Source organism: Mustela nivalis (genome assembly GCF_964662115.1).
Source record: "Mustela nivalis genome assembly, chromosome: 5".
Taxonomy (NCBI): Eukaryota; Metazoa; Chordata; class Mammalia; order Carnivora; family Mustelidae; genus Mustela; species Mustela nivalis.
Window position 1 is genome coordinate 150,395,774 of NC_139024.1, and position 121,896 is coordinate 150,517,669.

The 121,896-nt window shown below is 44.7% G+C and overlaps 1 protein-coding gene across 1 annotated transcript; it reads right to left on the bottom strand.

Moving 5' to 3' along the window:
* Positions 1-9,100: 9,100 nt before the first annotated feature.
* MBOAT1 (membrane bound glycerophospholipid O-acyltransferase 1) lies at positions 9,101-118,018 on the bottom strand. Its single transcript, XM_082730997.1, has 13 exons — positions 117,718-118,018; positions 61,360-61,505; positions 60,296-60,373; positions 54,612-54,707; positions 39,864-39,919; positions 37,828-37,882; positions 36,202-36,385; positions 33,275-33,467; positions 27,874-27,977; positions 25,483-25,547; positions 23,146-23,278; positions 21,041-21,192; positions 9,101-10,399 (listed from the first exon to the last, which is right to left on the bottom strand). Exons 1-13 carry the CDS (start codon positions 117,811-117,813, stop codon positions 10,273-10,275), a joined length of 1,485 nt encoding a protein of 494 aa, XP_082587123.1. The 5' UTR covers positions 117,814-118,018; the 3' UTR covers positions 9,101-10,272.
* Between the last annotated feature and the right edge of the window lie 3,878 nt (positions 118,019-121,896).

Below are 121,896 nucleotides of genomic sequence, written 5' to 3' on the forward strand. Positions count from 1 at the left end.
AACAAACATTTGCTAAATCGTTACATGCCAGGCACCATGCCAACTGCTGGAGATGAGAGAAGTAAAATGTGGTCCCCTGAGGAGGGGCTGCACATTGGTCAATTTTTTAAAACCTCCTATGTGCTTCTGGGCAGCCAGGGTGGAACAGGCCTGCCCAAGACCGCTGTCTTCCCAGAGCCTGCCCAGGGCGTACCCACACCATTCTGGAGACCACTGGCCAATCCTTCTTTTCTCCTCCCAATCTCCCAGTTTCTACCTTTTGCTCCCTTACATGGTGAAAATCTCAATGAATTACTTATTGCTTTGGCAACTATAGAGTAATGTTCCTTGTGGTTACCTTAAAGAGAAAAAGGAAACAAAACCAAAATAGTTTAGATTCTGCTTTTTCGAAAACAAACTATGAAATCTATCTTATGTTCAATTCCAGTGTAGTTAACATATACAGTGTTATATAAGCTTCAGGTGTACAATACAGTGATTCAATAATCCCTTATATTAGTGCTCATTAACATAAGTGTACTCTTCATTCCCTCCGCTTGTTTCGCCCATCCCCCTACCTCCCTCCCCTCTGGGAACCATCTCTTTGTTCTCGACAGTCAAGAGTCTCTTTTTTGGTTTGTCTCTTTCCTTTGTTCATTTGGTTTGTTTCTTAGTTCCACATAGTGAATGAAATCATATGGTATTTGTCTTTCTCTGATTTATTTCACTTAGCATTACACCCTCTAGCTCCATTCACGTTGTTTCAAGTATCATTGTATATATATACACCACATCTTTATCCACGCAATCGATGGACATTTGGGCTGCTTCTGTAATTTGGCTATTGTAAATAATGCTTCTGTAGACATTGGAGTGCATGTATCTCTTTGAATTAGTGTTCATATATTCTTTGGGTGAACACCCACTAGTGCGATTGCTGGATGGTAAGGTATTTCTATTTTTAATTTTTCGAGGAACCTCCATACAGTTTTCCACAGTGGCTGCACCAGTTTTCATTCCTACCACCAGTGCAGGAGGGTCCTTTTTCCTCCACATCCTTGTCAACTCTTGTTTCCTATTTTTTTTATTTCAGCCACTCTGACAGGTATGAAGTAATATCTCGGAGTTTTCGTTTGCATTTCCCTGATATTAAGTGATACTGAGCATCTTTTCATGTGTCTATTGGCCATGTGTATGTCTTCCTTGGACAAATGTTTGTTCTTGTCTTTTGCCCATTTTTTTAAGTTGGATTATTTTGGGGGTATTGAGTTATATCAGTTCTTTATATATTTTGGATTTTAACCCTTTATTGGCTATGTCATTTGCCAACATCTTCCATCAGTAGGTTGTCTTTTGGTTTTGTTGATTGTTGTCTTTACTGTGCAGAAGATTTTTATTTTGATGCTGTCCCAATGGATTATTTTTCCTTTTCTTTCTCTTGCCCAGGAGACATATCTAGAAAGATGTTGTTACAGCCAATGTCAGAGAAATTGCTGTCTGTTTTCTTCTAGGATTTTTGTGGGTTTTGGTCTTACAAAAACAAAGTGGGAAGTATCACAATTCCAGATTTCAAGTTATATCACAAGGCTATAATAATTGAAACAGTATGGTACTGGCACAAAAAGAGACACATAGATCGGTGGAACAGTATAGAAAGCTCAGAAATAACCCCATAATTATATGGCCAATTAATCTTTGACTAAGGAGGCAAGAGTATGCAATGGAAAAGACAGTCTCCTCCAGAAATGTCACTGGAAAAATAGAACAGCAACATGCAAAAGAATGAAACTGGACCATTTTCTTAAACCACACACAAAAATAAACTCAAAACAAAATGTATTTCTTTTAAACCATAAGTTCATTGACACAAAACTGCTTAATTAATGTACATTTAGGACAGTGTGGATCTCTACTAATTTTAGTATTTTTTTCTAGTTCTGTGAGAAATGCTATTGATATTTTGATAAGAGATTACATTGGATCTGTAGATTACTTCAGATAGTATAGACTTTTGAATATTCTCCCAATCCATGAACATGATATATCTTTTTATTTGCTTGCTCATCTTTAATTTCTTTCATCAATGTTTTATATTTTCAGAATATAGGTCATTCACCACCTTGGTTAAATTTCTTCCTAGGTATTTTATTCTTTTTGGTACAATTGTAAATGGAGTTGTTTTCTTAATTTCTCTTTCTGCTAGTTCATTATTGGTGTAACAAAATGCAACAGATTTCTTTATATTAATTTTGTATACTGCAACATTATTGAATTCATTTATTCTGATAATTTTCAGGTGGAGTCTTTAGGGTTTTCTCTGTATAGTATCATGTCATCTGCAAATAGTGGCAATTTAATTTTTTTTCTTACTAATTTGGATGTATTTTCTTTCTTTTTCACCTCTGATTTCTGTAGCTTGGACATCCAGTACTATGCTGAATGAAAGTAGTGAAAGTAGGTTTCTTTGCCTTATTCCTGATCTTTTTTTTTTTTTTTAAATTTTTATTTGACAGACAGAGAACACCAGTAGGCAGAGAGGCAGGCAGAAAGAGAGAGAGGGAAACGGGCTCCCTCTGAGCAGAGAGCCCAATGCGGGGCTCGATTCCAGGACCCTGGGATCACGTCCTGAGCTGAAGGCAGCAGCTTTAACCCACTGAGCCACCCAGGCGCCCCCCCTTATTCCTGATCTTAAATAAAAGACTTTTTCACCAGTATGTTAGCTGTGGGCTTTTCATATACAGCCTTTAATATATTGAGGTATGTTCCCTCTAAACCCAATTCATTAAGAGTTTTTATCATGAATGGATGTTTTATTTTGTTAAATGCTTTCTCTATTGAGATGATCATATTATTTTTAATCCATCATTTTATTAATGTTGTGCATCACTTTTTCTTTTTTTTTTTTTTTTTTGCAATTATTGAATCATCTTTGCATCCCAAGGCTTTATTCTTAGGATGCAAGGATGATTCAATAATTGCACTTGGTAAGTGGTGAATAATTCTTTTAATATATTGTTGAATGTGATTTACTAGTATTTTGTTGAGAATTTTTGCTCCTATTCTCATAAGGGACATTGGCCTATAGTTCTCTTTTTTTAAATTGTGTTTTTATCTGGTTTTGATTGTCAGGGTGATGCTGGCCTCAGAGTACATTCAGAAGCTCTCTTGCTGCTGCTTCTTCTTCTTCTTCTTCTTTTTTGAATATTTTGAGAATAGTAACAATTTAACTTCTTTAAATATTTGGTAGAATTCCTGTGACACCACCTGGTCCTGAACTTCTGTTTGTTAGGAGTTTTTCAGTTGCGGATTCAATTTTGTTACTATTAATTGGTCTGTTTTAATTTTCTATTTCTTTCTGATTCAGTTTTGGAAGATTGTTTGTTTCTAGAAATTTAACTATTTCTTCCAGGTTGTTCAGTTTGTTGGCTTATTATTTTTCCTAGTAGTTTCTTAAAATTCTTTGTATTTCTGTCATATCATAAGTTACTTCTCTTTTGTTTCAAGTTTTATTTGGGTTCTTTTCCCACTTTTGTTTTCTTGATGAATCTAGCTCAAGTTTTATCGATTTTACCCTTTTAAAGAACCAGATCTTGGTTTCACTGATCTTTTGTGGTTATTTAAAGATCTTTATTTCTGCCCTGATTTTTATTTTCTTCTTTCTACTAAACTTTGGGTTTGTTTTCTAGTCTCGTTAGGTGTAAGGTTAGATTATTTGACATTTTTCTTGTTTCTTGAGGTAGGCCTGTATTACTACGAATTTCTGTTCTTTTTTTAAAGACTTATTTATTTTAGAGATAGAAAGAGCCAGGGGAGGGGCAAAGAGAGGATCCTAAAGTAGACTCCCCAGGAGCATGGAGCCAACTTGGGGCTCAATCCCAGGACCCTAAGGTCATGACCTGAGCTAAAATCAAGAGCTGGATGTTCAACCAACTGAGCCACGCAGGTGCTCCTAAATTTCGCTTTTAAAACTGCTTTAGTTGTGTGCCAAAGATTTTGGCGATTGTGTTTTCATTTGTCTCCATGTATCTTTTTTTAAATTTCTCTTTGATTTCTTCACTGATCCATTGGTCATTTAATAGCATGTTGTTTAGATTCCACATGTTTGTATTTTTTCATTTTTTTCATGATTGATTTCTAGTTTCAAACCCATTATGGTCATAAAAAATGATTGATTTCAACCTTTTCAAATTTATTAAGCCTTGTTTTGTGGCCCAACATGTGATCTGTCCTAGAGAATATTGCATATGAACTTGAACATGTATTCTGTTGGTTTTGTATGGAATGTTCTGTACATGTTCTGTTAAGTCCATGTGGTCTAATGTTTCATTCAAAGATACCGTTTCCTTTTGATTTTCTGCTTGGGTGATCTATCCATTGATGTAAATGCAGTGTTAAAATATCTTACTGTCAGTTTCTCCCTTTATGCCTATTAATATTTGCTTTAAGTATTTAGGTGCTCCAATGTTGGGTGCATAGATATTCACAATTGTTATATCCTCTTTTTGGATTGATCCCTTTATCATTCTGTAATGTCCTTCATGGTCCCTCATTATAGTCTTTGTTTTATAATCCATTTTTTCTGATATAAAAATTGCTACATTGTTTTTTTTTCCCCATTTGCATGGAATTTTTTTTTCAGTCCTTTACTTTCAGTCCATATGTGTCTTTATCTGAAATGAGTCTCTTGTAGGCAGCATATGGATGGGTCTTTCTTTTTTAATCCATTCAACTACCCTATGTTTATTAAGTGGAACATTTACATTTTCTTTCCCTTTGGACCTTTATTTTTTATTAATTTTTTTAACACCCAGTGCTCATCACAGCACATGCCCTCCTTAATACCCATCACCCAGTTACCATTTCTCCCTACCCCTCTCCCTTCTGTAACCTTCAGTTTGTTTCCTGGAGACCAGAGTCTCTCATGGTTTATCTCCCTGATTTCTTCCCATTCAGTTTTCCCTTTCTTCCCCTGTGGTCCTCCATGCTATTCCTTGTGTTCCACATGAGTGATGCCCTATGATAACTGTCTTTCTCAGCTTGACTTACTTCACTCAGTGTAATCCCCTCCAGTTCCATCCATGTCGATGTAAAGTTCTCATGGTTGGTAATATTCCCTTGTATATATGAACCACATCTTCTTTATCCACTCTTCTGCTGAAGAACATCTCTCGTATTTCCACCATTTACATTTAAAGTAATCATTGATGGGTATGTACTTACTGCCATTTTATTCATTGTTTCCTGGTCACTTTTTCCCCCTCTTCGGTAGTCTTGCTATGTGTCTCTCCCGCTCTCTTTTCTTATGATTGATGACTTTCTGTAGTGTTACACTCTTACTTCTCTTTTTTTTTTTTTTTTTTTGCATGTATATTATAGGTTTTGGGTTTGTGGTTAGCATATATATATATATATATACACACACACAACTGTCTATATTAACTTGATAGTCACTTAAGTTTGAACACCATCGAAAAGAACTTTTTTATTCCCCTTTCTATATCCTATACATATGTTGTCCCACTTTACATCTTTTTATTTATAATTTTCTTCTAATTATGACCTTTTAATTTCCATTCAAAGAAGTACCTTTAACATTTTTTGTAGGCCAGTTTAGTGGTGATGAACGTTTTTAATTTTTGTGTCAGAAATTCTCTCTCTCCTTCAATTCTGAAGATAACCTTGCCAGGTTGAGTATTCTTGGTTGTAGGTTTTTTTTCTTTCAGATAGGCCTGGATTATTCTGGGGTGCTTTGTGCCTGCACCACCTTGGTGAGAAGGCTGGCTATCTATAGTGATTGCCAACCAGGGGTGTCATGGTATGTGCCATGCTGGGCCCATCTTAGTGGGATAGCTGAAGCTGGTGTGGGCTAGGTGCCTGGGGCTCACTGAGGCAATAGCCTCCAGAGGGTGCCCAGAACCCTAATCCTACTAATGTTATCATGGTGGCAAAGGAACATTAACCATGGTGCTCATCAGCCTCTGTGACCTACAGAATTCCATCAGCTCCCCTACCATTTGGCAGTATTCTAAGGTTAGCTCCTTTACATTCCAATGGATCCTTCAAGCCGTGGCTTTTTACCTGCACCCCAGAGAATCCGGGGCTGGTATGGACTCAGGGCCCAGGCCTTCCTGAAGTGGCAGGCCAACTATCATGCCAGAACTCTGTTCCCATCTGTGCTGTCAAGAAGGAAGGAGAATGCAGACCATGGTACTCACCAGCCAGTGCAACCCTGAGAAAGTTGCAGCAACTCCTCAGTCATTCGGCATGTTCTAGGGCCAGTTCCTTTATATTCTATGTGGTCTTTTAAACCATAGCTTTTCTCCTCACCCATGGCAAATGAATCTGCTTAAGGTCCCTCAATACCATTCTTCCCCTCTGACGTTTCATTAAGGAACATTAAGGAAGGAGGATTTCCTTCATTATCATGTCTCCACCTCTTTTGCCAACACCATCTATGTGGTCTTATCTTTTGCTGTACAGAAGTTGTTCAGTCACCCCTCAGTTCTTCAGGAGGAATTGCTCTATGAAGAGGTGTAAGTCTGGTGTATCCAGAGAGGAGGAAGACGTAGGGTCTCCCTATGTCACCATCTTGATCCAGAACTCCAGATGTTTTCGATTTACTTTGCCCAGATCCATCACAAGAAGCACTAACTACAAGAGCTACACATTATGAAATGTTATTACTTAAATCTAAATGACCCTCCCCCCTACCCCAGCCCCGAGCCATAGGCTGCAGAATGGATGCTTTGTCAGCAGGCCTGAAGACAACATTCACCTCATTGTCCAGCTCTTGAGTGACCAAGTACATTGTCAATGAGCAGTAATGTTTTGAAGAATCTTTTTTCCTGAGTATTGGTCTCAACAGTGGGCATCAAATATTCAGGACACCATGTTGTAAACATGTGCTATCATCCAGGCTTCATTGTTCCATTTATGCAGCACAGGCAAAGTAGATTTAACATCATTCTTAAGGGCCCACGGATTTCCAGGAAGGTGAATAGGCATTGGATTCAACTTAGTCAACAGTTGTATTAGCCCCTAACAAGAGTTTCAGCCTGTGCTTTGAAACTTTGAAGTCAGGAACTGACTTCTCTGTAGCTGTGAAAGTCCTAGATGGCATCTTCTTCCAACTGAAGGCTGTTCATCTACATTGAAAATCAGTTGTTGAGTGGAGCTTCCTTAACTCTCTCAGGTTCATTAACTCTCTCAGCTCGATCTTCTGGAGAACTTCCCGCAACTTCTCCATCGGCATCTGCTGCTTCACTTTTCTTTTATGGAGGAGGCTTCTTTCCTTAACCCTCATGAGCCCACCTCTGTTGGCTTCAAACTTTCCTTCTGCAGCTTCCTCACTTCTCTCAGCCTTCACAGGATTGCAGAGTTAGGACCTTACTCTGGATTAGGCTTTGGCTTAAGGGAAAGTTAGGGCTGGTTTCATTTTTCCAGACCACTAAAACGCTCCATATCAGCAATAAGACTTTTGCTTTTTTATCACCCATATGTTCACGAGAATAGAGCTTTTCATTTCCTTCAAGAACTTGTCCTTTGCATTCACCAGCTGGCTATTTGGTGCAAGAGGCCTACCTTCCAGCCTATCTCAGCTTTCAGCATGCTTTCCTCACTGAGCTTAATTATTTCTTGCTTTTACTTAGTGATAGATGTGTGATTATTCCTTTCACTTGAACCCTTAGAGGCCCTTGTTGGGTTATTAATGGGCCTAGTTTCAGTGTTGTTGTGTCTCAGGGAACAGCGACCCCAGCCTGAGGATGAGGAGAGAGATGGAGAACAGTTGGTTGGTGGAGCAGTCAGAACGCACACATTTCTCAGGTAAGCTCCTTGTCTTAGTTGGGTGTGCTTCATGGCACCCTAAAACAGTTGTAACAGTAACATCACAGATCACTAGAACAAATATAAAATAATTAAAAAGTCTGAAAAATTGTGAGAATTACCAAGAATGTGACAGACATAAGCAGTGGTGTTGGGAAAATGGTACCAATAGACTAGCTTGACATCTGGTTGCCATGAATCCTCAATTTCTAAAAAATGCAGTATCTGCAAAGCACAAGAAAGTGATGTGTGTAAAAGGAAACAGGCCTGCACTGAATAAAGCCCCTCAATAAGAAAAATGTGCCTAAGGGCCCAGCACTCTCTGACATATAACACCTATAAGCCCAGATTCCAAAGGCTTGACTTTGATTCCATTCAGTAATAAATAAGTAATCTTAGCAGACACTAGAGGAACCAATGGTCCATGTGTGCCCAGGACTGAAGGGTCAGCAGAGTCACTAGCATGACAGGATGGTTGGTTACCCTAGAGATCACCTCCTCTTGCTACCAAAATTCTTCTCTTAGAAATGAAAATGTTTAAATACAGTGAAACCTGAATATAAACCATATTGCAAATTCAAAGATTTCACTGTAACAATACACTTTGTGCCTGTGGTGCTATATACCATTTTTAATAGTGTGCATTTTTCTGGGTCTTGAGCCTCAAAATGTTCCTGTTGGAAAAGGATCAAGACAGATTTTAAGCATCTACATCCCCTCCCCCATAACATCCTTTGTGGACCAAGAGGTAGGATTGCCTCAAGGTTACCTGGGTAAATTGGGGTAAGCCTCAAATACAGGCCAAAATGTGCTGTCTTTATCCATTATCTTATATGAGGCCTAGAGTTCAGGTTCTAGTATTCTCTCCCAGCACCTTACAACCTCTCCAAGGGACAAGCCATCACTTCACGTGTCATTGTCCTAAGAGAAGCAGAAGGATACCTCTTGGAAATGCCAACTGCCAGCAGCTCTCTGGGGACTGCCTGGATTTTAATCTCTGCTTCATCACTAACTTTGTGACTGTGGGGACAGTAAGCAAATGTCCCTCTGATTCTCCATTTCCTCATCTGTAAAAGGGGGTTTAAGCCTACCTGCAAAGTTGGGAATGAAGATAGGACATCAAACCAAAAACCCAAACCGTCCAAGTGCCTGACATGGAGGACAAAATGAAGATGTTATAAGTGCTCAAATTTGAACAAGTAAAAACCTTAAGTTTGTGCATATTTGTTGAAACACACAAATATACACACATGCTTCAGAATGTGTGGTCTCTACTCCCAGAAACAAAAAAATAACCTTTCTGTTCAGAAACATTTCCTTTATATAGAAACACAGTATTCATTCAGTATGCATCCCATTTTTGACCATCTGATTTGAACAGGTTCTCTTCTCCCGAGGCATTTATTTGAGAGCACACCATTGCAACATGTAATTATTAGCATCACCATTATTGTTTTGCACACTTGATACCATGTTTCTTTCTCCCACATAGAATTACTACCCAAGAGAAGTCCCTGAAAGGAACCACAGCACATTCATAACAAAGTTAAAAATGATCTTCAGATTCAACTAAAACAGTCTGATTTCATCAGCTGCAAAATCAGAAAAGTGAAAACCAGCCCACGTGTCATCACAGCCATGATCATTCACACCTCTATGAAATGAGGGGAGCAAAGAGAAAAATGTCTGTTGCTTCTTACCAAGCTTCTATATAATTTTAAATTACCTTTTTTTTTTTAAAATTACTTATTTAAAAGACATTTTGCTGCCTTTGGTGGTGCAAACATTTGGGTGTTTCTCAAGGCCATCCCTGGGCAAGGCAGAGGGCGCATGTGAAATGGAAAACAGTAGCCCTTCCTAGACTCCTGGGGTACGCGCACAGGAGACTTTCTGATTTCCAATCTTGGCTCAGTTCAAAGAAAAAAGGGAAGCGTTCTATCCCTGTGAGGAAAAAAAAAATGCAGCCTACTTCAGGGCATGCCTTTCAGTCCATTAAAGTGTTCACAGCAAGTCCTCCTGGCTCCTCCCTGCAGGATCCTCTCTTCCACGGTCTTCTGCGTAGTCGCTGTGCTCAAAGGGTCTGCAGCTTCCCGAGGAACAACTGTGTCTGGCTGGGGTATGTTCTGGAAGACAAGCTCTGTTGGCAACCACCTTCTGCCTTCTGGAGCAGATGTCCGGGTTCCAGGGATGGGAAATCATGCCAGAAAAGCAAAGACCCAGCAGCCCAGAATGGCCAGTCTCTGTCTACAAAGCCGGCACAGTCTCCACACCACTCAAATGTCCTCGGAAATATTAAATCAACTGGACATGGCTGACTTAATCGTATAAAAGGCTTTATAAAATACTCCCTGCACTTAAAAAAAAAAAAATGCATGTAAACATCACTTCCAAGTCCCTGGCGAACCCTTAGTCTTTGATCTTCTCTTTGTGACATTTTGCAGTTTTACTTGCTCAGCTTCCTTGGAGGGATCAGTCTTTTTTTTTCTTATTAATGGAGTTCAGAGTCTGAGGCTGCCTCTGGATATGAGCGTGTGGTTTGATTGGCAGAAAGAGTATTATCAGGAGACTTATGATGTGTAAATAAAAATACATGGACCTAGAATAAAACATACACAAAAATTAAATTGCACACAAGGATACAAACGGGAAATGTCACATGCGTGTGATCACACCATCTGCAGTCCAGCAAGAGATCAGCTTCAGTCCACACCGCGGAAACCTCCAGCAGGTGAGCAGGCCACAGACGGGCCAAAGCCACAGGACTGGGTATAGCAAACTCATCAGCCTGTCTGCAGACAGACACAGTACTGTCCTGCTGCCAGAAGCAGACAAAGAACATTAATCCCAAGACAGTCAGAATCCCCTAATACTCAAAATATATGAGGATACAGGAAAATGCAAAGCCTATATTCTGTTCCCTAGACACAAACACAGCCTATACTTTAGCTGATGTACTCAAGCATAAGGGGTTCTTCTTGTGTGTGTTAGGAGCCAGAAGAATCCAGATTGTCAAAGCTTACTCCATAACTCTGAAAATCGCTTTCATCCAAACTAATAAGAAACAAGTGTTGCTTTTGAGTCTGTGGGACTTTTATTGCGTAAATGTGTTCAGCACACTGAGCACAGAGTAGACCATACTGGGCGTATCTGTAAATGTAATTGATTAGAAACAGCTTGCATTTGTACAATTGTTCTAGATCCTTTTGGAAAGGCTGACTTAGGCTTTCTCCAATGCTGTTTGAAGAGCAAGGAAAAAGTAATGTTAAAAGGAGGGGAAAAGACCCACAATGGATTCATGTATCCTTCCTCAGCTTCTGTGATCAGAAGGTCAGACACATTGGAATCCGATAATTTACTTATCCCCTAAACTTCGCCCAAAATGTCTGAAGAATAGTCAAGACTTCTAACAGAAGGGAACACATCTTCACTCATTCTCTCAATAAGCATTTACTGCTTTGGATGTACAAAGCATTAAACGAGGATCTACAAAAAGGCAAAGCCCCCATCTCCTCCTTCAGGAGGATGGGAAACAAGACAAGTATACGAGGTAAGGGTATACTTTCCCCCCACTGAGCTGGAGGACAGGTTTCAAAACCCCCAAGTGGAAGTCTCAAACTGTGGATAGTGCTGAACCCTCCATAAACTATGTTAGCCCTACATGTACCTACCTATGGTAGAGTTTACGAATTAGGCACAGTACAAGATTAACAATAACTAATAATGAAATAGAATAATTATAATCACATACTATGAAAATGTGGTCTCTTCTCTCTCAAAATCCAGTATAGTACTATACTCACCCTTCTTGTGATGACGGGAGATGATTTAAATTAGCAGCGTGGGGCTATGCCTGACCTTCTGACCAAATACATCAGAAGGAGGATCACTGGTCTCCGGAGAGCACATGACCATGACTGAAACCATGGAAAGTAAAAGTGGGCATGAGGGGCTCCCAGAATCGAACCAGCCCCAGGTAAGTGAGCAACTCTTTTATTGTCTAAACCAAAACACAGAGAATGAAAGAGTTCCACAGACAGACACACTGGCTCAACAGGTGTAAAGTAGGGTTCGCAACAGGCATAAATTTCAGCCTGCACATCTGTATACTTTGCTCTTACGTTTTGCCATAATCTCTCCTATGTGACCAGAGCTACACTGGAACAATTATGTTAAAGCCACATATTTTAGGAGTCAAGGGAAAAATATTTCAAACCCCTGGCAAAGTTTAGAAACCTATTCTGACCCACCATATTTTTCTAAAATTTTAAGACCTATTTTATCTTTTTATTATGGAAAAACAAGATGTATGGAGCACGCTAGGGCTGATCTAGGTACTCCAGATGCACAGATGAACAAGGCACAGTTCCCACGCTCGAGGACTTTGTTATCTGCAAAAATATCTGTACAAATTCTAACATCCTTGCACGTGAATTTAAGGGTCATATACTTAACGTATGTAGTTTTGCTTTTCAAAAGGAGTTCATAGCAACATTCTGCTATGGACTAAATATGGTATTTGGAGAAGTAGAGCTTGGAGAGGTAATTTGGTTGGGGTGAGGCCCCCATGATGGATTAGTGCCTTTATAAGAAAAGAGAAACCAGAGCAGAAGCTGTCCCTGTGTGTTTCTATCTCTCATCTCTCTCTGCCAAGTCAGGGCACAGTGAGAAGGCAGCCTTTCTTAAGCCCAGAAGAGAGCTTCCACCAGAAACTGAATCTGGGGCGCCTTGATCTTGGACTTCCCAGACTCCACAATGGTGAAGAAATTGTTGTTGAATTCACTCAGTCTGTACTTAGTCCTAGCATTCTGAGTGAAGACAGGTTCTTTCATAACACATTGAAGTGCTCACTTGGGACTCATTTACAGCTTAGAAGAAAGAAGATTAGGGAGGAATTTAAAGTTATGAAGTCCTGATAGATTGAAAACTGACGACGTTTAAAAATAAAGCATGTCTGAAATTGAAATGTTAAGCAGCGGAGGACAGACTGAGCAGCCGATTTGCATACACCTGTCATTCACTGCCGGTGACACAATTAGCCCCCAGTGGGGAACAGATCTGGAATATAACCAGACCTACCTCCACTAAAAGATGATTCCATTTTCATTTCTTCCATGAGATTCAGTGATTGTCTTAAGAGATGCTGAAAACGCTTTTTTTTTTAAATAAAGATTTTATTTATTTAAGAGAGAGTGAAAGAGCACAAGCAGGGAGAGCAGGAGAGGGAGAAGCAGGCTCCCTTTTGAGAAGCCATCTAGGATCGCCTCTGGCAACATGTGACTTAAAATTCAAATTAATTAAGAGAAGATAAAACTGAAAATTCAGTTCCTCAGTCACACTAGCCACATGTGCTCATGGCTAATATGTCAGATGGCATTTCTGTCATTGCAGACACTTCTAGGGGACAGAGCTGGTCTGGATAGGGAATGACTGCGTGTGAAGAGAAACGGAAATCTCCTTGGGTGATCTGGATTGGATCTGATTCTTCCCCTAGAGCCCCCAAGTGTAGGAACCAACACGCTGTCGTCCGTTACATGCATGTTCTCTCACACAAATCCCTATTTAGCCTGATTGTCCACCAGTAACATTCTTCCCAAGCAGCTTCTCCCGAAGAAACATTCTTTCTACTGTTCTTGCTGTAAAGGAACTTTGGGTCTGAAACTCTGGTCCAACTGTGTGAGTTTTCTTCAATTACCCACTCTGAGTTTCCACTTCCTGCAAGGATAAACAGGGACCCTGACCCCTGCTTCTCTCTCGCCCAGCTCACTGCTGGTTACCACAGAGTCTACCCTCTGCCAACACTCATGGCACTTGGGGCTTCAGTGCCAGGCCTCCTCTAGCACAAGGGGCCTGTCTATGCTTCCCTGATCTGGAGCGCAGTGCCGAGTGCTCCGGCTCGCCCCCCGCCCCCCAGCCTCCCATCCTCACACACACTATGTCCATCTTCACGCCTCCTCTGTAGCCCAGGTCTTAGCCCAAAGGCCACTTTCACCCCAAGGCTGCCCTGGATGGCCAGTCGGGAGTCTGATCTTTGTACCATTCACTCAGAAAATGATTGCAGTGAGTAGTTATAAATCGGTCCGTTAATGCCTGTCTCCTCCATCAAACTAGCCTCTCCGTGGGACCAGGACTGATGTCTCTTTTGTTCTCACCACATTCTCGCCAGCTTCTAGAACGGTGCCCAGCAAACATAAGGTATGAAATGGTGTTGAGTTGTATTTGGTCATTTCTGCTACCACATGAAAAAAAAAAAATCACCCACTCGGCAGTATCACGCCCTGAGAATACTGGGGCATAGCCAGGTACGACTTGCTAGCAAGAGCACTAACAAAACCAGCTCCGTGTGAAAATGTAGACCGGAAAGGGCAAATATTGGCCGGAGGTCACAGCTGCAGCAGATAAGAAGATGGAGCTGTGTGTGAGTGTGCCTGCCCTCAGGGTGAGCATGGAGGGGGCAAACCAGCTGAGAGCCAGGGCAGAGCAGGTGCGGGGTGGGGGGGCAGGGACCACCTCTCAAATGAGGGAGCTCAGTGGAACGGGGTACTGACAGGGGAGATCTCTCAGAAGAGGGAGCTCATGAAGGGAGGCTACTGACAAGGGGACTAACTCTCAGAGGTGGGGGCTCAGTGAAAGGGTAGGGGGAGGGGGAATAACTCTCAGAAGAGGGAGCTCAGTGAGGGGGGGTACGGACAGGGGTTTAGCTCTCAGAAGTAGGCGCATAATGAGTGTGTGTACTGACAGGGAGGATCTCTCTCACAAGAGGGAGGGAAGTGAAATGGGGGTGGTGCAGGCAGAGATCTCCCAGAAGAAGGAGGTCAGTGAACGGTTGTTATGGACAGGGGAACATCATTCAGGAAAGGGAGCTCAGTGAAGGGGGTTACTGACAAGGGAATATCTCAGAAGAAGAGCTCACTGAAGGAAGGTACTGACATGGGGGTATCACTCAGAAGAGGGACCTCAGTGAAGGGGGTGTAGTGACAGGGGAATATCTCTCAGAAGCGGGAGATAGTGAAGGGGAAGGTAGTGACAAAAGGGAAATCTCTCGCAAGAGGGAACTCAGTGAAGCAGGGCTACTGACAGGGTGAATACCCCTCAGAAGAGAGAGCTCGGGAAGGAGGGTACGGATAGTGGGATACCTCTCAGAAGAGGGAGCTCAGTGAAGGGCAGGGTAGTGACAAAGGAGAAATCTCTCAGAAGAGAGAGTTTAGGGAAGAGGGGGTAGTAGCCAGGGGGATACCTCTCAGATGAGGGAGCTCATTGAAGGGGGGGTACAGAGATGGATATTTCTCAGAAGAGGGAGTTCAGTGAAGGAGAGGTAGTGATAGGATGTCCCTCAAAAGAGGGGACTCAGTGAAGGTTGAGTAGTGACAGGGAGGGTCTGGAGAGGGGGGATATGTGATATATCTGTATAGTGAAGTCTATGATTTCTTATATATAACAATTATAACATATATAAGAAGTTCTTATATATATAAGTATCTGAAACAGTGAAGGGAGGGTATGGAGAGGAAGGATCTCTCTCAGAAGAGGGAGCTCAGTGAACAGGGTTACTGACAGGGGTGAAATCTCTCAGAAGAGGGAGGTCAGTGAATGGGGTTACTCAGAAGAGGAGTATCTCCAATAGGGAGCTTCCTGAGGCGGGTTAGCTCTCAGAAGAAGGAACATAGTGTACTGAAAGGGAAGATATCTCTCAAAAGTGGGAGCTCAGTGAAATGGGGGTAGTGCAGGAAGATATCTCCCAGAAGAGGGAGCTCAGTGAAAGGAAGGTACTAATAGGGGGGATGTCTTTCAGAAGCGGGAGCTCAGTGAGGGGCGTTATGAATACGGGGATATCTCTCAAAGAGGGAGCTCAATAAAGGGAGGGTACTGATGGGGGGGGATAGCTCTCAGGAGAGAGAGCTCAGTGAAGAGGGATAGTGATGAGGGGTTATGTCTCAGAAGAGGGAGCTCAGTCAAGAGGGTTAGTCAGAGGGGGAATATCTCTGAGAGGGAGCACAGTGACGAGGGTTACGTAGAGGGGAGTAGCTCTCAGAAGGAGGAGCACAGTGAATTTGGGTACTGACAGGGAAGATACTTCTCAGAAGAGGGAGCTCAGTGAAGGGAGAGTACTGAGAGGGGGATATTTCTCAGAAGGAGTTTAGTGAAGGGAGGGTAGGGAGAGGGGGGATATCTCTCAGAACAGGGAGCTCAGCGAAAGGGGTTACTCAGAGAGGGAATATCTCCAATAGGGCGCTTAGTGAGGGGGGTTATGGAGAGGAGGGAGCGCTCTCAGAAGAAGGAACATATCGAGCGTTAGTACTGACAGGGCGGATATCTCCCAAGAGGGACTCAGTGAAAGGGGGGTGCGGGGTAGTGCAGGAAGATATCTCCCAGAAGAAGGCGCTCAGTGAAGGGAAGGTAGAAACAGGGGGGATGTCTTTCAGAAGAAGGAGCTCAGTGAAGAGGGGTTATGAACAGGGAGGATAGCTCTCAAAGAGGGAACTCAGTAAAGGGAGGGTACTGACAGGGGGATCTCTCTCAGGAAAGGGAGCTCAGTGAAGGGGGTACTGATGGGGGGTATCACTCAGAAGAGGGAGTTTAGTGAAGGGGGTACAGTGACAGGAGAATATCTCTCAGAAGAGGGAACTCAGTGAAAGGGGTTACTCAGAGAGGGAATATCTCCAACAGGGAGCTCCGTGGGGGGGGGGGGGGGTTACGGAGAGGGGAGTGAGCTCTCAGAAGAAGGAACAGTGAGTGTGTATACTAACAGGGAAGATATCTCTCAAAAGAGGGAGCTCAGTGGAAGTAAGGTAGTTACGGGGCTATCTTTCAGAAGAAGGAGCTCAGTGAAGGTGAAGAGGAGCTATGAATAGGGGGATAACTCTCAAAGAAGCAGCTCAGTAAAGAGAGTGTATGGAGAGGGGGATATCTCTCAGGAGAGAGAGCTCAGAGAAAGGGGTTACTGACAGGGGAGTTTCTCAGAAGAGGGAACTCACTGAAGGGGGTACTGATGGGTGGAATCACTCAGAAGAGGGAGCTCAGTGAAGGGAGGTAGGGAGTGGGGGGTATCTTGCAGAAGAGGGAGATCAGGGAAGGAGAGGGTAGTGACAAAGGGATATCTCTCAGAGGAGGGAGCTCAGTAAAGGAGGGTACTGATAGGGCCACATCTTTCAGAAGAGGGAGCTAGTGAAGGGGGGTAGTGACAGGAGGGATAGTTCTCAGAAGAGAGCTCAGTGAAGGGCAGGGTAGTGACAAAGGAGAAATCTCTCAGAAGAGGGAGCTCAGGGAGTGTGGGGGAGGGCAGTAACCATGGGGTTACCTCTCAAATGAGGGAGCTCATTGAAGGGGGGTACAGAGAAGGATATTTCTCGATAGAGGGAGTTCAGTGAAGGAGAGGTAGTGATAGGATGTCCCTCAAAAAGGAGGCTCAGTGAAGGTTGAGTGGTGACAGGGAGGGTCTGGAGAGGGGGGATATGTGATATATCTGTATAGTGAAGTCTATGATTTCTTATATATAAAAATTATAACTTATAATAATGTGTGGATCGAGCCCCACATTGGGCTCTCTGCTCAGCGGGGAGCCTGCTTCCTCCTCTCTCTCTCTCTCTGCCTGCCTCCCTGCCTACTTGTGATTTCTTATCTGTCAAATAAATAAATAAAATCTTAAAAAAAAAAAAGTATCTGAAACAGTGAAGGGAAGGTATGGAGAGGAGGGATCTCTCTCAGAAGAGGAAGCTCAGTGAAGGGGGCTAGTAACGGGGGGATATCTCTCAGAAGATGGATCTCAGTGAAGGGGGGTTACTAACAAGAGGGAGATCTCTCAGAAGATAGGTGTATCTCAGAGGGGTAGTACCCTGAGGGACAGCTCTCAGAAGATACCTATCTCTCAGAAGAGGACTAACCCGGGGTTATCTTCAGAAGAAGGAGTTTAATGAAGGGGGAAGTCACAGGGGGTTATCTCTCAGAAGCAGCAGCTCAGTGAAAAGAGGGTAGGAAGAGCGGGGATATCTCTCAGAAGAGGGAGATCAGTGAAGGGAGGGTACTCACAGGGGGATACCTTTCAGGAAAGAGAGCTCAGTGAAGGGGGTTACTGACAGGGGGTGGTATCTCAGGAGAGGAAGCTCAGGGAAAGGGGGTTAGTAGATGGGGGGTATCTCTCAGAAGAGGGAGCTCAGTGAAGCAGGGATACTGACCAGGGCGATACCTCTCAGAGGAGGGAGCTCAGTGGCGGGGGGCGGGGGTTAGTGACAGGGGGGATATCTTTCAGAAGAGGGAGATCAGTGAAGGGAAGGTAGGGAGAGGGGGGATATCTCTCAGAAGACGGAGCTCGGTGCAGGGGAGGTAGTGACAGAGGAATATCTCTCAGAAGAGGGAGCTCAGTGAAGGGGTAATGACTGGGGGATATCAAAAGAAGGAGCTCTGTGAAGGGAGGGTACTGAGGGGTGATATCTCTCAGATAGTGATGGAGGGATATCTCTAGGAAGAGGGAGCTCAGTGAAGTGGGGGTACTGATGGAGGTATCTCAGAAGAGGGAGCTCTGGTAAGGGAGAGTACTGACAGGGAGGATCTGTCAGAAGATGGAGCTTAGTGAAGTGAGGGTACTGATGGGGGGGCATCTCTCAGAAGAGGGACCCCAGTGAAACAGGGGTACTGACAGGGGGCATATCACTCAGAAGAAGGGGCTCAGTGAAGGGAGGGTAGGGAGAGTGGGGCTATCTCTCAGAAGTGGGAGCTCAGTGAAGGGAGGGTAAGGATATGTGGCACATCTCTCAGTGACGGGGGATGTCTCTTCAGAAGAGGGAACTCAACGAAGGGATACTGAAGAGGACAATATCTTTCAGGAAAGGCAGGGAAGGGGGTTACTGACAGGGAAGTATCTCAGAAGAGGTAGTTTAATGAAGGGGAGGTACTGAGAGGAGGTATCTCAGAAGAGGGAGCTCAGTGAAGGGGGGGTAGTTATAGTGGAATATCCCTCAGAAGAGAGAGCTCAGTTAAGACTGAGTAGTGAAAAGGAGGGTATGATATATCTGTATAGAGAAGTCCGTAATTCTTATATATATAAGAAATTCTCATATATATAAATAATAAATATATAAGAAATATCTGATATAGTGAAGGGAGGGTATGGAGCGGGAATGGAGCGGGGTGGGGGGTGGGGAATATCACTCAGAAGAGGCAGCTCAGTGAAGGGGGCGTCGTGACCAAGGGGAAATCACTCAGAAGAGGGAGCTCCGTAGAGAGGGGGTACTGACAGGGAAGTGTATTTCAGAAGAGGGAGCTCCATGAAGGGAGGTTACTGTCAGGGAGGATATCTCTCTTAGAGGGAGCTCAGTGAAGGGGGAGCTCTCTCAGAAGAGGGAGCCCAGTGAAAGGGAGTGTAGTGACAAAGGGGAAATCACTCAGTAGAGGAGGCTCAGTGAAGGGAAATACTGAGGGGGTTATCTCTGAAGAGGGAGCTCAGTGAAACGGGAGGTATTGACAGGGGGCGATCTCTCAGAAGATGGTGCTTAGTGACAGGGGAGTAGTGACAGGGGACATATCTCTCAGAAGCAGCAGCTCAGTGAAGGAAGGGTAGGAAGAGTGGGGCTATCTCTTAGGGAGCTCAGTGAAGGGGAAGGTAGTGACAAAAGGAAAATCTCTCGAAGAGGGGTACTGACAGTGGGGATATCTCCAGAAGAGGGAGGTCAAAGAACAGAGGTTAGGAAGGAGGAGCTCAGTTAAGGTTGAGGAGTGACAAGAGAGGGTATGGGGGGTTATCGGATATATCTGTATAGTAAAGTCTATAGTTCTTATATATAAGAAATTCTTACATATAAATTATAAATTCTTATATATAAAAAATATCTGATATAGTGAAGGGAGGGTATGGAGAGGGGGGATATCTCTCAGAAGAGGAGCTCAGTGAAGGGAGGGACTGATGGGGGATACCAGCAGAAGAGGCAGCTCCATGAAAAGAGGGTATGGAGAGGCGAGATCTCTCTCAGATAGTGACAGGGGGAAATCTTTCAGAAGAGGGAGCTCAGTGAAATGGGGGGTACTTACAGGGGGATTTCTCTCTGAAGACGGAGCTCAATTTCAATGTTCTTACTCCAGAGCTGAAAGGGTTCGTGCTCCTCCCTCTGTAGCAGCTACACTCTGAGCTCCTGTTGCTGGAGACTAGAATTCTTCCGGCTATTCTGGCATCCCCCATCTAGAAACATCTGTGCATAAACCAGCTCAGCTTCCAGGTCATACTGACATAACTCCTACGAGCTACGTGGTGGTACAGAAACAGACTTCCCTAGAAATACATACTTCCCTCCACCTTCTTTTCCTATAACCTGGGTGGGAGAAACAATCTCTCCTGACCTTGCTATCTGTGTATTGAGTAGGAAAAGCAGCTCTGATCATTTCTGACCCGTGGGACAACTATGAGGAAACCCCCACTGAGGGGTAGGGCCTGTTTGCGTTGTTCGGTTTTAAAGCAGAGCAAGGACTTCAGAATAACCTCCAAAAGCCGGGACAAGCTCTCAGTCAGTGCAATACAAGTCCGAGCCAACCGAGTACAGACTATGCCAGGGGCTAGGCTGAGCCCTTTGCACGTTCTCCTCATTTCAATCCTAAAAGGGCACTTTGTGAATGAATCTACTCTTAACCTCACTTGTAGGTGAGAAAAGCCAGGTAAGAGCGTCATCACTTGCCTCAGGTCACACAACCACTTGGCTGAGTAGAAATGAGTAGAAACACACTCATTCAACCTGAGTGAAATAGCACAAGTAAGCAAGAGAATAGGTTTAGAGTTCCTCAGGCCCCCTGGGGGTTGACTATAAAGACCTGGCATCTCGGGTCTGGTCTATCTCTTCCCCTCCACCCCCAACAGCTCACACCATAAATTCTTCATGTGAACACCAGCTGCTACCCGCACCCGCCTCGGCCCTGCTCTCAGGATGCCCCCTGAGACTCCAACATAGCCTGACCCCGGGAAGAAGAAGCAAGGGCAGCACATTCACCCTCTTGAGTTTATAATCCAGACGTAGCCCTTCAAAATTCACGGTCCTAGCGTCCCTTCATTATGTCTGGAATATCCAAAGGGTTGCCCACCACCAGCTTCGCTCAGGGGTACTGCTATGTGTCTGCTGGGATCCCTCAGATAAGCAACTCCTCTCGAAGCTGTCTATGGACATTTTTACGTTGAAGCTGAATGATCCAGTTCACCAACCCCCAAGTCAAACACAGAACAGACCAGGGTAGGAATCAGCCCCTGAGAACAATGGAGACTCACTTGTATAAGCTGATGGTTGGCTCCACGGCCAACATGACGAAGGGTGCGACGGTGTAAGAGACAGCCAGCTGAGTGACCGCCCAGGTGACCACATCATATGCAACCTGGAGGGCTTTTGAGGAACGGAAGTAATGGCGGAAGTTGTTCCTCACCTGCAAGCCAAGGAAGGCAAAACCGGGGGTGAGAGGTGGGTATAAAAAATAAAAACTTATTCTGTGCATGTAGGCCATATACTTCAGGAATACAGGCGATCCAAAGTACCATTATGGTTTTTATTATTATTATAAAAATATTTATGCCCAAAGAACAAAGAATTAAGTGAAAAAATTTATTTTTTGGACCTCTCCTCAGAAAAAAAGCACTGTTTATAAACTTGGCACATAACCTCCCAAACCTTTCTCTACTCATACATTCCCATATTTGTATTTTCACTGATGGCATAGATTTTCTAGCCTTTTTTTTTTTTTCATTTAGTAATGCATCAAAAATCTTATTCCATGTCAGCAAACATTAATCTGATACACTTTTAATTATGGAAAATTTCATTTTCCGATAATTAATTTGTAGGTCTTTTGACATACAGAAAGAAACCTAATTCCCAGATCCAAGAATCAAAGGCACAGCTAAAACAATGGCACGCTCTGAGGTAGGTTAAAAACTTCTTCTCGGCCCCAAGTTCAAGAGAGAGCCAGAGCTCCCTCCAGTGGGAATGCATGAGTGTATCAGAAAGCCCATAAGACATTTCATTATTGAGTTCATTCTCCTGGGAAGCCTATCAGTCCTCTCCACCCTCTACCTAACTCATTTGAAAAAATATTTCCAGGCCATCCAAAAGAAAGGCTTGATATAAGTCAATGCTTTTATACCAGCTGAGATCACAGAGCTAAAGACATCTTCAGGAATAATAAATCTGGATATATTAATAAAATTCTCTTCCTTGTTTTAGTGTGTCCTGGCCATTTGTTCTTTACTTTTATAATCTAGGCAGATGAATGGCAGAAGAGAAAATGTGTTCTGTTTCCCAGGTACAATACATACTTTATTCAAAAAGTACACTGATCAGCATAAGTTGTAATCAATTATCATTGTTGTTCACACATATATTCCGGCAAACGTTCGCCTAACTAAAATGGGAATTCCGCGGGGAAGGGACTCTTGTTCACTGCGGTATCCCAGTGCCTAGAACCTAAACTGGCACATAGGAAGGCCCTGGAAATATTCATAGAATATATGAATTAAAGAATGAGTGAATAGCTCTGTTGGTGCTCCTAAATTCACACCCAAAATAGAGTTTGACAAATGTCATTAAAAATTCCTGGCATCTGAATAAGGAAAGCCACGATCATTTTCAAATTGCGACTAAATCAAATACAAAACCTTATTTGACAGTCAGAGCATGCGGAGTTGCAATTTCTCACATACATGCTCATCTCATTCTTTAAGGGTAGGTATATCTTTTATGTCTTTATCGTCCTGCTCTATACTCAGCAGATGATAGGAACACTCTAGGACAAACTGAAGGCTACCCCAAAAACCTAGAGAACCAAATTTATAAAATCCACAAAGAATTTTATACAAATTTACTGGATCAGGCCTGAGAGCATGAAAAGTTAGAGCAATCTCTGACAACACAGTTCCAGTGGTTACAAGTTTACCATCTGCACAGACTGTGAATTATTTCTAAACTTAGGCTAATGAACTAAGAAATTAAGAGGACTATAATCAAAATGAAGCCTATAGAACCCCAATTACTAAGTGGTTCAGTCAACTGAACATCCAACTCTTGGTTTCGGCTCAGGTAAGATCTCAGGGTTGTGGGATCAAGCCCCACTTTGGGCTCTACGCTTAGCACAGAGTCTGCTTGTCCTTCTCCCGCTACCTCCCACCCCCACTCACGCGCTCAGATGCTCTCTTTTTTAAAAAGTTTCCATCTTTTTAAGGTATTATACATTCATTACTCCTAAAATTCTTTTGCTTTGCAAACACCATCTATAAATAACATGTAGATAGTTCATTTTATGGCCCACAATGCCTATATATCAAAGTATTTCTCTAAGGGTGAATAGATGATTAAGGAAAAGCTCCTACAACCAAAAGAAGCTTACCGTTCTAGCTGCTACTGTGACGAGGATTCCAGTTAAGAAGGTAAAATAGTATCCAGGATAGACACCATGCCACAGGGCAGACAAGAAGAAGGTGAGCACCGTGGGGTACCAAGGAACCCGTTCATAGCACACTCTATGGAGAGGAAGGCACGAGTTACAGCTCAGACCAGAAGCGTCTACCTACGTTTGCGTCTTCAGGCCATCCAAAAACCATTTGATCAATTCTCTATCAGGGACTTTCAATACAATCCCTGCAGCCTGAACTCCATGTCCTGAATGCTACCAAACAGGCCATTCACAGTCCAATCATTTGGGGAAAAGAATATGAAGTTTCAACCTTTGATGTGTGTGGAACTAAATGATCTAGACACCATCATATTATATCTAATAATTTAATTATATAAATCTAATACATGTAATAATTATTTAAATCTAATTATATCTAATAAAAGTCCAAGTGGTCACTCTATGCCTTATAGAAGCTTATTCCACCAATACCCTAATCTATCATGAATACTTATGGTTAAGTGCCACTGGCACTAAAAATTTTTATCCGGATAGCATCTTTAGAAGCAGATATGCTCATCTAATCAAAATTAATTCATCTTTCCAACCTGGCCCCTTTGCCACCGAACTAGCCACCACAGCAAACCTTTTCCTCTCTCTTGGCAATGACTCTAGCACAAAATCAGTGTGTCAGCTGCATGACTTTTCAGATCTTACAGTGTCCATGGGATTTCAATCCATGAATGTGCTTTAAAAAGTGATATCGTGAGGGTTTGGAAGTTGTCTGCAGATAACCTGAAGATCTTTGACCCTTGGTGGTTTATTAAAACAAATTCAATCTACAAATCGCCAATGGCATTATGTGGTTTAGTAAACAAGAGGACCCAAATACAAAATACAATCGGAATTCAAATAGTAAACACCAATGCTGCTCCGTATGGGTTGTCAAAAGTAACCGATCTGAACCCAGATTAGAGATTATGGCTCCCTTTTCATACAAAGAATGCATCTCGGGGGAGAAACACGGGACTGGGATGCCCCTTGCAATGTTTCGTTAAAATGGGGTAGTTTGCCCAGGTATTGGTTTCTTACACTCTTTATTGTTAGTACAAAGAAGATACTTCCTTTTCTAAAATGATTTTTTAATATTTTTTTAATTTATTATGTACTCGTGTATGTTCAGTCATCTTAGAACATAAACTCCTAATGGAGATGGTAGGATTCTTGGTACACTGGGATTACCCAATATACAGAAATAGAGTTTTATGCTAAAATTATTGTTAAAATACAGGGCTCCTGTGTAGCTCGGTCAGTAAAACATCTGCCTCCAGCTCAGGTCATGATCCCAGGGTCCTGGGATCAAGTCCTGCACTGGGCTTCCTGCTCAGCAGGGAACCTGCTTCTCTCCCTCTCCTTCTCTGTTACTCCTCCTGCTTGTGCTCTTTTGCTGTCAAATAAAAGCTTTAAAAATAAACTACTGACAAAATTGATAGTAATAATAGGTGCAAATTTTCCAAAACCGCATGTTCAGACCAACTTTCAGATCACAGTGCATGAGCTTACTTTGGAGTTGTTACTATACCTTGTCTCTTATCCCCACATTGTGACCTGTGAAAAACACTATGGATCAAAAAGAGGATCTCCAGCCTGATAGTTTCATACTCTCCCTGCACGCATAAGATAGGAATACACAGGAGCTGGAGTTTGTTGCTTCGAGCATAGCATATTACTAGTTCTATACTAAGTGAGGTTTCCAATTTTGGAATGTGTAGAGAAACAAAAGGACAAAAACATGAACAAAAAACACAAAGTGAAAAAGCATAACCATCTGGGATACCACAAAGCCTTTAATGCTAGGTGTAAATGGAGATCATCAGTGATTTGATGCTGACATTGACCCTGTTTGATGTCTGAGCAATGCACCCTCCTCTAGGTAAGAGCCCAGCCCTGGAAACGGTCTGTTGGGGCTCTTCTCTAGTCCTCATCGGCTGTGTGACTCTGGGCAAGTGACCTAACCTCTCTGTGTTTCGTTTTCCTCATGTGTAAAGTGGGGCTAACTATTAACCTCCCGTGGGATTGCTATGAATAGGAAGTGAGCAGCTGATACCCAGGAACAGCACTAGGAAGCGATCCGATAAAATAAATACACTGCACTGTGACCTCCTCACATCACTGCTTTCCTACTTCTCCACTTCCAGGGCATAGACGTTCATACAAAACAAAAGTGTCGGGTGACCGCATCATGGCTGGCAGAGCAGCCGGTCATCTGGTGACTTCCATCTAAACCTATCCCAGTGCCATGAGGGATGAGGTCATTTGTATTTTCCTTACCGCTTTAGCCAAGTCGCTGTCTGAATATTCCAGTTTTCTAAGTACATTTTGAAACTTGTGGCAGTCTAGAAAGAAGAAAATAACACCTATCATTAGCTTTAAAAATACGCCAAGTAATGGAAAGTCATCCCCAGAATTTCCCTGGCAGCCAGAGATGTGCTATTTCAACGGAGACTCCTCCGTCAAGAGTAAATCAGCTGTTCCATCCTACGCAGTAAAATTTTCCGGTATTTGTAAGACTGACTTTGCACCAGAACTTGGCTTGCAAAGTCTTCATTTCCCTCAAAATTTATTTTCAAGTTATAGGAAGACTGCAGGAATGTCCTTTAGGTCGTTCTTCCACTCTGGTTAAAAAAAAAAATTTTTTTTTTTTTTTTAAAGTCATCTGAGTTTTAAAACTAAACAGTCTCAAAGAGGCTTTGCCGCAGGAAAAGTTTAATCATGTCGATTTAGGGCCTTTCCGGAGACAGCCTAAAATTGTCATCATTCGCTAGGTAGCCGTCTATAAACTAGGTCTGTCTTGTGAACTTATTCTACAAATAGCCACTCAGGTTCAAATGTTTCCAGTTGTATTTAGAATACAACAATTAGAATTCTAATATTTAGGATATTAGAATAGTGTGTGATTTCATACATGAAGGGGTCTCAGTACAAAAAAAAAAAAAAAAAAAAAAAAAAGCAAACATCACCCAACTGGCAATGATTCAGGTACCAAAGAAGAGAGATTCTAAAATAAGCCATCAAGTGGGTTTTCTCATTAAATAAATGTTAATTAAATTTTTTCTTTAAAAAAGGTCTTATCAAAGGCTGGTATTAGAAAGCATAAAGCAAACATTCAAGAACCGGAATTCCTAATAAAGGTGGAAGTGCCACTTTTTTTCTATTTCAACCATAAGAAAATCCTAGCCCACGCACTGACTGGCCTAACACAGTATGTTTGGGAGGAGGAGAGATGATGGATGGATGCATGGAGCTGATAGACAGAGGGTACATATTGTATTATGACTTTTTATTTCAAAACCCTGAGAGATGTTATTTATATCTTTGCTGGCTAATGTTATATGCACAGCTTCAATGTACCTTAGCTAAATCAGATTTCCTTGGTTTTCCTTAGCTCTTTGCTGTGAACTTTACCAAATATGCAAACTCCCCATCTAGTTTTCTTCAATAATAAAGATAGAACTTCATAGCTTAGCCCTTTGCCCAGACCACATCCCACGGTGAAAGGACTGTGTCTTGGTGTACTGGTGGGCCGCCAAAGGCAAAAGGGAGCCTCTGGAAAGTACAAGTATCCACAGCGCTCCGAGGCAGCCAGCAGTGATCCAAGACTTTAGAGGAAGAGAAAGTTTTAGTGGGAAGAGGGAGCAAAGTCATAACACAGTGGGACTGCCTCGGATCGTCATCTGTGTAGAAAGGAGAACCTTGCAGATTATCTACACTGCTTTTCCAAAACTGAGAAATGGTTCTGGAGGCTGCAACTTGGTTTAAGCCAGTTAAGATGAAGAGACAACTCAGGCATCAAGAAGGGGGAGAACATCCGCCATGTCTCCTTCTGGCCAAGCGTCCATCTAACGGGAAGCAGGTGGTCAGTCTCCACATTCCTGGTTTCTTACTCTAACTGCACATTCCCCTCCTGCTCACTCTCCAGTGGCGCCCCGCCTGCCCTGTGCTGGGGGGAACCCACGACCAACAGCACGTCTGAGTCACCTGGCTAGAGAATCAGTCCTTCTGTAAGTTGAGAACCTTGTCCTTACTCCCACCCCGCAGCGAGGAGGAAAGGGTCAAAGACGGAGCCTTCCACTCTGCTCACAATGCCAGGAAAACCAAGAATGATGTGCCCAAAAAGCCCACCTCTGAAGATGTCCTCATCTTCAGAGGTGTGGTCCAAGAACAAAGCCAACGAAAGACAAAAACCACACGGATTCTAGTGGCCTAAAAGCTATGTGCCATGGCCGTTCTTCTTAAAAGCAGTTGGATTAGAAATGTTTTAAAAGGGGCCACAGAGAATGTTTGCAATATTCAAAATCTAAATACATGCGCTTTCCGTCTGTACTCTTGACTCAAGAAAGTGGTCCGTGAAACGAGAGAAAATGACATGTGTACTTTCTAGTTGAGAGTACAGGAATGTAAACAACAGGAAGATTTTCCTGGCTCTTTTACAGATTTCTGCATGTCATGCTTTGAACCTTTACAACTGTCAAGAAAGTGGGTATCTGTACAAAGACAGGAAAAAATTCTAAGACGCAGAACGTCCAGGAACCTGCTGGACCTGGGATGCCCTGAGCGTTTTCCCTTGGACACTCTGAGGAAGAGCTCCCAGGGATACCACTGAAAGCAAACCATTTGCTTTATTCACCGTGGGAGCTTAATTCAAAAGTGTAATAGACTCACCTCGATTTTCCAGATGTTTAGGTTAGAGAGCAGATCCCAACAGAAAGTGCCATCTTTATCCACTCCGCTGAACCCAAAGCCAGCTGCGTTATTCACTGCATCAGCTATGGTTTTTAAAACAACACATTCAGATATGGAACAAAAGTCACATTGCTGCTTTAAGAGATATTAAATGTTTATCTAGCTTTCAGATTGAGAAATAGGCAGTAGTTTCTCCTTGGAAAAGAAACCAAAACAATTGAAAAGACTGGTACCATTATAAATCCCAGAAACCTTTTGCGCTCTTTGGTGGCCTTAATTTTTATTCATTCATTTGTATTCATTCACTAGCATTTAGTGTGCGCCTGCTTAGTAAGAAGGCAAGAGAGCCTCCTACAATGCAAAATGAAAATAAAAGAAAAATGAATCAGAACAAAGCAACAGGAGTTAGTGACCCACTTGATGTAAGGGGAGATGTCTAAGCTCAGAAGCAGAGGCCAGAAGAAACAGGGAACTGAGGGGACTTGGACAGGTCCAAGAGCTGTCATTAAAGATGGCATGAAATGAATGGCACAGCATTAAGTCAAGAGGAGAACCAGCTCTGAAAGTGAAACTGGAGCTTGCTCTGGACGTATTAAGCATGACATGCCAGTAGGTATTAGCCGGGGCTGCCAAGATAGTTAGAAAAGCTTAGAGCACAAGACAAAGAGCAGAGCTAGAGATGTGAATTCGGGGCCAGCCACCATGGAGACCACACATGGACCCAATTACCAAAGCATCCTACCCACACTCAGTTTGAGAAAGCTCCTGTTTCCATCTTTATTCCACTTCACAGCACTATAAGAAAATGTCCCCCTGCCATGAGTATAATGTTTCTAATTCCTTAATTATGCCATGTTGTAATCAAATAGAGATCTGATGAAATCAACATACTTTTATTATGAAGACCAAAAGGCTAATTGTCTCTTTTCACTTAGTTCGTTAATTGTTAGAATATTTTATTTAAAAAATCAACTTCAACACCCCCGAAAACCAAGTAATCTAATTTAAAAATGGGCAGAAGATGTGAGCAAACTTTTCTCCAAAAAGGACCTCCAGATGGCTAACAGACACATGAAAAGATGCCTGACATCACTCAGCGTCAGGAAACTGCAAGTCAAAACAACAATGAAATGTCACCTCACACCTGTCAGAATGGCTAAAAAAATACAAGCAGCAACAAGTGTTGGCAAGGGTGCGGAGAAAAAGGAAGCTTCTCGAACTGTGGGTGGGAATACAAACTGGTGCAGTCACCGTGGAAAACAGTATGGAGGTTCCTCAAAAAATAAAAATAGAGCTACCCTATGATCCAGTAATCACACTATTGGGTATTTGCCCCCAAAATACAAAAATACTAAGAGCTACATGCACCCCTATGTTTATAGCAGCATTATTTACAATAGCCTAACTATGGAATCAGCCCAAGTGTCCACTGATGGAAGAGGGGAAGAAGAAGGAATATTACTCAGCCATAAGAACAATGAAATCTTGCCACTTGCAATAACATGGATGGGTCTTGAGGATTATAATCCTAAGTGAAATAAATCAGAAAGACAAATACCATGGATCTTAATCCTATGTGGAATTCAAGAAACAAGACAAACATAGGAAAAGAGAGACAAACCAAGAGACAAACTCTGAACTACAGAGAACAAATGGATGGTTCCCAGAAGGCAGATGGGGTGGGGGATGGGAGAAACAGGGGATGGGCACTAAGGCATGCCCTGGTCATCATGAGTGCCAGGTGACACACGGAGGTGTTGGATTACTATATGGCATACCTACACGAATAACACTCTATGCTAACTACACTGGAATTAAAATAAAAAATAAGTAAGCTAAGTCACAGCACTGTACGGTCTTAGATCTGGGGAGATCTCGGAGAACTCTTTCTTGAGGCTCTATTCATTCTTTCCCAATGAAGTTCAAGTCCAGCTCCAGAGTGACTTCTGAAGGGTTATTCTAAAGAAAAACGACGTGTTCTATGTTTGTCTCCTTTATTTCGGCACAGTTGGTGACTGCACACTGCTTATCTTGTGCTTGGCTTGGAGATCATCTGGTTTCCTTCAGAAGGAAGGATGAGAAGTCCTGAGAGCCACTAAGTCGTTCTCCCAAGCCGCCTGGATGGAACCCAGTGGAAAAAGAAAAGAACAACGAAGCAGGGCTGTGCCCGTTGAGGAACGAAGTTTTAAATGTGTGGTTAGAAATGGTGAGTGACAAGATGAGCTGAACCAAGAGAAGAGGAGCCCCTTTGGGGTCTGTGCTGGAGCCGAAAACCAGGGCTGGCGGACGGTACGGGACCAGCAGCCCTTCAAGTCCTCCTCCTGCCTCTGGCCTCGCCCAACACCTGGAACCACCACTTCTCTTTTGGGGGCCTACGACCTTTCCGAGGACTTTACAAAAGCTCCCAGGGGTGAGAAGATGCTGGCTGAGAGGTGGGCTCTAGGGGCAGAGCCCCTGGCTTCTGTGTCTTTACAGAGCGAACATTTGGCCTCAAGAGAGCCATCTGTCCTCTAGAAGCCCATTCCCTTGGGAAGAAAATGGATGTTAGAGTGGTACCTGTCTTAAAGCCTCGTTGCAAGAGTTAAAGAAGTAATGAAGGGGACTCGGAGTGCAGAGCCCAAGTCAGCCCTCCAGAAACGTTCACTGCTGCTCCCCACCGACCCATCTTGCCAAGACTCAGTGAGGCCACCATTCAGATCACACAGGTGGTAAACAGTGCCAGGCTCCGAATGCTAGAAAGGATTCTGATCCCCCCCCCCGCCAGGGGCTAGGAAATGTGTTTGCTGGGAATCATGCACTCCACCACGGTTTATCCAAGACGTGGTTCTTGTCTCTGAGCGGTTAGAGGTTCTAAGTTCACCAGCCCCAAACTGGCTTTACTTGTATCGTCTACTGTATTATTACAGATAAATTAACTTGGACGCCTGTATTGTGGAGGTTGCGATCCTTCCTTGGAACACAGCCTGGGCTGAAGTGGAGTCTCACTAATTAGTACTAATTAGGGAAAAACAACCAGAATGGTACACTAAGCCCAAAGAAAATTGCCTTCATTATTTCAATATAAACAGTAACGAGAACGAGCCTAACACGGTGCAGCTCAGCCGAGATTCAAGAAGGGGCCAGCTTTAAGGATTAAATTCATAATCACGTATAATGAGTACATCAATTATATGCAAATGATGTTTTAAGGAGCTGGATAAAACAATTATTCGCTTAAGCGGTTTAAATAGTCCCTGTTAGGCTAGTCACTGCTTCCTTATTCATAAATAATACAAAGGTTAATTTCAGACCAGCCCATGCAAGCTAAACCATAACAAAGTTCGAACTGAGGCCACACAAATTCATGAAGTATTTCTCCTGAGGCTTACCGCCCCCCCAAAAAAAAGTTAAAGGGAAGGGGGTATGGGAAAGAGCCAAGCCCACGGAGAAAGCTCCCCACAGAAAAGGATTCTCCCAGAATCTGGGGCGCTCCCAAAAAGCCAGAACAATGCCAGATGCCCCCTGTTGCCTAGAACCCCCTCCCCCTCCCCCTCCCCATCCCCACCGGCACAACCCACCTCGCGTTAGACTTTCCCTAGGAAGCCACACAGGGCCTTGCCTTCCTCCTAAAGCAGGAGCTGATTTAGTCCAGAAGCCAGCCCTTAAGCCCTAGGATACAGAATATGGGCATGGGAAAGATAGGGAGGGGAGAGAAAAGGAAGAGTGAGTGAAGACGTAGGAGGCAGCAAGGAGAGTGAGCTGTTATCTCTTCCTCTCTCTCTCTCTCATTCACAACCACACACACTCAGGTTAGAGCAAAGTGGAAACATTAAGTATTTCACGCAGGAAACTAAGCCTCGTGCTCCAAGCAGGGTTCCAACCATAGTAAGGATCGTGCTTACCTACAGAAGAAATTACCATCCTTAAGTCATAAAGCAGGTGCACCAAGAGGAATAAGGCTTTTGAAGCCTTATTCCAACCAGTCTATATTCACCACCCCCCCACCCCCGATTGCTGGCCTGGGGACAGCTCCTCACGTTACCGCCTGGTCAGTACGCCGGTCTCTGGGCCCGCAGACTGTTTTAACAATCTGATGGCAGACAAGAGGGCTTACCTTCGCATTCCCCCACCACAGAACCTGGTACGTGACAAAAAACCCTCTGAACTGAACCAAAGGGGACAAACAAACAAAACTTCCCCCGCTGCAGATGTGTTAAATCCCTCAGTTCCATCTTTCTGGCCAAGTGCCCCCAAAACACTGCATTGGACTGAACTTCTCCCTGAACATTTCGACCTTTAAAAATTATTTAGACCAGGACTTGGTGAGAGAAAGGAATGAGGAGTTATCTTTTTTTTTTTTTAATAGGTATAGCTCCTATTGGGGGGAATGGAAAATTTCGTTCTGGAGATGGACAGTGCGGATGGTCACACAACACTGGGAATGAACTTCATGCCGCCAAGTCGTAGACTAGAGAGGATTAAAATAAATTCTGTGTTCTATCATATCGCAATAAAAAAATTAAAAATAATTTGGTAGCTACCAGCTTTAATTTGGGGATAAAAACTTGGAGCATGAAAATGAGAGAAAAGGAACTCAATTAAGTGCTACGCCTTCACTCAGGGAGCACGGGCTGAGCACTAGGCACGGAATTTAATCATCTATTTGACTTAATAAACCAAATCAGGGCTCCCTGACATCAAGCCCCAGGTCACCTTTGGCTAAGAACTTAAATTTCCATTCCTGAACTGCCGTGCCTTATCACAAACCCTCACCGTTCCCGGCAAGTAAACAAGAGGACTTACTGCTCACTCCAGCAAAGCTTTCAACTTTTCCAGTTTAAAATGGTTTGTAAGGAAAGAGAGAAAAGCAAATCAAAGTCGAACTTTCTATCTTAAAAAAAAAAAAAAAGAAGTCACCTGAAGTCAGTTTCTAAGGCATAAAGCTGAACCAACAATTTTTTTTTTAACCACCAATTTCTTAAAAAGAAAATGTGACCTAAGTCAGCACGTGTGTTACTACGTTGAAAGCATATCCCCTCTATTATGCACAACCCAGAAACATGACCAGATGGCCGGATCATTCTGGAATCTTCCCTTCTAACTTTCCACTGTACGACTGGGAAGCTTTGCCTGGTGGGGGGCGCTTCCAAGTTTGGACATCTGCTAATAACAGAGTCGAAGTGACCGCCAGGACGGCTCTGCTCTTATCTCAGGTCATTGAGTTTATGGATCGCGGGACACAGGAGTGCTTTGGTGGGAAGTATAAAACGATACTGGCTGAGCGGCCTCCACCATGCACTGAACTTTTTTTGATGAGATGATCCGACATGCTGTTCTGGGAAGGCCGTCCCAGGAGTCTCCCTTTTCCCTTATTCACTCAGGGCCGTTCCAGCAGACGTACCTAATGTCCAGGCAAAGTAATACTTGGGCTTCGAAGCTTGCATGACAATATATAAGTAGCACAGTCGAGTCAGGAAGTTTGCTTTATGAACAAACCAGTCATCGGTCAGGCAGGTGATGGGGAAGGACTTCGTGAGCGTCAAAAACAGAAGGAGAGACACCAAGGTCATGCACAACTTGCGTATCACAGCTCTCTGAAAATGTGGAAAAAAAATCCGTGTAACCAGGCAGGACTCCGGTATGAGGAAAACACTTGCAGCAAGGGCACGTTAGGGACAAGCTGCTCCAATAGCTGCCGTGGTAATATTCCTTACGAGGAGCGGCAACATTCTTAGGACACAGACTGGATCCTGAGCACAGGAGCTAAATGCAAATGCAGTTTATACCTCGGACACTTGAGATCTGAATGTATCTAAAATTGAAGGATACTATTACCAGCACATTCTACCAACAAGAGGAAGGTAGTTTGTTTTTGGTGTTTTTTTTTAAGATTTATTTATTTGAGAGACAGCATGAGCGGTAGGAGGGTGAGGGGCAGAGGGAGAGGGAGAAGCAGACTCCCCATTCAGCAGGGAGCCCAACGTGGGGCTCGATCCCAGGACCCTGGGATCATGAGCTAAGCTGGAGGCAGATGCTTAACGGATTGAGCCACCCGGGCGGCCCGAAAAGGAAGGTAGTTTAATTACCCAAAACATAAGAGAGAGAGCATTACAGGGTGGCAATCTTCCATCGGAAAGAAATAACCATTTGACTTCCACTTCTGTCACCAGCAGAGTCAAGGACATGGGTCTGAATCACCACAAGGAGACAGCGGCTTAGCTCGGAAGGATTCCGTGCAAGTTCTGAAATGCCTGAGCCGGGACTGAGCAGGAGATGGAAAGCTTCAAAAAGCCTTCCAGGGGGACGCCTGGGTGGCTCAGTTGGTTAAGCAGCTGCCTTCGGCTCAGGTCATGATCCCAGCGTCCTGGGATCGAGTCCCACATCGGGCTCCTTGCTCCGCAGGGAGCTGCTTCTCCCTCTGACTCTGCCTGCCACGCTGCCTGTGCTCGCTCTTGCTCTCTCTCTCTCTCTCTCTCTCTCTCTCTGACAAATAAATAAATAAAATCTTTAAAAAAAAAAAAAAAGGCCTTCCAGGATAGTTTACATGTAGTCTGCTCTAGCATTAAGATGTGCTGGCATTTTAAATGCCTCTGGACCGGGGCGCCTGGGTGGCTCAGTGGGTTAAAGCCTCTGCCTTTGGCTCAGGTCATGATCCCAGAGTCCTGGGATCGAGCCCCACATCGGGCTCTCTGCTCCGCAGGGAGCCTGCTTCCTCCTCTCTCTCTGCCTGCCTCTCTGCCTTCTTGTGATCTCTGTCTGTCAAATAAATAAATAATATCTTTAAAAAAAAAATGCCTCTGGACCAAGTGATTTTGCCCAGTTTCCCCAACATTTCAGGGAATGTCATTTAATAACAATAGAACTATAGTTCCCAACTTTATAAAAACAGGTCACTTTCTGGGACGCCTAGTGGCTCAGTCAGTTAAGCACCCAACCCTTGATGTTGGGTCAGGTCGTGATCTCATGGATCGTGAGATCAAGCCAAGGGTCAGGCTCTGCGCCTAGCACCAAGTTGGCTTAAGATTCTCTCCCTCCCCCTCTGCCCCTCCCCCCCAATCATGTTTGCAGTCTCTCCTTTACTCTCTCAGATAAATAAATCTTTTTTTTTTTTAAGCCACATTTTCTTGTAATACGGGGATAGCAATAGCACCTCCGGAGAGCAGCGTGAGGTTCAGGTGAATGAGTATCTGCAAGAACAGAACAAGAACCGCATCGGGCTCTCAGTCGAGTGCTCACCGTGCTTGGTTGGCCGTGATGGCTGACAACACGCTGGGGAGGTACCACCTGGGAGCGCCAGGCACCTCCCACTAATGTGTCTTTACCTAAAATAATACCTGACCACGTCCCTCTCTCTGTGCAAGAAAATGCCAAGCATCTCCCTGGGGAGTGATATGAAGACTCCGTGATCACACACTCAGCAACATGAGAGCACTACCATGGTAGATTCTGCCAAGAAACACCTGTGAGTACTTCGATGCCCCATGGCCACGGCAACCTCACTCCCACTCTGTTTCAGTAACACAGAAAGAGCGGAGACCGTGGACAACCTATACACTGCGGGAGACCCGACCGTGTCAAAACTACCTGAAAATTCACGCTTAGTAAGTCACTTAAATTTTCAAAGAGTAATTTTGCCTAGATGTTAACAGTTACAAAATATTTAACTTTAACTCAATTATCCTGACTCTCCTTTTTCCAATTTTCCCTCTTCCTTCAACTAATCACAAACTTCCCTTAAATATGGGATATTGGATCTGAATAAAGTTAGCGTATTTATGACGTTCAACACATTATCCTTATGATAACTAATTTGAAATCAATAAAATTCAGGTTAAAATTTTTAAAATTTCCAAAAACCATCTTAAACTCTCGAAGTCAGTAAAACTAGTCTTTAAGAGCATGCCAACATAAAACTGGTTTCCCACATAAGAAGCAAGCTCCGCAATTAAAAAAAAAAATCAATCACATTTATTCTGGTTGCCACTCCTTCCCCATCCCCCTTTGATGACATTCTCCTTTGGCTGGATATGAATTTCTATTGATAAAGGCCAAAAAAAACCCTCATAAATCCAAATGTGTTAACTAGCCCAGTGCTGAGCACACTGTAAGCATTAAATATTGGCTAGCTGACCTAGTGGATAGATTGCTTTAATATTTCCAGCCCATGAGCTCGGCTGTGAGGCAAAGGTGGGGTGGGGAGTTCCTGGCCAAGCTTTCTGGTAAACTGTTTGGCTTTTTAATTAGAACAATTACTAGTGAGAGTCAGCACTGGCAACAGAGCTCTGTTTTTCCGGAGCTCTGGGTAAATAATTAGCAGTAGCCACTTACAGTGGGAGAAGGCTCGGGCAGGCTGTGGAAACCTCTCTGCTTCCAGTTCACCTCCAGCAACTTCGTGTGTATGTGTCTCCCTTCAATAAAGGCTATATAGTCCTTGAAATTGTTGCAAGGGCCAGCTATGACACTCATGAAGTTGAGAAGGTAGCTTAAATATTCCAAGAAAGAGGGTTTTACTCTGTGAAAATAAAGTTAAAAAAAAAAAAAAAAAAAGTTGAAAAGCCTTCAGTCTCGGATTTTTCTTTAAGATCCGCAGGAAAGCCAGTCCTAAACACAGGCATGTTCTTCGGAGACGATGAAACAACACGTGGTCTTTCTTTGTCCGGGTTCTCTAAAAATCCCCCTAAGCTAGAGACCTTGCAGAAAGGAGCCGGTGGGTGGCTCAGAGAAGGCGTGGGGCTCCGTGGCGCCCTCTGCTGGCCGACGGCGGCTATAGACACGGAGGGCGAGGTCCAGGGTCATTCTGAGGCTGGGAAGTGCTGGTTCTCAGCAGCCCTAACTGTCAGCAGGAGAGAATGAAGGTAATAAACATGAGGTAGGGTGGGAACCTGACCTAATGTGAGCTGATCCAGATGCTATGAAACGGGAAAACTCCCTCCCAACTGCCAAAATAAACACAAAAGCAAACCATGGGTGGAACCAGTTTCCATTTGAAGAGGACACACAAAACTACCACTAGAGCAGTCTTGTGTCTGCTCCGGCACGAGGTCGCCAACCACACAAGGCACAAGTAGTAGCAGGGAAAAATTCTACAGAGACCAGCTCTAGCTGGTGTTTTAATCGCATTTAAAGGGGCAGGATAGTATTGTGGGGCAAGTTTCCCCCAAATGCCATTGCTAACCAGTCACTGGAATTGTGCCCTACATTTACTCCCCCAAAACACTGAGCAAAGAATCTGATTCATTTGTCTCTTGCACTGAGTCTCCATGGCTTCCGAGTCTCAATCCCTTAATGTGAAAACGAGGCACTCAATCTCTGTACCGCTCAGGACCCTCTCTTCCTCACCCCTGACTACCTCCTGAAATTCTCCGATAGGAACCCTCCACCGTGGCTGCCTGTCCTTCCCCGATGTGCTACCTCACGAGCCACTTCCATTCCCTATCAATGCTATCCCTCCTCCCTTACAGCCTCTCTTCCTCTCCAACATCCACACCAGCCACAGTCTGTCTTCAGCCTGCTTCCTGCTTCCTGCCTCCTGTCTCCTACTCCAGCCCTACTTCCTAGCTGCTTTCACAGTGGCATTTAATCATACTGATGTGCACAGATAACTGTTTCTTGAGGACCCTCAGACACATGCCCAATAAAAATAACTCTGTAATAGACTTAACAACAGCAGTGAAGACGAATCTTGCAAAACTAACAAAATTACAGACCTGTCTACTCTCTGCCCCAGCATCCTGCTTCTGGGACTCTATCCTACCACTATACACAAACCTATTTAAAATGACTTGGGAACAGGGTTTGAAAAGCCATAGATTGGCAGATAACCCAAGTATCCATCAACAGCTTCATTAACAAGCAATAATACATCCATATAGCAGAGTTAGTCCACATTAAAAAATGAGGAGGGTTTCTAGACGCTGATATACAAAGGGCTCGAGAACATACTGTTACACTTACTTTACAGCAAGTCGATGTTGCTCAGCAGAAAGGTCTTCAGCTCTTCGACCTAATCCTATAAAAAAGAAAAATGTAGCAATACGATGTTTGAAGTAGAAAATTCCAGAAGAGGCTTATATAAGTCATTTGGAAAAAAAGTGATTTATGTCACATTTCATTTATTTCATGAATCATAAAATCATTTTTTTTCCCCTAATGCTCTGGAATAGTTAGCCACAAGCGCACGTGTGAGGGGGAAAGTCTGCAGGTTCTCGTGAAGAGGGGTGAAAGCAGGGCTTACTCCTATTTAAACTGCACGGTAGGACATAGATCCCAGAGAACTCCCCACATCTCCTCTGCTCCTTACCAAAGTGCATTATGCTACAGGAGAGGGAAAGAGAGAGAGAGAGACCTGACTTTGCAGCCTGCACCAGCTCAAAGACCTCCCTGATTATGCCAGCAGCAGACACCTGCTACCAGCTGAAAGCATGGGTTTGGAATGGGGAAAGGAACAGGGGACTTTCCTCTTCTAAAAAAACAGGAAATGTGATCTTGAATACAGGGAAAGTCCAAGACTTATGAGGTGATTCTTCTTCTTTTAAAATTCGTCCATGCCAGGAAAAAACAAACCCAAATCACCTTTGCGCTTCTCATAAAATTTATATGTTAACTTACAATTGCAGAAACTGAAGTGTCATCTAATAAGCTATGAACACTGGACTACAAAGCTGTACATCCAGCTAAGACCGATGATGGTCGCCAATCATAAAAGGCATTTCAGAAATATGCATACAGTAAGACTGGGTTTCTGGAATTTGCTTGTTCCCACTACTCACAAGAAAAAAAGAAATAGCAAATAAACATCTTGCTGCACATAAGGGTTTTTTCAGAAAATCGGGTAAACTGAGAATGCTTTAAAAAGTAAATTCAGGCAAAAAGCCTATTTCAAAAAAAAAAAGGCAGTGTTAAAAGAAAATCACACTTACTTTCTAAGATGTCAACAATACATCTCTAGCAAATCTAGAACTTAAATTGATTTTAGCTACTGGTTTATGTGCTAATGTGAGTCTATCACCACTACCAACTAGACTTTTAGGTACAAATACATTTAGCAGCACATCCCGGTTGCCTTGGGCGTTCCCAGTTTGGGCTCTGAAAGTCTCATGCCCTGGGAAACTGCTCAGTTCTAGACAAAACAGGACAGTCAGTCACCCTAGAAAGACTCTGTCCTTGGTATAAACTTACCCAGTTCTCTACAGAACAACAAAATCACCAAGTATAAACGGGGAACATCCGAGGTCAAAATGAAATTAAATCAGCTTTAAAGAAAAATGAGACTAGCTAAGAGATTATAAATCTTCTCAACCTGTTCACACGTAAAGGAGCTTCAGCGGTCTGAAAGCATTTACCGGAGTGGTACAAATCCGTAGATATCCTCCTACTAATTGTACGTGACACCTCTTACGCCCACATTGAAATCCTCCAACCCGGCTGAACGTGCTGTCCCCCTTCCCTGTTTTCATCGTGTAATTCACACTTTCTGGTCATTTTCAGAAAGGGCAGGAGGAAGGACATGTTCAGTTTTATACGAACAGAAGATTCTTCCTTCTCCCGAGCAGAAGGGTCAGGCTAATCTCATCAGATAATTTTCCAAGCCAAACAAAACAAAAACACTAAACAAAACTAGCATTAAAAAAGAAAAAAAAGTTAACCAGCCAATACTATCCTTTATTATCTTGTGAGCTTCTCAGATTAAACCAAAGAAAAACGATGCCGTTTCTTCCCCAGGGATTTGGAAGCGAAGGGCAGAGAGTGCCATAAATTTAAAACATTATAAAGGTAAACAGAAAACCAGCTGTTCTCGGTGTAAACACTTCAGCTAATTTAGATTACAGAACTAATAGATGGGAAAGGAAAGAGCATGATTAGAGAAGCTTGCAAATTTTTGACAAGTTATAGAAGATCTGCTTAATTCTGGACTATGGGGTAGAGTCTAAACAAAGAGCTCTGAATGTCGGGCTCACTCTCGGAACCAAAAGGAGAGTTGTTTTTCTCACCATCATGAACTTGGAATGCCAAGGTCGTGATCTTCTGTGTGACAATCATCAGAGGCCTAAAAGGAAGACAGAAGAAAATGGATTGGCAGAAGGACCACTAGAAGAAACATTTATTCTATTTCTCTGCGTGGTAGTTATTCATCTCGAAGGCTCTTCAATAACGTGCAAAAAAAAAAACAACCCCAAAAAAACAAAAAATGGAATTTAAAAATTCCCTTCCAAATCATTTTAGATGAGTAGATATAACAACACTGAATGAGAGGACACCAGAGAGCCCCTGTCGCACAGTCACTCCGTGTGTGAGTTCCAGGACCAGCACCGTGAGCATCTCCTGGGGCTCATTAAAAGTGCAGACGCTCCATTCCAGAAGCAGAAAAACGAGGACCTGCATTTTAACAAGACCTCCAGGGAAACTCAGACGCGCATTGAAGTATGAGCAGTCCCCGTCTGGGGGGTACCTCATTCGGCGCCCTGGCCCCACCTGGATGAGGTCCATATTCTGGCTTTTTCACCCTAATATGTTCTAACCTGTGTTATTCTGTTGAAGGCAATTCTTCCAAGCACACAGGGTAAGATACTTCTGTAAAATGCAGTCACCTGTCCATAAACTGGTTAGCGACAAAAAATAAGACTGATTCTCATTTGAAAAAAGAAATCAAATAAAAACTAAGAAGTGGCACCCGTGCCAACAAGAACGCCAATTCAACAGAGGCAAGAATAGCTTTTTTAAAAATAAAGATTTTTATGTATTTATTGGAGCTACAGAGGCAGAGATAGTGAGAGAGAGCAGGAGCAGGGAGAGAGAGGGAAGCAGGCTCCCCACTGAGCAAGGAGCCCAAGGTGGGATTCGATCCCAGGACCTTGTGATCATGACCTTAGCTGAAGGAAGGCGCATAACCCACTGAGCCATCCAGAAGCCCATAGTGATGGCATAACTAGATAGCTACATAAAAAGAATGAAAAAATTATTTTAAAATGTACCAAAGATCTAAGTGTAAGAGCTAAAACTATAAAACTCGTAGAAGAAAACACAGGCATAAATCATAAACTTAGATGTGTAATGGTTTCTTTTTTAAAGATTTTATTTATTTATTTGACAGACAGAGATCACAAGCAGGCAGAGAGGCAGGCAGAGAGAGAGGGGGAAGCAGGCTCCCTGCTGAGCAGAGAGCCCGATGCAGGACTCGATCCCAGGACCCTGAGATCATGACCTGAGCTGAAGGCAGAGGCTTAACCCACTGAGCCACCCAGGTGCCCTGGTGTTAATGGTTTCTTAAATGTAACACCAAAAGTACAGGTAACAAAAGAAAAATGTAGATTGAATGAATATCATTAAAACTTAACTCTGTGCTTCAAATGACACACACCATCAAGAAAGTGAAAAGACACTTCACAGAATGTGTGACTATATGTGCAACTCATACGTCCGATACGGGACTCGGTACTAGAATAGATAACGAACTCTTACAGTTCACTAAGAATAAGACAATAACTCAATTTAAAAATGGCCAAAGGATCTGAATGGACATTTCTCTGAAAAAAAGATATACAAATGGTAAATTAGCAGATGAAAAGATGCTCAACAATAATCAGTCATCAGAAAAATGGAAACCAAATCATAAAGCATTTCACAAGAACAAGGATGACCAGAATCCCAAGGGTAACAAGTGCTGGTCAGGAGGTGGAGAACTGGAACCCTCAGACTTTGCTGGTGGGAACATTAAAAGGTCCAGCCACTTCAGAAAGTCTGACCGTTTTTTTCTTTTTTTAAAGATTTTATTTATTTGCCAGAGAGAGGAGACACAGCAAGAGAGAGAACATAAGCAGGGGGAGTGGGAGAGGGAGAAGCAGGCTTCCCTCTGAGCAAAGAGCCCGATGTGGGGCTTGATCCCAGGACCCTGGGATCATGACCCGAGCCGAAGGCAGACACCTAACAACTGAGCCACCCAGGCGTCCCAGCCTGGCAGTTTCTTAAAAGGTTAAGCACAAAGTGCTTGTATAAGCAAGCCTGTATAAGCAAGCAATTCCACTCCTAGATATATACTCATGAGAAATAAAAATCTATCTACACAAAAACTTGTACACACCTCTTCAGGGCAACATTATTCGTAACAGCCCAAAGGAAATAACCCCAATGCCTACCAACCGATGAAGGGATAAATGAAGTGTGGTAGGTCTATAAACAGAACATTATTCAGCAATAAACACAGTCAAGTACCGACCGGTGCTATCATTTGGATGGACCTAGAAACCATCAGGCTACGTGAAAGAAGACAGACATAAAAGTCTATGTTGTAGGATTCCATTGATATGAAATAGCAGAATAGATACATCCATGGAGAAAGGAACAGGTGACTGGCTGCCTGAGGCTGGAGGAATTGGGAGGAAATGAGGCTTGATGGTTAATGCACACAGGTTTCTCTGGGGGGTGATGAAAATATTGTATTAATTACGTTAATGGTTGCACCTGTAAATCCACTCTGCAAATATGCTCAAAACCACTGCGTTGCCTTCTCCAGATAGGTGAACTATAGGATAAGTGAATCATATCTCAACAAAGCTGCAGTTTTTATAAACAGCATCTGTTTTTAATCGTCCACCTCCATTTAGTACCCTTAATAGTTTCATTCTTGTCCAACCAGACAAGACCAAACCCCACTGCTCGACCATAACGTCCTTCAATCCTTCTTAGTCTAGCCTGGTTTTCTGATACACACTGTTGAGGCTTCCTATTGAATTTGCTGTCTCTGACCCCTCTGGGCTGATGGCCCATTTATGTAGATGGTGAGAAAAGCATCCGTGGGATGAGCCCGGGACGCCGCACTCCCCGTGAGCTCAGGCCAAGTGTGTGGGAGCATGGGATGGGGCACAGACCATTTTAGGCCAAGTTGGATGTGACAACTGCACTCTACCTCTTGCCTGTGAGTCCTTTTTCCTCCTTAATTCTTCCCCTTCTAGTTCCCATTTTCCATCTCTATAAAATAACATGCATGTGGGGCACCTGGGTGGCTCAGTCGGTCAAGCGTCCCACTCTTGGTTTCAGCTCAGCTTATGATCTCAGGGTCGTGAGATCTAGCCCAGCAAGAGCTCCACACTAAGCGTAGAGTCTGCTTGCGATTATCTCCCTCCCTAACTGCCCCTCCCCTGGCTCATGCACATTCTCTCTCTTTCAAATAAATAAAATCTTAACAAATAATAAAATAATCATGTAACATGTTTAAACTATCAATATAAACGAATAAACTATTTTAAAATACCAACAAATTCCTTTTGAAATCTAAACACTCATGCCCAACTTTGTATCTTATTGGCAAAAGCCCAACAGCCACTTTTTGAAACAAGGTTCCTAATATCCCACAGGATGCTAGCAGAAGAGAAAGGGAGTCTGACTGCGGACAGATGAGAAGGACTGCCATGCTCTACCAGGACTGGTGTGGCAAAATCGGGCACCATCCAGCTCATTTGAGCACAGGCAGACACGTTCGTTGCTCACACTGATTGTGACTGTGCTCCTGTAGACTGAAAAAAATAACTGTTCCTCCAGAGCACTGAGGTTTGGGTCTTAGAATAAGAGCTACAGGGAAGCTTTCTACAACAACGTGGACTTACAGACCAAAACAATTTTGCATCTCACTTTCCTGATGTCCCAACAAGACTTTGACTCAAAATGTACAACAGATGCCAAGAGCTATTTTTTGTTGTTGTTGTTGTTGTTTTGCTTTTTTGAAAGGGGTTCACTCTAAGTGTCACATTCAAGGTAGTTTCCAAACATGACTTTCAAAACACAATGTTTCTTTCCAAAGCTTTTTTTAAGCTTTTTAAAATTTTCCCTGCAAGATCAAAGGTCCTAGAAATCAGTAATAGGACCTAAGCCCCCCAGCTTCCCTTACACAAAGTCCAATACAACATTTTTACAAATTTGAGGCCCACATCCTGGTGACTATGCAATGTGCAAACCAAGTTAAGTTCCTGCTTTCCATTTAATTCATAACTTCAGTTTTTCTTAAAGGGTCTAAAAAAAATAGATACATCAAAAAAAGAAAATGTTACAGAATTAGCCTACGTTTCTGTCTTTATAAAAATATAACGTTTGTTTTCCTCTATCTGGCATTACATTTCATGTATTTCATATTAAGGCTCATGTTCAAAAATGCATCAAGTGGTCTCATATATGCAACGGCCTTGAGCAGAAGTCACTGGAATCTATGGGTTCTGGGGGCGGGGACATCAACGATTAGCTCCTGCGGATTCGATCTCCAACTTCATGCTGGGGCCACACCCCCTCGAGCTGCACCAGCCAATGGCAGCGCGAGCCAGTCACTGCACTCGCTGAACTTGTTTTAGACCTGCAGTGCCTTCCTTCCTTCCCTCTCTCCTACTCTCATCTCCTGGGTCAGATATGCATTTTAATCTGCTGCCTGTTCCGGCCTCTCCAGCTACCCTCACAGGAATTTCACATGACAAATCTCTTACTCCTGTTCCCATCTTAGCATCTGTTCCTCAGAGAACCTGGACGACTACAACACATAATATGGAATTTCTAGATCATGGTCAATAAATAATTATTTATGGGGTGCCTGGGTAGCTCAGTGGGTTAAAGCCTCTGCCTTTGGCTCAGGTCATGATTCCAGAGTCCTGAGATCGAGCTGAGCCTCGGGCTCTCTGCTCAGCAGGGAGCCTGCTTCCTCCTCTCTCTGCCTACCTGTGATTTCTGTCAAATAAATAAAATCTTTTAGAAAATAATTATAATGATTATTATTCAATATGAAGTCTACACTATTGGGTCTAGGTAAAATCTTGTATTATCATTATTTTGGGGGTTGCAGGGAATGTCCCTTCTGGAGAGAAAAAGAAGCTGTGGACCAAAAAGAATTCCTGGTCATCTAGACGACTTTCAATAGTATATTGCTTCTGTTTTAAACATCTTAAGCAGTTTCAAGCAACTTAAGAAACAACTCACATGTGTGATCATGGGTTTATTAAACACAACACACTAATAACCAGTGAAAAAGCAGATCTAAAACCTGCAAACTGGAACTAGAACCTGTTCACCAAGAGGAGATGGAGTTAGCATCCTCCGACCTACTCACTCTTCTGCGGGAGTAAGAAGTGCCATATGCTCCTCCTCAGAAGACTTCCTCTCGCCACATTTTTCATTGATCAATTTACTTACACTTATGAGTAGATCAGATGCCAAATTTAGAACGCCCAAGTTATGAGACTTGAGAGTCAAATCCAAAAAGCTACTGACTTAAAAGATGAAACTCAAATACCATCCATGTTGTATTTCGGTCAAAACCTAAAATAATCCGAGACGTGTTTGACGGTTTATGATTAGAATTCAAGCTAACTTCTGCAAAGCTGCAAAACCCAGCACACACAAGCACATACTACGGGAGGGACACAAAAAGGCTCCTTGGTGTAGCCAAAGAACTTCCTCCGAACAATGAGGCCTTAATACTCAGATTTTGCACCCTCTGGGAAGCATGCCTTGTCCATGGATTTGTACACACTCACTAGTAGTAGGCGCTGCACTTGAATCCATGGGAACCATCTGATCAGTCTGACATCAAGGTTTGAGTCCAACCTGGTTGAAGTGGGGCCATTTCTCTTGTCTTACAAAATGGTTCCAATGGTTAAGGGGGGAAAAAAAAAAGATAATCAGATCGACTTCTGAGGAAGATAGGATAGTAGGAGGATCCCAAACTCACCTTGTCCCATAGATACAGCTAGAAAAGAGCCACTTTCATGTAAATAACTCAAAAAAATGACCTGAAAACTGGCAGAACAGACTCTTCCACTAAACACAGAGAAGAGGCCACACGGAAAAGAGTAGGAAAGGTGGAGACCTGGTTGGGAACCAAACTGCTTGTAGGAGGGAGGGACACTGCAAGCATGGACAGGAGCAGACCCCATACCAGACACCCCACGTACTGGGGACCCACACTGGGAAAATGAACCCCCATCACCATTTGGCTTCGAAAACCACAGGGACTTAACTTTGCCAGTTCTTATGACCAGCAGGGCTTAACATCTAGAACCTTGAAAATCAGCAGACTCAGCTCTCAGCTGGCTGGACGGTGATAGGAAACGGAGTCCTGAGCCCTAAAGAGACAGCAGAGCAAACAGCCCTGCTGAGATAGAGAAGCAGCAGTTTGAAAAAATACCTGGAAGATACTGCGGTATATAGAAGCTTTATTTGCAAAGCTCAGAATGCGTGCTTGAGGGCCAGGGAAGCTTTAGGAATCTTCTCCAAAAACAAAAAGCGCCACTTCTCTCCCCCACACCAATGCCTAAATAGGACACCCACAGAAACCAGCTCAAACTCTCTCCAACGAGCTTGCTAACACCGCACAACACCCACTCTCCTGCCCCATCCGATCTGCCCTTGGCAGGAGTCCATTCAGAAAGCACCACAAGCTGGCATTGTGCAAGCAGCCTCAACAGGGACCAACACCACTCCAAGTGATTCCTGCCTTGGGGAGAGGGAACAATAACCACACACAGCAGTTAGACTGTGACCCCACAGTGGACTGGGGCAGGCATCTGGTCTGACTGACAGCCCCACCCACCAACTAGAGCCCGTCAGCAAACAAACAGGAAGAGTACCCTTCAGTTCAATGTGACCACAGCTCTGGAAAATAGCTAGTCTGAGCCAGCTGAAGCCCAAGGCAGCCCAACTGGCCCATTAGCAACAGAGGACTCAAATCCTGCCCACAATAGGCATCGAGAGCCATTGCAGACAACTGAACTGAAGGCACATGGAGCTCAGCCACAATGGTAGGGCACACTCAACACATAGGAAACCACCATGAAGCATCAGGTCCTGGTGAACAAGGGACATTGCTCTGCAGGGCACCACAGGACCTCTTCTTCGTAAGGCCAGTAATGTCAGGAGTAGAAGACAGAGCTGACTTTCCTAACACAGAGAAACAGACACACAGATTTGGACAAAATGAGGAGACAAAAGACTATGTCCCAAATGAAAGAACGAGACAAAATGAAAGCAAGAGACCTAAATGATAGAGAGATAAGGAATATGCCTGAAAGATCATTTAAAGTAATGGTCATAAATGTACTCAACTGGAGTATCTCGGTGAGATGTTCAAGAAAGAAATAAAAACATAAGAATGAACCAGTCAGAGATAAAGAACTCAATAACTAAAATTTAAAACATACAGGAGGGAATAAATGGTAGACTAGAGAAAGCCCAAGAACGGATCAGCAACTGGTAGGACAGGGTAATGGAAAGCAGTCAAGCTGAACAAAGAAGAGAAAAAAGAATAATAAAAAATTAGAGATTTTAAGGGAACTCATCAGTGACACCATAAAATGTAACAACATATACATTGGGTCCCAGAAGAAGAAAGAGAAATGGGGGCAAAATTTATTTCAAGAAATAATAGGTGAAAACTTCCCTAGTCAGGGAAAGGAGACAGAAATCCAAATCCAGAAGGCACAGAGAGCATCCCTTCCCCCCAAAAAATGACCCAAGGAAGTCCACACCAAGACACAAGAAATGAAAATGGCAAAATGTAGTGATAAAGAGAAAAATTTTTAAAAAGCAAGAGAAAAAAAACTGATTACATATGAAGGAAACTCATAAGGCTCTCAGCTGATATTTCAGCAGAATTTTTGGAGGCCGAATGGGAAAAGTATGCTATTTTCCAGTGCTGAAAGGAAAAAATCTGCAGCCAAAAATACTCTGTCCAGCAAGGCTATCATTCAGAATAGAAAGAGAGATGATGAATTTCCCAGATAAGATGGACACAATGGACAAACCTTTAGCCAGACTCCTAGGAAAAAAAAAAAAAAGGAAGCAAGAGAGAGAACTCAAATAAAATTCAGAAATGAAACAGGAGAAAGAACAACAAAAACCACAGAAATACAAAGGACTATAAGAGAATATTAGGAAAATTATATGTCAACAAAATGGACAACTTGGAAGAAATGGATAAAATCCTGCAAGTATATAACCTCCCAAAAGCCAATCAGGAAGAAAGAGAAAATTTGAACAGACCAATGACCAGTAAATGAAATTGAATTTAGGGTCCAGGATCAGACAACTTCACGGGTGAATTCTACTAAACACTTAAAAAAGCCTCAATACCTAGTCTTCTTAAATAATACCCCCCACCAAAAAAAAAAAAAAAAAAAAAAGGAAGAAAAAAAAAAGGAAGGAAAACTTCCAAATTTATTCTATGAGACCTGCGTTACCCTGATACCTAAATCAGATAAAACCATTACAAAGCAGAACAAAAGAAACTACCAAAAAAAAAAAAGAGAATTGCAGCCAATATCTGATGAACACAGATACAAAAATCCTCCACAAAATATTAGCAAACCAATTCCAACAATACATTTTAAAAAATCATTCAACACAATGAAATGGCGATTCAATCAAATGGCATTTATTGGAATATTCACCAACCCATCGATGCGATACCTCACATCAATAAGAGAAAGGATAAAAACCATGGATCATTTCAAGATGCAGAAAAAACATGGATATTGTATCCATTCATGATAAAAACTCTCAACAAAGTAGGCTAAGAGGGAATATACCTTAACATAATAAAGGCTGTATATTTAACAAAAAAAAAAAAAAACCCACAGCAAATATCACACTCCATTGTGAAAACTGAGAGCTCTCCCCCTGAGATCGGGAACAAGACAAAGATGTACACTCTCCTTTTTATCCAACATATTACTAAAGGTCCTAGCCACAGAAATCAGACAAGAAAAAGGAATAAAGGTCATTTAAATTGGTAATGAAGAAGCAAAACTTTCACATTTGCATATGACACGATGCCATATATAGAAAACCTCTTGAACTGATAAGGGGATTCAGTAAGATCACAGGATACAAAATCAATGCCCAGAAATCCATTGCATTTCTATACACTTATAAGGAAGTAGCAAAAAGAGAAATTAAGAAAATAATCCCATTTACAACTGCACCAAAAAGAATAAAATACCTAGGAAGAAACCTAAACAAGGAGATAAAAGAGGTGCAGTCTGTAAACCAAAAATCACTGATGAAAGAAATTGAAAATGACACAAATGGAAAAATATTCCATGCTCATGGATTGGAAGAATATTGTTAAAATGTCTACACCATCCAATGTAATGTACAGGTCTAATGCACTCCCCATCAAAACACCAATAGTTTTTACGAAACTAGGACAAATAATCCTATAATTTGTGCATAACCACAAAAGACTTCAAATAGCCAAAGAATAACAACAAAATCACAAAATCAACCCATCAAATAATATACTTGGTAGAACTCAAACTCATGTCCTTGGAATTAAATTCCAAGTGACGGTGCTAGTTATCAAAAAGCCAGCGGAAGCCTGAATAATAAGCACGAAATAAGCAAATCCTGAAATCTTCCTGCAAAGAATCACTTCTCTGCCCCTGTGACAGAACCCAATTATTCACACCTACTGGGTTGGTCAGAGGGAAGGGTCAAGATATCATAAACCAAAAGAAGAAAACACGTTTCCATGGACAAACAGGCAAATGATCATGTCCCACCAGCAGGGGGCACAGGCAAGAGATATTTCTATGATGCTCCAATAAGGTAACAGGGAACACAGAGGGCTATTGTTCCACTCCTCGAGGCCATAGTTCACCATAATACACACTGGTAATACACTTGCAAATATATTTCAATAATACTTGGGATTTCTTATTATAATCATATGAAAAAAGCAATTATTAAAATCACCAATAAAACCCCCCAACAGAACCACACTGTCTTAGCATTTTGCATAGCCCTTTCCAGCCTCTCCTACGCATTCCACATTCATTAAAAAAGGGGAAGGGGGTCTTAAGTCATGTATTAGCTCTGTAGTTTTGATTTTCCATTTTACTGTAAGCATTTTTCCATGTCACTAAACATCCTCTGAAGACATCAATTTCGTACCATAATTTGATCATTCACCTCTTTTGGACCATTTAGGATGCTCCCAGTTTTTCACTACTATTGACAATAGCAGAACACACTTACGAATAAATTTGATTTCCTGAAGGTAATTCAATCCCTAGGAAAATTCCTAGGGATAGAATATGACTTTTTAAAGATTTTTATTTATTTATTTGAGAGAGAGAGAGCGAGCAAGCACAAGGACCAGTCGGGGGAGGGGCAGAGGATCGCAAGCAGAATCCCTCTGAGCGCAGAACCCCAAGCAGGGCTCGATCCCACGACCCTGCGATCGCCATCTGAGTCAAGATCAAGAGTCAGTTACTTAACGGGCTGAGCTGCCCGTTAGTAACTGCCCCTAGAATATGACTTTTTAAAAGAAAAAAATTCCAGCTTGAAATTTTATGGCGAAGTTGCCTTCCAGAAGGGTAGAACCAATTTATACCAGCGCTCGTTTCAGACTGTGTTTTTTGAAAACACAGAGGCAACCCCAGTTGCGAATGTGATAGGAGAACAATGATCTGCCTGAATCTGGCCCAGCTAGCAACAAGGAAATAAAAGTTCTCCCTGCTGCTTCCTCAGAAAGCTCAATTTGTACTTTTCTGTGAGCAAAAAAGAACTTGTTCCTGATCATCACAAACTTAGAAGGACTCGAGTACCAGCTTTATCACAAGCAAGTGTTGAGCCTGCCCCAGGAGAACAGTAAATGTTCTGGTATTTTTAATAGCTTGCACTCACAGAGAAACCACAAAGGACATCCCCCGCTGCATGTCTTGATGGAAACTGCATTAGCGTCGATAATAAAACTGTATCTTCTGTGCTCTCCTCACTATTAATGCCAGTCCAGCCCAAGGAAACTTGATGACTTTCACAATGATAAATAAAATTTCAAGGCCCAGAATAATCTAAAGCACCGGTTTAAGGGTTCCCCCAAATTAAAGACATATATATGTTGTTGGACACAAACGCCGACCTCATCTCGTCCCATTCAATTCCTGTCTGGGCTCTTATTCTAAAGACATTACATAAAGGATGCAAAGCATCAGGACTTGGATGCGTGCTCCAGAGAGAACAGCTCTCTCGTCAGGCTGCTCTAAGACACCAGAATATTCGGCTGCAGAACACTACTTTATTCCTCCCCAAGATGAGGCTTTAAAACCGAAATAAATGCCACTGTGAATACGAATTCCATTCTGAAGGGGAACTGCTGGCTGTTTGCAGGCTCATCCTTAAAACACACATTGGTCAGTAACCTCTAACTGACCGCTTGAGATTTAAAACATCTTTTAAGTTTCAGGTTAGTTATTTCCAAGAAGGTGATTTACGAATGAGACATTTGTGCATTTGTGGTGGGTGGGAGAGAATAATGCTGCTTAACAATGTTCTATAGGGGCACCTGGGTGGCTCAGTGGGTTAGAGCCTCTGCCTTCGGCTCAGGTCATGACCCCAAGGTCCTGGGATCGAGCCCCGTATCGGGCTCTCTGCTCAGCAGGGAGCCTGCTTCCCTTCCTCTCTGCCTGCCCCTCTGCCTACTTGGGATCTCTGTCAGATAAATAAATAAGATCTTAAAAAAAAAAAAAAAAAAGAATGTTCTATAATTTTAAAAATGAAGAAGAAGAAGAAAACACACCCAAGAACCAAACAGCCGGGGCACTAAGAACTAAAACCTACAGGTAATAGACACAGCTTCTTTGTATCTTTTCCCACAGTGTCTTTTCCAGTTCAAACATTCTATGTGGTTTGTTTTGGTTTTTTTTAAGATTGTATTTATTTAAGCAGAGAAAGCATGGGGCGGGAGGAAGGGCAGAGTGAGAAGGAGAAAGAATCTCAGCAGACTTTGAGCTGAGCTTGGAGCCCCCCATGTAGGGTTCCATCTCAGGACCCTGAAATCGTGACCTGAGCTAAGATCAGGAGTCAAATGCTAAATGGACTGAACCCCCCAGACATCCCCAAGCTTTCTATAGCTTTGTGTGTAATGCTAGAGCCTTCTTAATAGAAGGAGATCTTAAAAATGCCCAAGCACAGGCATCGCTTGAGGAAATGCGTTGGACCCCGCTGTTGGAAGTCAGGCTGACAGTGACAGATTCCACTGTCCCCTGCCGTCCAAGTCCCCAGATCTACCACATTTCATAAGCACGCTGCTGTCTTCCACAAATGTCCTTTATTTTTTTCCTACTGGTAAATTCCGCCAGTTCTGGCTATACTCAAAATGAATCAATGATCATTCAAGAGTTCATGGTGTTACGGACAGAACCGATGGAAGAGGAGGTGTGAGAAGAAGGGGGAGAACTAGGGACACTGGAGGCGTTTCCCCTGACAGGGTCAGAGCGGGGGACAGCTGTTAGCCCATCAAAAGGCGTGCGTTCATAAAACACGGTACTGCTCTCCTACCGCGGCCACAGCTGAGTCCCACAAATCAGGTGGCTTAAAACCAGAAACTCATCATCTCAGGGTTTTCCGGAGGCAAGGCATTGGCAGAGCTGGTTCCATCGAGAGGCTGCGGCAGAACCTGTTTCGTGCTCTCCTCTAGCTTCTGGTGGCTTCTGGCCATCCCTGGAGCCCTCCGGCCTGTGGCTACATCACCCTTCCCTGGGCCTAAGTCTTCACACGGCCTTCTTCCCTCTATAGGTCCCCCGCATCTGTGTCTCCCTGGGCCTCCTTAGGAGGACGCCCCCCTCCGTGATGAAGGGAGAGCCCGCCCTCATCCAGCGGGTCCTCATCTTAGCGAGTTACACCTACAAACACGCTCTGTCCAAAGAAGAACAGGTTCTGAGGTTGAGTTCAGGAAGACATGAATCAACCCAGCACACAGTGATGCGGGCACAGGGGAACGTCCCCTGTGGACTCGCAGTTGGTAACTTGACAGGCATCCCACAGGCTTCGCTCGCCCCTGCGTCCTGGAACCCGGCCTGGAGGGTTCGGGGATCTCAGTCAGCCGCTGCGGAGTGATCCATGAATGAACCTCTTGATTCGGCACCAAAGCCATTCCTTGGATCACAGACCTGCTGAGTGACAGCCTCTCTCTTCCGTAAGCCACCTCCGGACTCCGTGCCTCTAACGTGGACCGAGAGGGTAAAAGAAAGTCCGGAGGCCTGCGCTGCAAAGAAGGGAGAAGGAGGCGGCTTTCTGGGCCAACCACGGGTCCCTGTCACAGTTCCGTGCTCTTGTAAAGCTGTTCCCTCTGCCTAAAACACCCTTCCTCCTACCCCACACCTGGCACTGTGCCTAGCATCCTGGGGACTCAAAAGCTCTTAATCTCACAAAACAAACTGAGGGTTGCTGGGGGGTGGCGGGTGTAGGGAGAGGGTGGTTGGGTTATGGACATGGGGGAAGGTATGTACTATGGTGAGTGCTGTGAGGTGTGTAAACCTGGCGATTCACAGACCTGTACCCCTGGGGCAAATAATATATATAAATTTAAAAAATGATAAAAATAAAATAAAAATTAGGGCCAGGAGCTCCTCTAAGTGTATGTGTGTGGGGGGTGGGAGGTTCAGCTTGGGGGTGAAACCAAAAAATGAAGTTTGTTGATTAAACACCAGGGAGAGTTAGGATCGCTGTTTAAAGATGATTTTTAACATGATTTTTAAAATGATTGCTGCTCCCGTATTTTCCCAACCACTTCATTAGAAAGTAAGACGTTTGCGAATCAGTTTCAGAAAACCTGAACAGCGGTGCTGCACAGCCTGCGGGGAGGGGCATGCCGGAAGGAGACACGTCAAAGAGAAATGTAAAATCCAAGAGCCTGAGTGAGTTAGGGAGAACCAATGCATGAAGGGGCAAACCGCAGACACAGAGACTTGAGGACAAGAAAGTCCTTGTGCCTCAAAGCCACCTCTGCCTTCCTAAACCTCTTCTTGGTGGGACCCTTGAGTTACACAACTGGCGAAATTCACAGAAATGAGCCACGAGTTGCAACCGCTTTATTTCCTTACCTGTTCTCCAATGACTCACGGGCTCAAGGGCAAGTCAACCTGAGGGGAGAAGGCAGGCTCTCCCCCTGACCTCAGACTCCTGCAGAAAACAGACCCGAGCTCCTAGGGAAGTGACACGGCCACTATAATGAGTTACGACGACTCACTCTGCCTTACAGTCCATTCCTCAAGATTCATAAAACGCTCTTCCCAAACCAACATCGACAGCGTACACAAGACTCTGCCCACAGTCTTCACCAGGTGACCATCAGGAGAGGGGTGGCCCCCTAGCTTAAGGTCATGGTGACAGACAAAATTTTTACAACGAGTACGGAGACCCCTGCTGTGCTGCATATTACCTTCTAGTTGCTGGAAGTCGGGGGAATCTGGGGAGGGGCCCGGGCAGCCGGGGGCCGCCCAAGGGGGTCTGCTTCTCAACGCGTATAGAAGAATCTCGCTATGATTAAAAATCAGCATGCGATAAACACCAACCCTGTGCTAAGAGCCTCAGACTAGGGGCCGGGAAGCTATTTCTGTAAAGAGCAAGATAGTAAAGGTTTTGGGCTGTGTGGGTCACGCGTCCCAACCACACAACCCTACCACCAGTGCAGCGTAAGAGCAGCCCGAGACGACACGTAAGTGGGTCAGTACCCAGCTGTGCTCAAAACGAAGCTACAAAAACAGGTGAGGCGACAGGACAGGTAGAGCCCACGGGCCCCACTTTGCCGCCCCCGCCTTAGAACACGGCAGAGCTCATCAGACCTTCCAACCCAACCTCATCAGAGCGCGATCTTCCCAACCGACCGGTCAATCTAACCGCTTGAGCCTCACAGACCCCAAAAGACCAAGTCGAAAGCCAAAGTCCAGGCGCCCCACCCCCACCCCCACCCAGATGAAGATACTCACCCAGAGAAATCCGTAGTGAGGATTCCATAGTGGAAGATATAGATGCGGCTGACGTGGCACAGCGTCAGGTAGGCCATGGCGACGAAAAAGGAGTATCTGAAACCAGAAAGAGGGTCCGATGACACCGGTGACACCGTCCACCTCCTCCTGGTCCTCCCCCTCGCTCCCCACACGCCAGCCACCCCAAAGTCCTCCGGCTCGTCTGCGGCCCAGTCCGTGCACTGCTCTCACTTTCCCACGCGCTGTCGGGTGCCCTTCATCTTCTGTCACGGGGACAGCACGATGGAGTCACCCAGGGAGCTCTGCACCCTCCCGATATGGGGGCTGAACCGGTACAGGGGATGTCTGGCAGGTGTGACGGCACTGGGCAGCCGGAGCTGGGAACCACGGCCCTGTGAGGGCTGCACTCGGATTCTCCAATCCACACACCACCGTCCTCACACAGGATCTCTGCAAAATTTAGCCCAGTGGGATGCTGCCCACCAGTCCCTTCCTCAGACGCTTTGTGCTCCTGGCTGCCAGTCTCCGTATTTGCTGCCCACTGCTCTGGTCCATCCGTCCACGGCTCCTGCTCAGCTTCACTCACTCTACTTCCTCCTTGGGTGAGAGCGTTCCCAATGCTCTGCTCAGGACGCTCCCGGCCCACGCCTGAGGCTGCAGGGACCACATACTCTGGATGATTCCATGGCTTCCTACGGACACCGGCCCTGACCACACGGGATGAACTGGCAAAACACACACACGCACGCACGCACACCCATACACACATGCACATGCACACACACACACATGCCATTCAGAGCACTCACCAATTTGCCATTATATCTAGGTGACGTGAAAGGACAAAAATTCAAATGAGTGAGTTCTGAGGACGGAACTGTCTTCATTAAGTGACTTGTGGATCTGCAGTCAAATGCTCTACCCCTGAGTTGTGATTTGTGGATCTGAAAGCAGCACGCCATCCAGCAAGACGAGGGGAGCTCCACGGAGCGGTACAGAACGGAAGGTTTGCATAGGCAGAAGGGTGGACTAAAGGAGTGACCAGGCAAAGAGAAGAAGGGACTGTTTCAGGCAAGGTCACTTTCTCTCAGAGAGAAGCATCTTACCCTACATCTTCCCTTTGGGGGATGGAGAGGGCCACGCGACAGATCTTCCTTGGTGCGGACCAGAAAACTTCCTGGTTGACCAGGGAAGACCCCTATTTCTGGGGGAGGTTGAAAACTGCAGCGAGGTTAGGGTATTAAGCATCGGTTGGGGGAGTTGGCCCAAGGGACTCCATTGTGGGTCTGTGGTTTTCTTCCTAACGGTGATAACCGAACTAACCATTGTCTCCCCAACAAGACCAAGAGCCCCATGAAGGCAAGAACGTCTTGGGTGTCTCACGCTCAAGAGCAGACAGCTGCGTGCTACAAGAACCAACAACTAAATGAGTGCTATCTGTCGTAAAAGCCCCCAGTGGGTCCCACGGTCCAGTCACATCCAAACTCCTGAACACGACATGTGATTTGCTTCACGCACTGAGCTCCACCTTTCCCTTCCGGACTCCTCTTCAGCCACGTTCCGTGTCCCCTTACGTTCAAATGACACCAGCTGCTCCCTCTCCACCCTGAGAGCCTCCTTCTCAGGCTAAATGTCTTCCACATGCCGCTTCCCCTGCCTGCAACCCCCTTCGTCTCTACTCTACCTGTGAACTGCCTAGTTACCTAGTTACCAGGTAGGTCTCAGCAACCAGTCAGTCCCCTGGCTCCCCAGCCCACCTCCAGCACCATTCATTTCTCCATTCTCAGGATTTCTCTAGGGCTGCGTGCCAACATACACAATTATAATGCTGAAATTACATGTATGTGTCTGTTCCACACACGCACTGTGACCTTGAGCATCCCTACCCTTGACCACAGACGGGCTTCGTGGACGGTTAGTTGAAATGAACGGAAAGGAGTACATTCAACATTTCAAATGGCTCAGGAGCCCCTCAGCAACACATACATGCAGAAGGCGTAGCATTTAAACATGGGTCATAACAGAGGGAAGATGGAGATTCTCAAATTAAATCATGCCGAACTGCCCAAATGCACATTACAATAACTCATGAAGACTGACGCAACCCAGGGACTCGTGAAGGAGGAATGATAAAAACCCACGTGGTAGCAAGCAAGATCCAGACAGTGAGTGGTAGGAGTTCTGTAAACACCAAAGCACTACCTGTCTTCATGTTCTCTTTACCGTTATTTACAAACAAAGATGTTACGACCCCAAAAAAAGACCTTCCCAGACTCGGGTTCATCTTTAAGGTTTTTCAAACAGGAAGACGGTGAACAAAGTGAGTGAAGAAGAGAAAGCAACTCTCTGAAGCGCTGAGCAGAAGAAGGATGGAGCTGGGGAGACCTTTCTGCGTCTCACCTCTGCTTCTTTCTCTGGCCAGTTCGCGAGGATCAAGGCAAAAGCACAAAGTGAATTCAAGAGACAAATTCTCCCAGGGCCCTTTTGAAAGCAAGCGTTGCCTGCTTCCTCTTTCTTCTCAACAGACCCTTACATTCCGCAGCCCCTCCACCCAGAGAGAAAACCCAGTTCAACTCATTTGTTATCATTAAGAGCTATTTATCAAAGATGGTGCCAAGTATTGTGCCCCACTACAACAGGGCACTGTACTCGTGCTCTAGACAAACCTGAAAAAAATCTAAGGAATCCAGGAGTGGTAGAGAGAGCATGTATTCTGGAGAGAGACCAACAGGACTTCAAATCCCAGCAATGGCAAAACTCGTGCGAGAAGTCCAGAGAGCAGTTCTTTTAGGAAGGAGAGCTGTGGCAGAGCCTGGGGTAGAGGGAATCCTAGTCCCCTCCTGCCCCAGGTGGTGGTAACATGATGTATTCAGTCGGTACAAACTCATGGATCTGTATGCCTCTCTACTCTGAGCTTTCAATTTCCTCCCCTTGGCTGCAGAGAAAAAGATCTAAATCCCATAGAAGTGTCCTAGAAAGAATATCTTTGCAATAAGGATACTGATACATTAAATAAGACTTTATATATTAAAAAAACAATGAAAACTATTTAAAAGAGCTTGGCTGGGGCACCTGGGTGGCTCACTGCATTAAAACCTCTGCCTTCGGCTCAGGTCATGATCCCAGGGTCCTGGGATGGAGCCCCGCATGGGGCTCTCTGCTCGGCAGGGAGTCTGCTTCCCCCCACGCCTATCTTCCTGCCTGTGATCTCTGTCTGTCAAATAAATAAATAAAATCTTTAAAAAATAATTAATAATAAAAGAGCTTGGCTTAGCACTTGACACCAAGCAGACACCCACCCCCCCCCCAACAACTGGTCACTGTGTCGCACATTCTGACAAGAAGCTGTCCGTCTGAGGAGGTACAAACTATATTCTGTTCCAGTTGGTTTAGATGGAATAAATGAACACCTGTGATTTCTGTCCAATATAGCGGCTTGGGAAGGAAACAGAGCCGGTGCGCCAAGAATTCTCTAGACAAAGAGAACCATGTGTCCAGACATGGGTTAACTCCCCTTGGCAGCAGAGACTGACCTTCCCCTCTGCTTCCCAGCCAAAGGACACAACTTTTGTGACCGGTTCAGCCAGGGGAAGAACACAACTCACAAAGAATCATGAAATCCTGATCCCAAAGGAAACTTAAACCCCACCTTTAAGAGGTGGGAAATCTGATGTACAAAGAAGCTGTGTGAACTATTTGAACTCCCGCTGCTAGAAAGTGCCAGATTTCCAGTCGAATGTTCTTTCCCTGCATCAGTAGGAAGCCACTTCCCTCCGTCCGGAACTATGAGCCACTCCCTACTTCTGCAATCTTGGCAACCACACCAGCGAAGAAAGAGGGGAAGAACTTGTTCTGGCGTCCTTTCTGGTCTTATGACACAGGCCTCTGCTACCACAATATTATGATGGGGCATCAGTCATAGCCTGTCTGGAAACCACTCAGCTTGGCCAAGGCTGGAGTGTTCCATTCCTGGCCAGAGACGAAGACCGGGCCCAGCGTGGCATGAGTGTGCGTGGAGGTCTCCTGGCCCTCTGAAAAATGGTCCACACCCATCGGCATCACACCAGTGTGGTGAGAGGTGACAAGCCACAATTTGTAAGGTCATTAAAAATGTGCTATAGACATGTAACAATATTTTTATTGATTGTCGCACTGCTTCAAAACTCAGGTTTGGGAAAAGGCCAGACATTTTCACTGCCGCCCCCAACACTAAAAACAGCATTTCGCTATAATATGAGGCATTCCCGATACCGGTTCTTGGAAATATGGATTTCCTACTTCCCTTCTGAAGGGGTGACCCAATCCCTTTCAAGGAAGGCATTTGGGAGAGAGAGGATTACAATTCAATTTTTCAGAGCTCATCTGGACACAGAGTTGGGTGAAAATAAAATTTAGAATGGTGCAAAAAGGGACGCCTGGGTGGCTCAGTTGGTTAAGCAGCTGCCTTCGGCTCGGGTCATGATCCCAGGGTCCTGGGATCGAGTCCCACATCGGGCTCCTTGCTCGGCAGGGAGCCTGCTTCTCCCTCTGCCTCTGCCTGCCTCTTTGTCTGCCTGTGCTCGCTCGCTCACTCTCCCTCTGTCTCTGGCAAATAAATAAATAAAATCTTAAAAAAAAAAAAAGAATGGTGCAAAAATATTTTCCCTTGAAAACCAGACATTTGTTGCAAGTAATTTACAAGACTATCCACGAAAAAGTTAAATTTCAATGATTTTCAGAAGGAAAACTATTGTGCTAACTGTCTTATTAATCAAAGACCCTACTGAAGTTCAAAGAAGGCATCTGCTTTTTCAGAAACGCCATCAAGAAAGAAGTCATCGCAGGGCAAATGTCTCTCCAAAGGTGTTTGGTCACTCCTTCCATAAATATTTATTGAGCCCTTACTTGTGCCCAGTATTGTCCTAGACTCTGAGGACACAACAGTGAACTCTGTTTTCATAGAGCTTACGTTCCAGCACCACTGAAAGGCATAATTAATACTGAGGTTTCACACAGACAAGGCTAAACAGATACACAGGTGTCCAAATCGATGATCCAAACACTGTTGCCTTCAAGGCAGAATTAAGTTACCTCCGTAGCTTTTAAATCAAAATATCATAGTACGAATACTTCTTCCCCTTTTAACATTTTATGGTGCATATTTTAAGTACACAAAGTTTCGACGTAGGCACACACCTAGAAAACCACAGCCACATTCCAGGTAACAGACCTATCTGTCGCCCCCACACACACTCTTCCTGCCTCTCTGAGCCGATCCTTCCTCATCTCCGTGGACCAGCCCAGCCCAGTTAACCTCCGATCTGATCTCTGCCACTACAAATTAGTTTGCATTTTCAAGACCAGAATTTCTGTGGCATCCTTCATTCCGCATATTTACTCCATGTCACCGTCATCAATCATTCCCTCTTCTCGACTGCAGAGCAGTACCCCAGTGTAGGGACCACTGGGACTGTCTCCAGTCTGCAGACTATCACAGAGCGGCTTCTACTCTGAAATGTTTGCAAAGTGTCCTCTGAATACTCCCAGCATTTAGGGACCCCCCCACCTCTCCTTCTGATACCCCAGAGAACTTAGGATATGCAACTTGTGGTGGGCAAAACAGGGAAGGTACCCCTTTACCCTGAAACACATCTCAGAGGTCACAAAAAACCCTCACGTGGTCTGGTTCGCTCCCAGAACCTTACCTGTGAATACTGGATACGTTTGCGGTGACCATGATTCCGTAGCACATCAACACCAGCACAAAAAGGTGAACAGAGTACCTATAAGACATCACAGAGAGGAGGGGCACTGAATATATTCCAAATTAACAGACCTACTGCACGCCCATACCCCGCCCCCCCAAAAAGCCCACGAGCCATTAACTGCATTTACGTAAGAGAAAATAAATCAAGTATTTTTGCTCTGTGTAATCTTGAAATGGCAGGAGGAAACCATGACACAGGCTGCCAACGGCGGTGCTGGTGAGGTCAGCGATCCATAAATGGAATGCTTACACCTTTGTACATGTACAACCGGGAGTCCAGAAGTATTCTTTCTTTCTTTAGAACATCTTTTTTTTTTTTTTAAATTTTAAAGCACCAGAACCCAAACTGACCTTCTCCAGACACCAAGACTGTCACCTGTTTGCTGCTTCAAAATACTCGTCATCCTTTCTCACATTTTTATTGGAGGAGGAAAAGCAGCAGTCTTGTAACCTGAATAAACTCACAAATGTCCTTAAGTTGCACTTCTAGAAAGGTCTGTTCCTACAACATTCCCCCCCCCGTCCCCTGGAGAAGAGTCACTCACAGGGTCACTGACTGGCTTACTTAGTAGCGTGAAATCTACAGACTCTCTCTCTGTTAAGGAATGTCTCGTGTTTCCTCAAACCAGCCCTAGAACTATTGTCCTACTCCAAGCACAGGAGCGACACCAATTACCTCCAGCAGTAATGCAAGAAAAACATCAATATCTACAACAGGTAGGAAGGGTTCCTCAGCTGGAAAATGAAACCATATCCTATTCTATTTACATGACCCATGGGGAGGTGAGTCGAAGCATAACTTATAGAAAAGTTCACAGAACTGACTTTTAATGGGTAGTTTATTGGTTCTAGGTTCTTAGAGTACATGGGCATTCCTGGGACATCCCCATTATCCTACAATAGGAGTAAATACATTTCTTTCCTCGGTGTCTGGCAAATGCCAAGAACATTGCCACAAAACACCCAAATGATAAGGATTACAATTTCTAAGCTCATACTCACCAGCCAAAACAAAAGATGACAAAATAGATGCCAAAAACGGTGACAAACGCGTGCCGGACATCGGGACTGGTTTTACCAGGACTCAGGTAGATGCGGAACCAGAACGCAGCGAACAGAGCAAAGAGCTGGCACGCCACGAAATTCACCTGCACGGGGGGTCAAGAGAGAGAGCAAGAGACTCAGATCTTTACCCTTTTACCTGTGTGGGAATCCTCTCTACTCTTTCCAGAGTTCCACACCAAGATGCCTCTGAGCACTCGGACTTGCATTGTTGCCTCGGCAGAGAGCGTTCGTTTGGAAACGACTGGGGAGACTGAAAATTCCCCATGCCCTCCGCTGGCGGAAGAAGCGAGGAAACTGAGTTTCATTTCCAACCCTTTAAGGCTAGCCCAGGTGGCTTGTCCACCCACACACAGAGGGCTTTTTAATGTACAACGGCCTCAGGGACTGTGGGGTCAGCTTGCTGGGTCTCTCTCCCCCCCAACCCCATGCCCACCCCCAGCACCATCCTAAGATAAAGCACTGGTTCCAGGAGAGTCGAAAATGAATCAAATCCATGAAGCTTCCTTCACTGACTACCTAGGAAACTAAATGCTTCTCTCCAAAGTCATCATCAGCTGTTTTGACTCTAATTTTTCTCATTTTAATTAACGCCAAATTAACAAGAGCACTGCCCAAGCTAAATGGCATGAAAAATCCACACAGAACAGCCCCGCCTTCGACTTCCAAATGCCAACCCTGTCCAATTATGCAAAACAGGCGACCAACTTCCTGGGGAAAATCTCATTGGTCTCTCTCTCTCAAAAACACTGGACCTGAAAGAAACTATAAAAGCATTCCCTGATGCCCATTGGAAAGATCAGCTGATTTAACCCAAAACCAAAACAGACCACGTGATGGAACCATTAACGACACCGGGAACAGCGGTTCCAACCCCCCAGAGCTTTCGGAGTGAAAGCTTCGCTTTTAAAAGACACTTAAGGGAAAGAGGATGGAAGATATAAATATCTGAATGGAGCCTCAAATTCAGCCTCCGCAGGTTCTCGCACGACGGAAAATAGTAGCTGTTAGTGACATTCATTAGGGTCACCTCTGAGGTAGAGCGAGAGGCAGTGACCTCTACTCAATCTGAGCTTATTCTGTTTTCCCAGTAAAAACCAAGACTACTTTGGACCCCTGATGATTCACAGAAATACTTCTGGAGAATTCTTTTGTTTCATTTTTTATTGATTTTTATTATTACTATTATTATCATTGAGTAGGTTCCATGCCCAGCATGGAGCCCAACTTGGGGCCCAAATTCACGACCCTGAGTTCAAGACCTGAGCCGAAATCAAGAATTGGCTGCTTAATCGACTGAGTCACTCAGGTGCCTCTTTTGTTTCGTTTTTAAAAATTGACTGCGCTGAGATCGCCCCCCGCCCCATTAGATCATTTGTGTTCACCGGTCTCTCCAAACTTGATCCCACTACTGCTCACCATCACTTTCTACCCTGAAAGACAGAGAGGAGGTGAACTGTAACCTAGCCTACATGATGTGATCATACCTTTTTTTTTTAATCTAAATCCAATTAGCCAACATAGAGCACATCATTAGTTTCAGATGTAGAGTCCCATAATTCAGCAGTTGCATGTAACACCCAGTGCTCATCACATCACAAACCCTCCTTAATGTCCATCACCCAGTTACGCCAACCCCAACCGACCCCCCACAAGGTCATACCTTCTTATGTAGCCTAAATATGCCATCTCAGCTCTCCCTCTCAGACACAGTAGAGAGGGAAAAAACCATCTTAGCAAGGTTCAAAATGTAAAGGAATTGGCAAGTAGAAAGTCAAAGTTACGATCGTCTGTAGGTGATCAATCACACACTCTTTCCTTCTCTCGGCCACAGAACACAGTCACCGAAGAGAGCACCCAAGGGGAATTCCGTTCCATTTCTCTGGCCTGGCCCGTAATTACTGAGCACCCCTGCGCGTGAGGAATGACTCAAAGGGCAGAGCAGTGGTTCTCAAGTGTGGTTCCCTGACCAGCAGCACGGCCATCACCTGGAAAACCATCAGAAATGCAAATTCTCGTGCCCCACCTGAGACCTACTAAATTAGGCGTTCCCAAGGTGGGTCCGGCACTGTGTGCTTTAACGGTCCCCCAAGGGATGGTGATGCACAGTCACTTTGAGAAGCACTGGCATGGAGGAGAAGGGAGGCCCGGCTCCTGCCTCCAGGAGCTTATACCCTGAGAAAGGAGCACAATAACCTCCAGTCACTGGAAAGTAACATTAACATGATGTGAACTTGTTACATTATTATTATTCTCTTACACTCTGCCCCCTTTAGATCCAAAGTAAATAACAAGAAGTCTCATGATTAAGGAGGGAGGAGGCTCTGGCTGACAATCAGGAAAAAAACTGTTTAAATAGGTACAAACTGGTCCCAACCCTTCTGACGTAACTGGCATGGCGTCAGGATTTCCAAGGCATCAGGTGGTTCTCAGAGGCAGGCGAGACAGAGAACACCTGCTTTAGCACAATAAAGAGAGAGGCCTCCAAAGACACCCAGGAGAAACTAGGCTTTCTCAGAAAGAAGAAAAATAGAGGACGGGGAGGTTGGACCCTGAAGGCGTGGGGCAGAGGTGAGAAGGAACAGATTTAAGCCTCAGCTGGTCCAGATTTCCACAGCCTCCTGCCAGTCTCGTCAGCTGGACTGGTCTTCAAAGAGGTGGATCCTTGCACGCCCCCCCCAAGGAAGAATAAGGCTCAGGGTGCAAACATGCCATCTGATCTTGTCACTCCAGGGATCAATAAAGAGGAAGAAACGCTCACGGGGTCACTGACGCAATCTGCCATCTTTTTGCCACCATACTCTGAACGCCCTAGTTCTGACTCTCAGGTGTCAGCTGGGTGACATTAGGTAATTCATTGATTCTGCAAATATTTACTGGTTGACGCTATATGCCAGATACAGGAGACAGTGGGCAAGACATTGTCACGACCAGCAAGTTAAGAAAAGAAGACTTACATGCTCTGGGTTTCAAAATAAATTGGGGGGGGGAGGCGATGTGTGGTAAGTAGGAAATCTTTGATTCAGGAGACCTGGTCTCTAACGTCTCTTCTGGCTCTAATGGACTCTCATTCTAATCTAACCTGAATCCTTTCCCTTAACGGTTCGCAGTTAATGCCTAAATGCCAGACGTTGTTCGGGACTGGAAGCTTCCTGCTACACACAGACACAATCCACTCCTCCGTCCTCTTCCTGGGAGCGAGTCCCGGATGGCATTCTCAATGTTCCCTGGCAAACCGTTCCAAGGCAAAGGTGGAAACACAGTAGAGCCCTTTGGCTCTACAGGAGGCTTTTTTTTTTTTAAAGATTTTATTTATTTATTTTACAGAGAGAGATCACAAGTAGGCAGAGAGGCAGGCAGAGAGAGAGAGGCAAGCAGGCTCCCCGCTGAGCAGAGAGCCGGATGCGGGGCTCGATCCCAGGACCCTGGGATCATGACCTGAGCCGAAGGCAGAGGCTTAACCCACTTTGCCACCCAGGCACCCCTACAGGAGGCTTCCTTTTTTTGTTTAAGATTTTATTTATTTGTCAGAGAGAGAGAGCAGGCACAAGCAGACAGAACGGCAGGCAGAGGCAGAGGGAGAAGCAGGCTCCCTGCCAAGCAAGGAGCCCGATGTGGGACTCGATCCCAGGATGCCAGGATCACGACACAAGCCGAAGGCAGCTGCTCAACCAACTGAGCCACCCAGGCGTCCCCTACAGGAGGCTTCTAACAGAATTGCTTTTCAACTCCCAGATGTACATCTTAAAAGGCACACACTGAGCCACAGTTAGATACCGCTTCGCACCCATGGGAACGGCTCTTCTTTAAAAAAGCAAAATAGTAAGTGTTGGCAAGGATGAGGAGAAACTAGAGCCCTGTGCGCTGCTGGTAGGAGGGCAGGGTGGTGCAGCCCCTGTGGAAAACAATATGGCGGTTCTTCAGAACATGAAGAATACAGTTACACAGGGCCCGGCAATCCCACTTCTGGGTATTTACCCAAAAGAACTGAAAACTGGGTCTTGAATGAATATTTCTTCATCCATGTGTGTAGCAGCACTGTTCACAATAACCAAAAGGTGGCATCAACCCAAGTGTCTCTCAGTGGATGAACGGATCAACAAAATGTGGTCTGTGGACACCGTGGGAGTATTATCCCGCCTTAAAATGGGGGAAATTCTGACATAGGCTATGACACGGTTGAACTTTGAGGACTTGATGCTAAGCGAATAAGTCAGTCACAAAAGGACAGACATTGTATGATTCCCCCTAAACAAGGTACCTAGAATACAGTAGTTAAATTCATAGAGACAGAGAGTAGAACGGTGATTCATGGTAGACAGACTGAGGGGTGGAGGGAATGGGGTTATTATCTGATGGATACAGAGTTTCAGTTTTGCAAGGTTAATGGAATTCTGGAGGTGGGTGTTGGTGATGGTTGCCTGACAATGGGGATGTCCTTACTGCCACGGAACGGTACTGTGTGCTTAAAAATGGTGAAAATGGAATATTTTGTATTTTGTCTATTTTACCACAATGAGAAAAAAAGTATGGGCTGAAGCATGACTCCAATTTCTTTGCAATTGTTCACTTCCTATCAACTCTAGTAGCTGGTATGACCACGACCATCTCTGCGGCCAACAGAGGCAGGTTCTCATGATAATTCATGTAGGAAGAGGATGAAATCTTTGTTTCTTTCCTCTACATAGGGCCAATAAAATGGGCGGCATTGTTTTTCAGAGGGATAAGTCACAGTGGATTTGATTTGATCCATACGATCTGCTTCCAAATAATCTTGAAAGAATGGAGACTGGAGAGAGCATAAAGCAGTGGCTCTCAAGGAGGGATGCCTTGCCCCCAGGTGACATTTTTGGCTGTCATCATCAGAAAAAGTAGCAGGGGAAAGCTCCTGGCCTCTAGTGGGTGGAAGCTAGGAATACCGCTAAACAGCCTAACAGGGACAGGACAGCCCTCCACAACAAAGAATTTTCTGGTCCAACATGTCCGGAGATCCCGAGTTAACAAATTACGGATCCTGGTACAGATGAAACACGATCGGCAACGAGCTGCAAACAGAGAGCTGAGCACATGAATGTTCATCCTACTCACCTCTCCACTTTTGTGTATGTTTGAGCCTTTCCAGAATCAGCAGGTTTTAAAAATTACACAACTCTGGAAACCTAATCACTGACTTGAGATGACACAGATATTAAACTCCGGTGACTCCCAGCCCTTGAAACTAGGAAGGTCTCTTTATCCAAATTGGAGAAACACCTAAGTTAGTGAGATAAACCTATCTTTGGTTTGTATAAACCAAAATAATAAAGGGATTGGGTCTTCCTGCCTAGTAAAAACAAACAAATGAGAAAAACCTTTTAGGAAACGATCAAAGTCCCATAAGAAGAGTGTCAAATTACAAGAATTACAAAAGAAAAAGTTCTACCTTCAATAATCATCCCATGAAGATGAGCACTGGTGGTTATAGGCCACTGATGAATTATTGAACAACGCATCGGATACTAACGATGTACTACATGTTGGTTAATTGGATTTAAATTAAAAATCATCATCATCATCATCATCACATGAAGTATGTGACCGCCTCTCCCACAAGCAGCAACAGACCCCGTGGTTTCAAGGGTCGACCGAGAGCCGAGTACCGGGCTACAAGACCAGGATCCACCATCTACTGGGGGACGAGCTACAGGAACTTGCTGCATTTGGACTCTTAGTTCAGGTGACGGGGGTGCTAATGGTGGTACCACTTCACAGGGCTGTTGGAACTGAAGATTATGTAAAAATCATTTGAAACAGTACTTGGCAAGGACAACACCTGCTACTAATACTATCATATACCCACTACATTAACACACGAACTACACATCGAATAACCCAATACACAGTAAGTTCTGTTGAGCTACTGCAGACGGGCTTCCTCAGTGTCCTCCCTGCGGCTCCTGTAACAATTCCCTTTCCCACCCAGCATTCCGGCAGCCGCCAGCGTCCTCCATGGTCCCTTCTTCCGCAGGGAGAGGCAATGAAGCTTATGACAATGAGTCACTGTCTGGGTTTTCCGGCTCCCGAGTAGGGTTTCATAAACCTACAGCAGAGATAAATCTGAGAACGGCAAAGCGGCCTCCACCCACGTAGGAAGGAGGCTGGGGGAATGATGCGGGTGTCTCCGTAGGAGACGGGTCGCCGGCCTTCTCAGAATGCAGCCCTGGGAGCTGGCCAGCGCGGCTTCCAGGAGGTGCAGAGGGTGATGAACAATACGGACCACAGGTATCACTCCAGCCCTTCTCCTGGGCTCTGAGGACAGCAAAGAGGCCTCGGAGAGCAGGCAGGCCCGAGAAGTTCTTGCAGGTACACTAAGAGAACATGACTATGAACCTGCCCACAGGAGGCAGAGTGTAGAGCGGACAAAGCAGCCCCCAGAGGTCAATGAGTCACACCCAAAACCAAAAGGAGAGAGTCCACTCCAGCAGAGGTGAGCAAAGTGCCAATCACACAGCGACCCGAGGCCCTCACCGCGGCTACAAAGGTCTGTAGACCCCCTTGGGGCTTAGCTTATTCCTAGCAGGAGAGGCGGACAAACCTTTGGCATAATCAGCCTTTCACAGGAAGGGAGCTGCCTTGAAAGGGAATTTAGACTGAAAGCTAAATGAAGTTTAGCAGGGAGGAGTTCAAAAGCGATCCTTTTTTGAATCTCTAATCCATGGTTGCAAATTTTCAACCCATTGTCATCATCCTAATTAGAGACGCACACAAAATTTTACATAAAAAACATTTACCCTGGTATTATGTCTAGCAGCGAGAAGAAGGGACCTAAAAGTTCAACAATAGTAAAGACGTTGGTTAACACAGGCAACGACTCAAGGATGCGCCTTGCATTATAATCCCTTAGGAAAGTACTGTGGTAGTATTTGCTCTAAGACTATACTTCCAACCAGTTCCTGCAAATCACTCATTGGGTGACAAAAAGCAAAATGCTAAGAAGATGTGAAGGCATCATTTATAAGACAAAATGAAGGAAGATCTACCTTTCAAACATGGGACGAGAAGGAGAGTGATGCTAAACCCGTACAGTATAACAAGAACAGGCATTATAAAGTGCCTATCATAAAATGAAAAGCACTTGTTATAACTAATTAAAAAACACAGACTCTAAAATTTTGTGTCTGCTTACAACTGGATTAAAAAAACAATAGTGGGGGCACCTGGGTGTCTCAGTGGGTTAAAGTCTCTGCCTTCAGCTCAGGTCATGATCCCCAGGTCCTGGGATCGAGCCCAGCATCGGGCTCTCTGCTCAGTGGGGAGCCTGCTTCCTCCTTTCTCTCTGCCTACTTGTGATCTCCGTCTGTCAAATAAATAAATAAAAATCTTGAAAAAATAAAAAACAACAACAAAAAAAAACAGTAGTGGCATTAGGAAAAAGGCAAACGAAACCCACAAAATGGAACCTGGCTGTCTTGCAGGGTGACAGGAATCCAAGCCAAGTTTTTGTAAGATTTCTTTTTCACAACGTATAGTTGTAAATTCTGTGTGGAATTTCTCACACACACACACACAATCAAGGCAATCTAAGAAACACTGAGAAATCTGCATTTAATCCTACCTACTCCAGCTTCAAATTTACATTCACTGGCACCTACTACAATGAGGTGTGGGGAAGAATTAGGCATAAATAAAGAGAAACGAACCTGTCACAAGCTTCCTCTTAAAACAAACAAACAAAAAATACGTTTTAGAGGCGGCATAAGGTCAAGGGTAACGGTGTGGAGGGCCCAAGGGAAGAAAAATATGTACCACGTTGCTCTTGGATAAACCCTTCACATTTAAAAGGAACATGTGGGATGTCTTTACTCTTGTGCTGACGCACCCCCTCCGGAGCAGAAAAGAAAGCTGCACTTTCATTTGTGATATTCGACAAGATGCTCTGCACAATTAAAGCATTGTGTGTATCCTCATGCATAAGGAAACTGTAGAGCACAGCTGTTTCGATCGGACTCTCCCCACACGCGAGCCTGACAAGCCTCGGGTTCAACAAAAGCTCTATTTCCACGGCTCTTGCAAGCTTTCAAAGTCACTGCAAGAAAATCAAACACACGCCCAAGGGTTTGACTCCCTATTTTCCCAAAGGGCAAGCAAACCCGGCTGCAATTTTCCAAGGTACATCTTACATCCTCCTGGGGTCCTGTGCTGCAAGAAAGGCGTTATTTGGGGGGGTTTCTGTTCCGTGGCCTTCATAGTCTTCCAAGAAACGAACTTTGCCAGGAGCCAAAAACGTTGCCTCCGTCCTAATGAAGACAGGCGAGCCGTCTATTTTTAACAAACAGCAAATATTAACAGTCCAGGATTATTTCCTGTATGACCGTGGCTCACCAATGAGGTGCAGGCGACCGTCCAGGCCTGGTATGTTTCTCTCAGCAACACTGCCTTATATGCTCCCAGACAAAACCGATCTAATTAAACAATTCCTTATTTAAAGGCAAGCCATTCCTTCTCCACAAACAGTACTCTTTTGCACGGCCTCCTACAAGTCAGCGTGGCTGGGGAAGACTGCACGAAATGCTACTGCCCTCTGTACCTCGGAACAAAAAGTGTTTGTACCATACTCTTCAGCTACTTTGCGTTTTCAAAGAGAGCCTTGTTGTGCTTTCATTTCCAAGCAGTTTGGAACGGGAGCAAGAAATGCTTTTAAATGTGTAATGAGCTGATTTTTTTTTTTTTTTGAAACTTGTAGATCAGCAAATATTATTTAAAATTGATAATCAATGCACGTAATCTATAACCAAACGGGTTTTTTTTTTTCCTTTTTCAAGATTTTATTTATTTATTTGAGAGAGAGAGACAGATAGTGACAGAGAGAGCGAGAGAGAAGCATGCACATGAGGCTCGATCCCGGGACCCCAGGATCATGACCTGAGCTGAAGGCAGGCGCTTAACTGAGCCACACACAGGCGTCCCTAACCAAACAGGCTTCTAATGGACAGTTCATCCCACTGTAACAATAAATGCCATTGAATGCTCACCACGTGTCAGGCACAAAGCTAAATCTATAAACAATTCAACTGAACCTTTGTAACAACTTTCTGAAGTAGCTTACTCCCACTTTATACACGAGGAGAGTGACACGAACCCGGTGATGTCCAGCAGCTGATTCCCAAAGCTCGCAAGTGGAGTGCCGGGGCTGAAAACCTGACCTTAGCTCTCACTCGGTACCCCATACCTCTTCCCCTCATCTCCAAGTACCACGAACCAGAAGACTTAAACAAAAGAGCGTTATTGCTGGGGCACCGGGGTGGGGGAGGGGGTGGCTCAGTCGACTGAGCGACCGGACTTGTGGTTTCGGCTCAGGTCATGATCTCAGGGTCTTAAGATCGAGCCCCGCGTCGGGCTTGGAGCTCAGCATGGAGTCTGCTTGAGATTCTCTCTCTCCCTCTGCCCCTCCACCCCCACCGCACATGCTCTTTCTCTCTCTCTAAAATAAATAAATCTTTAAAAAATAAATAAATAAAAATTATTATCTCCCAGTTCTGGAAGCTACTGGGCTGAATCCAAGTTGTCAGCAGGCTTGATTTCTGCTGGGGCTTCTCTCCCTGTCTTAGAGACCTTCTCCTTGTGTCTTCCCAGGCTCTCCTCTTGGTCATGTCTGTGTTCAAATTTCCTCCTTTTTATAAGGCTGTTAGTCCTTGGATTAGGGCCCAACAAACCACCTCACTGTAACTTAATTGTCTCTTTAAAGCCCCACTCTGAGGCACTTGTGTTAGGACTTCAACATTCGGGTTTGGTGGGGGACCCCAACTCAACCCATCACACCGCTCTATAAAAATCCTCAACTTTGGGACGCCTGGGTGGCTCAGTTGGTTGAACGACGGCCGTCGGCTCGGGTCATGATCCCGGAGTCCCGGGATCGAGTCCCACATCGGGCTCCCAGCTCCACGGGGAGTCGGCTTCTCCCTCTGACCTTCTCCTCGCTCATGTTCTCTCTCACTGTCTCTCTCTCAAATAAATAAATAAAATCTTTAAAAAAAAAAAAATCCTCAACTCAAACACCTGGACGAAACAGACTTCATTTTCCTTGCTCCCGTGTGTGGCAAGTGCACAAACCCCAAAGGCAAGGCTGTGAGGAAGCTGTGACTTAGCAGGAGTGGGAGCCTCCTACTCCCTGGTGGGGGGGGTCTCTCAGACCAGCACACAGCAGAGGGGCTTTCCAGCTGCTGCTCCTGCCTCCCCCCCACCCCCACAGCCGTGTGTCCAGCGCTCACTGGCAGGGGCATCTGGGTGGCTCGGGCGGTTAAGGGTCTTCCTTCGGGGGAGGGAATCTGGATGGGAAGAAATCAGAGAGCCAGATAAACCATGAGAGACTCGTGACTCTGGGAAACAAGCTGAGGGCTGCAGAAGGGGAGGGGGTGGGGGGATGGGCATGAAGCAGGGCACGTGATGTGATGAGCACTGGGTGTTATACACAACTGACGAATCACGGACCACTACATCAGAAACTAATGGTGCTCTACCATATGGTGGCTAATTTAAATAAATAAAAAGTTAAAAAAAAAAAAAAAGATAAAATATTACGTAATAAAAAAACAAGAGTCTGCCTTCGGCTCAGGTCATGATCCCAAGGTCCTGAGGTCGAGTACCACCCCCCCCCACACCCCATTCCTACCACCCCTCTATTTTCTCCCCCGCTCTGCTCATGCTCTCAAGGCTCTCGGGCTCTCTCTCAAATAAATACATAAAATCTTTGAAAAAAAAAAAAAAGAGAGAGAGAAAAGCTCATTGGCCTACCATGGTGAGAAAGTTCATCATCCCTTAGGCTTTGTTTCAAACACCCAAGTCTTAAGTAATACCAGGCATTCACTGAGCACGTACATTTTCTGAGTTCAGCTACTGTTGGCTGTTACTCTACGTGGTTCACACCCATTACCTCAGTTAATCTTCTCTGCAAGCTTTAATGTCCAAATGAGGAATCTCAGACACAGAATGAAGGGCCCCAAACCACGTCAAGCCCAGAGCTACCCCGGGATGTAAACTTTTTTTTTTTTTTTTTTTTAAAGATTTCATTTATTTATTTGACAGAGAGAAATCACAAGTAGATGGAGAGGCAGGCAGAGAGAGAGGGAAGCAGGCTCCCTGCCGAGCAGAGAGCCCGATGCGGGACTCGATCCCAGGACCCTGAGATCATGACCTGAGCCGAAGGCAGTGGCTCAACCCACTGAGCCACCCAGGCGCCCCCCGGGATGTAAACTTAACCATCGCCCGTGATTGCCTCTCGAGATCTCAGCCTTGCAGGGTGAGGAGCGGGGACCTGACTCCGGCTGCCGGGCTCAGAACCTTTTCCAACAACTGCTCTCTGAGGCTTACACAGACTTTATCCCCGGAGTTTGTCTACTCACAGCAGAAGCCTCCTTCCCCCAGCTCAGAGTGCGTCATCCAGTCCCTCCGGAATGAGATAATCCCTCTCTTAATTCACAGAAGGGGGGGAAAAAAAACCATCCTGTGTACTGGGTTCATTTAGATTGCACAGGAAGACTTGTGGTTTACCCTATTCTGAAAATATCATGTCATGTGTTAGTTATGATTTAGAATTAAAACTCTAAAAATGAACTCCGGTGGATACAAGGGCAAAACGTGTTTCCACTGTCTGCTTAGCCACAGCAGAGTCCAACCTTCAAACATGGGGGTGACGTGATTTTTAAGAATCTGCCTCCAGATTGCCTCCCACCCCATAAATCCTATCGTCGTTTTAATCCTGGGTCAAGGAGGCAGTGAAGACTGAAAAGGATTCGGGACCATTTGAAGAGTCTTGAAAACCCTGTCCACGAACACCCACCCATACCCTCTGGAGAGGTGACCTCCCCACTAGAATGAATTCCATGGTCAGCCAGTGGAAACAACAGCAGCAAGACAGGCATAATAACCAGCAGCCTGGTGAGTACTAGATCGCAGGCACTGCTTTAATAAGTCCTTCTGTGTTACTCCTTCAACATTCACTACCACCTTGAGGCTCTCTGGGGCATTCATCTTATAAAAGAGTAAATTAAGTTACCGAGACGTTAAGACATTTTCCCAAACCTCACATACCTAGTAGGTAACAACACTAGAACTTAAACTCAGGGAATCTGGTTTCCTGAGTCCCTCTGCTTAGCCACCACTGGGTGATTTGCTTATTTAAACTTTCCCCTGTAATTCCAACATCTCATTTTCCAGGTGAGGGACACGGAGCCCAGAGGTTGTCCCTGACTTGGCCCAGGTCACATAGCCAGCGAGTGACAGAGCTGGAACAAGAACTGAGGTGTCCTGCCTCCGGGTCTGGTGCACCTCCTTACAATTCTTTACCAGCCTTGGACGCAGGCTGGAAGTAAGATAGAATGCAGGAGACCAGAGAGGACCGTCTCAGAATGAGCAGGAGTCTTCCACTTCCACCAGCAGGAGGAAGGGACACACAGGGCCGAAGGAAGCACCACTGACCTAGGAATCACAACGTCTGGGGCAACTTCATCTTTTCTTATTAGGGCATAATTGACATATAACATACTAATATCAGGTCAATCCCCATGTTGGATATAGAGATTATTTAAGTAAATGAATGAAAACTTAAAAAATATATATATTTATACAGATAGCAAATCTTTCTAATACACCTGAAACTAGTATATGTCAATTATATCTTAATAAGAAAAGATCCATACAAAGTTTAAGATTGCTTGTCCTTGCTGTGGAAAATGCCATTGGATTTTTAATAGGGATTGCATTAATCTGTAGTCTGCTTTGGGAAGGATGGACATTTTAACAATATTCATTCTTCTAATCCATGAGCATGGAATATCTTTCCAATTATTTCGGTCCTCTTCAATTTTTCATCAATGTCTTATAGTTTTTAATGTACAGGTCTTTTACCTTTTTTTGGTTAAATTTATCCTGAAGTATTTTATTCTTTTTTATGTAATTGCAAGTGAATTAATTTACCTTTCTGATAGGCATTATTAGCGTATAGTAATAGAAGAGATTTCTATACATTGATTTCGTATCTTGCAACTTACTGAATTCGTTTACCAGTTCTAACAGTTTTTTGGTGCAGTCTGCAAGATTTTCTATATAACATCATGTCATTTGCAATTGAGACAGTTTACTTTCTTTCTAATTCTGATGCCATTATTTTTTTTTCTTGTCTAATTGCTCTGGCTTCCAGTACTATGTTGAATAAAAATAACGAGAACAAGCTCCCTTGCCTCATTCTGGATTTAAGAAGAAACCACTGAATATGATATTAGTTGTGGTTTTGTTATGTGTGGCCTTTATTATTGTGAGAAATGTCCCCTCTATGCCCACTTTGTCAATTTTATCACAAATGGATGTTCATCATAAATTTTATCCTTCAGTTTGTTAAGGAATCATGTTGATTGGCTTGTAGATACTAAACCATCCCTCCATCCCCGGGATGAATCCCACTTGATTGTGATGTTTGACTTTTGTCATTTTGTTGAATTTGGTTTGTCAATATTTGTTGAAGATTTTTGCATCTCTGTTCACCAGGGATATTGGCATATAACTTTCTTTTCTTGTGTCCTTGTCTGGTTTTGGTTTCAGGGTAATGCTGGCCGCGTAACATGTGTTTGGAAGTGTTCTCTCCTCTCCTGTTTTTTGAAAGAGTTTATAAGAAGCATTTTTATTAATCCTCCTTTTTAATGTTCAGTAGAATTCACCAGTGAAATCATGTGGTCTAAAATTTTTGTTTGTGGGGAGTTGTTTTTTTTTTTTTTAAGATTTATTTATTTGAGGGGTGCCTGGGTGGCTCAGTGGGTTAAAGCCTCAGCCTTCAGCTCAGGTCATGATCCCAGGGTCCTGGGATCAAGTCCCACATGGGGTTCTCTACTCAACAGGGAGCCTGCTTCCCCCTCCCTCTCTGCCTGCCTCTCTGCCTACTTGTGATCTCTGTCTGTCAAATAAATAAATAAAATCTAAAAAAAAAAAAAAAAGAGAGAGATTTTATTTGAAAGGGAGAGACAGAGGAGGGGCAGAGGGAGAAAATCTTCAAGCAGACTCCCCGCTGTGTACGGAGGGCTCCATCTCACGACCCATGAGATCATGACCTGAACTGAAACCAACAGACACTTAACTGACTGAGCCACCCAGGCACCCCTATGGGGAAGTTTTTGATTACTGATTTGATTATGGCTTTATAATCTTAATCAGGGTCTGGGTATGTCGAGTTTTATACACAGAGATCACCACCAGAAGCAGGTGTGTGGTGGGGTGTTGTGTGTGTGTGTGTGTGTGTGTGTGTGTGTAATTTTTCACAAGACCTAAATCCGCCCAGCTGGGCCTGCAGTTGCCTTCTGTTAATTGGGTTCCATAGTGAAAAGTAACCTCTGCTAAGAGTCTCTTACCACTTACAAGGTTCTTTGGGATAATGACAAAACGCACTTCCCGAAATGTAATAGGCACTAAACAAGTGGTGGAAGTACTTTGTGTACTAGGTTAGCTACAAACTGTGAAGTCAGCTACTGAGCTGCTACGTAGACTACCTGATGCTCTTTTGCCCACTAGTCAACTTCTGCAGAAGACCTAAGGCAACGACTGTCAACACCAACTGATGGAATCAACCAGAGATTCTATTTATACAACAAAAAACAAAGAGGACTGAATCCAGGGCCCCACTCTGAATTTGGATGGATGGGGGCTGGGGAGAAGGCCAGTCCTCTTTTTTTTCCCCCCCAGGTACCCGGATGATTCTAATGTGTGGTCCAGGCTGAGAACCACAGCTTCAGCTTCTACCTTCAGCTCACTGGGCGGTAACAAGCAGTTTAATAAGTCTATTTCAGAGTAATTAAAGATTTTAAATCAGACAAGAGAATCTTGGACTACTAGCAATTATCTGGTGTAAGACCCTTGTTTTGTAGGTAAGGAAACTGGCTCACAGGGAGCAGACCTAGGGGAGCTCTGGCTGGAGGTTCCTAACTCTACATACGGAGCTGCTTCCACCTTATAAATGGATTCAGAACTCCATGTCCAATGGGACCAAAGACGTCTTTTTTAATGCTTTGTTGACCTACCTGCTGGCTGACTAACTCTGGCTACATTTTGGCTTCCACACTCCCCATGCCATCACAGAAGAGCTTTCTCGACTGGCAGAAGACCTACTAAAAAGGTCCAGCTCACTGTACACCTCACTCTTCGTAGAAGGTTTCAAAACGAGGAGGAAAACCAGCTGATTCATACAGAACAGACAACAGCCACCCAAACTAATCAGACTATTGTCCTGTATTGTGAGGACTAAATGAAGTATGTAAGGGAACGTCAGGTCCTTCTTCCAGGTATCAGCAAAACTACACATAAACGGAGTCCACCGAAGGTGCCATGGTGGTTCTTTTCTACCTCATTTTCTGTTCTTATAAAAAATGAATAAATATTCATTTTAACAACTGAAAGATAGAGATATACAGTAAAGAAAGCTCATGGTTCCTGGACCCCCAACCTTCTACATGTACCACCCATCATACTTCTTTGCAAACTGCAGTCAATTTTTTAATACTTTTTTCCTATGTTTATAAAAACATACCCATACACATTGGATTCTCCTTTAATGTAATCATGGTTAAAAAAAAAAAAAGATTATCCTGTAGTTCAATGGTTCACTTAACAAAATATCAGACATCTTTCCTCGTCTATCCACATTGAGATGATACGCACTTTTTTAAAACCGCATGATATCCCATGATATGTGTTGGAGCGGGGAATGTTTTCTATTTTTCGTAGAATGATCTCCACAGAAATAAGGTAATTTCCACTCCATTCCCTGGAAGGAAAGATACGACAGGTCTCCATCCTGACCCCCTCAGTCCCTCCTCCCCCGGGAAGGAGGAATGACTGAACCAACTGGTGAATTTGAGAGAGGACACTGAACGTGCCTAGTTCAGACCTTCTGAGACTTCTCTCGTTGGGGGCAGGCCTGCATTTAGAAAGGGGCTTCTTGGTTCTATGCTCCCTGCTTTGTCCTTCCCAGGAGGTCTTGTGTGGTTACCCAGATACCAGTGGCCAGGTGGGCACGTCAGTCTCATTCAGGGGTAAACAGATAAGGAACCAACCTGTGTGATCAATGAGGTCTATCATTAATAAAGGCAGTATTTTGATCTTCCTGTCTGTCTGTCTCTTGGGTCTTATTTTCAAGTTGGTCCACATCCAGGAGTGTAGAAAAGGATCTTGTCAGCTTTCCAAAATTTCAATATTATGTATGTGACATGCTTTACTCAAGCCACTTCCAACCCCTGAGTGGTTTCCAGGGGGTTTTTGGCCATTACAAACAGCACTATAAAAAAATCCTCATACACATATATCATTACGTACCGGAGATCTTACATCTGTAAAATAAAGTCCTAGGAGTTTAGTCGAATGCTATATTTATTTAAAATGAGAATAAAGGGAGCCTGGGTGGCTCAGTGGGTTAAGCCGCTGCCTTCGGCTCAGGTCATGATCTCAGGGTCCTGGGATGGAGTCCCACATCGGGCTCTCTGCTCAGCAGGACGCCTGCCTCCCTCTCTCTCTCTCTCTCTGCCTGCCTCTCCGTCTACTTGTGATCTCTGTCTGTCAAATAAACAAATTTAAAAAAAAAATCTAAAAAATAAATAAATAAATAAATAAATAAAAATAAAATGAGAATAAATATGACCAGATACTTTCTCTCACAGTTGAAGCAATGCTTTACTCCCACCATCACATATGCCTAGGCCTCCTTTATCCTTCACCCTTGCCAGACTGGATGCTGTGATCTGTTTAATTTTTTCAGCGAGATGGTATAACACTGGTATTGTAGTAATTCAACTCATATTTTCCTGACTGCTAGTTGAGCACCTTTTCATTTATTGTTGACCTGTGGCCAATGACCCTATTGGCCACTCCATTAACATTTTTACATATTTACTCTAAAACAAGAGAGTTATGCAGATGACATAAGCACAGAGATTCAGTCAATAGTGATGAGAGCTAGTAAACAGTGAAGAACACAGGCTGTGAAGCCAACCCACTGAAGGCAGATTCCACCCGAACTCAGCCTCTGGCTGGACAATCTTGGCCAAGTTATTTAACGTGTGTCTCAAATTCTCCCATAATGTGGGCATGATAACATGTCTACCCTCATCGAATTAAATGAGTTAATACATGTCATATGATTAGCACACTGCCTGTTCAGGGCGAGCTGGATATTATCTCTCTTTTTTTCCCCCACATCAAGCTGTTTTCCCAACACAGTAGCAAGGAGAAAAGCTCAAGTATTAATTACAGTTGGCCAGTCTCTACACATCCTTCAACAGAAAGCATATAAAAGATGAAACACCCCCCCCCACCACAATAAAGCACTGATGGCCCACCAAATGCATACTGTGTTCCTGTACGGTCAAAGACCTGTCCCAGATGAAAAACACCATTAATCCATCTTCTTTCCCAAATGAGAGGTGAGTTTGTGAACGTGCCTTAAAAAGGCCACATTCATTTTTTTCCTAACATTTTTTTTTCAAATCTCTTTATCTGAACATTTTAAGGTATACACATTAGAAATGGAGTTAATCAAGAAACAAAAGTCCAGGGATACCTGGGTGGCTCAGTGGGTTAAAGCCTCTGCCAGGGTCCTAGGATCGAGCCCCACATCGGGCTCTCTGCTCAGCGGGGAGCCTGCTTCCCCTTCTCTCTCTCTGCCTGTCTCTCTGCCTACCTGTGATCTCTCTGTCAAATGAATAAATGAAATCTTAAAAAAAGAAAAAAGAAAGAAACAAACAAAAGTCCAAATAGCATGGAGCATGAAATAATTATATGACACCACAGTGTCATCTTTCATCTTTCTTATAAAAAAGTAATATATACACATGCGTCCTCATGCACACACACACACACACACACACACTGCATTTGGTTATTTCACATCACTAAGGAGGCAGTGAGTACAAATAGCATCAGTGTTTTCCCAGTGGGTAATGTGGAGAGGTTAAATAAGGTTATTTAACAAGAGGGAAGAAAGGCAACTCACAACTCGCCTCGCTTCCCAACAACCTATGTTGCCTCCTAAACGAAAAAAAAAAATCTTCAACAACTTCTTTCCTGATGGACTTAAGTAAAAACTTAAGTTTTTTACTTAAGTAGATGTCCTCCGTTGAAATATACACTTTCCTGTCACCTATAACACTACTTGCTACTGAAGATGCTACTCTGAGTGAGTTCTCTGGGGACAACGGAAAATGCAGAACAAGGACTATATTTTCTTATGCAATTCCCTAGGGTGTGACCAATTATCTGAGCATGTTATGAAATTCTCCAAAGTCTCACAGCAGAATTAATTTTAATTTAGTTTATACTGAAAATAAAACACACTGCCATTTAGCTTTTATAAAAACACAGGCCTTGTGAGGCCAGATGGGATAAAACACAGACATCACATTATCACTGGTGACCCTTGTATCATGGGGGACCGTTATAAGAGGAAAATCTGTGATTTCGCCTGGTCCCCAGGAATGAAGTTATTTTCAGCTCCTATTATGTAATCACCTTCTCTAGAATATGTGTCTGTAACGAATGTCAAACTGCGATGTGGGCCAAGAGTCAAAGACACTGCATCTTGTTTAAAAAAAAAAAACAGAAAACAAAAACACCTTAGCCGACTCAACAACAAACTAAACAGTTTTCAAAGTAGGAAATAAATTGCCAACTAAAGGTTAATTTTTTTTTTCAAGCATGCTTTTCTTGCGTGCCTATTCATGCTTCTATCTACGCAGTCATGGGAGAAAAGGGAGGGGAGTGGGATTTTATTCTAAAAATTGAATTCCAAAGGATCTCTAAAATCCTACTCCATTCCATAAGCTCCCCTTCATGCCATAAACCACGGCACATCCCTAACACTCCACAACAGCTGTGCCAGGTCACCACCATCTCCAGGCTTTGCCGGCCGGGAACACATTTGACACTGCGTTACTCCACGCTCTTTCTTCCTGACTCCCTGACACCACATTCTCTTGGGGGTCTTTGCCTTTCTGATCACCCCTTACCTCTGTCCTTCTGAGAACTGCTCCCCTGTTACCCATTCCTGCTGGAACGGTGCCCTTCTGGAGGCCATCTCAGTCCACTCTTCTCATACCCCAGTATATCCCAAGGGACCTCTCTTATTCCCGTGCCTCAAATACCAGCTGGTGACTTCCAAATCGTTTTCTCCAGCCCAGATGTCCCCCTCGAATCCCCATACATATATCCCATGCCTTCCGGAATCCCTGCTTGTATAAACCACAGATACCTAAATTTCAGCGTGGTCCTAACAGAGCTCACCGTCTTTCCCCTTCATCGATTCCTCTTGCTAGGTCTCTGCTCCAAGGGTGGGACCCTTCAACCACCCAACTGTTCAGGCCAGAAACCAGAGAACTGAACTTCCGTTTTCCCTGCCTCTATTAATTTTACCTCCTAAATTGATCTTAAATCCATTTGTTCCCTTCTCCACACCTACCTACCATTGATTTCACCTGGACAGCTTCAACAGCCATTTACTAATCTCCCTGCCTCTGATTCTGCCCCACTCTCCCTCCCCCTCTCCTCAGTCCTTCTGATCTTAGCTTAGAGGTCACCTCCTCCAGGGAGCCTTCCCTCCTGCTGCTCCCACTACATCCTTCAGCTTCCACAATCACATCACTTCTTATGCTCTGTTCTAATGATCTCACTACGTGGACCAACAGCTTCAAGAAGGCAGAGGCCACATCTATCCTTTTGATCAATGTATATACAGTGCCTGCTATATATTAAGTTCTCCAGAGTGCAATGAATGAAGGAAAGAATGAATGAATGGTAGACTCCAGAGCAAGAGGGTGAGTGGTCGCATGTTAGGAGGATAAGAAAAGGTAGATAATGAAAGGCAGGGCAGAGAAGACTTAAGGCGGCTCTGAAGACTATGCTTATCCTTGATTCTGTAATGAACACAGTGTCGGACCCCTGCTAGACATTCAGAAAATGTTTACTAGAAGCATTTTTTTTAAGATTTTTTTTAAAGATTTTGTTTATTTATTTATTTGACAGACAGAGATCACAAGCAGGCAGGGAGGCAGGCAGAGAGAGAGGAGGAAGCAGGCTCCCTGCTGAGCAGAGAGCCCGATGTGGGGCTCCATCCCAGGACCCTGGGATCACAACCTGAGCTGAAGGCAGCGGCTTAACCCACTGAGCCACCCAGGTGCCCCTACTAGAAGCATTTTGAGATGCAAGAACAGATTGTTCTGGAGCCATGGATGACTTCAACAAGTGCTTTTTGACTTCTGGGTGTCACATCTTTAAATTATCAAACAAACAGGGGCCCCTGGGTGGCTCACGATCTCAGAGTTGTGAGTTCTCGCACCACGTCTGGCTTGGGACTGGGAGGGGGGGGTGGAGTACCCCAGTTTAAGACTCTCTCTCTCCCCCTGCCCAGAGCATGTGTGCACTCTCTATAAATAAATAAGTAAATGAATAATCAATCAATCAAATTAACTATCTCATGTACGACCATTTAGACGTATTTAATACAATCCAAACCCGATGTTCTCTCCATCTAACCTCCACCGCCAACTACAACGGGAAACAAGTTAAGTTTCCTAGCAGCCTCACTGACAGCAGGAAAGTCTTTTACCTTCTTTAACAGAAGGAAAACAACAGAGAAGGGAATACGCTATGGTATCAACTGCTGTGAAAAGCTGATTCCTAACGATGGCTACACTACCTACCAAAATCAAAGGGTCTACCGCCTTGCTTTCTCAACTTCTGCTGTTAATAACCCAACAGAAGGTGAAGTCCGCCTTTATGCCTTTCCAAATCTTTGTTAGCAAGTGCCTTGTGTGCCTAAGTTTCTGTTCCAAGAAAAGTCCAAGGAGAACGACAAAAGTCCTGTAAACACCTAAGTGTAAAATATGCATATGCATATATAACCTATATAGGCAGATAGATAGAGAGATCTGTATATTATATATTCTTTATATATATTTTATATATTTATATAAATTACATTTATATATAATTACATTATATTATATATATAATCAGTAGTGTATTAAATAAACATTTCAACATGAAAAGATACATAAAAACATAGAGGGAAAAAGGCAAAACAGTCACAAATATATGTCCCTTCCTCAGAGGGACTCTGAAGGCCCGTTCTTATCTCATGTCACACAAAATTGGAACTTTGCGGTCTCTGAATCATAGAAACTGGTATTTTCTAGACCTTTGCTCCCACAGAAGAAAAATACTTCGGAAAGTTAATCTAAGAGTTAAATCTTAAAATTCCAAAAAAAAAAAAAAAAAAAAAAAAATACTCAGAGGTTGAAACAGGTTTTTAAAAGACACAAGACTTGGGGTGCGGGGGTGGCTCAGTTACGTGACCAGCTTCTGATTTCAGCTCAGGCCATGACTTCAGGGTCGTGAGATGGAGCCCTGGGACGGGCATGGAGTCTGCTTAAGATTCTGACTCCTTCTCCCTCTGCCCCTCCCCCACCCCATTCCCAACCCCACACTGGGGTGCACGCTCTCTTGCACTCTCTCTCTCTCTCACTCTAAGAAAAACCAAACCAGGGGCACCTGGGTGGCTCAGTGGGTTAAGCCACTGCCTTCGGCTCAGGTCATGATCTCAGGGTCCTGGGATCAAGTCCCGCATCGGGCTCTCTGCTCCGCGAGGAGCCTGCTTCCTCCTCTCTCTCTCTGCCTGCCTCTCTGCCTACTTGTCAAATAAATAAATAAATAAATAAATAAAATCTTAAAAGAAAAAAAAAGAAGCAGATCTTAAAAAAAAAAAAAAAAGAAAGAAAGAAAAACCAAACCAAAACAAAAAAAACACCACAACTTAATGGAAACGTCATCAGAAATGATTAATGACTCATTCTGGAAAATACCTGAAATAGAGTCGAAATCCATTTTGCTGTTCACAAATAGGAGGGCACAAAGGTGATTTAAAATTCCATTCGACTTAGGAAGAGACAGACCAAAAACCACACAACTGTTTAAGTCTGAGTACTACATGCAGGCTAGGCAGTGCTGGTAAATATTCAGGAATCTTGGGTTTAAAATACAGAGAAATGATAAAAAGACAAAAATGTTGGGGGAGGGCAAATAAGAAGGGAAAAGACAAAAAAAGATATGGTAACAGTCACTTCTTACCACACCGCTAGAGTGGTGTGGTCAGATATCAGATATCTGACTGACAGCACTCAGATATCAGAACTGACAGCACAAACGATTACGATTCTTGACAAAATCCAATTGTTTTTTCGCTGTGTAATCAAATAAAGTTATACCCTTCCCCTGTTAAGAATTTCCCCTACTACTAAGTAAAATTGATAAGGGTTGCCTCCCGTACCAAGGCCGGAGACGTGCAGTTCAGCACGTACGCTAGCTGGAGACGTGCGGTTCAGCACGTATACAAATAAAGGTTAGAAACGTGCAATTCAACACGTACCCGCTACTGTACACTACCTGAACGGTGACTGGCCAGAATGTATGGTTGGTTTTAAAGGATTGGCTACCTATGTGTAGGCCTTACTGTAATGCTTTGAAATTACTGGCTAGGAAAGTGAGGGCTCTGATGTAATGGACTGTAAAATTCTATATTAAGGGACTCCCGAAACAGATCGGGGCTCTCAGACACTGACCCATCCCTTGCGGATTTCATGGTCAAGTGTCCCTGGGAGTCCGAACATGCCCGAATAAAATCCTCTTGCTTATTGCATCGAGTGGTCTGTGAGTGCGTCCTTGGGTCGGGTCCTCTAGGGTCTTTCACTATCAAGTATTGCCTGCCCAGAGTCACTATCCAGATGAAAACACTCATAAAGACCCTAACTGTCAGAGTTTCAACAATTTAAAGTCACCTTCTGCCAATGCATTTGCCTTTGATCGTCAGGAACTTAAATATTTTCTCCCACTTCATTATTTTAAGCAGCAAATAGAAAGGTTCAGTCCTGCCTTGGGGATGCTTTAATAACAAATAGGTCTATTTTTTAAAAATCCACCAAGCTATACAGATATATATGTACAATAAAGTGAAGCACAAAGATTTTCCACGAAACTTGGCAAATGTTTCTAATTGCCCTAAAATATTTGCTATCGCTAAAACTTTATTTTCTCACTTTTGTTTTGTTCCCGCCAAAGCGCAGCAAGCCTGCCTGCTGCCACCTCCACCACCTCATTGCCTCCGTCCCGTTCCTCTGACAATAGATTCTCTAAGTCCCCGATGGCAGAAAGAACGACAACTGGGCAGATTAGCTGGCACCAAGTGTCACAGTTGAGCATTACACATATTCTATCTCGATATGGAGGGAAATGCCCTGTGGGTTTTATGTGCAACCTCTTAGTCCTATAGAGTATATAATTTACCTCTGGCAAAGTCATGAACGTTAAAAAAGAGATCTATACTCACCTTGCAACCCTAGTAAGCCAAGATACAACTTCCTTCCTCCTATTGTGGTTTTCTGTTTCTGTTTTACATGTGAATTGGACCATTCCACTGTATAAGGAAGAAGTTACTGCCTATTGCTTCTAGTTCCCAGGGATATAAATTCTGCGGGGAAGAGGAGACTGAAGGATACCTACACATAATGAAACAGGAAAGTTCCTAAAATTTGTACATAATGTGCACTCAGTCACAACTTGCTTATTCAATGAATACACTTCTAGGCCACCCCAAATGAGATGATTTCTCTCCTGAGCTTGCTATGGCTACCTACTACCGGCCTAAGGCCAACCAATAATGAAATGATTCACTTCACATAGCCACTGGTAACCACACAGACAGCATGGGAAATACATGGCACTGCCTCCAACATCATGAGCGGGGCAAGGCTATCCCACCAGCCATTCCTCCTCAAAGCTCAGCCCACCAATCATACACTGGATGTCCAGTTTGTAACATGACCGTGCCAAGAGCTGGACTAATAAAAATACTAAAAAACAGAAAACAAAAACAGGGCCATAGGTGGCTCAGTCAGTTAGCACCGGACTCTTGATCTCAGCTCAGGTCTTGATCTCAGGGTCTTCAGTCCAAGCCCCCCCCCACCACTATGTTTTGTTAAAACACAGGCAAATAATTATTTCCCTCAAAGAACTGGTGAGAGGCAACCACTGAATCCCCCCCTCCCTCTGGCAACCATTGCAATTGGCTCATGTGGGCCAACTGCAACCATCAGGTCATGACTTGGACCTGAAGTAACTGTGGGTAAGTCATCTCCACTAGTAGCCTGTGCGCATGTGTGTGTTTGTGCATGTGTGTGTATACACATACATGTATCCATTCATCAATTTATCCATTCATCAGTTGATGGACACTTGGGCTGCTTTTGCAAATAATGCTGCAATAAATATATCCCATTGAGTTAATGTTTTATATTCTGGGGTAAATATCCAGTAGTATGGTTACTGGATCACAGGCTAGTTCTATTTTTAATTTTTGGAGGAACTCCAATACTGTTTTCCACCGTGGCTGTACCAGTTTGCATTCCCACCAACAGTGCATGAGGGTTCCTTTTTCTCCACACCCTCGTCAATGCTTACTGTTTCTTGTGTTTTTGATTTTAGCCCTTCTGACTGGTGTGAAGGGAGATCTCATTGTAGTTTTGATTTACATTCCCTGACGATCAAGGATGTTGAGCATCTTTGCATGTGTCTATCGGCGATCTGCATGTTTTCTTTGGATAAAGTCTGTTCATGGTCTTTTACCCATCTTTCAGTGGTTTCATTTGGGTTTTGGGTGTTGAGTTGTATCAGTTTTTTATATATTTTGGATACTAACCCTTTATCAGATGCGTCATTTGCAAATATCTTCTGCCATTCTATAGGTTGCTTTTTAGTTTTGTTGACTCTTTCCTTCCCTGGGCAGAAGCTTTTTATCTTGATGTAGTCCCAATAGTTTATTTTTCCTGTTACTTCCCTTGCCTCAGGAGACATATCTAGAAAAATGTTGCTAGAGCCCATGTCAGAGAATTTACTGCCTGTGCTCTCTTCAAGGATTTTTATGGTTTCACGTCTCACATTCAGGTCTTTAAATCATTTTGAGTTCATTTTTGTGTCTGGTGTAAGAGAGTGGTCCAGGTTCACTCTTTTGCATGTGGCTGTCCAATTCTCCCAACACCATTTGTTGAAGATACTGTCTTTTTCCCTTAAATACTCATTCCTTCTTTGTCAATGATTAACTGAACACATAATTCTCAGTTTAATCTGTGGGGTTTTCTTCTTCTATTCCATCAACCTATGTGTCCACTTTTATGACAGTAACATACTGTTTTAATTATGGCCACTTAGTAATAGAACTTAAAATCTGCAATTGTGATACATCCAGTCGTGTTTTTCTTTTTCAAGATTTCTATGGCTATCCAAGGTCTTTGGTGGTTCCAGACAAATCTTAGGATTCTTTGTTCTAGTTCTGTGAGGAAAGCTGTTGGTATTTTCATAGGAATTGCATTAAAGGTGTAGACTGCTTTGGGTAGACATAGACATTTTAACAATATTTATTCTTCTAACCCATGAGCATGGAATATCTTTCTATTTCTTTGCACTGTCTTAAATTTCTTTCACTAGTGTTTTATAGTTTTCAGAGTAAAAGTCTTTCAGCTCTTTGGTTTATTCCTATACATCTTTTCTGACCACAATGCTATTTAACTAGAAAGCAACCATAAGGAAAAATTCTGGAAAGATCACAAGTACATGGAGGTTAAATAACAAGCTACTAAACAATGAATGGGCCAACCAAGAGATCAAAGAAGAAATTAAAAAGTACACGGATACAAAGGAAAAATCAAAACAATAATGGTCCGGGAGAGCCTGGATGGCTCAGTTGGTTAAGCATCATATTTTGGCTCAAGTCATGATCCTGGGATAGTAGGAGAGAGCCCCACATCTAGCTCCCTGCTCAGCAGGGAGTCTGCTTCTCCCTCTCCCTCTACCTCTCTTCCTGCTTGTGCTTTCTCTCCCTCTCTCTCTAATAAATAAAGTCTTTAAAAAATAAAACAAAACAAAACGAAAAACCACAATGGTCCGAAATCTTGGGGATGCAGCAAAAGTGATTCTAAGAGGGAAGCTTACAGCAATAGTGCCTAACTGAAGAAGCAAGAAATATCTAACAACCTAACCTCACATCTAAAGGGGTTAGAAAAAGAAGACCAAACAAAACCCAAACTCAGCAAAAGTAAGGAAAAAATAAAGATCAGAGCAGAAATAAATGATATAGAAACTAAACAAAAACAAAAATAAAAACAAAACAATGAAACCAGGAACTCGTCTGGATAGATCAACAAAATTGATAAATCTTGGGTGGCTCAGTGGGTTAAAGCCTCTGCCTTCAGCTCAGGTCAAGATCTCAGGGTCCTGGGATCGAGCCCCGCATCGGGCTCTCTGCTCAGCAGGGAGCCTGCTTCCTCCTTTCTCTCTACCTGCTTCTCTGCCTACTTGTGATATCTGTCAAATAAATAAATAAAATCTTTTTTTAAAAATTGATAAATCTCTAGCTACACTCACTAAAAAGAGAGAGAGAGAAAGAGGGCATAAATAAAATCACTAATTTAAGAGAAGAAATAACAGTCAACATCACAGAAATACAAACAATTATAACAGAATATTATGAAAACCTATATGCCAACAAACTGGACAACTTAGAAGAAACAGATAAATTCTTAGAAACATAGAACCTACTAAAGCAGGAAGAAAACTAGAACAGACCAATCACCAGCAACGAAATTGAATCAGTAATCAAAAAACTACCAGCGAACTAAAGTCCAGGACCAGATGCCTTCACAGGCAAATTCTACCAATTAAAGATTTAAATTAAAGAAGAGTTAATACCCATTCTTCTCAAACTATTCCAAAAAATAGAAGAGGAAGAAAAACTTCCAAATTCATTCTACAAGGAATGGTTTTGTTAACTGTTTCCTTTGCTGATACCAAAACCAGATAAAGACCCTGCCAAAAAAGAGAACTACAGGCCAGTCTCTCTCATGAATATAGATGCAAAAATCTTTAACAAAATATTAGCAAACAGAATCTGATAGTACATTAAAATATCATTCACCAGAATCAAGGGGGATTCATTCCTGGAATGTGAGCATTCTTCAGTATTTGCAAAACAATCTACATGTTATGTCACATCAATGAGAAAGAATAAAAACTATACTATATGCTCATTTCAATAGATGCAGAAACAACATTTGACAATGTACAACATCCATTCATGATAAAAACCCTCAACAAAGTAGGTTTAGAGGGAACATACCTCAACATAATAAAGGCCCTATATGAAAAACCCACAGCCAGGATCATCCTCAATGGGGAAAAACTGACAGCTTTTCCCCTTCCCCTAAGGTGAAAAGCAAGAAAGAAAAGGATGCCCATTCTCAGCACTTTCATGACCTGAGCAGAAACCAAGAGTACGACGCTCAACCTCCTGGGCCACCCAAGTGCCCCTACTCTTTTATTCAATGCAGTACCGGAAGTCCTTCCAACCCCAGACAACGAAGAGAAATAAATACATCCAAATTGGAAAGGAAGAAGTAAAACGTTACTCTTTACAGATGACATGATACTAGACAGAAAACCCTAAAGACTCCACTAAAAAAAAAAAAAACAAAAACAAAAAAAAAAAAACAGCTAGAACTGGTCGATGCATTTCGTAAAACCATAGGATCCAAAATCAATGTATGGAAATTTGCTGCATTCCTATACACTAATAATGAAGCAGCAGAAAGTGAAATGAGGAAAAACAATCCCACTTATGGGTGCACTAAAAACAATAAAATCTCCAGAACTTCACATTTAAGAATTAAAGGGAAATGAGCAGAAATCAATTTAATTATATGTTTCATGACATATAATTAAAACAGAATAAAGTAGCAAATGATCACCTTGGATCAGTCAGCTTTAGGCAGTGCTCACAGCAGCCTAAAAATAGAAACCAAGTGATGGACTCTGACCTGCTTGTCTGCCACCAAAGCACCTGCCTGTTGAGAGCATTTCCCATCCTGGTGGCTGCTACGGATGAATTAGGAATACGACACAACCAAAGAGGCCACACTGGTCCCTGCTGTGGTGACGCCCCTCTTCAAGGACTGCCAGAGATAAGGGCAGTCTGAGCCCCCCCAAAAGGGCCAAGACTGTCTCAGGGGGAGGAGGAATCACAACATCCTGACCCAAGTCAAATGCCGACCGTGGGACCTCCCCTGTCCTCGTCCCCTCTGTAATATTTCATTTCTTTCCTCCCTTAGTGTCATCCCCCTTCTGTCTCCCCCCTTCTTCCTGCTCCCACTTGATGCTATTTTCTCCCTCCGGCCTTCTCTCTCCCTCTTGTCCTCTTCTCTCTCGGATGCGAAAGTGGGTGAAGACCTTTATTCAATTAAATAAATCACCCCAGAGAGCCTGGGCAGGCTCAGGCACTGGGCTCCCGTTACTAGATGCACAAAACAGCAGGAGCTCTGGTTCCCTTTCTAGAGAAAGGGGTGAGCCAAGAGCCACAGATGACTTGGGCACGAGGCATCGGAGGTCCCCGCACACATGAGACAGGAGCCCTGCGGGCATCCGGGGGGGCTCACCGCTGCCCGGGACCCAGACGGTGACCAAGGGCCCATGCTAAGTGGACACTGTGTGCACAGAGCACGATTACTGGGAAAAAGCACATATACATCCCCCATCCCTGCCTCAGATTATGGAGGTGGTTTTTCACCCAGAGTGAATGTAAGGAACGGAGAGCAGCACACGTATCTTCTCGTACACCACGTGCCTTGACAGCACGGCCTGGGCTTTGGTGAAGGGGTGGGAGCAGGATCTGGGTTTAAGTCCGTGCTCTCCCACATAGACCTGGGGGACCGTGAACCAATGACTCAAATTGCTCAGTCATAAAATGCGAGTTATCGGCCTCCTTCCAGAGCTGCTATGAGAATTTGAGTATTTACTCAAGCCAAAGGTTATTCAAACCTTTACAAGCCGATAAACCTTCCTCCTGGGCCCACATATAATCAAAGACTTCTTTCTAGAGCACCGGGCGGAAACCCTATCCTTTTTCCCCTCCCCCTCACGCCGTCCGCCCAAGGGAGGGTATGGCTGACATTAGGGGGACTCTTTTTTTCTCTATGGGAGGGAGTCATACCTTGAGAGTCCAGATTCTGTCCTGAGATGCCTCGCCAAAGACTGCTCAGTCTCCCCCCCCAACTCTTCCCACCATTGGGCAAGCCCCCCTACACAGCCACTCCACCCACCACTGGGATAAATCCGTTCAATCCAGATGTGCAGGTGCTCCCAGGCCCGGAGGCGCACGGACATCTCCTGTTAGCCTTCCCAGGGTCCAAGGATACCCAGCATCTCAGCGGAGACCTGCTGGTATTTCTGAATTGATTCCATTCACCCAGGTAGGGGTGAAAATGGAAACCCTCATACCCCAACAGTGATTCTAACCTTGGAACTTAATGGAGAAGTTATTACTGACAGAGGAAAATCTGGAAAACACGATGGAAAGGACTGGTATTACATTTATCCAAACAAGCTGGGATACAGCGCTCTTCAGATACTGAAAGTCCCCTGGCCTTAGGGCTCGCTCCTGTCCAGAGAGGGCGGGCTAGGACGACGGCCACAGAGAACTCCCTGTCCTCTGTTCCCCTTTGTCACTCTCCCACTCACGGTATCTGGCAGGTTGCCCTGTCCTTGAGGCTGGAATGTCACGAAAGCAAACCATAATCTGCTCCATGGTATTATGATCTACCTGGAAAAGATAATGTATTTACAGAAAGGGGAGGTCTGCAAGGATTCCATTTAAAAAAAAGAAAGAAAAAGAAAAAGAAGTTGAGCACGTGAGCACCCTATGGGTGAACAGGTACCACAATCAGCCGACCCAGGGACAGTCATATGGTGCCCCTGGGTCCACGTCGTCATGACTATGATGCCGCACCCCCCCCCCCAGCTGACGCCCTTTCCTTATGGGAATTTGCAGGGAAAGCGTCCTGTAGGAGATATAAATGGAATGACTGCCCAACATCAGTATTTCCATCCTGCAAACCAGTTGTATTAGTCATGGGGAATGGATCAAAAGGCATTTGGTTTGGTCGGTGTCCATCCGTGAGCCCAACCAAGTGTAAGTTCCCAAACATCAATCAAGATTCTAGACTAATCGGCAAAGCTCAGGACAAGACCCTGAAAAGCTGTGACCACAGTGTCAGCTGCTGCTGGCAAGGTACCCCCCAGAAGCATCCGTGGTCATCCTGCAGGTGGGGAGGGGGTTTGGGGGCACAGGCGGAGGGCAGGACACTGTTTACCGTGATGTCCTTCATGAGAAGTAGAGAGAAGATGTTGGCGACCAACGACTGGAGACCTACGCAGGCAGGAAAGCAAACAAGAATGAGAACTGCCCTTGGAAAGCAGGACCCGAAGTCACGGAACCCAGGCTGATGGCTAACTCGATCCCTAAATGAATCACTACCCCCTGCGTGTCTCCAAGACTCCCCACATTCGGGCCAGGCCTCCACCTTGCACAGATGGTGCCATTACTTCTACATTTTAGATCTGGAGATGGACCGAGGCATGCTGGGTCTTCTCTTACTCCCCTTGACCCCCCAGGGAAGAAAGCAAGCAGGGGGCTGTACTGGGCAGTGACTCCTGCTTCATTTAAATGAACAAGGCTGAGAAGCACCCAGAAAAGTGAAATTCCAGAGTAATATCCAGGAGAGCTGGCTCTAGTGTCCCAACTTTGCCGGTAGGATCCTCCGGATGGCTTATGAAATATACGGATTCTTAGGGCTGGGAATCCGGGGGTTTTCTGACAAGCATTCCAGGCCATTCCCATCTTCAGGCAGGTTTGGGAAACAGTTTATCTACTGCACCAAAAATAACCTGAAGTTTATTTTTGCGTGTAATACTTGGATAATTTTCCCTTGGTTTAAAATGTGTTAACGTGGGGCGCCTGGTTAAGCAGCTGACTGCTGGTTTCAGCTCAGGTCTGATCTCACAGGGTCATGAGATCAAGCCCTGTGTCTGGCTTAGCACTCAGCAGAGTCGCTTGGCCCTCCCCAGCCCGCCCCTCCCACTCTCTGCCCCTCCACCTCCCCCTGCTCATGCGCTCTCTCTCTCTCTCTCTAACAAATAAAAAAATCTTAAAAAAAAATACTTTTTGTTAACATCACGGACCAGCTCCTGTTGATTTCCTCTAACACCCAACCCCAGTGTTTCCCATCCTCGCAGAGGTATCGGTTTGAAGCCTTGTCTCCCCAGACCTTTTCTTTACATTAAACAGATCCGGGCTTCTGTTTCCTTTTCCTAAGTAGGTACCCCTTTGTAGTTATCATTCAATGAACCTGCTTTCTTTCCATTCAGAGCTATGTCGTGGAAAACTCCATGAGTCCACATGCAGCAACTGCATTTTTTTTTTAACCTGCTGCATCGTAGTTCACGATGTGGAATGAGCGTGGTTTATTTTGCAGTTCCCCTCCTGACGGACACGTCGCGGGTGCTCCCAGTTTCTCACTAGCGCTTGCTCTGGTGAGCATCTCCTCCTGTGCCTGCTTGTGCACGTTTGGGAACAGATACTGAGAAATGAATTTTGCTGTGTCAATCATGTGCGTTGTTCAGTGTTCATGGATTGTGCCGAAGGTTGTCCTTCAAAGTGGCTCTACCTCTATATCTCTTTACCTCGCCACCATAAGCACGTGGAGAAGACCGGGCTCTCCAGCCAGGGGCAAGTGCTTTGCAGAAACATAAACGTGTGGCCCAGTGACGTTCTTCACTTTGGACGTGAACAGGAAGATACTTCCCATCGCAGAGCTAAATCCCCTCCACCGAGAAACAAAAACAACAACAAAAAAAAAACAAAAAAACTCCCCAAATTTTGTGATGAGCCATTCATCTGTACCTGTAGCTACTCAACCCATCCCATACTAAATGAACTGCTTAGAAGAATCCAGCCATGTCTCTCCCAAGCCTTTAGGTACACCTGTACCCCAACTCTCTACCCCTCTCCCTCCTCACCTCACCCCTGGACACACAGGATGGGCAGGCGTCTGTCTCTATGCTACCTCTGCACTACCTGTATGTATCTAATATTTTAATTGCCACATGTAATTGCAATTATTTGTTTGTGTGCCTATATTCCAACTAAGTCTGAGTTTCCCATAGGCAAGGAATGAGTTTTACTGATCTTTGTAAACCTAGCACCTAGGACAGTGCCCAACACAAGAGGGTTAGTGACTTGCCCAAGGTCTCCCACGCAATTAATACAGTTGTGTCTGACTCCCTGCCTTTTTCTACTGCCTCAGATCAATAAATTATTAGGAGGAAGGAAATGGGGTAAGAGGGCTGGAATTTGCTGGACGCTTCGGCATCTGCAGGAATACCATTCATTCATTCCCTCTTCACCCCAGCACCCTCTGCTGCCAGAATAAGAATCTACAGATTTTCAACATGATTATAGACATCTAGCTTTTCTAGATTTACACATAAGTGAAACTATACAGTATTTGTCTCTGTCTGACTCATCTCACCTAGCAGTGTCCCTCAAGGTTCATCCATGTTGTCACAAATGGCAGGATTTCCTCCCCTTTTTTGGCTGAGTAATATTCCAATATCTATCTATCTATCTATCTATCTATCTAGATCTCAGATTTTCTATATCCATCCATCCATCAATGGACACCTAGGCTGTTTCCACATCTTGGCTATCATGAATAATGCTGTAATGAATATGGGGCGTGAATATAGCTCTTCAAGATAGTGACTTCATTTCCTCCATGTATATACTCAGAAAAGGGATGGCTGGATCACAGGGTAGTTCTATTTTCAGTTTTGGGGGGACCCTCCATGATGTCCTCCATAGTGGCTGCACCAGCAGGTAGTTCGTCTCCAATGGTGCTTCTGGTACACCATTCCCATTGTCCTCACTCTCCAGTCCTAAGCACTTAAAAATCCACGTGCCCTGATTTTCATCACCCTTCCTAAAACCCATGGTGAGGGAGAAGCAGAAAGAGAGGCTAGAAGGAAGGAAGGACATGGGTAAGAACTTGGCTGTCTGACACAAGTTTACTGCACAAACTCTTTCCTGGCTGGCTCCTGCTCTGAATCTGGAGTCTGAAGACACCAGCCTGAACTGCCATGGCTTTGAGGCAGTGCCCTGGGGCATATCCGTCATTGAAGAAGTAGCACAAACAAGAACATTCTATCAAAGATACATCTCAGACAACATAAAGGGTTTTAAACTCTGACTGGGTCTGGGACTTAAGAACAGAAAACCACATGAGAAAAAAGCCATCTACTTCTGAAAGTAAATAAACTAACCAGAAATTCAGAAGAAAAACCACAGAGCCTTGAGTTATTCCCAATGATTAATTTCCAGTTAAATGAACAAGTTCCACACTCTGACACGTGGAAAGCCAAGGAGAAGCCATTGAGCTTTAAGCAAGACCTGCAGCCTGTGAACAGGGTCATAAAACTATGTACCAAGTTGTCTGGAAATATTTACTTCAAATTTAAACATCTTTGGGATAAAAATAACCTGTTTATTCCTCTGAAACATCTCTGACCATCCATCACCATTTGCTCATTTCAGATATTAACATAAAGTCTTCCCCAGGGTGTAAGAGGATTCCTAAGCTGTTTGGAATGTTTAAAAGCCCACAACTCCATTTGCAAGAACCATTTCATTCAAAGGTCTAGCCTTCTTACCATGGACACATCTTATTCATTCTGAAGACATGAACCAAGGGATAAGCATGCCATACTGGAAAGCACAGGGACTCAGTATGAGACCATCTTTTCTACTACTAGCTCACTGGGTGTCCTTGGGCAAGTCATGCAATCTCATTGAGCCTAGATCTTGTCTGTCAAAGGAGGAAGGAAGTAAGATTATCGTTAGGGTCGTCTGGAAAGTTCCATAACAAAATATATGTAACATATAACAAGCACAAGTATCTAAATGACTCTTCCACACACATTTCCGGGCGAGTACTCTCCAGGGCAAGTTTCTGCTGTGGTCCCACAGAGCACCCTTTCTTCTTCCTACTTCCCCTGCGAAAATAGTTCCAAATTTTCATTTAAAAAATAAAAAAAATTTTTTTAATAATTTGCAAAACCAGAAGAGATTCAGCAATCTCTGTCTCCAACAAAGAAAAGGAAGGAACGAGTCACTTCACTAAGAGTGAAGCTCCTGGAGGAATTAATATGAGTAAGTAGAATAAGAATCATTTCCATTGGTCAGGTCAAGAAGGGAAAAAGTTTAACAGAACACTGGTTTTCTCCCCATGTTTAAAAGTAAAATGGGAAACCACAGGAAGCGTTGAGTTAGAGGCAACCCTGTGAACCGGAACAGCACCCAGAGAAAAGGGACTGAGGAGCAGTCAGAGAGTCCTTGGAGTCACGGAGGAACGAGAAACAGTAGGCTAAGACTGGGACTTCTTGGGAAATTGGGACTCCTAATGATCGGAGGCATCCCTGTGTTTAAAAAGCCACTTGGGTGATACAGATAGTGACCACTGTTTGGGAATTAAGTGCCATAAGACACAGACAGTTTGAAGTGCCTTCGAATGCCTTAGCCCTTAGGATGCCCTAAGTCTTTACGACACATGGAGCCCATTCCACCTTTTTGATGGCTCCCGTCCACTTCACTCTTTCTGAACAATAAATACTGATAAATTAGGGTTGTTGTTGTTGTTGTTGTTTTCCAGATGTATTTCTTTTAGAGAGAAAGAAAGAGAACATGAGGGGCAGAGGGAGAGAGAGAGGCCTCAAGCAGGCTCCCTGCTGAGCACAGAGCCCGACGCAGGGCTGAACCCCAGGATCCTGAGATCATGACCTGAGCCAAAGTCAAGAATCAGATGCAAAAATCCAAGGCTATTCAGCAGGAGCCCCCACCTTCTTCCCGTCTCCACCTTGAAATAACTCAAGCCCACCGCCATCCCCATCCTGGGTAGAGAAGGGAATTTCTGTCATTGTCTTCAGCTGACCTGACGGCCTCACGTTTAATCCACTGGGTGCCCCCCACATCTATCAGCTTCTTCTCCCCAGATCTCAACCTCGCTGCTGTCTTCAAACGTGGACGACTCCTCTCTTAAAAAAAAAAATGAGCAAACTCCCCTTAATCGCTCCTGCCATTTTTCTTGTCTCTTCCAAAGTCACCAGACTGCTCTCATGACTGGTCTACACAGATGTCCATTTCCTCCCACCTGAGGGCCCTGCAATACCGATTCCATCCTCACCCATTTCCAAGCTACTGGTCTAAATTCCCAGTGGGAGCACTGGCCAGGGCAAGTCTCTGCGGTCTCGGCTCCCCCCTCCCCTCCAAGTTTACGTCTTTTCCTGGCCTCGTCTGCCCTCAGGTGCTGGTGATGTCCAAGCCTCCATCTTCCTGGCTCCGATCGCTCACAGCTCACTTTCCCTTCAGGACATCTCATTTTTGAAATCCTGCCCTTATCTTAATATGGCTCAAGCAAAAGTCACATTGTCTCACCTTGTTAGTCAACCTCTGTCCAGTTTCCTCATTCCTGCCCAATGCAGTCCCATTTGCCAAGATCCCTGGGACTCCCAAGTGTGTGACAACTCCCTCTTCCTCTCCCAACACCTTTCTCCGCAAGCCTACGGGCTTCGTGACTGGGATAGCCCCAAAGCAACCACCACGGCACACTATGACTTCACAAAACTATGTCACTCCTCCAGGTCCTAAAACTCTTTCCTTTCAAGGTTTTTAACTGCCAAAATACTATGTTTTGTTTTTTTTTAAATAGAGATCTAAAAATTTCAAAGTGTCCTTGGTCCTCCCAATGTTGGAGGGTCAAGGTCACTGTGACCACGAGCTACATTTTGATGACTATCATTCCACAACTGGAGAGAGAAAGAAAAAGAGCATTTCGATTTTTTTTTTTTTTCAATTTAAATGAGACAAGACATCATAATATACATGTTGTTCAACAACTTCCTTTTGTTCAATGTGACGGACATCTTCAAATCTGCCTTCATTCTCTGATAGCTGTCTATGGTTCCACAGCTTGAAAAAACCATGATTTGATCGAACTATTCTGCTGGTTAACATTTACGGATCTTGTGATCTTTAAATTCCCACAGAGAAAGGCTGCTCCTTAAACCACTGACTTATTTTGTCAATTAATACAAAAACGAGAACCACGTGCAGTGGCAGCAGGTAAGAAATAGGACTCAGGGTCTGCAGGTAGGGACAACAGGAAGGAAGGGCATAGCTCCTGATGATGGGAATAATCCTCATACAGCTTCTGCTTGAATACTTCCAGGGACGGGGGACTCATGAGCTCCAAGGGTCATCAATTCTTTTATCTACACAACTCTCAGTAATAGCGAACTTTAAGATGAATGGAAACCCACCTCCCTAAAGTTTGTGTCCGTGAGTTTAATTCTGCTGAGGACACAGCATAATTACATTCTTCAAATATCTGAAAACCATGATCATATCATACGTAAGCCTTTTCTTTAAGTTACACGCCCCTTCTTCCTTCAATGACCCCCATGTGAACTAGGTACAAGGCTGTTCGCCTTCCATCAGCCATACCTCAGTTTCCCAACGTTCTTCTTAAAAGCTGACACCCAGCATTAAACACCTGGGGTTGTGGGGGCTGTGCCTGCCCAAGCACAGAGCAGACAGGGATCACTGGTCCTCGCATAGTATCTCCTGTTATGGACCAGAAAGCAAAATCTATTCCCCGGATCACGGCACCCCGTTGCACAAGCCAAATGGGACACTTGCCAAACTTTGTGTTCTAGTTCATTCCCAGATTTCCCAGATACTCTCCTAAGCATTCCAGCTTTGAGGCTACACGTCACACCCTTAGACAAAAAAACACAAGAGTGCATAAGGGCCCAGCATTGGAACCCAAAATTCCTGGCTCGAAATCCTGGCTGCACCACTGACCAGCCATGGGATCTCACACAAGTCACATATGTTTTCCCAGTTTTCCATGGGGGATGGGGGGGGGGGGGTTATGATTTGCCACATGGAGGTGTTGTGAGGCTTACGTGAGAGAATTCGTGCAGAGTGTTTATTTAACACAGTATATAGGTAGCACTCATTGTAAAAACTTCTATTTATAGCTAGATTAGCACTAAGTCCAGAAGCTGAAAGTAGAAATATTGCCAGATGACAGAATCAGGATATCTATGACCCATATACCTCCTCGGAGCTTAAGTCGTATTTTCCTTTTCATCAGAAGAGATAGAAAGAAATTGAATCTTTTATATACCCACCTGTCTGATAAATTAAATACTGCCTCAGCATCTGCTTTAGAACACAGGTGACTTTCCTAATATTCCCACATGCAAACCCATTCTGGTGGCTACGAACACACCCAAACTAACAACCCCAGCCTTTCAGTCGATAAGCAATGTTTACTAGATAAAAAGTTTCTTTCCCACTTCCTAGGTGCACAAAACCTATTCATGTATCAGCTTAGATCACCACCCACGCATTTCACAATGGTCCCCCACCCCCCGCAAAAAAAAAAAGCTTTGCTGCCACCTGTCACCTGTATCTTCACTTACTTCGTCTGTCCCATCTTTTCAGCCTTGACGAACCCTTCCTCCCCTAGCTTCTGCAAAGTCAAGTGTTTTCTTCCTATGCATCAGACATTAGCCGAACACCACCCACACCCGCTCCCTGAAGGTCGGCACTGTGACACGAGCGTTCTTCCCCATTAGATTCAAAAGTGGGACAGAGCTGGCGATGGGGAAATGACAGAAAAGGACACTTCTGTGTCTCCGAGCAGTCAGCTAACAGAGCAGTCAGCTAACCCCTTCCCCGGGGTCACCTACCTCATCTGATATTCACAACAACCCCCTCCTGTAGGCATTATTAGCTTTATTTTATGAACCAGGACTCAGGCTCAGAACATCTCGACGGCTTGCCCAGTACGTGTCTAACAACTACGAGCTCTCAGCCCAGATCGCAGCTGCCCACAGTCCATTCCCCAATCTTCCCGCTGCCGAAGAGCCCGGTGTGTTCAGGGGACAGATCTCAGAGGAAACCCAAATGTCAACTGCACAACATAGTCCCAACTTCAGTCTACACTTACATAGCTAGTATTCCGTCCGTCCTTACGAGCAGATTTTTCACAGATTCTTGTACTGTTGAATGGAGAAGTGAGAAGCAGAATAACACTTCCAAGGTCAACACTTTTTTTTTTTTAAGACTTTTTTTTTTTTTTTTTTGACAGAGAGAGATCATAAGTAGGCAGAGAGGCAGGCAGAGAGAGAGGAGGAAGCAGGCTCCCTGCTGAGCAGAGAGCCCGATGCGGGGCTCAATCCCAGGACCCTGGGATCATGGCCTGAGCCGAAGGCAGAGGCTTAACACACTGAGCCACCCAGGTACCCCGCAAGGTCAAAACTTAATGAGGAACCATCTTTTGGAGAGCTTTGATCAGGGAGGGGGGCGGAGGAGTTCTGTTGCTTGATGCTATGGGGAGAAAAATATTTATCTTAGGGAACAACAATTCATTCATTTAAATTACCTGACGAGGAGCCTGAGGATTCAGGATGAACCAAAAGTCCTTCACATCTTTACTGGAAGTGACTTAGGTGCACGCAAAGATTTTCAAAAATCCAACCTTAAAGCAAAAAAGTAACTCTAAAGCACGAACACATCCCAGTGTAATAGCATGTTTTCTTTCCATGTTTCTGACTAAGAAATTCTCTAAAAGCCATACTGGTCCCAACTTCCATTTCTGACAATACGGGGAGTTCCATGTTTATAGCTACAGCAGAACTGATAATCCTAGCTTGAGTACAAAAAGCATCAGGGTGGGGGATGGGTGAAACAGGTGAGTGGGGAATAAGAGGGCCCTTGTGATGAGTACATGGTGATACAGAGAATTACTAAATCCCTATATTATACACCCAAAACTAAGGTAACACTGTAGGTTAACTACACTGGAATTAAAAATAAGTAAGTAAATAAAAATAAAAAGCATCAGTTTTTAAATAAACATTATTTTCTAGAAAAGTTTTAGGTTTACAAAAAAAATTGTGAAGACAGTCCAGACTCCATATACCTACAGTTTCCCACGTCACTGGCACCTTACATCTTATGGCACATTTGTCACAGTTAAGGAACCAACGGTAATACACTAGTAAACTAAAATACACACTTTACTCAGATTTCTTTAATTTTTTTGTTGTTGTTAAAGATTTTATTTATTTATTTGACAGAGATCACAAGTAGGGAGAGAGGCAGGCAGAGAGAGAGGAGGAAGCAGGCTCCCTGCCGAGCAGAGAGCCCGATGCGGGGCTCGATCCCAGGACCCTGGGATCATGACCTGAGCCGAAAGCAGAGGCTTTAATCCACTGAGCCACCCAGGAGCCCCAGATTTCTTTAATTTTTATGTAATGCTCTTTCTCTGTCCCAGAATCCCGTGCAGGAAACCACACTGCATCTAGTTGTCCTATCTCCTTAGGCTCCCCTTGGTTATGACAGTTTCTCAGACTTTCCTTGGGTTTGATGACCTTGATGGTTTGAGGAGTACTCCTCCGGTCATTAGACATAATTAGACAAGGGTTACGGGTTTTGGAAAGCAAGATGATGGAAGCGTCACTTTCCCCACACCATATTAAGGGGGTAACACGCTACAGATATAATTATCACTGTTGATGCTGACCTTTGTTACTTGGCTGAGGTCAGGCTTATTAACTTCCTGCATTGTCCAACTACTCTCCCCCACTTTCCCTTTCCATACCGTCCTCTTCGGAAGGAAGTCACGATGCATGCCTCACACCCAGGGAGTGGGAAGTTATACTATCCTCTCCTTGAGGGAAGAGGATTATTTGGAATTCTTCTGCAAGATTTGTCTATTTTCCCCCATTTATTTACTTATTCAATTACTTATATCATCATGAACTCACTGATGTTTGCTTTATACTTGGGCTTATAATCTATAGATTATAGATCAATAACTTATACTTCCATAATCTAAGGCTTCTTGACTTTGTTGTTCAAAGCTTTTTCATTTCAAAAAAATGTCCATTTTTTAAAAATTTTTTATTTATTTATTTGACAGAGAGAGATAGTGAGGGCAGGAACACAAGCAGGAGTGGGAGAGGAAGAAGCAGGCTTCCCGCCAAGCAGGAAGCCCAATGTGGGGCTCAAACCCAGGACCCTGGCATCATGGCCTGAGCCAAAGGCAGATGCTTAATGATTGAGCCACCCAGGGACCCCTCCTATGTCAATCTGAAAGTCTCATCACTAGGAGCTTTGTTTTTGTTTTGTTTTGTTCTGTTCTGGAGAAAGGTATTAGAGACCAAGCTCAGCATACAAGTGTACTCACTGCTAATGGATCGTCACTACCTACAGACCTTTTCAGCCGACAGTGAAAGGAAAAAGTGTATACACTAACTCTTGAATACACACACACCTGAAAATATTCCTACATGCAAACCAACTGTATTTATTAAGCTAAATGTGAGCTCATGTTGACGTGCTTGATCATTTTCACACTCAGCTGAACTGGTGGAAAAGTCAGAAAATTCCTCAGAAGCCAGAAATGCAAGAAAGCAGAAATGCAAAAAAGCAGAAATCAGATGTTTTGCTGGCATGTGCTCCCAAGAGTCTAGAGTTTAGGCACCAGAGACAAAGCAGGCTGAGAAAGGAGAGGTGGGAGGAAGAAATGGAGACTCTATGATGCAAAGACATGTCTCGAAGCCAGGACTGCTCTTAAACTCCTGAAAGGCAACACCTCACTAGGGAAAAGCGCTCTTCCCACAGCCAAGACAGTGGGATGTGTTTATATGGGCTGCAACTCTCAGTGGAGAGACAGAATGTACAAAGACTCCCCTGAGAATGAGTTTGGAGGCCTAAATTTACATGCCCTGTACGGCCAAGGGGGGAAAAAAAATCCAAAACAGGAAAGCAATTTAAGTAAGCCTGGATCGGGAGTGCTCCCAGGTGCCCGGGCAGAAGGAAACCCAGATTTGCTTAAAAGGATTGTACTTTAAATCCGGGTCTCAAAATAGCCCCACAGTTAGAATACAAGAAAGCCTGCGCCCAATCAAAACTCACCAAAGACCCTTGAAAATTACACAAACCAGTCACAAAAAAGCACACATTGTATGACTCCATTTATAGGAAAGAGCCAGGATAGGTCAATTTACAGAGAAAGAATACATTCCTGTGGTTGCCAAGGACTGTGCAGAGACACAAGAAGAGGTAGGATTTGGGAAGAAGTGGGAACTGCTAATAAAATGGGAATTTCTTTGAGGCAGGAGGAACAAAAGTATTCCAAAATTAGACCATGACAATGGGTACACAAGTCTGGGACTGTATAAAAAAATTTTTTTGAACTGTACACTTCAACTGGGTGAACTGCAAGTTACCAACCAGTTCCTGGAATTAAAAAGAGCACATTAGTGGAAAAATTGGTGAAATTCGAAAATTTAATAAATTACATACCCATGTTGATTTTTTTTTTTTTAGTTTTGACAGATGTACTAGGGTAATGTAAGATGCTGACCCCAGGGAAAACTGGCTGAGGCATAAATAAAAACTCCCTGGGGTATCATCACAATTTTTCTGTAAATCAAAAATTACTCCAAAACAAAAAGTTAAAAACTGTGCTCCATCTACGACAAAGCAAATGACAGTCTTTAAAAGATGTGCAAGTCATTTCCTAAAATACTGCTGACACCCTTGTTATTTCCACTAGAGCTTATGAGGGCTAATTACAAAATAACAAAGGAGCTCTCCGAGGCAACCATGTCCAAGGCCTTCTTGGGGGAAATGAGTTGCATTAGGGTGTACCTCACCTCCGGTCGCCTAACCAGCATTTTAAGGTTTTCACTGAGGGCCCCTCCACACTCTGTGGCTTTTTTTTTCTCTTCGTTCAGCAGTCTCCACATACTTGTGAAGTGAAGTTGTTCTTATGACCATTTTCATCGCTCTTCTCTAACATTCCAATTCTTCTGGAAGCTTTGCAACAGAGGACCACAGCTAGACACACATTACTCTAATAAATGTTTGAAGGTTGCCAAGTACACAAGATAGGGTTTTCCAGCTCTCATAAAAACTCATGATAAGTCAGGGTGCATCTGGGTGGCTCAGTTGGTTGGGTGTCTGCCTTTGTTCGGCTCAGGTCATGATTCAGGGTCCTGGGATCGAGCCCCACATCGGGCTCTCTGCTCAGTGCAGAGCCTGCCTCTGCCTCTCCCTGCCTCCAACTCATGCTCCCTTTCTCTCCCCCAAACAAATAAATAAAATCTTAAAAAAAAATACAAAAAAACTTGTAAGTGTTCAATTTCTAAATTGTTTTATAGCTCATTACCTGTCTTCAAATTCTCTCTACAATTCCACCTAGCTAAGATGCAAACTCAAAATTCATTATTCATTGGTATGAAGAAATTGAGCTCCACCCTAAATCTTGATGAAATGATTATTTTTAGTTTACAACCACATTTTGCCCTTCTTTCAAATTAAGATAACCGAACTGGCAATCAGATAAAGGTAGGTCTAAAGAAACTCAATTACTTCAATAGAAAGATAAAAACCACATTAGTCAACTTAAGTCTTGCAACTTAGGAAAGCTAACGATAAAATTGAGGTAAGTGTTAACTCAGTGAGGCGGAGATTATGAAAATAAATGTGAGATGGTCTACTACCATATCCTTTTGTAAACTCCACCTCCGGGTGATATGTCCAGAGCAAACGGTCAAGAAAGAATTTTTGACACATCTTTGGGTGGCTTCATTAAAGCACGGGGACAGGACCCGTGGGCAGAAAGAGCTGTACTGGGGCTGTGACAAGTGACTCTTTATAACTTTCAAGTTGGGAGGGAGTTAGGGACAGCACAAACCTCTAAGGTATTTTGGAAACAAGGTTCCCAGGACCTTGAGGGGGCTAGCTATTGTTAGGAAAAGGTCATTTATTATCATCTAGTAAACCTTAGTCATGAGACCCTTCGGATGTATACCAGTGGGCCATATGTCTGCAGGATGATTGCTAACAGATATCTTGGGGTGCAAAGAGGAAGTGGAGAGAGATAAAGGAAGTTTCCAAAGGAATTTTTACATGTTAAAGTAGACTTACAGGATCCTGGCGGGGTGGGTTAAGATTGCCTTTTGCCCTTAGCAAAGTGTCAACATTGAAGCAGTTGAGCTCCCAGAGGAAGGTCACTGTTTCAAGGACTTGTCAATGGGTTGTATGCAGTAAGGAAATTTAAAATTTTTTTTTTGGCCTGTTTCCCACATCACAGGCACTTTACATTTAAAAAAAATTAAAAAATCATTTTGTCCTTTCCTCCACATTTGCATAAGATGACTCTCTGAACATAATTTCATATAAATGTTTGTTTGCTTCCCTTTTGTTAAAGAGTCTACAGACAAGAGAACACGTATTGTTTGGAGAAGAACGGAGAAGGGAAGACATACAGCTCAACAGCTCCAGTGGACAAGAAATAGCAGCTCTCCTTTACACGATCACTTTTCTAGAATAAAGCACACACATTCTTAAATTCTGATCTTGTTCTAACAAGGGGTGTGGTGGTTAAGAGCAGCCTGCCCCAAGACGTGCCACTCTGGCTTGAAAATTATTATGGGTTAAAAGCAATCAAAGCCCAGCAGGTGTAGGAAAAGTCTTACCTCCACTTCTATTGCCTAAATTTACATTGGAAAGGACAGCTGGTGCTAGGAAAAGAGCTATTAACATAGATTCCTCTTTACCTACGAAATTCATTTGCATTCCAGGGCAAATTTTGTTTTCCCACCATCTCCTCACCTTCCTGCTAATGGTCTTCCCCTTTGAATCTCCAGACCTTACCCCTCTCCTTAGCTCATCAAGTCATAGAGGTTTCATGTGGCCTGTCTTTGGAATTTCCATGTTTGTTCAGATTCCTTGTACATACACTATTAAATTTGACTTTCTCCTATTAACCTGTCTCATGTCAATCTGATTCTTAGTCCAGCTAGAATCAAAGGTCTGTGAAAGGCAGAGAAAATTTCTTCCACCCCAACAGAAGTGAGAGAAGAGAGATGATTCCAGAACCCCAAGGGCTAACTCACTTCGGACAACATGCACCAAAATGCACACAATTCATTTGCAGAAATAAGAAAGTAAAATATGGGGCGCCTGGGTGGCTCAGTGGTTTAGAGCTTCTGCCTTTAGAGCCAGGGTCCTGGGATCAAGCCCCAGGTCAGGCTCTCTGCTCCATGGGGAGCCTGCTTCCTCCTCTCTCTGCCTGTCTCTCCGCCTACTTGTGATCTCTGTCTCTCAAATAAATCAATAAAATCTTAAAAAAAAAAAAAAAAGAAAGAAAGTAAAATATGTTATGTATAATCCTTTAAGGTACATCCACTAAAAAGCGAAAAGTAAAGAGCCTCTGTTTGCCGGTTTTACCCTCAAAAAGTGTTTCTTTGTGATGTAAATCCAAGCCTTCCTTGCTACTATTGAAGATTCTGCAATCACAGACCTTTGGAGCTAAACAGGTTTCCAGCAGCTGGGCATACCAAGAGGTCTGGAGAAGTGCACCGGATGCCTGGCTGGTTAGAAGCAGAGCCATTTTCATCTCATGCCTCAGTCCAGAGCGTTCTTCTCTCCATCTGAGGGGAAACTGGAAATAAACCCCAATCTCTCTCCTCACCACATGTAGCTACTGGAAGGGGCCCTAGGTGCGCTCCATTGTTATAAAGAGAACAGGCCCAAATTGGAGTCACCTGTGCTAAGCCCCAATCAGCAAAGATTTAACATCTAACCTAAGGGCAGTTTCAGCTCCCTAGGAATGTAAACTTAAACCAATCAACTTGGAACTACCTGGTCAGCACTACAGACCCTTCCGATGCCCTTAGGAAGAAGACTTGGCCTGAAACAACACATTCTTTGCTAATATCCTTTTTCTGCCCCCCCCCTTTCTGCACTTAAAAATCTTTCCTTTCCCACAGGTTGGCAGAGCTCCTTTCTGTTGTAGATGAAATACTGCCCAATTCGGGAAAGGCTGAATACCGCCAAATCGATCTTTAAATTCACTCAGTGTGATTTTTCTATTTAATACCACAGTCCTAGGGAAATGAAAACAGAGGCAGCGCCAGCAGAGCAAAGACCCCTCTCCAACCTCCTCACCCACCACCGCCAATACTGTCAGCCCTGGCTAAGGGTCAAGGCTGTTCCTGGAAGCACAGAAACAGGACTCTCAGTAAAGGGCAGAAAGGAAGTCCAATGTCACAAAAGCTCTGTCTATACATATGAATCGCTCCCTAAGAGACCACTGTTAAGTTTAAAAAAAAAAAAAAAAAGCAAGGAGCTGTCCACTATGTACACTATCAGAAAAACAGAGAAAAAAATCCTGTACACATGGACTCAGCCTGCCTTGAAAGGATGCCACTGGTGGTCAGCAGGGAGGGGAGCCAGGCAGCTGCAAAGGAGAGGGGGCACCCCTCACTATATCCTCTTTTCTGCAATGTTGATGCTAAGTACATAGCTATCTCCTCAGAAAACTAATTTTTTTTTAAATTTTTATTTATTTATTTGACAGACAGAGATCACAAGTAGGCAGAGAGGCAGGCAGAGACAAAGGACGAAGCAGGCTCCCCGCTGAGCAGAGAGCCGGACGCGGGACCCGATCCCAGAACCCTGAGATCATGACCTGAGCCAAAGGCAGAGGCTTAACCCACTGAGCCACCCAGGTGCCCCAGAAAACTAATTTTTTAACCGAACCGTACTTACATAAAAGAAAAAGCACAATATGAATGAGTTCAAAATGATTTTTAAGATTTAAATAAATAAAATTAAATAAAAACAAAGAGCAAAATATAATGCCATGGGGGGGGGGAAATAAGAGAAAGTGGCATTCACAGTTAAACCACTTCATGGAATGTTGCAAAATGTCCTTTGAATTTAGCGACTTCCTCTAGGCCTTAGCAACCTTCTGCTGAATCCCCCTGCTGACTGTTTCACATGATGAATGAGGGGGGGGGGCCTCTGAGGGGAGACAAGCCCTAGTCTTTCTCACTTTCCTTCCTTGTTTGAAATAAGAAGTCAGAACCACCTGAGCAAAAACTGTTCAAATGTACCCCCACCCCACCCCTACCTGCTCTTTTGCAAATGGCACTAGAACCCCAGCTCAGAGCTGTCGTTTGGTTAATACACCTGAGAACGGAATATTTGCAATAAGAAGATTGGGAAATCCCCACCATTATCAGCACAGAAATCTGAACAACTGAAGCAACCCTTAAAATTGCTTTAATGCTGACGTGGGTGTTCCAAACCCTCCTTTGAATCAGATCGATATTACTAACGCATAAAAGATTAACCATTCACAACTGTAGAAAGTTTAGGCAGAGGGGCACCTGGGTGGCTCAGTGGGTTAAAGCCTCTGCCTTCGGCTCAGTTCATGATCTCAGGGTCCTGGGATCGAGACCCGCATCGGGCTCTCTGCTCAGTGGGGAGCTTGCTTCCTCCTCTTTGCCTGCCTCTCTGCCTACTTGTGATCTTTCTGTCAAATAAATAAATAAAATGTTCGAGAAAAAAAATTAACTCAAAGGGATGGTGGTCTTTCAGCAAAACACATTTTTAACCAGTGTAAACGACATGAAGTTACTGTTCCCACGGATGACACCGATCCCGGGCGAAACTGCTAGAAATTGCCATTAATAAGACTGCAGCAAGTTTCGCCTTTATCTTGTTTACTGAAAGGGTGGACTTACTTAAAATAGAAAGCTTCTGGAAAGCACAGCACCAAGTACTGTTATTAAATTACACATTGTGAATTCCTTTTACAAGTCGCTGCTACAAAACATGTTTCCAGATTGTATCTCCTGGGACAGAATCTTTTTCAGAAATCTTTCTTGATAAATGGAATTCGGAGGCTGTGCTGCAAAACTCTTCGATGTTCTTCCACACATGGGACTTGACCACAGGCTGCTAAAGGAGACTTCCCCGTGTCGTTCACCCGATTCTGAGAAAGCCGGCCCCAAACGGACATTAATATCTGCCTTTATAACTCCAAGGAATGCATACATCAACCCCAGGTGATGAAAATGGGAACAGAGAATTTTATATTTAAACAAGCCAAGCCTGACCCTCAGCTACCAGCAGATGGGCCTTCTGTTAACTTTTGTGTCAGAAATTAGGCCTATGGGGGCACCCGAGTGGCTCAGTCGGTTAGGCATCTGCCTTTGGCTCAGGTCGTGATCCCAGAGTCCGGGGATGGGGTCCCACACTTGGCTCCCTGCACAGCAGGGAGTCTGCCTCTCCCTCACCCTTCCACGTGATCTCACTCTCTCTCTCTCTCTCTAATAAATAAATAAAATCTTTAAAAAAGAAATAGAAAAAAAGAAATTAGGCCCATCAACTGAAATGCACGTTCCAAATAACAAGATACAGACCTAACCGGTTGGTAAAGTGAATTAGCTCCCAAGTTTAACTTAATTTACTCCTTCATTCCAATGCAAGAATGTAAATAAAATTCCACTTCAACAAACATTTATTAAATTTCTGCACTGTACTAAGCACACCAAGACGACGAAGGTTCATCCTCGGTCGCTGTCCACAAAGAACGTGCATCTTTTCTCCAGCCGAATCTCAGGACCTTGGGTGAAACGGCTTCCTGTTCCTGGAATATTCTGCCCGTCCCACACAGCCCCAACCCAGCACCTTCCCCTTGTCCTCCTATAGTGGCAGCTCCCAGGAACCCCCACTCCCCCGTGCCTGGCTGGGCCGGGGACAGAGACCTCACTAATCTCAGCATCCCCACTCTAACCCAGCTTCAGCACACGGTGTTTAATGAGCAGCTACTTAAGGAAGCCTCCCAGGGTCAGGCAGGCAGAAAGACAAATACACATCAAAGTAAGTAGAACCGTGTGGTATGCAGAGTGCTGTGAAGAGACAGAAAAACAGAATTTTCTGCATTTGGCCCTGGAGCAGAGGCAGAGACAAGACCAGGGTGACGGACATGAGAATTGGGAAGGGCTCGGTGCACAGAGAAAGGCGGGTGTGGGCAGGAAGCTGGCAGGTGCGAAAGGCACACTGCCTTTGAGATGCACAAAATCAACAGTCCGCTGGCGTGACGACACGGAGCACAGGGAAGTAAGCGGTGGGTGGCCTGCAGCACAGTGCCTCAGAGCACAGCCGTCGGACGGTCCTGGGTTCAAGTCGCACCTGGGTCCCTTTCCAGCCCAGGACTGCGGCCAGTGACTCATGCGCCGTAGGCCCATTGCTTCAATGGAAACATCTGGCCTAGCTTTCAGGGCGGTCATACCAGTTAAATGAGATAATGGACCCAGAGCAGCCGACTGGATGTCTGACAGCACAAGCATCCCAAGGATAGGCTGTTGGTGTCATTAAGCCAAAAAGGTAAACTGAGGCCAGGCTGTGCCGAGCCACCTCTTGTTCCACAGCGGAAAGGCTAAATCTTCAGGACCCACCAGGCCTCTGCTTCAAATGCGAGGAAGTAATGGTCACGTCTGCACTCTCTCCGTCCTCCCCCTAATTATTGTCAGATTGAGTCACCAGACTGTGACACTGGTCAGCGCTTTCCAGTGGGGCCACCCAACTCCCGGATTCCCGCTGAGTCCCCTAGAACGGACGTCTCGCTCTCCTTCGGGGCTGGTCTGAGGACAGCCCCCAGCTCCGCCGGCCGTGTCCTCTCAATGCTGTGGAAATCGGAGTTTGCTCAAGAGCCCGGCCCTCCACGCACCTGATGGCTTGACCTTCTCGGACCTGCTCAGGCTCAGCAGGCTCCCCCCCCCCCCCGAGATCAGCCTGCACCTGAACACCCAGGAACTTTCCACCACGTTAGTGTGCAGCCCCAGGAAAGACCGCAGTGTTCAGGGTCCGTCGCTGGCTTCTGAGGTCTCCGGGATCCCCGGGGGGCGGGGGGGCACCCCTACCTGCCCAGTAGCCTGCAGGTCATCCCCACCCTCGTGCCCAGCCCCGGCTCCCCATGTCAACCCGCACCCACTTGCTGCTCCTGACTTCCTCCTCCTTGGTGACTCATCAACCCACTGCCGACCTCCCTCGCTCCCTCCCTCTGACCTCCTCTGCTCTACCCCAAAACCCTCCGTGCCCTCCCAGCTCTCTTCCTTCCCTCCTAGCCTCGGTGGACAATGGGCCGCCTCCAGGCACATGTCTGCCCGTTTCGACCCCGACCCCGAAGGAGCACAGAGAAGAAAGTCACCGCTTTTCCTAATTCTGCTTTGCTGCCTTAGACTTTTTTCCTTCCACCTCCCTTAAATAAAACCTGTGATCCCCCCCAGAGTCACGCAGACAGAGAGAAGGTGTGGGACCAGCAGGTGCTTGCAGCCCCGGGAACAGGCACCGCCCTCTCCAGCCTGGCGTCATGCCCTCAGGGTCTATTAAACCACAGAGCTTTGCTACCACACAGCCTTTTCCTCCAGCTCCCATTCCCAGGTTCACCTGCTCTGGGAGTTAGTCTGCCAAAGCCCCCCAGTCCCCACTGCCACCCCCCCCCCACGTCCACACCCAGACTTTCATCATTGCCCGGAAAAGCTTCCCTCGGCATCTTGCACTCCGCCAGCCCCCCGCTGCCTCCCTTCCTCGACACCCGCTCCCCAGCGCCCCTGCAAGCTCAGGCTGTTTCCCTTCCCACTCCCGCCCCTTCCAAGTGCTTGTCAGCATCTTTCAACACCTTTCCTTCCTAACTTTCCAGCAACCTTCTCTGCAAACGTCCAACCGTTTTACTTTTGCTCCTAGAAGGAGCTGCTGAAAGAGAAAAATCACACACAGGCATAGACTCGTGCCTCTAAACGTGTGATTTTCAGGGCATTGGTTACACTCAGCAATGCAGGAAACTGACCTGAGGCGGCTTTCTCCTCCCCCTGCGCCCTCACTCAGCCTCAGACCCCTGCCCCTCCTCCGTCCCCGTAGCCTTCAGCCACGAAACGTCACAGAATGAAAACATCACAAAACGTCACAGAATGAAAATCCTTTCACGACTTAAGTCCTTCAGTGCCTTCTCTTTGATGGTAGCAGTGGCCCTAAATTTCCGCTGGCCTGAGAATCACGGGGATGGGGATGGGGATGGGGGACCCCTCTATCCTGACATTTGCATTCCCCAGCTTGGGTCAGACCCCAGAAACACACATGGCCATAGACTCTCGTGATAGTCCTTGCACCAAACTCTAAGGGCAACGAGTCTCTAACGAGGGTCTGCGAAATCCAGTCCTCCCCTGGCCACTGCCTGTTTTTATGTGGCCTGCCTGCTCAAAAAAAAAAAAAAAAAAGAAAAGCTTTTTTATTTTTTAAGGGTTGAAAACAATCAAAAGAAGAAAATTTTCGGACGCATCAGAGAGTATATGAAACTCCGATGTGATGGGCACGTGGTATTATATGCAATTGCCGGACCACTAAATTCTACTCCTGAAACTAATAATATGTATGTCAGCTCATTTGAATTTAAATTCAATTTTTTTTAATAGATATAAATGGGCGCCTGGGTGGCTCAGTCAGTTAAGCCTCTGCCTTCAGCTCAGGTCATGATCCCAGGGTCCTGGGATCGAGCCCCACGTCAGGCTCCCGGCTCAGTGGGGAGTCTGCCTCTCTCTCTACCTGCCGCTCCCCCTGCTTGTGCTGGGATTTCTCCTGCTCTCTCACTGTCAAATAGATGGGTAAAATCTTAAAAAAAAAAAAAAATGAGGATGTATAATTTTCTAGAGCCATAAAAAAAGAAATTACAGGAAACTCAAATTTCAGAAGAGTCCATTAATGAAGTTTCACGAGACTACAGGTGAGGCCAATACTCACTTATTACCTATGGCTGCTTTCGTGCAACAGCAGACTTGAGAGGTCAAGACAGGCTGTAGGGCCTGTGAAGCCAAAAATATCTACCCTCTGGCCCTTTACAGAAGACCTGGTCGGCAGAATAAACGCAAACACCTCACCAGAGCCCTTAGCTTCCTCATGATGTGACCCCTGCCCGCTTCCCCAGCCCAGATCCCGCCGTCTGCACCCAGCAGCCCACCACCCGCTTCAGTGGGCGGTTTCTAGAACAAAGCACAGTTTTACTCGTCCACAACTCTGTATGGGCCGTTCTTCCTGGCCACTGTGCATGACAAATTCTCCATCCTGCAAGGCCCACGTGTGCCCTTCCTCACCTGCGAGAGGCTCTCTGAAGACCACACCTCACCCCGCACCCACCAACAACGCAGAGTAGATCTTTCCCTCCATCCTGCCTCCACTGTACTCCAATAATTTGTCTCCCAGTTAACTGTGTGCGTCCGTGGTTCTCAGACGTGGGGGGCGCTCACTAAATCACCCAGGGCTGTGCCTGTCCCCAGAGCCGCAGGTGGGGGGCACTAGGCAGAGAATGTTCTCTTCTACCTAGAGTCCAGGCTGATGCTAGTCTGGGGACGACACGTGAGTAACACCAGTTGACCTATCTGTCCCTGCCTCGCCCGACAAGATTCTTGAGGATGGGCCCCATTTTATTCGTGTTTGAATCATCACAACCCAACACACCCAGGTAGTCTCACCAAATTATTTTTCTCCTGCTGGCCAATCCTTTTCAGTATCAGACAATGACGGGGAGATTAAGGGGAGAGTGGACCCGACTTTGCAGGAACTACTGAGGCCCCAAGAAAACTGAAGTAGCTTTCTGCAGGGCTGACGGTCTATGCCTGCCATATGTCCACACCCATCCTGAGCTGGGATGGACTGGAAAGCCCCAAGGTGAGGAGAAGATTGTTCAAGTCAGAAACCCAAGGGTACAACCTGGAGGCAGCGTCCACGGAGGAGCGGGGTAGGCAAAGGCCCCTTCCCCCTACAAAGGCCAATCTGCTGTCTGCTTTAAAAATGAGCTTCCACATGCTGAAGTTTGCTAAGGTGAATCATTATCACTGGCACATCTGTTACCAATAGCGCATATTCATTGAGTACCTACTACTTCCTTGGAACACAAGGAGGGATAAAATTTCTATCTCCAGGAGTCTTTAAATGAGTTGGGAATTCAGCATATACACACAGCAAGCTGGGTCAGAATAGAAGGTCATGCTTACTGAGGGTCAAATGTGGAGCGTGTCGGAGGTAAAGAGTAAATTCGACAGGAATCCGGCCTGTCCTGTAGCTGGCTTTCCCTTCTGGGTTCCACCAGGCACCACCTACCAACCTCTGTCACCTCCGGCAGGAGCTCCTGAGTACGAAGCCCTTGTGACTTACACAGGTCCTTTGTCTCCTCTGTTGGTAGAGAAGCTTTTCCGGCACAGAGACCTGGATTTTTTCATCCTCCTATTTCTACCACCTGGCCGGGGACCTGGCACTAAGAGTATTTGATAAATATTTAATTGACTGAATCATGAGTGTGGAATGTGAGCTGAGCTTTGAACCTAGGGCAAGATTTAGGTGAGAAGAGATAGGACATTTGGGCTTTCCAAGCATGGACAAGGAACCAACCAGTGACTAAAGCTCCAGGCCAGGCAAGAAACCTTGTGGTCAAAGGCCCCAGTGGAATCATCGAAACTCACTACTGGTCTCACCATTAGGAAAGAAATGCCAGGTCTTTAGAGCAGGTCATCGTTCACCGAGCCTTTTAAACTATAACACAAGTTACATTAATTGTCCTAAAACTTTGCTGGGTTTTTGTTGGTTGGTTGGTTGGTTGGTGAAGATTTTATGTATTTATCTGAGAGAGAAGGGGAAAGAGCATGAGCAGGGGGAGTAGCAGAGGGAGAGGGAGAAGCGGGCTCCCATTGAGCAAGGAGCCTGAAGCAGGACTCGATCCCAGGACCCTGGGATCACGACCAGAGCTGAAGGCAGACACTTAACCAACTGAGCCACCCAGGTGTCCCTAAACTTTGCTCCTTTAATCTCAAAATCATCTCCTGAGTTCTTACGTCCTAGCTATTTTTCCCCCAAGGAATCCTAATTCAACAATGAATTGAATTGACACTTCATGCAAGAACACAAAAGTCTGGGGTACCTGTGCGTCCAAACAGCCTTGACATCCAGAGCTCCCCGCCCCCCTCCCATTTTAACTGGAAAATCCTTAAGCCAGCAAACGGTTTCTTCCTCTGCTTGCACAACTCCTAGGATATGACCACACACCTCACAAATCAACAAGGTCAACAACATCCATCCATTACGGAGGCTAAATCAGTCTTGCAAATTTTGAAAGCTATGGTTAGTTGAAAGGCAGATCATGACACGCTCCTCAACCAAGTCAACAGGGCACGAGCAGATGACTTGAAAAATAAGGCAAAACACTTATCCTTTGCTCTCCAAGTCACTCTAAAAGGGAAAGAAAAAGTTCTTATTTAATTTATCCTGGTAAGTGAAGCTTTCTCTCTGAATACTCCTACCAGTTACCAGAGCGCCACACTTGCTAGACAGACAGAGACCGGCGGTTTTAGAAATGCGACTTCCAACCCACTCCTCTGTGCAGTACCAGCGGGGGCTTCTAAGCCATCATTCATTTCCTACCCTCTGCATCTGGATTCTGTGTTCTACTCGTTTCTAATTAAAGAGGAGACTTTACATGTAACATCTTTAGGAGGATGTCAGACCAGGGAAGTCCTTGGAAACTAAAACTATAGACTCTTCCCCACAATCCCACACAAGCTTTCCCCAGGAGCTCAAAGAACAGAGAAACGGAAGGAGCAAATGAAAAATAAGAAGAGTTCTTTGGTCATGCGGAAGGCTCAGCAGACATTTTGCTTTTGCAAATAATGAGCTACCCCACTTGGAGACACCCAGAAGCCAAAGACATTCTCGATAGCGCCTTCAATTCAGAAATTACGAGTATGAGCATGTAATGTTAAGATGGGGGGGACAAGATTCAGTGTCTTCCAGTGACATATGAAGAGCTACTGAGTACCCAGAAGTACGTGTTTTATTGTTTTTAGCATATTGCTGGCCAATAACAAGTCACTCTTCAATGCGACAGAAGCAAACATTTATTAAGGACTGTGTTATTGTCTTTGGACGGTCCTCCAGATCTGGCTCTACCTTTCTATTCCAAGTTCTGGGCTAGAGGTGGAGCGCCTGTAGACCGCATTACCCAGGCACCCCTGGCCAGCCAGCCCTGGGCAGGGTCTGACCACTGTGGGTAACAGGCAAGAAACGTAAGGGCAGTGGGATGAAGAGTTGGGCTGTGGTTTTCGCTCTGCTTCCCACTGGCATCCCAGCTGGGGCTCGACGCAGCTCTCATAGGGCGATGGCCACAGGACACCCTCCCTTTCCCCTTTGTCTCCAGGTTTAGGTACTTGAACCTCCCCTGAATGCCGCCCACATCCCTCTAAGTAGCTCATTTAAGTTTCTTCGTTATAAACCGTTGAGTTAAATTCTGCTGCCCGCTGGGACCCTGCCTGAATGAAGGACCTTTCAGATGGGGAATATTTTATATCTACATAAAATTTCCCACCTCCAATATGTAGATCTGATTTTAGCCCTGAGGACAGTGGGGCTCTGAGACGTCCAATACCAGCAGGCAGACACAAAAGAAGTTTACTGGCAGAGCAGGTCTAAGACATCTTTGAAGACCTTAAAAAGCCCTTGAAAGCGTGAGGGAGAAAAACACTTCAAGCTTCCAAATTCCCAAACCACAATTTAGCCTCAAGCCACATTATTTATGGTTTGGGATTTTCCCCAGGCCTTAAATGAGCGATCTGGGGCATTGCCCTATACGTGCTTCTCTCCACCGAGAGTCCCTGGGACAGGAGCCTGCTGGAGGCTGCTGGGGCCGTGGGAAGATCAAAGAGATCGCCCCGGCTCCTTGCTGCGGATCACCCACATTTCTCCTTCAGGTTCTCCCAGAAATCCCTTTCTCCCAGCCTTAAACATCCTGAAGGCTCTTTTATTCTTTTTCTTATAAATTAAAAACAGGGTTCCTTTGACAGAAATCCAGGAACCTGGGAAGGGGGTAGATGCAGTTTAAAAGAACTTATGAGCACCTCCCAGGCTTGTCGGGGTCGCCCAATTACTCCTTTCCAGACAAAAAGCCTCCCTAGATTCCTCTCTCAAGCAGTGCCAAACAGCTTAAAACAGAAAATGCAATTAAAATAAATTCTGATGGGGGGTGGGGGTGGGGCTGAAGGGGTTAAGTACAAAACACACTCCCCTTAAGGGAATTCAGCTGGGAGTTAGGGTAGTTTCAGAGAAAAAGAATTTGCTAGTATCTCTTTGCTTTTCCCCAGGTCCCTGGGTCTCTCCATTTCTCACTACAAATTGAAGAGTAATTTACAAAAGCACCAGCTAGCATCTGATACCTCTCCCAATTTGTTAGCTTTCTGGATTTTGCAACTGAGGGGCAGGCAAATAGCTGGGGAGAGGTGGAGTTGCCCATGCATCCTTGGAGGGAGCCAGGTAGAAGAATGGCTCGGTAAACAGTATCTGACTAAGGCAAACAGCCAGCTCTCACTTCCTCCTTGCAGAAGGAATGTTGAGTGAGGGAGGGTATACTCCCATTTGGAAAAGAAAGAAAAAAAAAAGTCACTAGTAAAAAGCAAAGGGAGGAACCCGAAGCAAAACTCAGTATGAGACCAAGTAAGAAGGCAGTGAGTGGGCCAGCCCGCCCACCCCACCCCCCATTCCATTTAAATCAACGTGTGTTTACTGACTCATTATGAAATACCTAGCAGATCTAGCTTCCAGCACCTAAAGAGACAAGAAAATGAGTAAGACAGTCTCAACCCTCAGGCAACTTTCTTACCAGGAAAGAAAACCGCCGTTTTCTATTCTAATAGTAGCAGACAATTCCTGGACAGTCCAACCAGCTTCACGTGCTTCTCTTCCCCCACTAACCGAACTCACCCAGGAGCCTGGGACCTCAAGGATAAGCCCACTGAGTCAAGGAAAGCCCCTCGGAAAACCACTGTCCTTGCGCAACTCTCCCCTTTCCGACCGACACCGCACATGGTACAACATAACTGTCACCCTCAGATCTGAAAAGTTTCCCCGCCAAAGTCTAAAACCCGAGTCTCTGTTCCAACAGGCCAAGAGCTTACAGACTAATCAAGCTTATCTTTTAAGTAGAGATATCTAAATTAAAAATAATAAGGACTCCACGACGCTGATGGAAAACACACACACACACACACACACACACACACACACACACACACACACACACACTTGATTCATTTATCACATTTAGAACTTGGTTACAGGAAACGAGCCAACCCAAAACCTCAAAAGGGGAAAACACACACACACACAAATACTTCATTTGAACCTGTCTTGCAGGGTATACCAATTTTTTTTTTCTCGTTTACAAGACAAAAACATCATGTCAGAAAAAGGGCCACCTGTCGAGTGTGTGTAGCTATAAAGTCGGCTTGGGGTCGGGGGCGCGTTGTGGCTAAGCTGTCCCCCCAGCCCGCACGCCGCAGTGGCTCGGAGGAGGGTCCCTGCGCCCCCGCCGCCGCCGCCAGGCCGCCCGCGGTTACCTGGTCCAGCGGGATGCCCAGGAGCTCGCTGAGCGGGTGCAGGCAGGTGGAGCCCGTGGTGCGGTAGGAGAGGCTCGACGGCGGCTCCGCTGCCATCCTGCATCTTCGGGAGGCGGCTGCCCCGGCCCCGGCCCGCGCCACCCCGCTCGCCGTCCTCCAGCCCGAGCGCTCGCGGGCGGCTGCCCCAGGCACGCGCGTCCGCCTCCCTCGCCGGGGCCGAGCGACCAGGCCGGGGGCCGCGACGCGCGCGAACTCCCGGGGCGCGAACTTGGCGTTGGCGCGGCGGCCGCGGGCGCGGTGGGAGGGCCGCGGCCCCGCGCGCTCCGCTTCCCGCTGCCCTCCTCCTCTCGCCGCTCATTGGCTCGGCCGCCCGGGACGGCCCCGGGAGGAGGGAGGGAGGGAGGAGAAGTGGGGAAGCGGAGCCCGGCCCCGCGCGCCGCCCGGCCCGCCCCGCCCGGCCCGGCCCGAGCCCCCGCCGACCCGGAGAGCGAAAGCGACGCCAGCGGGCGCCGTGGCCTCGCCCTGCGGCTGCTGGCGGGCAGCCCCGGGGGCGGGAGGCGCCGGTCCCCTTCTTCCTCCCGAGCTCGCCCGCCTGCCTCCGCGCCCCGCGAGGCCACCTCCACCCGGTCACCCGGGCGGGCGCCTTTCCCCAGGGAGCCCCCCACCCTGTTTGGGTCTGGCTGAGTCTCGGCGCCCCCCTTGCCTGCCCCCGCGCCCGCTAGCATTTCCTGCGCTTCCCTTGCGAGGTTTCTCCCCTGCAGTCCTTGCTGCAGAGGGTTAACCCACCCGCTCCTGGAAGCCCTAGGAGCCCCCCCGGGCTGCTAGCCAGCGCCCAGGCACCCAGACTCCCTCGTTTCACGTTCCTCAGCGCAAGACCTAGTTGCCTGCATCCTGATCTGGGTCACACCAGCAAATGCAGAGGACTGCTCGCGTCTGATCATTCCCTCCCGTCCCTTCGGAATGAGAATTATTTGACCTCTGTAAGAAATGGTGTTTCTGTTCTGTGCATTTTGATACATTATTTCGTGCACAGGTTCTCAAAAGGGAGACACTTCCTCTCTGTCCCCAGACGGAGACAAATTATCACTGGCATTTAGGAAGATGTTTAGGTTGATTAATGGGTTTCGAGAGTCATGAAAGTCTTGAAGATTCTTCCCGGGAACTGCCGTGAACCCGCTGGTGAAGACAGTTCTCAGGACGGCAGGGCTCTGAGCTGATGGGTAGAAAACCCAGGGGAAGGGAGCTGATGTGAACCCCCAGGATTTCCGGGGAAATGAAGCCTGAAGCTTTTGCATCAACAGTTTACGTGGGAGTTGTTGCTGAGCCAAGGAGAATCTAAACAGTTGGGCCATGACATTCAGGCAAACCTTCTATTGTTATCCACGTGGCCTCGAGCTTCAGATGCACCTACAGACCTGCCCGACACTGGTGACGGCTTCCCCTCCACAACTCAACCCCCAGTCTTGCCTTCCCGAGGAGTCCATCACCAACAAGCTAACCAGGCCTGAGTTTCTCAACCTATGTGCCCCCCCACCTACGCGGGGGGGCAAAAAAAAAAAAACCCTACCCCCACTCCCTGTCCCCATGGAGATGGGGAGGCCACCAGCAGCAGATGACAATCTCTACTCTCACCAAACCCACATTCACACTCGCACAGGCCTACGACTGCCAATCAACGAGGCTAGACAGGCTCATTAGATGACACACAGTTCTGGAAACCGACCAGAACGGAAGCACCCTTCCTCTTACCCTGAGCAGGATGACAGCTGAAGTGAGGTGTCTGAAGGCAGAAGGGGCTTGAAAGCATTGTTAAAAAAAAAAAAAAAAAAAAATCCTGTCGCCTGGGTGGTGCAGCTGGTTAAGCATGGTACTCTTGCTTTCGGCTCAGGTCTGGATCTCAAGGTCATGACCTCGAGGTGGTGAGATAGAGGCTTACATCCAGCTCTACACTCAGTCTGAGTCCGCTTGCGGCTTTCTCTCCCTCTCCCTCTGTCCCTCCGCTCCACACTTAGGCGCTCTCTCTCTCTCTCAAGTAAATAAATAAATATTTAAAAAAAAAAAAAAAAAATCAGCACTTAGATGTGGAACTCCCAGAAAGGAAAAGTAGGCCAGTTTGGATAGTACTCCTGGTGAAAGTCCTGGATCCTCGCAATCTTCTACAAACAGATCTCTGCCCTCCAGACTCCCCCGAAATGGTCTTCACATCGACAAGATGTGAAAAGAGAAGAGGAGCCCTCCAGAGATGTTCTTCTGCTCAACAAAACAAGCTCGAATCTCGTTTAAAATATTCCCTTAAAGATGCGGTAACTATGCTTAGATCTGGAGAACAAAAGTCACAGAACTCAAATCTTACGAGTTCTGTTCTATTGATACGGTGGTCCAATTAATGCTAAAAGAACTAGCAGATGGTACAGTATCAAGCGCACGGAACAGTTCTACTGTAGAGCAATTCAACAGGCTTCTGTAGGATGGGCTCTGATTCTAAGACGTAGAAGAGCTCTGCCATAGACACGTCACTCTTTTCCTTCCCGTTTATCTCTGTTCACGTCCTTTGTCAACTGTAGACTCATCATAGTGATTATTACATATTAGCTGTAACTTTACAAAAAATTGTTTCCATAGCCCATGTTACTATACTCTCTATCGTACAGATGAGAAAAATGGAGTTGACAAAGGGAAGTATCATGGTTGGTTTAGGGACGCTAAGCAAAACTACATCTGATTCCAGAGCCTCGGTGCTCCGCCCTTACGTGGCCTCGCAGCCTTTAAAACCAAGCATTTCTCTATCAGGAGGCCCGCCCACACATGAGACATGGGCCTCTCACCCCTGTGGACAGGAATTACATTTACTCTTCAAAAATGAGGTGATAGGGGTGTTGCCTGGTTTTTGTTCTTCTGTTTTTTGGTGTTTTTTTTTTTTTTTTTTTCAAGTAAGCCCCACACCCAGCGTGGAGCCCAGTGCAGAACTTGAACTTATGACCCTGAGATCAAAACATGAGCTGAGATCAAGAATCAGACACTTAACCGACTGGGCCAGCCAGGTGCCCCTGTCTTGCCTGTTTTCTGTCTGCAGTAAAACGAGTCTTGAAATCAAAGTCAGTCATTTAATCTCCCTTACAGGGCCATGCTCAGATTGTAAACTCACCTAAAGATCCAGGGCTCATCCCTATGACTGGTTTAAAATTAAAGGCCAGACAAAAAGATACGGAAAAAATTCTGGCCTGTTTCAGGGAAGGCAGCGTAATACTATGGGCTGATAAAAATTCAAGACCTGTCACATGCGGGTCCGGAACCAGCCAAAGATACACAAACAACAAAACTGAATTAAAACAGTCCTCAAAGTTTACAGAGGTATAACCTAACCCCTCGAGAAGATAAAATTCTAATAATCCATTCAGAAGAGAGTCAACTAAAGATAATCACCGACCAAACCACGTGAACACCATTGAAAGTGATTTAAGCCATGTAAAAATAAGATTGTCATCTTAATCACACCACTTAAGGTTCACAAAGCATATTCATTTGTATCATCCTTTCTGGTCCTCCCCAAAAGCTTGTGAAGTTGGAAGGGCAGGCAATATTATCATTTTTATTATTATGTCACCACCATCCTCTCCATTTTTATCCATGATACTAATTTCTGGTCATTTGGAGGGAGCTTATAGAGCTAATGAACAGGGAAAGGAGGATGCAGACCTGGGTATTCCTTTGTTGTTTTTATTATACAGGAATCTTTTTATTATACAAGGAGTCCACCTTCAGGAAAACAGCAGAAATTGTTGCCTGCATAGGACGTTAAAGTCCACACTTAACACTGGAAAGCTAACCTGAAGTATGGTCTACACTGACCCACGATGGGTATCACTCTTGCTTTGTGACCAGATTCTTTAAGCACGATCCACAAAACCTTAGGGCATTTTGATTTTGCCATCAGTGTTTCATTTTCTTCACATTTTAAATCAAACTATCCATGCTTGGTATTTTGCCACCTACCTGCCTAACATATTTTCCAAGGTTGAGATCACAGGTAAGCATTGTTTTTATATGGGTATATGTTCAGAAATTGAGGAGATTAATATAACTAAGCACCTACCAAAGTTAGCTATTACTGTTAAATATTAGGATTTTTCCCTAAAGATACTATACCATTTAGTCATCCATGATAAATCAACACACATC

What these genes read in the sequence shown, in the direction of transcription:
- MBOAT1 (XM_082730997.1), bottom strand. Translation starts at nt 117,813, where the DNA reads ATGGCAGCGGAGCCGCCGTCGAGCCTCTCCTACCGCACCACGGGCTCC. An exon ending in AACGTATCCAGTATTCACAG is followed by an intron (nt 54,708 to 60,295) that starts GTAAGGTTCTGG and finishes TTCTGGTTTCAG; the next exon opens with ATACTCCTTTTTCGTCGCCA. An exon ending in TGCCCGAGCCTTCTCCCACT is followed by an intron (nt 33,468 to 36,201) that starts GTAAGTGGCTAC and finishes CCACATTTTCAG; the next exon opens with AGAGCTGTGATACGCAAGTT.